The sequence below is a fragment of the Hippopotamus amphibius genome, chromosome 4 (assembly GCF_030028045.1).
Source record: "Hippopotamus amphibius kiboko isolate mHipAmp2 chromosome 4, mHipAmp2.hap2, whole genome shotgun sequence".
Lineage (NCBI taxonomy): Eukaryota > Metazoa > Chordata > Mammalia > Artiodactyla > Hippopotamidae > Hippopotamus > Hippopotamus amphibius.
In genome coordinates, this window is record NC_080189.1 from 61,059,745 (window position 1) to 61,203,923 (window position 144,179).

Here is a 144,179-nt window from a genome sequence, read left to right on the forward strand (position 1 = left end):
TTCCTTAGGTTTTTTTTTTTAAGGAGGGAGGGGGAGAGTACCAAATTACTTTAGTTGAAGGAATTGTACAAATGAAAGAATGTAAGTAGATGTTTTGGTACAATTTCAGGTTTTTGGTGGTGTAAAATAAGGAAAACATATCCTCTTCTGAACCATTCCTCAACCTTTCCTCATGTTTCAGTGGAAAAGCTCTATTTCCTTTTGTCCCACCAGCTGATGGACTATAGTTTTTGATAACCAGTAGTATAATGTTAAGCTGTTACACAAATCAGTAAAGTAAGCCTTAGACCAACTTGAGTTGTGAAAGTTTATTCCCAGGAGATTCTTGAGGAAACATAAACATGAAATAAATTCTTTTACAAACATTTGATCCTACACAAACAGAGCAGAATGACATAGAATAGTGTGGAAATCTTTCTCAGTATTCGAAAAGCTCTATTTATTTTCCTTTAGGAAGATCATCCGCTCTAAAAATGTTATCCTGTATCTCCAACTCAAGATCTGTTCACTGTTGTTTGACGTCTCACTGGTTTTTAAATACTGTGGTATACTATCATGTGGCCTACCTAAAGAACACTTGAAGGTCAAATTGAAATTCCTAATTTCTATTATTTTTTAAAGAAAAGGAACTTCCATGCCAGCATTTGGATAAATAATATTTGAGATTCTATTACACATGCTCTAAGTGTTGGCCAGGTTAATACCATATTGGTTAAGATTCAGCAGAAGGATTGAATTCTCTCCTGGGTACCACGTTTTAAAAGAGACAGACAAATTGGAGAGGGTTCAGAGGGGAAGAACAAAAATGATCAAAGGTTTGAAAAATCAGCCCTGTGAGGAAAGGTGAAGAGAATCGGGCTGGTTCTGCCTAGAGAAGAGAGGCCTGAAAAGGGCCATAATGACTCTCCAAAATACATAAAAGGATGTTTTCAGGAGGAAAGGGACCAATTATCCTCATTAGTCAACAAGGATAGGACTGGGAGTAATGGGACTTAAGCTGCAGCAAAGGAAGAAAAAAAAGATTAAATATTATGAAAACCTTCATTTCAAGGCTAGGCCTAATGCTTTTTTTCTGAGTTAGGGATAAAGACATCAGTCCTGCTGTGATGGTTGGGGGAGTATTAGAAAATTACCAGAGAAAACCCTAACAACTCAGTAATTCTAAGGTAAAAAACAAGCAGGGAATTTTTGTGTTACTTTTAACATTTAAATAATGTCTACCACACCAGCCCAATGAGGGGGTTATTTTCACCCAAAGTCATAAAAACACATATGGATACACACAAAGATGCACAGAGACATAGATCACAAAAGCAAAAGATACTTAATTACCCATTTCTATACCATCTTGGCTCATTCTTTCACAAAATGAACACATAAAAATAGGTTTATCTTAAAATAATGTAATGTCAATGCCCTTTGTTTCTGGGTTAAATATAATAATAATATTACGTGACAGTAGGACTGCTAGACATTTAAGTACAGATAAGTCAAGCATGAAAGCAATGATGATAGATTGAAAAAAATATAATAGATCTGAAAATAATAAAAATTTGTATGTGATTTTTTTAAATCTTTTTTTAAAGATTTGTTTATTATTTTATTTATTTATTTATTTCTGGCTGCATTGGGTTTTCGTTGCTGCGTGCGGGCTTTCTTTAGTTTCGGTGAGTGGGGGCTTCTCTTCATTGTGGTACATGGGCTTCTCAGTGCAGTGGCTTCTCTTGCTGTGGAGCATGGGCTCTAGGCGCACAGGCTTCATTAGTTGCAGCACATGGGCTCAGTAGTTGTAGCTCGAAAGCTCTAGAGTGCAGGCTTAGTAGTTGTGGCACACGGGCTTAGTTGCTCCACGGCATGTGGGATCTTCCCGAATCAGGGCTCAAACCCATGTCCACTCCCCTGCATTGGCAGGTGGATTCTTAACCACTCTGCCACCAGGGAACTCACTGTGATTTGTTTTTATTGCTTGCCTTTTGCTCACTGTTTTCTTAACCTCCTACTTCACTGAGAAAGTCAGAATTATCTAGCTTCAGTGTTATGTATTCATTTATTCCCCTTACATCTCATACATTTCCTTTCTGTACAACCCTGATTCTGAATGTCTATTTCTCCACCCCTTCCTTCCCTCAACACGTGTATTGTATCTGCTGTTTGACCAGAAGCTGGGATAGTGTTTTTACCCCGTTTCATTGAATCAGTCACCCAATTGTTTATTCAACAAACATTTATTGAGTAACTCCCATATCCTGGGCACTATGCTAAATACCCTGGCTATAGCCAAGGACAGGATATATTTTTTCCCTGCCCTTGTGGAGCGTACAATCTAGTGTTGGGAAGGGGAGGTCAGGAGTGCTATGGGAGCACATAGCAGGAGAACACAAGTTAGCCCAGGGAAAACTGCCTTCCAAAGGAGGTGAGATCGGAAATACAAATAAAGCTTAGCAGGTAAATGTGAGGGGATGGCGATGAGGCCAGTCTTATAGGTAAAGGGACTAGCATGTGCAAAACTTCAGAAAGGAGAGAGAGAATTCACAATTCACATAAATTGTGAATTTATGTATTTTATACATAAATTATAAACCACCTTAACAGTCTTTTTAAAAAGTGGGATTGGGCTTCTATACAACTTCTAATCATTTGTAGGAGTTGCCCCATAGATACAAATAGACTTCCAAAAAAGAGATATCTACCTCTATAGAAAAACAAAACAAAACAAAAACTCATTTATCTTTATCCCACAAGTGTTATCTTTTTAGAAACTTTTTATGATTGTATTACATCTATGTGTAGAGCCATTAGTATTATGAACTCATCACCTAGCTTTAATGACTATCAACATATACCCAATATGTTTCATCCATGCACCCCACTCCCCCATCATGCCTTAGTTATTTTGAAATAAATCAATGGCTTTGTTATTTTGATATGAAATAATATTTTGTGTACCTGTTCTGGAGTGGAGGTTAAGAGATTATTCTGCATAGAATATGTTAGAAATATCAAGTTTCCTCTAGCAGCTGGGGAGAGAGGGTCTAAGGTGCCCTCTTAGGCCTGAAAGAGAAGGAAATTGGAAAAAAGACGTATGTATCAAGGAGAACTAGATCCCCCCAGGGAGAAAAACTGACATTGAGAAATTCCTTAGGACTGGGATGGGTAAGAATATTTAAGATTTAGAAAATTCTATTTAATATTATTTACTATTTGACTTGAAATATATCTCCATATTCCTAAAATTCTGGTAAAAGTGTGAATACATGTGAAGGTTTGTGTTAATGATATTTGGGAAATGAAGATGGCTAACAGTGCAGAAGCACTTGAAGATGTGCAGAAAAGGAGGGCAGGTGAGATGATGAATGTAGATCAAAAATTTAGCCAGAGGGCTTCCCTGGTGACGCAGTGGGTAAGAATTTGCCTGCCAGTGCAGGGGACACGGGTTCGATCCCTGGTCCAGGGAGATCCCACATGCCGCAGAGAAACTAAGCCCGTGCACCACAACTATTGGGCCTGCGCTTTAGAGCCCACAAGCCACAAATACTGAGCCCGTGTGCCGCAACTACTGAGGTCCACGCGCTTAGAGCCCATGCTCCACAACAAGAGAAGCCATGGCAATGAGGAGCCCGTGCATCACAACAAAGAGTAGGCCCTGCTCACCACAACTAGACAAAGCCTGTGTGCAGCAATGAAGACCCAACACAGCGAATAAATAAATAAATAAATAAATAAATAAATAAATTTATTAAAAAACAAATTTAGCCAGAGTTAATACTTGGACCTATATATGATGATAAGGGCTGTAAAGGAATCCCAAGACACTTTGGGATGGGTGCTAGATACTGTAGAAATTAGGAAAAGTTTGAGCAACTCGATTTGGATATTACTAGAAAAGGATATTAAAGTAGGATGGAAGATGGGGATTTTTTTGTTTGCCTTTTTGTTTTCAAATCAGGATTAACTTTAAAAAATTTTAAATTGTAGGATAGTTAATGTGTAATAGTTTTATAAGTTATAGGTGCTCACTATAGTGATTCACAACTTTTCAAGTTTATACTCCATTTACATAGTTATTGTAAAGTATTGGCTGTATTCCCTGTGTTGTACAGTATATCCTTGTAGCTTATTTTAGACATAACAGTTTGTACCTCTTAATCCCCTACCCCTATATTTCTCCTCCCCTCTTCCCTCTCCCCACTGGTAACCACTAGATTGTTCTTTATATGACTTGGGGATATTTGGATTATCTATATTTTTCATTTCTCAGATGCCAATGATTGTATGATGTACCATTATTTTAATAATACATTTGGGGGACTGAAAAAACACTTCTACATTAAAATGGGGAAGAAATGTATCTTGAACATATTTGTAAATGTTTTAACAAAGTGGGATCTTACATATACATTGTTCTGAAACTTTGAGTATTCTTTGGAAAATGACCATATTTTCTTTAAAAATTTTTTTTTATTGAATGTAGTTGATTTTCAACATTGTGTTAGTTTCTGCTGTACAGCAGAGTGATTCAGTTATACACACACATATATATATATTCTTTTTCATATTCTTTTCCATTATGGTTTATTATAGGATATTGAGTATAGTTCCCTGTTCCATACAGTAGGACCTTGTTTATCTGTTTTATATATAGTAGTTTGTATCTGCTAATCCCAAATTTCTAATTTATCCCTCCCCCACCCCCATTCCCCTTTGGTAACCATAAGTTTGTTTGTGAGTCTGTTTCTGTTTTGTAAATAAGTTCGTTTGTATCATATTTTAGATTCCACATACAAGTGATATCATATGGTATTTGTCTTTCTCTTTCTGACTGACTTCACTTAGTATGATAATCTCCAGGTCCAACCATGTTGCTGCAAATGGCATTATCTCATTCTTTTTTTATGGCTGAGTAGTATTTCGTTGTGTATATATACCACATCTTTATCCATTCATCTGGCAATTGACATTCAGGTTGTTTCTGTGTCTTGACTATTGTAAACAGTGCTGCTATGAACTTTGGGGTGCATGTATCTTTTCAAATTATAGTTTTGTTCAGATATATGCCCAGGAGTGGGATTGCTGGATCACATGGCAACTCTATTTTTAGTTTTTTTGAGGAACCTCCATAGTGGTTTTCCATAGCAGCTGCACCAGCTTACATTTCCGCCAACATTGTAGGAGGGTTCCCTTTTCTCCACACCCTCTGCAGCATTTGTTATTTGTAGACTTTTTAATGATGGCCGTTCTGACTGGTGTGATGTGGTACCTAGTTATAGTTTTGATTTGCATTTCTCTAGTAATTAGTGATGTCGAGCATCTTTTCATGTGCCTATTGGCCATCTGTATGTCTTCTTTGGAGAAATATCTATTTAGGTCTCTGCCCATTTTTTGATTGGGTTGTTTGTTTTTTGATATTCAATTGTATGGACTATTTTTATATTTTGGAAATTAAGCCCTGTAAGTGACATCATTTACAAATATTTTCTCCCAATCTATAGGTTGTATTTTTGTTTTATTTATGGTTCCATTTGCTGTGCAAAAGCTTATGTTTGATTTTGTCCCATTTGTTTATTTTTGCTTTTATTTCTATTGTTTTGGGAAACTGACCTAAGAAAACCTTGGTAAATTTATGTCATAGAATTTTTTTTTTTTGGGGGGGTACACCAGGTTCAATCATCTGTTTTTATCATAGAATATTTTGCCTGTGTTCTCTACTAGGAGTTGTATGGAGTCATGTCTTATGTGTAAGTCTTTAAGCCGTTTTGAGTTTATTTTTGTTTATGGTGTGAGGAAGTGTTCTATCTTCATTGATTTGCCTGCAGCTCTCCAGCTTTCCCAACACCACTTGCTGAAGAGACTGTCTTTTCTCCATTGAATGTTCTTGCCTCCTTTGAATGGCCATATTTTCATTCTTTGAGGATAAAATTGACTTTCAGACAGAAAAAATAGCACTAGATCTTTTGATGGTCAAAAAGATAATGAGACTAGCTAATTCTAACAGAGAATTTACAAAAATATTTCTTTGCCCTATTCACAGAATGTATAGAACCTTGAGGTGTCTATTTTAAATAATATTCTTTTGGATGTATGCATTTGCTGTTTACTTTTCAAAGTCTCATTATTTTATGGTTAAACTCTGATATTACAAATAAGCTGGAATTGACATGTAAATACCACTATGTATAAAACAGATAACTAATGAGAACCTAATGTATAGCACAGGGAACTCTACTCAATGCTCTGTGGTGACCTAAATGGGAAGGAGATCTAAAAAAGAGGATATATGTATACATATAACTGATTCACTTTTCTGTACAGCAGAAACTAACACAACATTGTAAAGCAACTATAATGTAATAAAAAATTTTTAAAAAGTAAGCTGGAAAATAAAGTACTTACTTGAAAGTCTCCAGTAAAACTAGAGGAATTCTGTCTCTCAGAAAATCATGAAAGGAAGGTTGATTGGTAGCAACTGAGACAGACATGGCCACTGCTTTATTAATCCCAGGCTACCCTGCTCCTCTTCATCTGAAGTTCCTCTGGTGACCTGGCAGGAGGCATTCAGACCCTTAGTTATGGGAAGAGTTGTAAGAAGAAGTCTTAGCACACCGGAACTACTGGGAAGTAGTCAAGAATCCTCAGTTGTAGATGCTTTTAACATCAGTAAGAAGTGTGTTTGAGCTGCCTCACTTTGGACTAAAAGAAAGTTCAATGGCTACTCAAAGGGTGTGTGTGTGTGTGTGTGTATGTTTAGTGAAAAAAAACTTTGAAAATTCTTAGCACCATCTTCTATCTAAAAAGACACTAAAGAAAAGGGTGACCAGAACCACATGTGTTACAGATTTTCTCCTTTTCAATTATACTATTTTTCGAATTTTCTTTGTTGTGAAATTAAGTTTACAGGCTATTTAGGCATTATTTAGGTAAATTAATTTAGTATTTAAATTAAAAAGTGTGACGGCTGTCCTAAGTAGAGTTCTTTGGTTGCAAGTAACGAAAACCAACTCTGGCTAGTTTAAACAGAAAAGGAAATTAGTAGAAGGATATTGTTGCCAGAACTCAAAGTGCCTGGTCTCTAAAAGGATGGGAATTAGAATAGCTCCAAGTAACAGGAATCAGTGGACACTTCTTAAGGTCACTGCCATCAGGATGAATAAACTTGAGTTTATTTTAGTTTTTGTTACTTACTTGAGATTCAGATTCCATGAAGAGAGCTTCAGATTGGCCTGGTCTCCATCACATGCTCATTTCCTTGATTTCTGTCCTCTCAAGGGCATAGCCAATGAGTGAGACTTGGTCTCCCAAAGAGGAACAGCTAGTAGATGCTGAGCGGGCAAAAACAACAGATGTGTGCTTCTCAAAAGCATTTTCTCTTGCAAAAATATAAAGTGCCACATAAGGAGCATTTCCGTTGTACCATGCACAGTGATTCTTGAGCTTGAAATTTTGATTAAGATTCATGCCCATGAAACTATGATTGTCATGGCTTGATTTTTTCACCCATCAGTTCTTACTTCTAGATTCAAGTTAATATGATCCAGAATGCAGACACCCAAACACAGAGATACTTCTGTATCAAACATTATTCTTATATAAATCCAAGTCACATGCCTACCTTGAAAACCAGAAAAAAGTAAACAGTTTTCCAGGGTCACATGCTAAAGTCTTTTCAAAGATAAATCACAATTTTAGTTAAATTACATGAGATTGGGAGAGAGAACCATAATCTTTTCAGGACTTGGAGTCAGCCCTCAGCAAGAAACGAGGCAGAAATATGCGTTGGGAGAGTGCTGAAGCAGTCTTGATATGAGATCAAGTCATTTTAAATTAGGACAATGATGATGGAGATGAAGACAAATATGTAGATTCAAGAGTGGAAGTGGGATTTATAGGATTCTACATTGTAAGTAATTTTAGAAGTGAGAATCTGAAGTGACTGTAGTAGTACTATGAAGTATTCGCTTTTAAAATCCTCTTACCCGGTACAATAAAATGTCCTTTTGAGTATGAGTAACATTATTATTATTACAACTCTGCAAATACAAAAACAAGACCTGCCTGTATTTAGTGTTTTATCTAAGATGAAAAAGGAGTCCTGCCACCTTGTTTTATATTGTCAACTTTTTTATATTGTGTTATAGCACTTGTGGTATCTCATTTTTCTGCATTTTTCTTAACTATAGGTTTTCAAGGCACTTCCAGGTACCTTGCTATCTTGAAAATCAAGACGTGTTCATCCATCTGTCTAAAAGCCCCCATTTTTTTATGCTGTTCATTTTGGAATGGATGACAACTGTATATACATTTTGAATGAGGAAACGGACAGATATCACAGAAATCAGGACCTTTTCAAAAACTTGCTTGGAAATTCTATTCCTTTTATATCAATTTTGTCATATTTTGTTTGTTCCGACAGTAGTTAAGATGATGACAGTTTTCATGAAAAATGTTTGTTAGGGAAGAAACCAATCATGATTTCTTTTTACCACATCTACTATGTGGAGACTCTACAATTGCAAAAAGACAGATGGCAAAAACCATGTCTGCTCTACTGAAAACATGAGGTTTCTTAGCATTTGTTTAATTAAATACGGCTGCTTCCACAGCTTCTGAGCCGATGTTTTGAAGAAATAAACTCTCTTTAAAGAAAAACTTATTCATTTCATTTTATTTGCACAGTTGATGCCAAGTTTTCCAACCAGCTCTCTTTCCAGAGCTGTAATAATATCCAGGAGAACTCAGGGAAATATGTGAAAAATGGGTTGACTACAGAGTGTTTAGAGTAGGGATTTGGGTTCGGTTCTGGGTGCTCACAAGTTCATATTTAGCACTTGCTGGTGGCATTTACAGTTTGCCTGATTTCTGGCCATTGGAATGCACACCCAGAAAAATCCAGTTGCTGAGGTTGTGATGCTTGCTGAAGGGATTTAGTGGATTAGACTAGAGGAAACAGGATTTTGGTTTCTGGCTGTGTCAGTGATTGTCTGTGTGGCTTCAGACAAGTTACTTAGCTTCTTTGTGTACCCCTCTACCACTTTTTTCCCCCAGCAATGAAAAGGGCAGTGAAAAATAGAGGGGAAGAATATACTAGCATACATTTCAGGGCCAACATAAGTAAATCTGAATTGATGCTTCGTGATACCTTGTCTCTTTGTGACCCAAGAAGAAAAGAGTGTGATTAAGAAGACAAAATAAGATGTCATCTTATGTAACATGGTCCTTTTATTTACACTTTCAGAGGACTCTTTTATTTTATACTTCCTTGCATTGTTGAACTTCAAGATCTCAAAATTCATTTCAATCAGCTTCTCTTGGTTTATATCTATCTGAACCCTATAAGCTGAAAGGGTATCTCTTTTTAAGAGATACTTTTCCATTATTATGTTTTACAAAGGTTTTTATTGTTCTATTTCATGCCAGACAAATTTCACTCAGAAGAAAAGATGATAATGAGCGATGTGTCAAAGGGGGTTTGTTTGGGCCTGCATTAAGGATACAAGTTGGTGTTTTCATAAAATACTGTGCAGAATAGATCTACTCCAGTGCTTGCTTTTAGCAGATGCCTAGTTCTAAAAGAGAGCATTAGTTTTTGCTGTGGGCAGTAAAGTACTTGGTAATTGATCACCTGAAAGTATATTCTGCCTTTTACAAATGATCACTTTGTGATCATTTGTTCCTCAATTCCCTTTAGCCTAGGGGCATTTTCCCTAGTTGAAGGCATGGAAATACACTTATGCCATATGTCATGATGTCTAAAGTTAGGGACTGTGTAGTTTTCCTTAGTCTGGCTCAGGGCTATGATATTTGTTGCTCCCAGCTCAAGCGGGTGGACTCCATCCCTGGCATGATGGTTGGCACATGGCCCAGGCCTCACAGATGAAGGTACCACTCTATCCCTTACCCGTGGTAACTGGTTCGATGGTGTGGGTGTGTGCGTGTGTGTGTGTGTGTGATCCTATCCAGGCCAGTGATAGTCAGTTTGGGAAAGAGAGGCTCTTTTTGCTGGCACGGCTATGCTAGTAGGATGTAAGACTAGAGCTAATATCGCCCATCTTTGCCGTCATAGTCTACTCATTTTTGTAAAAGGACACAAGTTTGTAGGGTGGAAATTTCTGTCATTTTTTTCATACCTAGGACTCATTTACTTTGTAACTGAAAGTCTGTGCCGCCTAATCTCCCTCATCTATTTAGTTACCCTCCCCAGCTCCCTCGCCTCTGACAACCACCTGTTTGTTCTCTGTATCTATGACTCTGTGTCTGTTTAGTTATGTCTGTTCATTTGTTTTGTTTTTTTAGATTCCACATATAAATGAAATCATACAGTATGTCCTTCTATTACTTATTTCACTGAACATAATACCCTCTAGGTCCATCCATGTTGTCACAAATGGCAGGATTTCATTCTTTTTTATGGTTAAGTAATATTTCACTGTGTGTGGAATAAAAAACATCTATCTCTATCCATTCATCTGTTGATGGACGCTTAGGTTGCTTCCATATCTTGGCCATTGTAAATAATGCTGCAATGAACATAAGGTGCATATATCCTTTCAAATTAGTGTTTTCATTTTCTTTGGATAAATACCCAGGAGTGGAATTGCTGAATCATATACTGTTTTCCACAGTGGCTGTCTGTAATGATTTTTGAAAGCAATTGGAAGTACTTATCAATATTCTTTGTCAATATCATATTCTTCATCCCAATAACTGGGAACCTATTCTAAAGAACTCTAAATACAGAAGTTTTGGGCATAAAACCAGAGACAACTAATGTCTAAACACAAGAAAATATTAAGTAAGTTATAGCAGATACATTTGACATTTTAAGGTCAAGTGTAGAAAGCAGAATAAAAAATTGTAAGCTCATAGTCCCTAAATGCCATTTATATTATAATTGATTTGTTATGATTTGTCTCTGATACCTTCCTTTAAAATATGTATTAAGCAATCACTATTGTACACTTTAAATATCTTTTCCCCCATATTCTAAGTGCTAATATGCTGTCTCAACCAGTGGTACCTAGTGGAGTCTATTAGGCCAAAGGCCTCTAGCCTCAGCTTACCATATTCAATATATTGTGCAGTGGATGCTGTTTGTTTCCTGCAGGGTCTCTCTTCCTGCAGTTTAGTTTGTACTTAGGGAATAGTTTTGCCTCAAAATGGTTGATAAAATGTGTGCAAGTAGTAGTGGAGCAACTGTTTCCAAGCATCAGATATTTAAACTCAAGTTTTCTGGAAGCTTGAGTAGTCTTCAAGGAAATGGCAGGGGCAATAATAACTAACTAACTAACTAACTAACTGAATAAAATAAAGAGGATCAGGAGATTAGGGTTTGGTGGAAATCCTTCAACCTTTTGAAGTATATACACATCCCGCAAATGAGTAAATTTCTTGAGGACAGAATTCCTTTCTCTGTGAGAAAACAACTCTTTCTGGCTTCGTAATTTGTAATACATAATAAAAATAAAAAAACCTCTACATAATACATACATAATACCCTACATAATAAAAACTCTTTCTGACTGCATATTGCAAGATAAAAATAAAAATGTGGAGCCCTTGTTTAGAAAGCAGGTGGAAAAGTGCTGTTAAAGATTTATAAGAAGCTTTTTCCTTTTTGTCATCCTCTCTCTTGATCTTGCCATGGTGTCTTTTTTTTTTTTTTGAGTTTGCTATTTAATGTCATTCTAAGAAAAGAAACAAATAATGTATTAAATACAATAAAATATTAAATTAGATATTAAATAAAAATTAGATATTAAATGAGTATTCCTACTTTATATTGTGCAATGTCCATTTTGAATACAAATATCAGAGCACAGTATAAAAATGAAGGGGAAATATTTCCTGGCTCCCAGGGACCAGAAGAGACAAATACCAGCGGTGCTCAGGCAGGGTGAAGGAGGAAGAGAGGACCCTCCAGAAAGGAGCTGCGGGTACTTGTGGGGTGAGTGCAGCCCCTCACAGCAGCACTTGCCTTGTGTTCGTGGGCCTGACAGTTACCAGCTTCTGCTCCTGGCAGCCCGAACCCAGGCCAGGAGCCTCCGCTGGGGCAGGGTCTAGGGATGTTGAGGCCACAGCAGATGTGTGACTCCCTGAGATCTTTAAACCTCAGGGCCTGGATGTGCTCAGGATCTGCATGGGGGTACGGAAGAGGCCTGACTGCACCCAGACGCAGCCTCTGGCGGGCTGACCAGCAGACGCTGCCGTCTGCCCAGGGCGAGCAGCGGCCACCACACATCCCTTCTGTCCCCATGCTGCGCCCAGGCTCCTGCCAGTGGCGAGGGCGGCAGCGGTCCTGGGGCGGGAAGGGGGGAGGGAGGGCTGCCTAGCGTGTGGGGCCTGGGGGTGGGGGGAGTAGGCCCTGAACACCCATGCTGGGTAGATGGGAGGAGGTGGGATCATGCTGGAGCTGAGGCTCTAAGATCCTGGCACATGCTCCATTGCCCCATTGGACTTCACTCACAAAATTCATATCCAAAGATAACATTATTAAGAATTTCAAGACAGCAACCACAGAGCATTAAACCCCAGTTGTGGGGCCCTTCAAGCACCTGGCCCTGTGTGGGCCCTGTGTGACTGTGCTAGTTTCACAGCCCTGTCTTTTTTGCGGGAGGGCACCTGGGCTAGTGAATCATGCTGCAGTCTTCCAGTTTCAGGATATGTGGTTCCAGTCTCGGTCACGTTTCTGTCTCTGTGTGCATATGGTGTTTAAGATTATATAACCTCACTTAGTACTTAGTAAAAAACATTGCCCCAATAAAACCAACTGGACACTAATTAGACCCTTAGCGTGGACAAGACCAATGTGAACATTACCTATTTATTTTCTTATATGAAGGTTTTGTCTCCCCAGCTGGCTTGTTAATGCCTTGGAGGACAGAGACCCTGTTTATACTTCTTTAATCCCCTTGCCTCTCATCATCACCTCCTCATTGCCTAACACGTGACTTGAGTCTTTTGTGTATGATGGTGGTAAAATGGTGTGTTAAGTTTGCTCTCTCCAGATGAGGTAGTGACCTTCTTTAGAACAATAAACACATGCCTGGTCTTAGATAAATATTTACGATTCATTAAGAAAGGATATTGGGTCCTATGATCGGGGTCCCCGGCCCCCTCCCCCCCCACACCCTGGGATCTAATGCCTGATGATCGGAGGCGGAGCTGATGTAATAATATAGAAATAAAGTGCACGACAAATGTAATGCACTTGAATCATCCTGAAACCATGCCCCCACTCTTGGAAAAATTGTCTTCCATGATAGTGGTCCCTAGTGCCAAAAAGGTTGGGGACCGCTGCCGTGATTTTAAAGCTGGAAGGAAGATGGGAGATCACCAAGTAGGTTTGCACTACTGGTCTAGAGTAACACAGATTATTATGGACAGGTCCAGGACTAGAAACCACATCTCCAAATTCCAATGCACACGCTCTTTATACTATATGATAACCCTCTGCTACAAGTTAAATTAGCAACCTACTTTGAATCTTCATAAGCTCAGAGTTAGTTGTACTATACACAGTGGGGAGATGACTTAAGTTCTATCTGAGAAATAAGAACAAATTGTGAGAGTTATACGTGTTAGAATAGGATTCATTAGCAATTTGAGAAGGATAATGAGGAAAAGGAATGGCTTATTCATGTAATATAAATAATACTGCTATTTGTATTTTCCTATTAAATCTCTGTTGCCTCCCTGAAGTGTATTCTTTGTGGTATAGAAATGGAAAATGTAAATTCCAGACCAGTTTCCCCCATCATTCTCCATCTGGCTGGCAGCCTTCCTTCAACATCTATAATGCTAATGTTAACATTAATTTGCTGTTCCTCAAAAGATACCTCAGTTGATTTCCCTCAATTATTCAGTGCATTTAACTCAACACGTTTTTGCTGAAAACCTATACTGTGTTAGATACTACGGAGGATATAAAAATAATTAAATAAACAAACAAATCAAAACAACCCCATTTTCAAGGAGCCCAGGACCAAGGAAAGGGGACACCAAGTTTATTTGCTATTTTGTGTAATCCAGGTCACTACTACCTCCTGCTATGACTAATCAAAAGTTGAGGTGTAATAGAAAAACAAACAGCAGATGGGGAAGCTGGAGACATGAAATCTAGTTCTTACTCAACTTCTAATTAGCTGTGTGACCTTGGGCACATCACTTAATCACAATGAATCGTCACTTTTTTTTTTCATCTCCAAAATGAGAGGTTGAGATAGGAAATAATTTCAAAGCTCCCTTCAAAGTCTAGAGTCTCAATTTATGATTACAATATATTTATGTGAACTAGGCAATCTTCTAATTTATTCCAGATTGTGCCAGAATTAACTTATAATTAACCGATGTTACCATCACTTTAATTCAGAGCACTGAATAAAATGGAAATTACAAATTGAAATCAAAATGAAACAAAGCTTTTAGTGTTAGTGATGCTGGCAAGAAAGTTGGTAATTAAGGTTCAAATGACTACTATAGATTCTTTTTGTTTAGCTTTTGCCTGGTCCATAGTTGCTGAGCCTTACTGTCTGATGTCTTTTTATTCTGATTTAAGGTACAAAGCACATGTGTGCGTGCACACACACACAGACACAAATCCTATTTAAGGACAGAAGAAGGTAAAAGAAGGTATTTTGACCCAGAGCTCACAATTCACCTATTCTTTGCACCAAATGAGGGTTTCCTCTTTCAGCTGTGGTTAGTCTTGGTTTCTGTGTGGAGCACCGGGCGGGCTGGTACACATGCGTATACAGATTTGCCACAGATCATGCCCTCACAGCTAAAAACTGTACATTGGTGGTCCTGACCCTTAGGAGCCCTATTTAACAGGGTGCAGTATAGAAGAACTCACATTCTTGTTGGTGTCCTCAAAATTGGTGTGTTTTGTTTTTTTTTTTTAACATTTCAGCATATCTTTGCTTTCCTTTGATTCTTCTGAGGTTTAAGGGTGGTCATTGGCAGAATTACACAAATAGAGTGTTCACAGCTCAGCAGTCCTTGGATCCACATTTGGAGTTCTACGTGGGTGGCACAGGAATAAATGCCAATAAGAAGCCAGGACAGATCTGTTAACAGAAATTAAGTGACTCAGGATACAGCTCTGAAAGCTTCCATTAAAAAGCCTGAAACACTTAAAAATTATAATAGTAGGAAAAAGGCTGATTTAAAAATTGCTTTGAATCTATTAATCTTTTCAAAAGGATATATTCTTTCATATGTCCAACAATTAGCATCTTTAATACTTTTAAAAGTGAGAGGCAAAGTAGCCTTTAGAATTGAGTTTTGCTTCACATTAGATTTTTAAAACTGGAAGCCAGAAACAAAATTTCTTTGTGTTCCTACTGTGGGTTGTGGAAACAGATTGAAAGATGAGAAAAATATTACTGAAAACATAGCCTATAAGATACAGCCTATTCTTCTAAATTTATATCTTTCTATGGGATGTTATCAGTTATATTGACTCAATCAAAATCAATTTCACTGATTCAACATATTTAATTAAATTTCCAGAATCCTAATTAGTGCAATATCAATGATCTGTGCCCATCTTTCTTTTTTCAAAACTACTGAGCTTGGCTCACCTTACTATTTAATAAATAGCTTGCTCAAGAGTTTCACTCAAAAATCACAATGATTAAACAATTCATTTTGCATATGTGTAGAAGTATAGACATAGTTTTCAGGAAATAGTCTCAATTTTAGCTTTTAGGGTAGCAGCTATTTCCGGTTCTGCTTCTGCCTGGTTGCAGGCAGGATAAATATTGAAATATACAGTGAAAATAATTAATTTTCAATATTTTCCTTTAACCATTGAACATTAGAAGTAACCTAGGTTGAGAACTGTCCCTGCAGTTGCCGCCCACCTGGTTGGCTGGCCACCCATGCTGAGAAGCCACAGAGCCTGATTTCTATATCAAAGCACGGTTTTCCTTCAGTAGTCGCCACACCATGCTAGCATTAGCATTAAACGATGGCCTCAGACAAGGCTTTCCTGGGACAGTGTAATGTGTTCTTCCTTGTCTCATTGCCAGGGCGATTATTCTCAGGGAAAAGCTATTTCCAGAGGGATTATAAAAGACTCGCTGGCTGCCTGAGGAGGAATTTCAAAAAGAGCTGTGGTGCTGGAAGAAATGATCCTGACCACATGTGTTCCCTGAGATCTCACAGAGAGCAAAGCCCAGAAAAAAGAGGCCCTTTAGAGAAGATTTTTCTACTGTTTCTCCCATTGAAAGGCAATGGGGCCTGCCCCTGTGGAGTTACAGAATTGAGATTTAAGATAGGAAGCAGCATTCCCCCTCTTCAGTTCCTGGAAGGGCTAGTGCCTTTCATCTGCAATTTAACAAGTCGGAAGGTAACTGACATTGAACTGGAGTCCATTGGCCCTATTGAGTCTGTGGAGACTTACACTAGAGGAAGCCTGCTCACCAGATTGTTATCTGTTTCATGCAACTTCAGCGTCTTCATAGATGTTCATGAAGATGAGCGGGCATGAGGATATCAAGCCCCAGGTGACATTTACTGAACACGTGCCTTGGGAAGATTGTTCCTTGTGTGTGCCGTTGACCCTCATAGCCTTCCTAAAAACCACATAGACTCTTTGTAGATGTGGAATCCAAAAACTCAGGTGAATTGCTATTCTCATCTTTTTTAGGCAAGTTGGAGCAAAGGGTAAAGACTAAGACTCTTACCGCCAAACCCTGTGGCCTGTATGCTAAAATTCTCAGGCAGCAAGGCCTCTGGTCAGAAAAACTCCTTTTCCCTCATGGCCCCAGCAAAACTGGGTGGTGAGCTCAATTGGGTAGTCACTTTTGGTGACTGTTCTAGTTATCTGTGCTGTGTAACAAACTACCCCAAAACTTGGTGGCTTAGAATAACAGCATATTTTATAATACTTTGTGGTTTTTTAATGGGATAGCAATTCAAGAAGGGCTCAGCTAGGTAGTTCTGTCTCAGAATCTCTCATCTAATTATAGTTAGACAGTGGTTGAAACTGGAATAGTAGAGGGCTAGAACATCTGGAAACTGGCCAGTCATCTCTCTCTTCCTATAGTCCCAGAGGCCTTTCCTTGTGGACTCTCTGTGTAGATTTAGTTTGGGCTTCCTTGCAGCATGGCAGCTGCAAGATAGAACTTTTTTTTTTATTTTTTTAATTTTTTGGCTGTGTTGGGTCTTCATTGCTGCATGCAGACTTTCTCTAGTTGTGGTGAGCAGGGGCTACTCTTCATTGCAGTGTGCGGGCTTCTCATTGAGGTGGCTTCTCTTGTTGTGGAGCACAGATGCGGACTTCAGTAGATCTAGCATGTGGGCTCAGTAGTTGTGGCACATGGGCTCTAGGGTATGCAGGCTTCAATAGTTGTGGCCCATGGGCTCAGTAGTTGTGGTGCACGGGCTTAGTTGCTCCTCGGCATGTGGGATCTTCCTGGACCGTGGATCAAACCCACGTCCCCTGCGTTGGCAGGTGGATTCTTAACCACTGTGCCACCAGGAAAGCCCTAATGTAGAACTTCTTAACATGGCTTCTCAGGGCTTCAGCAAACTGGGTGAGAGCTGTATCTAAGATTGTATCCTAGCTGGAATTTAGTCATATGCCTCTCCCTAGGTACAAGGAGAACTAGACAGTATGATGCCAGTTGGCAGTCATGGGTTCAGTTAAAATGTGAGATTTCTATTTCTAAAAGGAACATGTAAGGATAGTATCAGGGACAATAAATAGTCTCTGCCACAAAATTATCATGGAGTTACCGAGTTGACATAGAAATGCTAGTAGAAGATATGATTACAATGATGGTATTGTGTCCTCTTCACTCTCATCTGAGCCACTGCAACCATATCTAGTTTGAGTATATTTGGAGAATACCCAGACTATAAAAGAGGTCTGACTGAGGGTCCAGAAGGAATGGAGCCAGATAGCTGATTAGCTCCAGATTTACAAGGGACATTTTTCACGTTGTGGTATTTCTTATTTTTTGATTTTATTGATGTATAGTTGATATACACTATTGTGTTGATTTCTGCTGTACAGCAAAGTGACTAAGTTAAACATATATATATATTCTTTTTCATATTCTTTTCCATTATGGTTTATCACAGGATATTGAATATAGTTCCCTGTTCTATACAGCTTGACCTTGTAGTTTATCCATTCTGTGTATAATAGTCTGCAACTGCTAATCCCAAACTCCCAATCTTTCCCTCCCCACCCCCCAAGCCTTGGCAACCACAGTCTGTTCTCTATATCTTTGAGTCATTTTTGTTTTGTAGATATGTTAATTTGTGTCATATTTTAGATTCCACATATAAGTAATATTATATGGTATTTTTCTTTCTGACTTACTTTGGTTAGTATGATAATCTCTAGGTCCATCCATGTTTCTGCAAATGGCATTATTTTATTCTTTTTAATGGCTGAGTAATATTCCATTGTACACATGTACCACATGTTCTGTATCCATTCATGTATCGATGGGCATTTAGGTTGTTTGGCTATTGTAAATAGTGCAGCTATGAACACTGGGGTACGTGTATCTTTTAGAATTATAGTTTTGTCTGGATATCTGCCCAGGAGTAGGATTGCTGGATTATATGGAAACTCTGTTTTTAGTTTTTTGAGGAACCTGCATACTGGTTTCCATATTGGCTGTACCAATTTACATTCCCACCAACAGTGTAAGAGGGTTCCCTTTTCTCCACACCCTCTGCAGCATTTATTATTTGTAGACATTTTAATGATGGACATTCTAACTGGTGTGAGGTAGTACCTCACTGCAGTTTTTTTTTTAATACATTTATTTATTTATTTTTATTTTTGGCTGCGTTGGGTCTTCGTTGTGGTTCACAGGTTTTCTCTAGCTGCTGAGAGTGGGGGCTACTCTTCATTGAGGTGTGCAGGCTTCTCATTGCAGTGGCTTCTCTTGTGGAGCATGGGCTCTAGGCGCACGGGCTTCAATTGTTGTGGTACACGAGCTCAGTAGTTGTGGCTCACAGGCACTAGAGTGCAGGCTTAGTAGTTGTGATACACGGGCTTAGTTGCTCCAAGGCATGTGGCATCTTCCCGGACCAGGGATCAAACCCATGTCCCCTGCATTGGCAGGCAGATTCTTTTTTTTTTTTTTATTTACTTATTTTTATTTTTTTGGCTGTATTGGGTCTTCGTTGCTGCTCAAGGGCTTTGTCTAGTTGCGGCAAGCAGAGGCTACTCTTCATTGCAGTGCTAAGGTTTCTCATTACCGTGCTAAGGTTTCTCATTGCCGTGGCTTCTCTTGTTGCAGAGCACAGGCTCTAGGTGCTCAAGCTTCAGTAGTTGCAGCATGCAGGCTCAGTAGTTGTGGCTCGAAGGCTCTAGAGCACAGGCTCAGTAGTTGTGGTGCACCAGCTTAGTTGCTTTATGGCATGTGGGATCTTCCTGGACCAGAGATCAAACCCATGTACCCTGAATTGGCAGGCAGATTCTTAACCACTGCGCCACCAGGGAAGTCCCTCACTGTAGTTTTGATTTGCATTTCTCTAATAATTATCGATAATGAGCATCTTTTCATGTACCTATTGGCCATCTGTATACCTTCTTTGGAGAAATGTCTATTTAGGTCTTCTGCCCAATTTTTTGATTGGGTTTTTTTTTTCTGGTTATTGAATTGTAGGAGCTGTTTGTATATTTTGGAAATTAAGCCCTTATTGGTCACATTGTTTGCAAATATTTTCTCCCAGTCTGTAGGTTGTCCTTTCATTTTGTTTATAGTTTCCTTTGCTGTGCAAAAGCTTATAAGTTTGATTAGGTCCCATTTGTGTGTTTTTTATTTTATTTTATTTTAGTTTATTTTATTTCTATTACCTTGGGAGACTGACCTAAAAAAAATCATTGGTACGATTTATGTCAGAGAATGTTTTGCCTATGCTCTCTTCTAGTTTTATGGTGTCTTGCCTTATATTTAAGTCTTTAAGCCATTTTGAGTTTATTTTTGTCTGTGGTGTGAGGTGTGTTCTAGCTTCATTTATTTACATTAGGCTGTTCAGTTTTCCCAACACCACTTGCTGAAGAGACTGTCTTTTCCTCATTGTATGTTCTTGCCTCCTTAATCGAAGATTAATTGTCCATAGGTATGTGGGTTTATTTCTGGTCTCTCTATTCTGTTCCATTGGTCCATATGTCTAATTTTGTGCCAATACCAACTTGTTCCAATTACTGTAGCTTTGTAGTATTGGCTGAAGTCTAGAAGGGTTATGACTCCAGCTTTGTTTTTTTTCCCTCAGGATTTCTTTGGCCATTCTGGGTCTCTTATGGTTCCATATAAATTTTAGGATTATTTGTTCTAGTTCTGTGAGGAATGTCATGGGCATTTTGCTTTGTGGTATTTCTATAGGACCACTTTGTCATTGATAGTATTGAATAAAAACATCAAGAATCACTAATCTGTTGAGCACCAAAATATGCAGAGCATTGCCTTGAGAACCTGAGAGATAAAGGAGTATGAGGTAATACTTGTCTCCAAAGAGCTCAATGTCTACTTGGGTAGACTCAGTCTTGAAAAGTTAAAGAGCCACGAGGTTATAAAATGATGAGTTAACATTTCTTTGGTTACTTGTCATGTGCTTTATTAACACAAAAGGACCCCATGGCCCACCAAAGATCCCTGGAAGCTCTCTATTAGATAGGCTGTCTTATGCAGGCCAAAGACAAGCAAAGCCAAGACAACAGGACTGAGTGGTAAGGAGCTGGAGAGAGAAGATGCTCTAAAAGTGTGTAGACTGGGGACTGACAGCCCTACCCAATCCCAGCCATCTACCCCCTTAGTCCCACTCATGGCCTAATGAGTTCTAAAGAGAGAAGCACGATGGAGTCCAAGGATAGATGGCATTTCTGGAGGTTGAAGTCCTTTTAAGGAGTTTCCTGAAGAAGTAAATGTCACCTGGAGAATGGATAAAATGGAGAAAAGAAAGGAAGGCTTTTGAGGTTAAGAGACAAAAAAGGGAAAGTGAGAGGCAGTTCTAGGACTAGCTAGCTATACCAGTTAACTAGAGTGAAAGGTTGTGCAGACAGAGTTTGAGGAACAAGGGCTGGGGTCAGTGTATGAAGGACTGTGAATGCCCAGTCAAGAAATCTATTTAATATGCTGTCTGTTGTGGAAAGCAGCAGGGTGGGCTTGGCAACAGATGTTTTTAAATAACATACTACACCTAGACAGTGAAGGCACACCACTTAGCTACATTAGAATTTAAATGTTAGCTGGAAGTTGTTAATCACAGTGGTTTCTTCTGGAACCTGGGGCATACACAAAAGTTCCATTTTGAAGATCTATATTTAACTAGCTAAGCATCTTTTCCAGACTTTGGTCTTTGAGTGTTTAATCAGATTTTGTTTATTCTGTTTGATGAGCCTGGTTTCACAGAGCTTTCTTTGGGGCTTCCTAAATATAAATGTCTTCAGAAAGGGAGAGGAGCAGGGGTTCACGGATGGCTCCCCAAGCCTGTCCCTAGCTCTAAGGAGTGTGGGGGCTGCTGTACCATTACTGGCTCTTGGCACAGAGCCACAAGAAGACAGACGTGAGCCCGGTACATTTGTGTTTTCATGGCTAAAGGCAGTTACACTGGTAACATCAAGTGACATTACTTTCACTAAAGATCAAAGTGATAAAAAAAAAAAAGCTTGCTTAGTCAGCATAAGTCTACTCTCAGTGACATTAAGAAAAGGTGGAGAATAAGGAGAAATTTAGTAGAGGATCAGGTGTAACTTGGAGCCTGCATTTCTAGCACCCTTCCATAGGTCAATGAAGAGCATTTGGTTAATATTTGTTTGATAAAAACATGTAATGTATGTATATTAGTGCATTCAAATGCCAAGCACAGTGCCTGGGACATAGGAGATTCTTAATAAATTGTGTTGAATGACTGAATTAAGTAATCCATGTAAAATAGTTGTGGAACAAGTATCAATAAGAAGAATCATTAATTATGTTTCTGCATGTAGTATAGTCTTGTTTGTTTGTTTGCTTTTGTTTTAAACAGTGCAGAATTTGGGGGAGGGGTGAGGGGAGAAGAAACATACAAAATAAAAAGAATCACCTCTAATTTCACTTTTCAAGGGTAATCACTTTTAACATGTAGGTACATTTCTTCCAGTCTTTTTCCTGTGTATATCTTTGTTCATATACAAATTCTAATTTATTTAAACCAAGTATATAATCTGAAGAACAGAAGCATAAATTAAAGAATACTATGTGGATTTATTGTCTTCTTCTCTACTGTAGTCTTAAGACATAAAAAAGGATACACAAATATATACCTATATTTTATGTGAGTCATCATTAGCTTAATCACACATTTGGAGCCTGCTGTATCAACACACACACACACTTCATATTATACATGTGCTCCTTTTTGCTCTTGATTTTAGCAGCATTCATTTAAAGTCTAATTAATATTAAACTAAAAACAAAATCTGAGACCAAAAAAAAAAAAAAAGCAGGCAAAAATTCACGTTTTGAAGCTATTCAGCTTTAATTAGGCAGCTGTTCAGCATGTGACCATTAGTCAGACCTTGCCTTCCTTGCTAAGGCTTGAACAAAACAAGTTAGAAGGCCTGTGTGTGTTGATTGTCCCCTTGTTGGTTATTTTGCTAAGACATGATTACAGCCTCTGAAACTGGCTTGTAGAGGGAGCCTCCAGGCCAGAGATCTATGGTGAAGATAGCACAGGGGCCAGCAAAATATTTTAATGCATTGGCACTATAAAATTGGACAGTATCCTTGTTTTCCGTAAGCCTGGGAAGGCTGTCCACGTACTTGATGTTAAGGGTTTTGAGTATCCTCATTCTGTCAATATGCTAGGAAAATAATGGGCTTTTCTTAGGTATGATATAAGGGGGTCTCCATGAAGGGCATTTACTATGCAGGTGGGATGTTTTGCCCTCCTTTTGCTCCTGCTTTCCTATCTAGCTGCACAGGAGGTAGGAGTAGGCGCCTGGGAGGGGTATGAGGTGGCTGGTATGTGCTCTCCCAACCCTTCACCACAAACCCGGCTGCCTAAGCTGAAGCAGCCACACAGAGAGCTAAGGAAACTTTAAAAACTTAATTAAGGGAAAAAAAGCAAACAAAATAATGCTATAGTGGATTTACTTAGGGCTGTAGCCTTGCCAGGGAAACCACAGAGTCTGCATTGATATGTTTCTTATATAAGATATATCTAATTAAAACGAGAGACAGGACAACAAGCTTTCTTCTAAGTTCATTTAAATACATGTTTATGTTGTGTTCAAATTCCCTGTGGGGTAATGTAACGCTGATCCAAAGCCATAAAAGCAATTTGATTAGGTAACTGTAGGCCTTCATGAATACTTTGAGCTTTACGTACTTAAGACTTAATCTCCCCCATACCTCATACCCCATACCCCATACCAAGGTTATCCACTGAGGCTGGGCAAGCCCCACCCCTGAAGGCAATACGTCTGAGGCTGGACTGATTCATTTTCCCTTTGTATCGCCCTTTCTCTTCTGCCTTGGCTCTTTAACTCAAGGTTATCATACTCAAGCCTTATTTTTGCTTTTCTCTGCTCTTGATGACTTACATTATCCTTTCAGATGATGTTTTTATTTTAAAAAAGAGTATTTCTTCTTTCTCTTTGCTTCTCATGTCACTTCTTTTTGAGAGCAATGAAAATATTTTAAGTAGGTCTTCAATTTGGAGAAATTTTAAATGTTTACAAGTCAGCCAAAATATCCACGTTATATATATAGTATGTATATATACACCTATATATAGGAAAGTAGATTCTCTATAGAATATTTATTCTTCCACAGCTCTTGAAAAAGGCTATAATCCCATCATATATCTATAAAGGAAGACTAGAGTTATGTTCTTCTTTTTAAAATTTTTGTTAATATAGACCCTGTTTGATCTAACTGAAATGGATATTTCATTCTGGGCTGCATGTGTTGTCACATTCTTGAGAAAGGCTATAATTCCAACATATGTCCTTTTAAAAATAATCTCATCTGCTTAAGAACATTATTGTGCTATCTGAAAGGCCATTTGGGGCTCAATTAAACAAGTAATTAAAATAAACTTATGATTTGTTCTAAAACTTGAACTGAATTCTAAGATCTATATGATATTTAATGTTATATTTTTAAAGAAATACTGTAACCATTCATTGCCAAAGTCTTGTTCTATAAAGGAAGAACAAATACTTCTTTGTCTAAATACTCTTAATGCAATATTGAAATTAATTTTTAAGAGGTTATCGGTTCAGAATTATGTAGTTTCCAGAATTATTCAGCCCCCACTCTTTATTCTGTAGATAAATGATCCTCCTTCCTAATCCTCATGGCTATAGAATCGTAGACAGAGACTAAACACTAATTTTCACTTAATTTGTCAGTTTCAGCCATCATGAATAATAGCAATTCAAGTGATTTCACAACACAGGCCCAAGACGGAACAGTTCTGTTGCCATCGTTGATACTGAGGGTCTATCAGATACTGCAGGATTTATCGTGCATCAATAAACACTGTCCAGATTTACAGGAGAGTCTCACCTCAAGAACAACTGTTCTTGTTGCTCAAAGGAAAGCTGTCATGCTTGTGTATAGTAGGAGCTCAGGCACAAACTCTGGTTTAAAATTTTAGGTGTCACAGTGTAATTGCATTGTATCATTTCAGTTCATTTTAGTTTCATACCTCTAAAATTGCTATATTCTTTTCTTTTTCAATTTTACTGCATGTTTATTAAGAAAATTAATTTCTGGTACTTAAACAAATAAACTTTATAAGACATCAAAGTTTTTCCAGGATATTCAGTTTGGATTTCTATAGTCTGTAAAAATCCTCTTGTTTATTCTGGCTACTTTTTTTTTTAATTTTTATTTTATGTATTTATTTATTTATGTATTTATTTATGTATTTATTTAGCACTTTATTGGAATATAATTGCTTTACACTCTTGCACCAGCTTTTGAGGTACACCAAAGTGAATCAGCTGTATTTACACATATATCCCCATATCCCCTCCCTCCCACAACTCCCTCCTACCCTCCCTACCCTGGCCCTCTAAGGCATCACCCATCATCGAGTGGATCTCCCTTTGTTATACACCAACTTCCCAATAGCTATCTATTTCAGGTTGGTAGTGTAAATATGTCTATGCTACTCTCTCACTTCATCCCAGCTTCCCCTTCGCCCCCCACACCCCCCCAACCCCATGTCCTCCAGTACATTCTGTGCATCTGCATTCTTATTCTTGCCCTGTCACTGGGTTCATCAGTACCATTTTTTTTTAATTCCGTATATATGAGTTAGCATACAGTATTTGTTTTTCTCTTTTTGGGTTACTTCACTCTGTATGACAGACTCTAGGTCCATCCACCTCATTAGATATAGTTCCATTTCATTCCCTTTTATGGCTGAGTAATATTCCATTGTATATGTGTGCCACATCTTCTTTATCCTTTCATCTGTTGATGGGCATTTAGGTTGCTTCCATGTCCTGGCTATTGTCAATAGTGCTGCAATGAACATTATGGTACATGTTTCTTTTTGGATTCTGGTTTTCTCTGGGTATATGCCCAGGAGTGGGATTACTGGATCATATGGTAGTTCTATTTGTAGTTTTTTAAGGAACCTCCAAACTGTTTTCCATAGTGGCTGTACCAACTTACATTCCCACCAACAGTGCAGGAGACTTCCCTTTTCTCCACACCCTCTCCACATTTATTGTTTCTAGATATTTTGATGATGGCCATTCTGACTGGTGTGAGGTGATACCTCATTGTGGCTTTGACTTGCATTTCTCTGATGATTAGTGATGTTGAACATCTTTTCATGTGTTTGTTGGCTATCTGTATGTCTTCTTTGGAGAAATGTCTATTTAGGTCTTCCGCCCATTTGTGGATTGGGTTATTTGATTTTTTGGTATTAAGCTGCATGAGCTGGAGATTAATGGAGATTAATCCTTTGTCTGTTGCTTCATTGGCAAGTATTTTCTCCCATTCTGGGAGTTGTCTTCTTGTCTTGTTTATGGTTTCTTCCGCTGTGCAAAAGCTTTTAAGTCTCATTGGGTCCCATTTGTTTATTCTTGATTTTATTTCCATGATTCTAGGAGGTGGGTCCAAAAGGATCTTGCTTTGATATATGTCACAGAGTGTTCTGCCTATGCTTTCCTCTACGACTCTGATACTGTCTGGCCTTACATGTAGGTCTTTAATCCATTTTGAGTTTATTTTTGTGTATGGTGTTAGGAAGTGTTCTAATTTCATTCTTTTACATGTAGCTGTCCAATTTTCCCAGCACCACTTATTGAAGAGGCTATCTTTTTTCCATTGTATATTCTTGCCTCCTTTGTCAAAGATAAGGTGCCCATATGTGCTTGGGTTTACCTTGGGTTGTCTATTCTGTTCCACTGATTTTCCTTTCTATTTTTGTGCCAGTACCATACAGTCTTGATCACTGTGGCCTTGTAGTATAGTTTGAAATCAGGGAGCTTAATTCCACCAACACCATTTTTCCTTCTCAAGATTGCTTTGGCTATTCAGGGTCTTTTGCATTTCCATACAAATCATAATATTGCTTGTTCTAGTTGTGTGAAAAATGCCGTTGGTAATTTGATAGGGATTGCATTGAATCTGTCAATTGCTTTGGGTAGTATATTCATTTTCACAATGCTGATTCTTCCAATCCAAGAACATGGTATGTCTCTCCATCTGTTTGTATCGTCTTTGATTTCTTTCATCAGTGTCTTACAGTTTTCTGCATACATGTCTTTTGCTTCCTTAGGCAGGTTTATTGCTAGGTATTTTAGTCTTTTTGTTGCAATGGTAAATGGGAGAGTTTCCTTAATTTCTCTTTCTGCTTTTTTGTTGTTAGTGTATAGGAATGCAGGAGATTTCTGTGCATTAATTTTGTATCCCGCTACTTTACTAAATTCATCAATTAGTGCTAGCAATTTTCTGGTAGAATCTTTGGGGTTTTCTATGTATAATATCATGTCATCTGCAAAGAGTGACAATTTTACTTCTTTTCCAATTTGGATTCTTTTATTTCATTTTCTTCTCTGATTGCTGTGGCTAAAACTTCCAAAACTATGTTGAATAATAATGGTGAGAGTGGGCACTCTTGTCTTGTTCCTGTTCTTAGAGGGAATTCTTTCAGTTTTTCACCATTTAGAACGATGTTGGCTTTTGGTTTCTCATATATGGCTTTTATTATGTTGAGGTAATTTCCTTCTATGCCCATTTTCTGGAGAGCTTTTTTCATAAATGGATGTTGAATTTTGTCAAAAGCTTTTTCTACATCTATTGAGATTATCATATGGTTATTATCCTTCAATTTGTTGATATGATGTATCACATTGATGGATTTGCATATATTGAAGAATCCTTGCATTCCAGGGATAAACCCCACTTGATCATGGTGTATGATCTTTTTAATGTGCTGTTGGATTCTGTTTGCTAGTATTTTGTTGAGGATTTTTGCATCTATATTCATCAGTGATATTGGTCTGTAATTTTCTTTTTTTGTGCCATCTTTGCCTGGTTTTGGTATCAGGGTGATGGTGGCCTCGTAGAATGAGTTTGGGAGTGTTCCTCCTTCTGCTATATTTTGGAAGAGTTTAAGAAGGATAGGTGTTAACTCTTCTCTAAATGTTTTATCAAATTTGCCTGTGAAGCCATCTGGCCCTGGGCTTTTGTTTGTTGGGAGATTTTTAATCACAGTCTCAATTTCCGTACTTGTGATTGGTCTGTTCATGTTTTCTATTTCTTCCTGATTCAGTCTTGGAAGATTGTACTCTTCTAAGAATTTATCCATTTCTTCCAGGTTATCCAATTTATTGGCATATAGTTGCTTGTAGTGGTCTCTCATGATCTTTTGTATTTCCGCGGTGTCAGTTGTTACTTCTCCTTTTTCATTTCTAATTCTGTTGATTTGCGTGTTCCCCTTTTTTTTCTGATGAGTCTGGCTAATGGTTTATCAATTTTGTTTATCTCCTCAAAGAACCAACTTTTTGTTTCATTGATCTTTGCTATTGTTTCCTTCCTTTCTTTTTCATTTATTTCTGATCTGATCTTTATGATTTCTTTCCTTCTGCTCACTTTAGGGTTTTTTTGTTCTTCTTTCTCTAATTGTTTTAGATGTTAGGTTAGGTTGTTTATTTGATACTTCTCTTGTTTCTTGAGGTGGGACTGTATTGCTATAACTTCCCTCTTAGAACTGCTTTTCTGCATCCTGTAGGTTTTGGGTTGCTGTGTTTTCATTGTCATTTGTTTCTAGATATTATTTTTGATTTCCTCTTTGATTTCTTTAGTGATTTCTTGGTTGTTTAATAGCATATTGTTTAGTCTCCATGTGTTTGTAATTTTTACGTTTTTTTTCCTGTAATTGATATCTAGTCTCATGGCATTGTAGTCAGAGAAGATGCTTGATGTGATTTCAGTTTTCTTGAATTTACCAAGGCTTGATTTGTGACCCAAGATGTGATCTATCCTGGAATATGTTCCATGTGCACTTGAGAAGAAAATGTATTCTGTCATTTTTGGATGGAATGTCCTATAAATATCAATAAAGTTGAGATGGTCTAATGTGTCATTTAAAGCTTGTGTGTCCTTATTTATTTTCTGTTTGGATGATCTGTCCATTGATGTAAGTGGGGTGTTAAAGTCTCCTACTATTATTGTGTTCCAGTCAGTTTCCCCTTTTATGGCTGTTAGCATTTGCCTTATGTGTTGAGGTGCTCCTATGTTGGGTGCATAGATATTTACAATTGTTATATGTTCTTCTTGGGTGGATCCCTTGATCACTATGTAATATCCTTCCTTGTCTCTTGTAATAGTCTTTACTTTAAAGTCTAATTTGTCTGATATGAGTATTGCTACCCTAGCTTTCTTTTGACTTCCATTTGCATGGAATATCTTTTTCTATCCCTTTACTTTCAGTCTATATGTGTCCCTTGGTCTGAAGTGGGCTTCTTGTAGGCAGCACATAGAAGGGTCTTGTTTTTGTATCCATTCAGCCAGTCTGTGTCTTTTGGTTGGAGTATTTAATCTATTTACATTTAAGGTGATTATTGACATGTATGTTCCTATTACTATTTTCTTAATTGTTTTGAGTTTGTTTTTGTAGGTCTTTTCCTTCTCTTGTGTTTCCTACTTAGAAAAGTTCCTTTAGCACTTGTTGTAAGGCTGGTTTGTTGATGCTGAATTCTCTCAACTTTTGCTTGTCTGTAAAGCTTTTGATTTCTCCGTCGAATCTGAATGAGATTCTTGCTGGGTAGAGTATTCTTGGCTGTAGGTTTTTCTCTTTCTGGACTTTCAGTATATCCTGCCATTCCCTTCTGGCCTGCATAGTTACTGCAGAAAGATTGGGTGTCATCCTTATGGATTTTCCCTTATATGTTATTTGTTGCTTTTCCCTTGCTGCTTTTAATATTTTTTCTTTGTGTTTAATTGTCATTAGTTTGATTAATATGTGCCTCAGTGTATTTCTCCTTGGGTTTATTCTGTATGGGACTCTCTGTGCTTCTTGGACTTGATTAATTATTTCCTTTCCCATGTTGGGGAAGTTTTGCACTATAACCTCTTCAAATATTTTCTCAGACCCTTTCTTTTTTTCTTCTTCTTCTGGGATGCCTATGATTCGAATGTTGGTGTGCTAAGTGTTGTCACCAAGATCTCTGAGACTGTCTTCCATTCTTTTTATTCTTTTTTCTCTTTCCTACTCTGTGGCAGTCATCTCCCCCATTCTATCTTCCAACTCACTTATTTGTTCTTATGCTTCCGTTATTCTGCTATTTATACCATCTAGAGTATTTTTAATTTGTTATTTTGTTGTCCATTACTGTTTGTTTGCTCTTTAGTTCTTCTGAGTCATTAACTGTTTCTTGTATTTTCTGATCGAGATTTTGGATCATCTTTACTATCATTACTCTGAATTCTTTTTCAGGCAATTTTCGTATTTCCTCTTCATTTATTTGGTCTTGTGGGTTTTTTTCCTGCTCCTTTGCCTGCATGGTGTTTCTTTGTTTTTTCATTTTGCTTAATTTGTAGGATTTTCTGTCTCCTTTCCCTATGCTGCCTAGTAGTAATTCCTCTTGTTTCTGTCCTCTTCCCCCGTGGTGGGGTTTGTCCAGTGTCTTGAGTAGGCTTCCTAGTGGGGGGGGTCTGGTGTCTGCTTTCCGGTGTGTGGCTCTGTGTCTTTTCTCTCTGATGAGCAGGGCCCTGTCAGGTGGTGTGTTTTAGGGTATCTGTGAGGTTAATATGGCTTTAGGTAGTCTGTGTGCTGATGGGTGGGTTTGTGTTCCTGTCTTGTTTGTAGTTTGGTGTGAGGTGTCCAGCATTGGCAGTTGCAGACAGTCAGATGAAGCTGGGTCTTAGACTCTGTTACAGGGCTCCGTGAGAGTTCTCTGCAGTTAATCTTCCCTGTGTCTGAGGACTCCCTATTAGTCTAGCATCCTGGATTCAGTGCTCCCTCCCCAGAGCCTCCTACTTGACTTCTGATGGAGTAGTCCAGACTTCAGAGGTTGCTTGCCCTGGGCAACATCGGAGGGCAAGCAGACCGGGGAGCCCTGAGGAAGAGAAGGAGGTGGCAGAGAAGGGGCGGCCCAGGCCTGCGTCTGCCGCAGCTCCAACCCCTCGGGGAGGAAGCGCTTCTCTGAGGAAAGGCCTCCCGCTCTGCGCACAGCCGGGAGACCGAAGATTGTTATATTCTGAAGCAGAAAAAAGTTTAGAAAACCTTACTTCTAAGACTAAGATTCACAGTTGCTACTGGTTATCATTTTCCATCATCATCATCTTTGTTAACACTGTGTACACTTTCTATGTGCTGCAGACATGCTAGTCTAAATCCCTTTTACATATCAAATCATGAAAACACACATGAAGCTTTTTAGGTACATAATATTATTCTCACTTTAAAAGAAGGAAACTTGGGACTTCCTAGGTGGCGCAGTGGTTAAGAATCCGCCTGTCAATGCAGAGGACATGGGTTCGATCTCTGCTCCAGGAAGATCCCACATGCCGTGGGGCAAGTAAGCCCATGTGCCACAGCTGTTGAGCCCGTGTGCCACAACTACTGAAGCCCACATGCCTAGAGCCCGTGCTCTGTAACAAGAGAAGCCACTGCACTGAGAAGCCTGTGCACCACACCAAAGAGTAGCCCCTGCTCCCCGCAACTAGAGAAAGCCTGTGCACAGCAGTGAAGACCCAATAAAGCCAATAAATAAATTAATTAATTAAAATAAAGCCCAACAAAACATTATATAAAAACAAAGAAGGAAACTTGAGACCCAGAGAGCTTAAACAATTAGTCCAAGATCACATAATTAAGAAATGGTTAAACCTGGAACCTAACTGCATATGAATATAGTTTAGTCACCTTAAATTTGTGAGTATGAGGAACACATATTGTGAACTTATTCTAATTTGGGGTGGCGGGGAGAGGAATGCCTTCTCTTGTAAGAGAATTACTTTTTGCATTTGTTTATATATTTACTTACTTTTGCTTACTTCAGGTTAAAAGTATAATGGCATTATGAAGTTGAAATCTGTCTGAATTTATCATTTAAAATTTTTTTCTTCAATTTCAAGAAAATTATATAATATACAGTTGCACATTATAATGAAAAATGTACTTTTATATGTATAATATAATGGAAAAGTAGATTAATAATAGCTCAGCTGCAAGTCTTGCCTTTGGTTGCAATGTGATTTTTTAAATTCAATTTTATATCCTGGGAGCACATACTTTACCCTGAAGATAATGGAAAATCTTTTGAAGGTTTTGAAGAAAGTGAATCCAGTTAGAAGACTGTTGTAATCATTTAAATGAGGGATACAGAGTCTAGGCGGGGAGGTCAATGACATGGGAAAAAAGTGACTGATTTACAAAAGAAGTCTCGACAAAGCTTTCCCAATAACAAGATATAAGAAGAGGGTGAAAGATTTACAGATCCCTCCGAAGTCTTGAGTCTAGGTGAATTTAAGGATGGTGGAGAGAGAAGATGAGTGGAGAAAAAGATGAGTGTAATTTGGGACACAGACTCTGAAGGGATGACAGGACATCCAATTTGAACTTATCCAGAGATTAGAAAGGAAGGTTGAAACTGTAGAGTAGTCAGGGGTGTTTGTGAGAATTGGTTAAGATGTCCTGGCACTTTTACAGGTAAGGGTCCGGTAAGGGCCTCCAAAATGGTTAGAATGGGGTTGGCCAGGTGGGGGCAGCAGAGCATCACCAATTGCTGAGGACAGCTGGCCAGGACAAGGGCACTGGATAGTTGATGTTTGGACTGAGCCTTTGGATGTATTCCCATTTGGAGGCGGGAAGAACTGCAGTAGCTAAGGACGCAGAGACAGTGGGACCCTGGAGGTGGGTCACCTGGGCAGTACAAACGTTATGAAAGCCAAAAGATGGAAAGATGTGTGAACAGAAACAAGTAACTAGTGACTTTGAAGAAAGTGATTTTAGAGCAGTAGCGGGGCTCATAATAGATTAAACACGGTTAGCGGGGAATGAGAATGGAAATGGAGAAATTTTTTTTTCAAGTTTGCAATGAAGGAAGCAGGGTGATAGGGTGGTAGTTTGAGGGGGAGGCAGAATAGATGGATTTTGTTACTTTTTAATGTGAAGTACTCTTGTGAATGTCTATAAGCTGAATGGACTAATTTTACAAAGAGAATACTTGAAGATGCCAGTGAGAGAAAGAATGAGGGGAAAATTATGAAGCTAACTCTCAGAAGAGTTGGAATACTATCAAGAGTTCCAGTGGGAGGCTTGGGTTGGAGGAGAGTGCAGATCATAGAGATTTTGTGGATCTTTACTAAAAGTGCCACCTTTGCATAAATAAAGTGTGCAAGCCTTGTTTTGAATGTTCATTACTTACTTGGAAAGCTCAAACCATTTCCTTAGGGAAACACGGTGGTGTTGTGGATGTGGCATGTGGGAAGTGGGGTGATACTGGGGTGAGCTCTTCAGATAGCCCTTAAGTTATTAATCACCTCCTGATAAGTGTGCGTGTAGCCCGGAGTTATATCATTTCTTTTTCACACTTACATTCTCTTTTCTAGAGATGTTTTACTTTTTTTCCCTCTTTTTGATTAAGTTTTTTAAAATTTTTTATTGGAGTAGAGTTGGTTTAGAATGTTGTGTTCGTTTCAGGTGTACAGCAAAGTGAATCAGTTATACATGTACATATATCCACTCTTTTTCAGATACCTTTCTCATATAGGTCATCACAGAGTATTGAGTAGAGTTCCCTGTGCTATACAGTAGATCCTTCTTAGTTATCTATTTTATATATAGTAGTGTGTATATGTCAATTACAATCTGCCAATTTATCCCTTCCTCCCATTTTACTTTTATGTTGAAATAGTTTTAGCTATCAAAATCTTTATCCCTATTGTTGCAGGAACACTTTAGTATTGAAGCACTGGATATTTAGTAACCAGTTTTTAACAGTGTCAATATCTTGGGTACTATTCTTGGAACCCAAGTGTCTCCAAGTTGGAAATTTAGACCATTGGTTCTCAATCCTGGCTGCACATTAGAATCACTTGTCGGGGCTTCTAAGCAATAGCGATGCCTTACCCCACTCACAGAGATTCTGATTCAGGTGGTTTGGAGAGGGACCTTATTATCAGTTTTTTTAAACCAGTTTCCCAGGTGATTGTAATATACAGCCAAAGTTGAAAACCACTGACTTAGACCAGTGGCAAATTACAGTGTTACTATTAGGTAACTTGTTCAATGCATCATTTAACATAAGATGTCCCTGCAACCTCAATATGACTAAAGTAAAATGCATTTCCAAAAGCAATTTCCCCTCCTGATTTTTCCTTTGTCAATTGTATCTCCGTAAAGGAAAACATGGAGACCTCTTCAATTAAAGTTTTGAGGAGTTTCCCCTTTCTTCTTAAACAAAAGTCTTTTCAAAGCAGTTATTTCAGAGTGGGTACATATCTGCTTCTACTTTTACAAAAAATTTTGGAGGGAATTGAGGAGAAATCATGATCAGAGTTGAAAGGTACTGAGAATTACTTAACCCAGCTTTTTTGACACAGGAGAAAATCCGGGCACAGAGTTGTTGAGAGACTTGCTGAATAACACACAGGAAAACAAAATACATGGAGAAAGGATAAAGGAAAGGCCTGCATGAGGTATACTGATCTGGATTAGTGGCCAGGAATAGAACTCAGATCTTATTTTCAGTTCATGCCTATTTTGACCACAAGAGGAAAACTGGTCAGCCTAAACTGGAAGGTCAAAGAAACAGAAAATTTGTGTTTAAAACATAACTCACTGTCCAGCCCACAGTAAAAAAAATAAAGGTCATCTACCATTATTCTCACTGTTATTCTCGATTCCTCTCCTCAAGGCCTAACCACACCATTATGTCTTGGCTTCTCTCTTCCCCATCATTTGCCATTTTTGAGCATTCATTGCCTGAAGCTTTGTGGACCTTTCCTGCTCCCTGTATGCTGAATTAATTCTTTTATTGTTATTTTTTATTAATTTATTGGCAGAAATTTCCCCACATTTTTATAAGAGCTTTGGCTCTGAAAGAAGTATTTATTATACATGTACTTTAACCCCAAAGGAAACCAGAAAAAAAGTAAACTGGAATAAGAAATTAATTTTTAATTTACAGGGATATTAAGAGATGAAGTATGGTTAGAAAAAATTTCCTGAAGTAAAATAACCACGCTGCCATTCAATCCTTGCCATGAATGTGGTTTGTCAAAAAACCAAATTAAATCCATTAAAAAAAAAGTTCTGTGTTATTTTAAACATATTTTCCCAAAATTTAAGCAAAAGGAAAAAGTCCATTCCAGGTAATAGAAGAGTGCTTACTACTTGTAAGGCACTGCAGTGGACCCTGAAAATAATAAGTCCATGCCCTTGGAAGAGGGATGTGTGTCTTTTTGTCTTTCAAAAAGTCTTTGCATAAAGAAAAATCTGGGATCTGGGAGGGAATCATGTAAATTTTTCCACACTCTTGCCCCCTCATCACCAGCAGGTCATGTAAGTCACTTGACAGACTTAAAATCACAAAATCCCTGCCTTCCTGGAATTTGTAACCTAGTGGGGGCAAGGGGACACAGGCAGTAAGCAAACAAGTAAAATATGTAAGTGTTATAAAGAGAGAGCAGAGAGAGGCCTTAGGGAGTTCTTAGCCTGATGTGCTAGCAACATCAAATATGGTTGCCAGGGAGGGGCTCATCAGAAGGAGACCTGAAGTCATGAGTTGAGTGAAATAAAGGTGTTAGCAAGAAGATACCTGTGGCAGAACATTCCAAGCAGATGGAAGAGCAAATACCAAGGTCCTCAGTTGGGAGTGTGCCTGGCCTGTTCAAAGATGAATTAGGGGGCTTGAAGACCAGTGTGGCTGGCATTGGCCAACTAGGAAGAGAGCAGTAGGAGAAAATTTAGAGAGCTAAGAAGCGGAGAGACTTTGGGTTTTACTCTGAGGAGAAGCCACTGGAGATTTTGTTGAGCAGAAGAGTGACATGGGTTTTTTTTAAAACCTAGAAATAATTTAATAAAAAGCTATGTAAAAAGGTGTGGTCAAAGTGGTGGGAACCAGCAAGGGTTTATAAGGCAGCCAGATACCACCAGTAGCAGAGGCTGTTAGTGACGTGAGCTGACAATACATGACATGATTTGATTTATAGTTTAGGTGGATCGTGATCAAAGTTGATCCTGGCAGAAGCAGAAACACAAAGAGTGACTGCAACATTCGGTGAAGACATTCGGTTGTGATAGAGGGAGTAGTGAGAAATGATCAGATTTGCATACATTTTGTTGGTGGAGCCATCAGGATTTGTTGAAGGACCAAAGGAGTGATGGGACAGAAAGAACAAGGCCAAAATTGCTGCCAGCTTTGACTGGTCACACTCAGTATTGCCTTTGTAAAAGGTTAAGATTTGTGCACGTCCTGCTCCTACGTTTGCATCTCAGACTATTTAATCAGAACCTCCAGGATCGTGGTTTTGGAAACAACACATTTAAAATGTTTCCTAATGATTCTTTCACAGCCAGCCTGATTTGAGCTAAAGATTGAAACCTGCTGGCTCGGGTCTCACTTGAGTTACATGAAAGAAGCCACGCCTTCAAGATACAAATTGGGAGCACAGCACTGTGCAAGGTACGTGGATGGGTGGGCTAGTGGATGGAGACATTAATCCCATTCCAATTCCTCTCGCAGAACACTGTAAGACATCTGAAGTGGCTTGAGCCAAGCATGGAAGGCTTCCCGGAGGAGCCTGATTCTGACCAAGGCTTTTTTAGGCCTTTATCAGGAGGGAAGGGGGTAAGATGAATGGAAAAGATGACGGGGTGTAACTGAGGGATGACAAGCGGTCCACGCCCTACTCCTGGGGGACGACCCCTGCGCCTCGGACGCAGCCCCTAAGCAGTCGCAGCGCCGGCGCTCCACGAAAGCCACGCCCCTTTCAGAGAAGCACCGGCCCATGTCCCGCCCGCCCTCCTGCTCCTGTTTCCGGAAGGTCCTGATATTAGAACGGACCAAACCGGATGAAGGTCACTCGCCCTCTTCCGTTTGTGTTCAGGTTACTTACACCCGGCTTGTAAGGAGGGGCTGGCGGGCGTCGTCTTTCTGCGCAGGCGCGGCGTGCAGTCCACGCGCGGCGTTATGCCTGCCCGGCATGTCTCGCGTGTCCGGGCCTTGTATCGGCGTGTTTTGCTGCTGCACCGGGTTCTGCCCCCAGACCTCAAAGCCCTTGGTGACCAGTACGTGAAGGACGAGTTTAAGAGACATAAGACCGTTGGTTCTGACGAGGCCGAGCGATTCTTGCAGGAATGGGAGGCAAGTAACTGCCCCCTTTTCTTCGCCCCAGACCTCCCTCGGAGGTGTCCCGGTTTGTCTCAGCGAGAGGCCGCCTGACCCGGCTGGTTTCCCTCGGCCCCACGCAAACTCGAACACAGTGGCAGCCTGTTCCGTTTGAGTGAAACAGCGCAAAGCCTTTCAAACAGTACTTCCCGAAGTTACATCGCGAGCCTGCTTATCCCACGGGTTCCTCGCTGTGGCATATCCCGTTGCATCAGCGTGTCCAGCTCAGTTCCACTTTTGCCAGGCACTGGAGGGGTGAGGATGGAGAATAAGGCACCGTCAAGTGCTTAAAGAGTTTACCGTTTGGCGGTTCTTTGTCCCCTCCAAAGCCTTGCACGTAGTAAGCGCTTATCGATAAATTAATGGTTTTCTCCATACTGGTTTTCAGCGTTTTAGAGGCTTGTTGCTATAATTACTATCTTAAAAATCCCAGTGCTCTTTGTTGGGTCTTAATAATGCTCTCAGTTGACTGATACAGACATCGGATAAGACTAGGGGTAATTAACAAGCGGTGGGCAAAAGTGCTGGCGAGAGTTAAGTCAGGTGAAAGTTGTTTTCTTCGTAGTCTCAAGTCACGTTACTTCGTTAAATTGCTCTGCATCATTGCTCTATATCTTAAGCAGACACATGCATTAGGGATTAGCCCTTTGACTTTCCTTTCCTTTTCTGAGGTATGCCAAAAGATATTCAGAGTATTTTATTTAGAGTATTTCGCGGGGTTGGGAGTCATGCAGGATTGCCTCTACTTATGATTTGCAAATGTCAAGAAATGAATGGAATTGGCGATTAGAGCGACGGGTATTTGAAAGTATGAAGCAGTGTTGGTTTAAGTACCGAGGTAATCAATTCTTCAGCCCAAAAAGTTGCTGGCTACAAAGATTACTGAAGTCTGTTTTTTACAAAAAATCATAAAGGGTGAACACAGAACTTTTTCACTGAATCGCGGAGTTTTTGATTGTAGACTTATTGGCACTTGCCAGAGGGACATTTAGGACAAGGGCGCAATTTAGAATTTGCCTAAAAATCATGGGTATTAGATGTAATGAGGCAGCCTAGAGCCAGGGAAGTTGATTTTTTTAAAATTCAGGCTGCGTTCTTTTAACATGGTAACTTGGTCTTGAAGCCAGAAGAACTGGATTCAGATTCAGGTACTGGCATTTATTAAATGTCAGATTACTTTTCCTAGTCTTACTTTCTTATCTGTAAAATAATAACAGTATTTATAATATGCATCCTTAAATTAGTGTATGTAAAATGTAAGTGACATGTTTTAAGCCAAGTCAGTTTGTGGCAGGACAGGAAGGAGTCTGTATTGGGAAGAAATAAGGGCACTTTAGGAGGTTCTAAAGTATAAGAACTGGGAAGCATTTTAGGGAAAGAGTAGGAACCCAGAATAAATTATAATAGGCTAGAGGAAAGAGACATTTTTAAAAAACTGGGTAAAAAAAATTGTTGATCAACCCAGGAGACTTGGTGTCGGAAATTCAGCTTAAAAGGAAAAAAAAAAAAAAAAAAAAACCACACACACAAAAACCCAAAAAACTTTCCTAGTGCTATGTGGTGTTTGGTCTCTGGGATTCTTTCACACACGTCTAAAATTACTTACGAACTTGAATTTGTTTTTACTTTAAAGTACAAAGTTGGGTATGGGTACCACTGGAGAAGAGAAAGGGGAAGGATCAAGAATATTAGAGGAGAGTTCTCTATTCCCTTCATCTGTGATCATGGAAAACTGTGGCAAATATTAGAGCAAATTCAGCTGGGTGAATTTCTGTTCAAGGACCATTTGGGGGAGGGTAAGAGGAAAGTATTTCATTTTATCTTAAGGATAAAAATGTAAGTGCATGTAATTCCTTACCATAAGAGAAAAAAATGTTAAGTTCACAAAGAGATGTTAGGATTCTGTTAGGGAGAATGTTTGATAACTGGTTAGTAAAATACCCATTGTAATCTTATTCCTTTGGAGTCCTATACTGAAGTCACAAGACAAGAATCCAGACTTAACCCGACCCTCATAGCAACTAAATTCTGAAGTTATCTCGACCCCCATAGCAGTCTTTATCTCATGACTTGGGCTAGCCGAAAGAAAAGCGGACCCCGTATTAGGGAAGATATTCACCATATAGGACCGTAGCCTATCACCTGACACCTGTTGCCTTTGGAGCACTGACCAATCGATTAGCACCTTTTCTTAGCAGGAATTTTCCTTGTTTTGGGGTTATAAAAGTTGGCTGCCAGCCTACCAGAGCGTCGGCTTTCCGTGGTCTGCCAGGAAGTCGTCCCACTGTCTTCACAGTGTCCCTTCTCTCTAATAAACTCTGTCTTCCTTACATCCTGCCTTGTGTCTGGAAATTCTTTTCCAACCCACGCTCGAGCCACGACAATTCCCAAGTCTTTTAGGAGACAACTATTAAAAGTGGAATTGGGGCTGGGTAGATCAGGGGGTCTTACTTATTATGGCACTTTTAAAGTTCTGGCTATGCTCAGTTTTGAAGAATAGCTGATTTAGGTAATGCTTTTCATTTTTCTTTCTGTGCCGACACAGTTGTGGAGAGAACTTCTTACCACTTATTTTCTGGGAAATCAGAATAAGCATTGAAAATTAAATAGCAAGTAAAACACGTTTGTGTTAGAATGTGAGACAAAAAACAGCTTTTGGGATCCACTTTGAAAAGTCTCTGTGTGTTTAATTTTTCATTTTTTTGCCCCATTTATGTATGTCTGTTGCTTTCTTGCCTGGTTTCCATTGTTTTCCTTAAGTAGCTGCTTTGCTCTGTGTTTCTTGGGGGAGGTTTATGGTGGAAGTTTCTGGAAAAAGCAAAATGCTTAAATATTCTTTAAGTAGTTATCACTTATTGCCAAAGTGCTAGGCATTGTGGGACACAAAAATGAATAATATATGTATTTTAATTTTATGGTGTCCAAGTTTTAGAGTATAATGGACAATTATAGTATGAAAGGGTGCCTGTTAAATGCTATGGGAGCAAAGAGGGAATGGAGGACGTTGAGGCCACGTGTAATGTCTGAGCTGAGGTTTGAGCAAGTTAGAATTACCTTGTCAAGAAAAAGACTCTCTAGAAAGAGGGAATAACATGTGCAGAGGTATTGAGGTAAGAAGCAGTGTGAGTTTTTCCAGAGTCTGCAGTGATGCATTTAGAATATAGTGTATTATATGGTCAATTAGTAAGAGATAAAGCTAAAGAGGTGACAAGAGACAGGATATTATGCTAAGGATTTTAGGTCTTTATTTTGTATCATTGAAAGATTTTAAGCAGTGGTGAAAATGATTCAAATTACATTCTAGAAAGATCACTTTTAACAGCAATAGAAAGGAATGATTGAAGAATGAGCCAGATTGAAGGTAGGGAGAACTGTTAGGAGAGACGTAGTAATCCCAAATGTAATAGATATGTGCCTGAACCAAGACAGAGGTGTTGAGCGTGAAGAATACGGATTTTTGTGTTACCCTTTTTAAGGTAGAATGGCGCTTGGTGACTGATACGGGATTAGTTAGAGGGGAGGAAATAGAATGGATAACTCTCAAGTTTTGAAATATGATACCAATAATCAGAATAGGTACATAGGAGGAACAGTTGGCAGATGAGTTCAGTATGGTACATTTTTGTGCTAAAAATTCTGGTGGGGCAGTCAAGTGGAGATATTCTGAGATATATGTTTCTCTGATACTCAGGAGACAGATTGTGGCTGGAGATAGAGATTTGGAATTGATTATTGGTAGATGATGGTTCAGAGGTGTGAATGAAAGTGCCCCGGCTGGGTGTAACAGGGGAAGGTGGTCAAAGACCACTAACCCTTAGGAGTTAAAAGAGAATGAAGGTAGTAGTGTAGTGCTGGAACTGCTCTGTTCTGTTCTTTTTTTGTTTTCAGTTGTTCCTAGCTACTTCTGCAAAGGAACATGCTGTTTCCCCTCCTGATTATGTTTAAGTCTTTAGATTTGTATGATAGTCTTTATCATAATACAGTATTTGCTTTTTTGTTGTATTTTGTTGTATTCATTTTAGGGAGGAGGAAATGCTTCAAATTTCATGTAACTGTCCATTTGTAACTCACATGGAATATCTTTTTCTTATTTATGACTTTGAAGTGGATCATCAGATTAAAAAATGTATGATTACGTTGCATGTCATCTATATTTAGAGTTTCCTTAACTTAGTATAATTAGGGTTGGGTGGGTATTTTGCAGTTTTTATAATTGTACTCCTCTCTTACCTAATTTGAGGACCTCATTTTGTTGCTTTTGAACATCCTGATTTGTACTTTGTGTTTTAGTTTTGTGGGAGAAAAGGCTTGAATTACCTCTCTGTTCAGTAGATGGATTCTATGTGTGGAGGATCATCTACCAAGTATGAGGGAGTCATCTGGGAACCTCTTAGTTGTACTGTTTATTCTGCATGTTACTCAATGCAGTGTTTTTGTGATGGTTTATTGGATGGTGATGGTTTGTTGAATGGTGATGTGTCGCACATGTGTTTTCTACATTAAGCTTTACTATTTAAAAATTTTTAACCTTATATTGAGCTTTACCATTAAAAAAATTTTAACCCTATATTGGTCCTTAATTAATGGTTGAAGAAGGGGTAAAGGAGAGGATTTGAAACAGTATATCCTTGGAACATAAAATGTTTTTTTCTTTTTGTTTTTCATTTCTAAAGCATTTGGAAGCTTTTACGATGTTTTTGTTCAGAAATACTTAACTTTTATTGCTGTCATGAGATGTTATAACAGTGTTGTGTTATAAAGTAACTAAAATTGTTTTTTAAAAAATCATACTTTGATCAACATTGCATATATTGACTTTGTACTGTATTACTGGAACATAGATGTATGTCCTTTTATTTAAATGGTTTTAAATTTATTTGAATTTATAGACTTAAAATAATGGTAATAGCATGATAATACTAATATGCTAGTGGTTACGGTTCTAAAACAGATCTGTATGAGTGTGTAAGGGTGTGTGTATGTCTATACCATGCAGACTCGAGTTAAGTTTTTGTGTAGAATTTAAGAAAAGGATTATATATGCATACTATTAATTTTTTACTGGTTTACTTATTTTATGAAATAAATATATTTTACAGTTGCTTCATAAGAACAAATGTCTGAAATTTTACATAGGGGATATTAGAATTGATTGAAAGGGCTTCACATTGCTTAAGTAAACTTATTTTTTTTCAGTTAATGCACTTAAGCTTTTTTGAAAAACCAAAGTAATGTATGTATGTGGTTAAAAAATTAGTGTAGGAGGGCTTATAATAAAGAGCAATGTATTCTTTTCTATTCCTTAATTTATCTTTTCTGGGAACATTTTTCATTTTATTTTGGTGTCTTTCAGGTTTCAAATATCTTGTGAATTTTAGTATCTGTCTAAATTTACAAGTAAAGCAGTAAGAAACGGAGAACTCTGCATATAGACTCGTTGATTAGAAAATTACTTTTAGGATTACAGAGTTTCAGTTAATCTCCCTTGGATTTGCTTCTTACTCATCTTTACTTCCTTGGTGTTTGTGTTCAGTTGGTTCTGGTGGTTCCGCTTTATCTTCAGCTGTTATTCTCTGTTTTGTCTTCTAAGCTGTGGCTGCTTCTGTCCAGGTTGTTTTATTAAGTTGCACCCCTCCACCTGCTTTCCATCTTGAGAAGTTTATTGAAATCTCTTGGCTTCTAATGGCTCGTTTCTTAGTCATTATGGATTGCTTCTTTCAAAGTTTGTTTTTTATTAGTTCAGTGGAGTTTTGGAAGGGAGAAGAACTAAGAAATAAGCTTCTGTGATTTCTTCAGTTTTTGTTTAGATCTTGAACTGGGGATTCTCAGCTTTTTCTTTTTAAAGAAGAGACTAAGGCCTTTAGAGGTAAAATGACTTGTTTGGTATCACACAGCTAGGTACGGTGAAAATCTTGTGCTCTTACCTCATGAAAATCAGTTAAGATTTTGGAAATTAACGTTTCCAAAAAACTATTCAACTTTTGTTTAATGTAGAATGATTATATATTTTTTTCCTTTGAATTTTGCTTGTTTGCTTACTACAGTATACTTGTATATTTGATTTGTTTTCCATTTTTGGTATTTTTCCTAAGGGACAGGAAAGTTTTTTGAAATCATGTTTCTGTCTAATACACCTCTAGCATAATAAGAAAATGTTTAGGTATTGTTTAGGTAGTGATTTATTATGTTCATTAGCCCAAGATGCTAATTGCAACACATTTCTTTCTAAAGATTGTCTTCACTAATGAAATGAGAAAGGAAGTTGCTGCAGTGTAACTGTTAAACTTTTGTGCTAGTTAGGCACAAAGGTTTCGTGTGTAATTTTTGGAAGGTTTCTTTGGTCCTCAGTTGTCTTATTAGGGGAAGTAATATTTTACCCTTGAAATTATGAATGGACCAAAAAGTTCTCTCTTACCTCCAAGATATGATTGTATTAGGAGATGAGTTAAAACTATATCAAATGGCTTAACCCACTTTACACTTTTCATTGGCACCACTGATTTTTCTCTTTAATCTTTTACTATTAGGGTTATGTGTTACTGTAGTAATAGAATGGATAATAAAAATACAGTATATTTTATTTGCTTATTTGTTTTTGTAATAGTTACCTTTAACATAAAATTAATAATTCTTGAATTAAAAAATAGTTAAAAAGGCAAATGGAATAGGCAAATCAGAATTAATAGGATAGATGATTGGTAGCATTTGTATAAAAAGAGCTTAGTTAACTTGGATTGGGATAACACTGCCAGCTTTAATAAAGGAATGGGCAAAAGAGACTAATAAGAGGTAATTTCTCTGATTTATGTATGAATTTAACTGCTGTGCTGAATGTATTTGGTAATAGTGAAAGATTTAAAGCAGTATAGATGTCCAGTGATGGGAGAAGAGTGAAGTTATAACACAGCCATAGGATGGATGGGTTAGTATGCAGCTCTTAGTAATGGTGTCTCAAAATTAATGCTGTAGAAAACTGCTCGTGATGCAAATAAAGTATTTATCTTTGAGTGATAGGATTAAGGATGATTATAATTTTCTTCCTAGTACCTCAAAATTCCAGATCATGTGCTACTTTAGTAATTATAAGAAAACCTTTAATAAATGTGATTTTAAGAAATGCAGTTGGATATACTCAGTATTTTTTTTACCAATCTTGTATCACAAAGCACAGGCAAACATATTCAGTGAGTCAACCAGCACCTTATAAATAAGTATATTTTTTAATTTTGCCCTTTAAATCTTGCAGGTTGAACTTAGACTTCTTCATGTTTAATAAATGCCCGCTATATATTTTATTATTTCTTGCTGAATTTTGTGAAATTAAAAAAATTTAAATGTGTAGACTTTTACTCAGTATTGTAAATGGCCACTGAAATAAGATGAGAAGAAATAAAAGGCATCCAGATTGAAAAGAAAGAAATGAAACTGTCTTTATTCACAGGTGATATGATTATGTAGACAATTTGATGTAATCTACAAAAAAACTTCTGGAATTATTTTTAATAAGTCAGTTTAGCAAGGTTGTATGATTCATGATCAATATACAAAAATTAACTGTACTTTTATATATTGTACTGGCAGTGAAAACTTGGAAATTAAAATTTTAAAATACCACTTACCATCAAAAATACAAAATATTTAGGGAAAATTCAGACAAAGGATGTACAGACCTGTACACTGAAAACTGCGGAGTATTGCTGGAAAAGAATAAACATGTGTAGATTAGAAATTAAACTTTATCTAGTTACTCTTTTTTCCCTAACCACTAGAAGACATTTAGAATTTAGAATCTTTAGGGCGCTAAACTGAGATCAGCAAAGAGTCATCAGGTCCATCCGTCTGGTATAGCTTTAAGTCTTTTTAGGCAACGTGAAGAATCTTCTCATGTTATTTTTTAGAGATCATACTTAAATAGTCATAATTCTCCAATAACTGAATTTGATCAAAATTAAGTTGTTACTTAATAACTGTTAGAAATCTGTTTTAATTTTTTTACCTTTTCTTTTTCTAAGTATTGTAGAAGGTTGCATGAAGGCTGACAGGGAATTAGGACTAGCAGAGGGGATTGCTTAACTGTTGGTTTGTCTTCTGGCAGGTCAGGCAGAGAGGATGGACGGTGGCTTGGAAGCCAGTAGGCTTATGAAGGAAATTGTAGCTAGGTTTGTGCCACCCAGGATTGTCATTATGATTGGTCTTGTAGATTTGGAATTGGACTTTATCAATGATGATCACATTTATCCAGAGATAATCACATATTGACTTCAGATTCACACTAAATTTATGTAATACTGAGGTATAAGCTAGAATGCTGATTTCTGTGGGTAGGGGAGTAGGGGTTGATGAAGAGGGCTCTCCTTTTCCAGGAGTCAGAATATTTATATTTAGATCCAGGGACACTTCTTTCAGAGGTGTCTCAGAATTTAGAATTTTTTAGGTTTTAGAAAGGTAAGAAGCAGTATGATTTAATTTTAAGAAACACCCCAGTGGGATCTGAAGTGGTACCCTGTAATCAAGTACATTAATATTTCTGCAGTAAAGTATTTGTTTATATTAAGTGGAGTAAATGAAGGCTTCATGCCCGTTTAGGTCAGGATTTGCTACCAGATGAATTCTGAAAGAGCTTTTTTTTTTGAAACTTCTTTAACTTAAGAATTGCAAGTAAGGGATTGTGGACCTCTATTAAGCTTTCTGGGAAACTGAATTAGTGTTGAGGAGGTTGCCTGGTAAACATGGAATTAAAATAACGGGAAGTGGGTAGGCATGAGAGATTTTTCATCAGGCCTCACTGTGCTTGCAGTTGAAAACATCCGTTAGTTACAGTAGAAAACATTGTGGGTCCTCATGCTTCACAGCCCTTTTTTCGTGGACAGTGCTGAACACATATGAGGAAGTTTGCCCCCTCTGGATACTCTTATTTTAAGCACTTTTTCTGTCAAAGCATTATTATTATTATTATTATTATTATTATTATTATTATTATTATCAATGTGTTAATAGATTAAGCTACCTAATTTGTCTTCTGGGCCTGAGAGAATTCAGATATTTTCCAGTGTGTTGATTTAATTAGCTCAGTTCCCAAGGGAGGATCATGTTTATCTTTTTTTTTTTTTTTTTTACAAGTTTTTGGTTTTCTCTACTCCTAAATCAGTAGAACTTGAAGCATTTCTAAAATAAATTGAATTTTGACTTCTAAGCTTTCAAACACTAAAATATTTGTTTTATTTGAATAGATTTTAAACATATACATGGTCTATTTTCCAAAAAAAGTTTCATTGTCATAAACATACAAAAACATAGCAGAATGTTGTACATTGTATGTTTAAGTACTTGTGAATCTTCACTTTGCTGAAGGTGAAGCTGTCCACAGTTTGTTTAAAACTATCCTGTTGAATAAAAAAAAAATCATACACTTCTCATAGGAACTTCCCCCTTTCCAAACTAAGAATGGCAGCTGATGTAAAAACAACTACAACGACATCAGCATGTAAATATGTAAAAACAACTACAACGACATCAGCATGTAAATATGTAAAAACAACTACAACGACATCAGCATGCAGCATCAATGGGTCTAGCTTCACAGCACATACCCAAAGCTCTGCCCCCTCCAAAAGGCACCTTGTTCACTGCCTCACACTTCCCAGCCTGGCTCTCTGTTACTTATTCATTCTGTAAGGTATAGATACGTACAATTGATAGTGCAGGATTTCTAGCCAGTGACTATAGTTAACACTACTTAAAAATGCCATGAACATGTTTAAATGCCATTACAAGGCTAAGCAAGATGCACAGAGTGAGAAAAACTTATTTTAAAATGTTTGGAAATAATATACAACTTTGATAAAGTTTCAGGGTACTCATAACACCCTTGGTTACTTCATGTAAATTACTTAAACTATCTGGTGCACTTTTAGAAACTGCAGTATAATTATATTCTAATTTTGTAATTAAATCTAATGAGGGCAGAGCCATCTCAAAGAGGTTTATTATGGTGTTTTCCTTACTGTTGGAATTCATGTGGAGTTAGATAATCAGTTTTATTTCTCTATCCTCCTGTTTCTCAACCCCCTCCTTCACTTCCTCCTGCCATACTCTTCATCTTCCTTTTTTTCAGGCAACAGCTGTCTCCTTTGCACCATCAGATTTTCCTGAGTTGGCTAAATCTTTTTCCCATTTATCCTTCAGCCTCACTACCTTATTATTGTAAGGCTGCTCTTTTGCTGTCAGATTACTCCACATCTATTTGGTCTTCAGGTGGAGGTGCCAAGGCTTGTGGATTTGATCTCAGGGTGGAATTCTGAACAGAACACTCCCAGTAGTGGCCACTTGCGAGCGTTAGGATCCTTCCTGCTTCCTTTGTGCTCCAAACCTGAATTTGTTCTTCACATCAAACAGAAATTTTCTTCTTCTTAGACACATGCATTGACATGTGTAGACAAACCCTGTTTAAAACAAATTTGCTCCATTTCTGGATTATCAAATTTGGATTTCCTTTTCCCATTGCTCTTCTGTATCTCAGAGCACCTCTTGGGGGAAAAAAACTGCAAAGGAAAAACAAAAGCTGCAGCATTGGTGGGATCTCTGGATTTTTCTTCTTTTGTACCTCTGGCTTGTCTGTGCGGTGAAGGCAGACAAGACCCATTGCTCTTTGGTCTCTTAGGTCACCTTTAGCCATATTGACTCATTGTTTGTTAGCCTCTGCATAGAATTTTAGAGAAAAATTTGGTAGTATCATGATTATTATTAGGATAGTCATACACATAAATGTAATAACTATATAAAATATGCCTTTCTGTGCCATTTTCAGCTATTGAATTTAATCTTTTTGTGTCACCTGCTAGATTAGTCAAGCTGTTGGGACAAAGGTGGTAGTAATAACGTTTTGGAAGCTTGATACTTTTTTAACTACTTTTATGCTATGAGTACATTTCTGAAAAGTTGTTTATAAGTTGATTTTTAAAAATTTTAACTGTATTTTATACTGGCAGATTATTTAAAGAAATTCTTTTGTTAATCCTTTTGTAAAATGAATAATCAGCCCATAATTTTTCTTTGTGTAAACCTGCATTTGCATATATCAAATTTGTTTTAAATAGGGTATGTCTACAAATGTCAATGCATGTGTCTAAGAAGAAGAAAATTTAATTTCTATTTGATGTGAAGAACAAATTCAGATTTGGCACTTTTGATACGTGAGACATACCAGATTATTTTAGTTCTATTCTTTTCAACTAAATGCTATCAAAACATGCTCTACACCTTTAATTAAGGGGTGGCAAGAAGTTCATATATTAAGGTTGAACTGCAGTATATTTTTTTAAACTATATTTTCTTAAATAGTAATAGCGCTAGTGTGAAGTTATATAAAGTTTAAAAAGTTATTTAGTAGGTTTTTCTTTCTTAAAAGCATAACTGGAATCTCAAATTTTAATGATTTTTTTTCTTTAAAAATTTTACCTTATCTTAGCCTGTAGTTACAGAGGTTGATGTATATGTCGCTTTTCATTATGTTTATTAGCCTTATACTTCGCTGTGGTTTGGTAATACCCAGCAGTTTATTGCGCTGCCTAACGCTTGCAACACTCCGCTCATCCTTCTTTTAATTTGGATACTGAGCTCCTGTTAACTAGTATTAACTATAAACAGCTGTTTAGTCCACAATATAGCATAAATATGGTAGGTTTATGATGAAAAAATGAAAATGTAATTGCCATTGTGTAACATTTTAACTGCAGTGTGGTTAAATAGACTTTCTGCAGGGCTGTCTGGGGGCCTAACTACTATTCGTTACCCTGTTTTTCTGAGAAAGTATATACAAAGTAAAGTCTAGAGCATTGGGAACTTGGCCACATCTCTCAGACCCTATCCTTTCATGATTTAACATGAGTACTGTTTGATTCCATGGAAAGTAAAGCCTTTCCTCGATAACTGAGGGAGAAGTTAGTGGGTTAGAGAATCCTTGGAAATGTCCTGGGATCTAGTAGAGACATCTCTTTTAATAAAAATAAGGCCAGCCATTTGTTCACGGCCTTAACAAGTTGAGTGTCAGGGATAATCTAGAAAACATTATTAAGGACGAAAACTGGAAAGAAAGGAAAGAATCAAAAAGAGAGGTTTCAGCAGCAAGGTGGGACATGGGGAAACTGTTCCAAATGTAGGTCTTGAATTGTGTGAAGATGTTGGTCTGCCAGGGAGGACTCGACAGAAGGAGCCCAACTGAGTTTATTTGTTCACTCAGTGCCTGCTATTTTTCAGGGGATACAGAGATTAATACATGGTCCGTATCTTTAAGGAGTTTATAAGTCTGGTACAAGTCTAAGTAGGATAGACTAAGACTCGTACTCTAAAGAATAGTAGCTGAGAATGTTGGTCTTTTGGCAGTGGGGCCATCAGAGTGGTGTGGGTACAGGAGGAGACTGCTCTTTCCCTTAGCCATTCAGTTTATGATTATTAGGCAGTTCTCTACCCAGTCTCTTGCTCTTCCTTTGTCTGACTCTATTCTGTTGAATTTTGAAGATCTTTTTAACTTTGAGTTTCTTTTTAAAATGTAATTAGCCTATGAGAGAGTCCATTTTAAATTATTGTCAGCTAACACTTTAATGATTAACGATGACATTAACATCCAGCTACTTACTGTGTGAACTTGGGTAATTTGATTAACGACTCCAAGCCTCAGTTTACTCATCAGTAATATGGCAATACCAGCAGTACTTACTTCAAAGGTTAAGGGTTAAATAAGCTAATATATGCACAGTAGTTGCCTTGCACATAGTAAGTTCTCAATAAATGTTAGCTATTTTAGCTCTAGTGTGTGGTAGGAAGGAGATAGGAAGGAGTTTAGAAGGTACTGAAAACAAATTTTGTAATTTCATTATTTTTAATTCTTCCTTCTATCCAATGAGTTGCCAAATCCTGTTGATTCCTTTTACCATATCAGAACTCTGACCTGTTATCTCCATGCTCATTGCCTCTGGATGTTTGTGGTAATTTCATAAATAATCTTGCCTTTTAGTCCCTCTTAACTGTCAGCTTATAAAACACAACTTTGATCACATTATTGTCCTTGTCAAAAGCCCTCACTGTTTTCCTGTTGACCTCTCTGTAACCTGGGAGTTCAGAACTATGCAAAATCTGACTTGAATGTGTTTTTCCTACCTTACATCTCAATATTCTTTAAGTCTCCTAAGTTCTAGTCATAGTCAGCCGAGCATTGTTCTCTGAATGTGGCCTTAAGTTGTCTTGGCCTCACTATTCATTTGGCCTAAATATTTTCCTGTCTTTTTTCTGTACAGCCAAATCCTAAAATGTCTTTCAAAACAGTTCCAGTCCTTCGCTATCAACTCTTTCTTAATTCTCCCAGTAAAGCAAAACTCTGTGTTCTAATTTCCTAAAACATTATTTTGTATTTTTTCTTACTTAATGCTTTCTATGGTGTATTATAGTTATTTGTGTACATTCTTTTTGATGCTAGTAGAGGGTAAATTCCTTGAGGACAAAAACTATGTTTTATGTATCTTTGCGTGCTTTAAAGCTCCTAGGACAGCATTTTGCTTATAATAGATGCTCAGTAAATCTTGTTTTTTCCCTCCAAAAGAAAAGTGTGTGATTTCAAATGGAGACCATATATGTTGGATAAAATGTTAACTAATTAAATATGTGAATTATAGTTTATAAAGATTAATAGTTTAAGCAAAGGCTTTTATCCTAACTATGGGAATTCTTAAATTATATTTCATAAATACATGAGAATTCAGTGTTATATTTCATAGTGTAGTAGGCTTATTCCAAGCACTTTAATCCATGTTTTTGTCTAGATATACTGTCAAGTCATCAGGCATAGGAATGTACAAATAGCTGGTTTAGTTTTTAATATATGTATATATTTGCTATGTATAAAACTATGTCAAGCATCTGTGGCTCCTGATGATTCAACACAGTTTAAAGTAGCTTAATATATGTTTCTTTTTACATAGGTGCTTAAGATTGGAGAGAGATAATTAAAGAGTCTTTAAGAAGTTTAAGATAATGAACTGGTAGAGTCCTAGGGTAGCCATAACTAAGAGTCTTGGAAACAGAAAAAGAAGTTTAGTGTCTGTCATGCAGTTTCCTTAAGCTACAGTGAACACCATCTTCTCTACAGAAGAAGAGAGAAAGTAGGAGCAACTGTACATGGTCATTTTCACTGAATTCTTCTAAGAATATTTACCTTGTTTACAACTGGATTCATTCTTTCTAATATTGACTGGAATACTCTAGTCAGCTACAGGAATCTTTTGCGTAAATGTAATTTCAAAAATGTCCACATGATGGCAGAAGATCCTTATGTCTGGAAACACGTTATTGAATGATCAGAAAATTGTATTTCAATTTTATCTGAAATAGTATGTCTTTTCATATTTCTAGTAATTTTCACGCTTGTATTGTCTGATAGAGGTGTTGTTGCCATTTAAAACATTTAAAATGTTTTCACTAATTTTAAAATTTTAAAAAGATTAATTTTTTTCGAAATTCTTGTATATAATTTTAATTCGTTTTTGAAGTTTTCATGGGTTTCCCTGAATAGTGTTTTAAATACTTGCTTTGGTAAATGTCTTTTTTTCTTAGTAAGTCGGTTTAGAGGAAATTGAGTGCAGTTATTTACTATTTATAGATAAATGTATGAAATGGAACATGTGGACTTCTATTTAACTTTATTTTAGAAATTAAGGGATTGATTCAGCATACATTCTTTTGTGTGAATGGCCACCTCATGCTCTCTTGACTGTTTCGTTCTTTGCCTCCCTTCTCTATCACTGTCAGGTCTTCTCCGAAGTCTTCCCTGTCTTAATTTAAGAAATTCATTCATTCTGGGGACTTCCCTGGCAGTCCAGTGGTTAAGACTCCATGTTTCCAATGCAGGGAGCTAGGGTTCGATCCCTGGTTGGGGAACTAAGATCCCGCATGCTGCACAGTGCGGCAAAAAAGGAAGGAAGGAAGGAAGTAAATTCTGTATATATTTATTAAATATTAAAAAAAATATTTACCACATTTCATATACTGCCCTAGACATTGATAATTCCTAGTGTTGAAAAAAAAATTCACCAGATGTAATGTTCATTTTCTAGAGTTCACAATATTACAAGGTAGACAGCTACCAAATACATTGTTGTGTTTGAGTTAATGTTTGGGGTTCTTAATAAAACATTATACTTTGCATAAAATTTTAGAGTGTGCAGCTTTTACATAGGTATGATAGATTAATTGTGAAAGCATGAGTTAGATGAATCATGACCTGAAAAAGATCAAAATAAAGATTTGGAAATTTTGTGAAAACTTAAATAAGCCAAGTGTTTGCTTTTTGAACACTAGATGATACCTTATCTAGTTTAAAAAGGGAGAGGGAGTAACATGGCATTTTTTGTTTTGGATAGTAACATTCTGTCCTTTTTTTTTTAAATGATGTATATCAAGCTATTTTTATTTTTTGATGTTCATTAAGCTTTATTATTTTTTATTGAAGTATAGTTGATCTCGCCTTTTTTGATATGCAGATGTTTTATCTTATATCTGAATTTCTTTTTTCTTTACATTTATTGATGTATTTACTTATTTTTGGCTGCATTGGGTTTTTCATTGCTGCGTGGGCTTTCTCTGGTTGCGGCCAGTGGGGGCTACTCTTCCTTGCAGTGCATAGGCTTCTCATTGCGGTGGCTTCTCTTGGTGCAGAGCATGCACCCTAGGCATGCGGGCTTCAGTAGTTGTGGGTCGCAGGTTCTAGAGGGCAGGCTCCAGAGGGCAGGCTCACGGGCTTAGTTGCTCCGTGGCCTGTGGGATCTTCCCAGACCAGGGATCGAACCTGTGTCCCCTGCATTGGCAGGCGGATTCTTAACCACTGTGCCATCAGGGAAGTCACTTATATCTGGATTTGATCATATAGTTTGTTGTTAAAACTGGAACACTTGGGAGTTTAGAAGTATTAAAACAAAGTCTTAAAACACACACATCTGAAATGTATATTTATTGACTTATAAATTTGTCTTATTGATAGAACTATAAAATAGTTCTTTATGAAAACTGCTCTCAAAAATAAGTTATTAAAATGTGAAAATTACATATATCTGTTTAAGACCCCCAAAGTGCCATATATAATAATTAGATGACCATTACAAAAAGAACATAAATAGAATAATTACTCTTGGGATACATTAAAGTACTTTTTAATTGTTTTTGTCTGTAATATTGTGTCATTTTTTCTGATGAATATAGTTTTTGCAGTATGGCTTTGTTATTTAAATTTTTTTCTTAAAATTGCCTGAAAGCTTTATCAAAGTTACATTTTGTGATTAGAACATTTGAATAATTGACTTCTTTAATTGAGAAAACCTGTAAGTGTTGGGATATCAAAGGAGCTTAGAGGGCAAATTCTACTTGATGGAGGATATTTTCAAATCAATATTTTTTGTATTGGAATTGTATAAATATTTAAGCCCAAATGTTTTAACAGGTACTGTCTTTTTATCTCCATCTGTAGTAGCTTTCTTTGACAATTTTTTTTTTGTTTTTTGGTTGGCCATGTCGTGGACCATGCAGGATCTTAGTTCCCCCCACTAGGGATTGAACCCATGCCCCCTGCAGTGGAAGTGTGGAGTCTTAACTAGTGGACCACCAGGGAAGTCTGGACAAATATTTTTATAAGACAGAACTTGTCAGATAAATTGTCTTTACTTATTGATTATTTTGAATGTTTTGTCAAATTCAGATGGTCCAAAATCATAGGTCTTTTAAATTTTCATCCATTTTGGTATGAATGTATATACATCCAATTATGGATATTGGAGGTCCTTCAAAAGATTGTTCCCAGAAGTCGAGATAGATATGCAATGATAAAATTGATAGAATTTCTTTTTTTTAAAAATAAATTTATTTATTTATTGGCTGCACTGGGTCTTCGTTGCTGCGTGCAGGCTTTCTCTAGTTGTGTGTGGCGAATGGGACTACCCTTCTTTGTGGTGTGCGGGCTTCTCATTGAGATGGTTTCTCTTGTTGCAGAGCACTGGTTTTAGGTGCGGGCTTCAGTAGTTGTGGCTCACGGGCTGTAGAGTGCAGGCTCGGTGGTTGTGGCTCATGAGCTTAGTTGCTCCGCGGCATGGACCAGGGCTTGAACCGTGCCCCTGCACTGGGAGGCGGATTCTTAACCACTGCGCCACCAGGGAATGATAGAATTTCAGAGTTAAATCTTATGTACCATTTGTGCTCTTAAAATTTAATTTTAATGTATTCTTTCTTGTTTTTGTAGCAGTAAATTTCAGTCTTCTGTTTATAAGCTTTATCTTCAGAAAAATGCTATTTGTTAATAGTTAAAAGCTTAAGCATTTTGCCTGTGTCTCATATTTTAAGAATTCCTACTGATTTGAACAAAATGCAACCAAAATATAAGGAACTCCTTTACAAAAAAGTTCAGTATCATTGTAGGACACTTAGGTTGATTTACAAATTAGTTTTTTAAAAGCTTCAGTATTTATTTAAAATTTGTACATGATAGGCAGCACAAAGAGAGAAAGTTCATACAGCCATGCTGAATTGTTGTATAAAATTGTTGTTATAAAAATTTTGTAGATTATTCTCTCTGTATAAACTACAGATTTTTTAAAGTGTTAGTTTTGACAACAAATTCTGTTTTGATTAGAATACCACGGTTTGGGCGTAGTTATAAATTACACACCACAACCAATGCCAAATACATTCCTTCTCTAAGGGTCTCTAATAATAATAACTTTGTTTCTTCTTGGCATTCTGCTCTGCCAAAATTTATATTTGTGTTATATGTAAAAACAAATAATTTTATCTTTCATTATGAGCTTTTAAACAGAATTTATAGTAGCACTCAATAATGTCAGATGTTTCACCTTTAAGAATGAATTTCTAATAGCTTTACTTTGATTCCATGAGTTAGATAAAGAAATCAAGCTGCTGTTGGATTTATTTTAATTGGTTTCCTATTTGAAGCATCTGGTATCACTGATATCAAGCATCATTTAACTTTTTGCAAAGTTGCTCTTTTGCAAACAGTTTAACAATTGCTTTTTATTTAAGCATAAGATAATCTAGAATAAAAATGAATAAAGTTAATTTGATTTAATTGAAAAAGTGCTTCTAGTGTAACGTGTAAACATACTGTCAGTAACTACATATGTTAGGTTGTCTCCATGTGTTAGGTTGTACAGCCTCCTTAAAATAATCTAGGATAACTTTAAAGTAGATACTGGTGCTGAATCAATGAATTTGTATTTTCTGCTTTTCATGTGGTCAGTGATAGTGTCCATGTTGCACCTTTATTATCAAATTATTTTGAGAAATGGAAATTCTGTACTTAATTTTTTTGGTCAAAGATTTATTTATTATTTATTTTTGGCTGCGTTGGGCTTTCTCTAGTTGTGGCGAGCAGGGGCTACTCTTCATTGCAGTGCTCTGGCTTCTCAGTGCAGTGGCTTCCGGAGCACGGACTCTAGGCGAGTGGGCTTCAGTAGTTGAGGCATGGACTCAGCATTTGTGGCTCAAGGGCTCTAGAGTTGTAGGCTCAGTAGTTGTGGCACACGGACTTAGTTGCTCCGTGGCGTGTGGGATCTTCCCGGACCAGGGCTCGAACCCGTGTCCCTGGCATTGGCAGGCAGATTCTTAACCATTGCGCCACTAGGGAATTTTCCCTGTACTTAATTTTTTATTCAGGATGCATTTTTTTTTTTAACACTTATTGGTGCCAAAAGAGTTTATGCCAAAATAAAAAAGCATTATCAGACAGTATACATAAATAATTTTAAATAGTTGTAGATTTGTGCTGTATGTTAAAGGACAAAACTACTCTGCTAGGATCGAACTCTCTGTATACTGTGCTTATTCCCTATATACTCTTATTTCCCTTACATATTTCACATGTACCTAACCTATACTTTCCCGTATTTCCTACTGAGTCTGCTGAATGGCAGCTTTGTATTTGGCTGAAGCACAGACCAGAGCAGAATTGCCTAGTAGTCTAAGTATCTGGTAGAGGAAGTAGAGTCAAAAACTTATTTGACTCTTCTACACCAGACCAGGAGTCATACCTCTGGACCCTCTGTGCCTCAGTGCACTTGCTCTTATTTGTTTCATAACAGGCCCAAACTGCAAGCTCAGATCCTATTAAAAATTGTTTAAATTTTTTTTTACTTGACATGTAATTTTGATTTTAGGTAACTAATTTTATCAGTTTTTTAACTTTTGAGAGGAAATGGATCAAAATCACTGTTTACTAAAAATGTCTCTTCAGAATGTCTATTATCTTTAAAGTATTTTTTTACGTGACTGGGACCAATCAGGAGGGGAAACCACACAGTAATTTGAATAGGAAAGTGTAATATAAAGAATTAGTAATTATTGCAGGGGTTTGGAATAACAAGAGACTGGCTAGCAAGAAATGAAGAGAATAGAAATAACATAAAAGAAGCAACCACTCCCCTGAGAGTTGAGAGGGAGTGCACAAAGACATGTTCTCCACTACAGCTGAGATCCAGACCTTGTTGGAGTGGGCATAGCCATAGCTGTCTGGATGGCGGAGAAGCTGTGGTACTATGCTGGCAGAAGTTAGCACCTGAAGGTGTGAGGAAAGCTGTTTACAGTGAGGTGTCTCACTGGGGACACCTGAGGGGGTGAGTAGAGGGCTGCCGGTTGTTGCTGGCCACCGGGCAGTGTAGGAGATGCGAGTGTTACAGGAGCGGGTCTGGAGAAAGCTGTGCACACCTGTTGCCTCCTTACTCTGGAGTGCTCGGCAACACCTTCCTCCTGTGCACTCTCCTGACAAAGCTTAACATTGATCCTGCTGGCAAAGGAAAAATAGTTAAAGGGCCCAGATCCATTTCACAGAGCAGGCTATGGGTGAATTTGGAGCTGTGGCTGTAAATTAATAACCAGCACAAAAACAGCCTTCTCATTTTGCTGTGCTCTAGTAAGTTGCAGTTGCCATTCATCATGAAGTTTGTAATACCTTCTTCCAGTCTTTTTTTTTTATTATTATTTTTTAATGTTTTGGCCATAGTACTAGCTTTTGCATCTACTCAATTCTGTATCAATAATATGGCTTTCTATTAAATTTAAAAAGTTGTCCATACTATATTTTTAAACTTAAAAAACAAATTTAATCATATTTTAACTTTGTGTTTTGATTTAATTACCAGTTAGTAGGTATCACTGTAAGTCATCCTGTCTTGCATAAAGTATTCCAATACATACTACATTGGTGCCTGTGAAAACATCTCTTGAGTTGAATCAGTCCATTCACAAGAACTGGATTGGTAATATGCTTGTGTGTAATGCTAGAAGTAATGCTTGCATTCTCTCCCCTTAGTATAATACGGTAACGATATCTTACAAAGCAACTGTTAAGCTGAAATCAAAACAAGAAAGTTGTGTTTACTGGGAAGATATTTTATGCTGGTTGTATTTTTAAAACTGTATTTTGAATTCATTGTAAATTTATAGGAAGTTGCAGATAAATGTAAAGGGGTCTTGACCCATCTTTGCCCAGTGTTAACATTGTGTGTGACTGTAGTACAATATGAAAACCAAGTAATTGGCATTGTTTATAGTCCAGAGCACTTATTCATATTTCCCTAGTTATAAATGCATATGTGTGTGTGTGTATAGATGTATGCAATTTCATATGGATAGGTAAGCATCACCACAGTGAAAATACGGATCTGTACCATCAGTACAAGGCTTTTTGTGCTGCCCCTTTGTAGCCACATTTTCACCATCCCTAACCCTTGGCCACTAATCTGGTCTCCATCTTAATAATTTTGTTATTCAGAAATGTTATATAAATAGAATCATGTAATTTTTTGAGGTTTGCCTTTTCACCTAGCGTAATTCCCTTGAGGTTCATCCAAACTGTTTTGTGTATCAATAGTTCTTTTTTATTGCTGAGTAATATTCCATAGTATAGCTGTACCACAGTTGGTTTAACCATTGTTAAACCACTGTCCATTGAAGAACATTTTGGTAGTTTCCAGATTTTGGCTATTATGAATAAAACTGTTATGAACGTTTATGTGTAAGCTCCTATGTGAAGCATCTTCATTTTTCTGGGATAAATCCCCAAGAGTACAATTGCTAGGGTATATGGTAAGTCTATTTGAAAAGGAATTGCCAAGCTATAGTCCAGAATGACTACAGTTTTATGTACCTACCTATAACATATAGTTGACTAGTTTTTCTACATCCTCATTAGTGTTTATTTTCACTCTTTTTAATTTTAGCTATTTTGATAGCTGTGTAGTGATATCTCATTGTGTTTTAACTTGCATTTTCCTAAAGACTCAGCTGGTGAATGTCTTTTCATATGCTTATTTGCCATCTGTATGTTGTCTTTGGTGAAATGTCTGTTCATGCCTTTTACCCATTTTCTAATTAGATTTTCTTTCTCTTGAGTTTTGAGAATTCTTTATATATTCTGAAACTAGTCTTTTATCAGATACATGGTTTGTACATATTTCTTCTAGTCTGTAGTTCGTTTTTCATCCTCTTAACAGGGTCTTTTTCAGAGCAAAAGTTCTAAATTTTGATGAAGTCCAGCTTATTGTTTTTTTCCTCTTATGGATCATGTTTTTGGTGTCAAGTCTAAGAACTCCTCCTTTACTCCCAGGTCCTGAAGATTTGCTCCAGTTTTGTTTTTTATTTTTAATAAATGAAAATTTTATAGTTTTACATTTAACATTTAAGGCAATGATTCGTTTTGAATTAACTTTTGCATATGGTATGAGGTTTAACTCAAGGTTCATGTTTTGGCCTATGGATATCCACTTGCTTTGGCACCATTTGTTGAAAAGGCTGTTTCTCTTCCATTGAATTGCTTTTGCATCTAAAAAAATCAATTTGGTATGTTTATGTGAGTCAGTTTCTGGATTCTCTGTTTTCCATTGATCTTTGTGTCTGTGCTTCACCACACTGTCTTGTTTGCTGTGGCTGTATGGTGAGCCCTAACATCAGGAAGTGTGATTTTCTTTTTTTTCCCAAATCGTTTTGGTCATTCCGGGGCCTTTCCTTTTCCATATACGTTTTAGGATATTTGTCTATGTCTAAAAAAAGAAAAACATTTCTGGGATTTTAATAGGAATCGGTTAAACTTGGGGAGATCAACTTAGCATTGATATCTTTACCATGCTGAACTGCTTCAATTTTTAAATTTAAATGAAATAAAATTAAGAATTTAGATTCTCAGAAATCATATTTCAAGTACTCAACAGTCATGTTGACTTGTGGCTGCTCTATTGGACAATGTAGCTCTAGATTTCTGTACATATACCATTCCCTGTTTCTGGAACTCCTTCCTCAAGTTTAGCTTTTTTTTGTTTTTTTTTGGGGGGGGGGGGAACCAGGTTCAATCATCTGTTTTTATACACATATCCCCGTATTCCCTCCCTTCCTTGACTCCCCACCCCCTCGAGTCCCCCCCATCCTCCCCGCCCCAGTCCTCTAAGGCATCTTCCATCCCCGAGTTGGACTCCCTTTGTTATACAACAACTTCTCACTGACTGTTTTACAGTTGGTAGTATATATATGTCTGTGCTACTCTCTCGCTTCGTCTCAGTTTCCCCTTCACCCCCTGCCCCCTCCCATACCTCGAGTTCTCCAGTCCATTCTCTGTATCTGCATCCTTGTTCTTGTCCCTGAGTTCATCAGTACCATTTTTAGATTCCGTATATGTGAGTTAGCATACAATATTTGTCCTTCTCTTTCTGACTTACTTCACTCTGTATGACAGATTGTAGTTCTATCTACCTCATTACATATAGCTCCATCTCATCCCTTTTTATAGCTGAGTAATATTCCATTGTATATATATGCCACATCTTCTGTATCCATTCATTTGTTGCTGGGCATTTAGGTTGCTTCCATGTCCTGGCTATTGTCAGTGGTGCTGCAATAAACATTATGGTACATGTTTCTTTTGGGATTATGGTTTTCTTTGGGTATATGCCCAGGAGTGGGATTACTGGATCATATGGTAGTTCTCTTTTTAGTTTTTTAAGGAACCTCCAAATTGTTTTCCATAGTGGCTGTACCAACTTACATTCCCACCAACAGTGCAGGAGAGTTCCCTTTTCTCCACAACCTCTCCAACATTTGTGGTTTCCAGATTTTGTGATGATGGCCATTCTGATTGGTGTGAGGTGATACCTCATTGTGGCTGTGACTTGCATTTCTCTGATGATGAGTGATGTTGAGCATCTTTTGATGTGTTTATTGGCCATCTGTATGTCTTCTTTGGAGAAATGTCTATTTAGATCTTCTGCCCATTTGTGCATTGGGTTATTTGCTTTTTTGGTATTAAGCTTCATGAGCTGCTTGTATATTTTGGAGGTTAATCCTTTGTCCGTTGTTTCATAGGCAATTATTTTTTCCCATTCTGAGGCTTGCCTTTTAGTCTTGTTTATGGTTTCTTTCGCTGTGCAAAAGCTTTTAAGTTTCATGAGGTCCCATTTGTTTATTCTTGATTTTATTTCCATGATTCTAGAAGGTGGGTCAAAAAGGATGTTGCTTTGATGGATGTCATAGAGTGGTTCTGCCTGTGTTTTCCTCTAGGAGTTTGATAGTGTTTGGTCTTACATGTAGGTCTTTAATCCATTTGGAGTTTCTTTTTGTGTATGGTGTTAGGAAGTGTTCTAATTTCATTCTTTTACATGTAGCTGTCCAATTGTCCCAGCACCACTTATTGAAGAGGCTGTCTTTTTTCCATTGTATACTCGTGCCTCCTTTGTCAAAGAGAAGGTGCCCATATGTGTTTGGGCTTACTTCTGAGTTCTCTAGTCTATTCCATTGATCTTCCTTTCTGTTTTTGTGCCAGTACCATCCTGTCTTGAACACTGTGGCCTTGTAGTATAGTTTGAAGTCAGGAAGCCTGATTCCACCAACTCCATTTTTCCTTCTCAAGATTGCTTTGGCTATTCGGGGTCTTTTGCGTTTCCATACAAATCATAAGATTTCTTCCTCTAGTTCTGTGAAAAATGCCATTGGCAATCTGATCGGGATTGCATTGAATCTGTAAATTGCTTTGGGTAGTACAGTCATTTTCATGATGTTGATTCTTCCAATCCAGGAACATGGTATGTCCCTCCATCTGTTTGTGTCGTCTTTGATTTCTTTCATCGATGTCTTAAAGTTTTCTGCATACAGATCGTTTGCCTCCTTAGGCAGGTTTATTCCTAGGTATTTTATTCTTTTGCTTGCAATGGTGAATGGGAGAGTTTCCTTAATTTCTCTTTCTGCTCTTCTGTTGTTAGTGTATAGGAATGCAAGAGATTTCTGTGCATTAATTTTGTATCCCGCTACTTTACTAAACTCATCAATTACTGCTAGCAGATTTCTGGTAGAGTCTTTAGGGTTTTCTATGTATAATATCATGTCATCTGCAAAGAGTGACAATTTTACTTCTTTTCCAATTTGGATTCCTTTGATTTCTTTTTCTTCTCTGATTGCTGTGGCTAAAACTTCCAAAACTATGTTGAATAATAGTGGTGAGAGTGGACACCCTTGTCTTGTTCCTGTTCTTAGAGGGCATTCTTCCAGTTTTTCCCCATTGAGAACGATGTTGGCTTTTGGTTTTTCATATATGGCTTTTATTATGTTGAGGTAATTTCCTTCTATGCCCATTTTCTGGAGAGCTTCTCTCATAAATGGATGTTGAACTTTGTCAAAAGCTTTTTCTGCATCTATTGAGATGATCATATGGTTTTTATCCTTCAATTTGTTGATATGATGTATCACGTTGATTGATTTGCGTATATTGAAGAATTCTTGCATCCCAGGGATAAACCCCACTTGATCATGGTGTATGATTTTTTTTAATGTGCTGTTGGATTCTGTTAGCTAGTATTTTGTTGAGGATTTTTGCATCTATATTCATCAGTGATATTGGTCTGTAGTTTTCTTTTTTTGTGACCTTTTTCCCTGGTTTTGGTATCAGGGTGATGGTAGCCTTGTAGAATGAGTTTGGGAGTGTTCCTCCTTCTGCAATATTTTGGAAGAGTTTGAGAAGGATAGGTGTTAACTCTTCTCGAAATGTTTGATAGAATTCACCCATGAACCCATCTGGTCCTGGGCTTTTGTTTGTTGGGAGATTTTTAATCACTGCCTCCATTTCCGTACTTGTGATTGGTCTGTTCGTGGTTTCTATTTCTTCCTGGTTCAGTCTTGGAAGATTGTATTTTTCTAAGAATGTATCCATTTCTTCCAGGTTATCCAATTGATTGGCATAGAGTTGCTTGTAGTAGTCTCTCATGATGTTTTGTATTTCTGAGGTGTCCGTTGTTACTTCTCCTTTTTCATTTCTAATTCTGTTGATTTGCATCTTCTCCCTTTTTTTCTTGATGAGTCTGGCTAATGGTTTATCAATTTTGTTAATCTTCTCAAAGAACCAGCTTTTAGTTTTATTTATTTTTCTTATGGTTTCTTTCCTTTCTTTTTCATTTATTTCTGCTCTGATCTTTATGATTTCTTTCCTTCTGCTCACTTTGGGGTTTCTTTGTTCTTCTTTCTCTAGTTGTTTTAGGTGTAAGGTTGGGTTGTTTATTCGATCATTTTCTTGTTTCTTAAGGTAGGACTGTATTGCTATAAACTTCCCTCTTAGAACTGCTTTTGCTACATCCCATAGGTTTTGGGTTGTTGTGTTTTCGTTGTCATTTGTTTCCAGATATTTTTTGATTTTCTCTTTGATTTCTTTAGTGATTCCTTGGTTGTTTAAGAGTGAATTGTTTAGCTTCCCTGCGTTTGTATTTTTTGTAGTTTTTTTCCTATAATTGATATCTAGTCTCATGGCGTTGTGGTCTGAGAAGATGCTTGATATGATTTCAATTTTCTTGAATTTGCTGAGGTTTGATTTGTGACCCAAGATGTGATCTATCCTGGAAAATGTTCCGTGTGCACTTGAGAAGAAAGTGTAGTCTGTGGTTTTTGGATGGAATGTCCTATAAATATCAATTAAGTTGAGATGGTCTAATGTGTCATTTAAAGCTTGTGTGTCTTTATTTATTTTCTGTTTGGATGATCTGTCCATTGATGTAAGTGGGGTGTTCACGTCTCCCACTATTATTGTGTTACTGTCGATGTCCCCTTTTATAGCTGTTAGCATTTGCCTTATGTATTGAGGTGCTCCGATATTGGGGGCATAGATATTTACCATTGTGATATGTTCTTCTTGAATGGATCCCTTGATCATTATGTAGTGTCCTTCCTTGTCTCTTTTAATCGTCTTTACTTTCAAGTCTAATTTGTCTGATATGAGTATTGCTACTCCAGCTTTCTTTTGACTTCCATTTGCATGGAATATCTTTTTCCATCCCTTTCCTTTCAGTCTCTATGTATCCCTTGGTCTGACGTGGGTTTCTTGTAGGCAGCATATAGAAGGGTCTTGTTTTTGTATCCATTCAGCCAGTCTGTGTCTTTTGGTTGGAGCATTTAATCCATTGACATTTAAGGTGATTATTGATATGTGTGTTCCAATTACCATTTTCTTAATTGTTTTGGGTTTGTATTTGTAGGTGTTTTCCTTTTCTTGTGTTTCCTACTTAGAGAAGTTCCTTTAGCACTTGTTGTAAGGCTGGTTTGGTGGTGCTGAATTCTCTTAACTTTTGCTTGTCTGGAAAGCTTTTGATTTCTCCCTCAAATCTGAATGAGATTCTTGCTGGGTAGAGTATTCTTGGCTGTAGGTTTCTCTCTTTCAGGACGTTCAGTATATCCTGCCATTCCCTTCTGGCCTGCAGAGTTTCTGTAGAAAGGTCAGCTGTTATCCTTATGGGTTTTCCCTTATATGTTGTTTGTTGCTTTTCCCTTGCTGCTTTTAATATTTTTTCTTTGTGTTTAATTGTTGTTAGTTTGATTAATATGTGTCTTGGTGTATTTCTCCTTGGGTTTATTCTGTATGGGACTCTCTGTGCTTCTTGGACTTGGTTAATTATTTCCTTTCCCGTGTTGGGGAAGTTTTCCACTAGAACCTCTTCAAATATTTTCTCAGACCTTTTCTTGTTTTCTTCTTCTTCTGGGATGCCTATAATTTGAATGTTGGTATGCTTAATGTTATCACTGAGGTCTCTGAGACTGTCTTCTATTCTTTTTATTCTTTTTTCTTTTTCCTGCTCTGTGGCATTTATTTCCCCCATTCTATCTTCCAACTCACTTATTCGTTCTTCTGCCTCAGTCATTCTGCTGGTTAGAGCATCTAGAGTATTTTTAATTTCAGTTATTTTGTTATCCATTGCTGTTTGTTTTTCTGAGTTCTTATGAACTGTTTCTTGTACTTTCTGTATTTTGTTATTGAGATTTTGTATCATTTTTACTATCATTACTCTGAATTCTTTTTCAGGCATTTTTCCTATTTCCTCCTCATTTATTTGGTCTTGTGGGTTTTTTTCCTGCTCCTTTGCCTGCATGGTGTTTCTTTGTTTCCTCATGGTTGTCCAAACTTTTGGGGTTGCTTATCCTGGCGATAGAGGTGTTTATAGAAGACTGTCCAAGCCTCAGACTAATGTCCAAGTATTGGATTAAACGAATATTAAGTCTAGGAAACACATACATGTATAAGACACACAATTACTGAATCCATTAGGACATAAGGCTCTAGAAAGACCTGACAGAACCCCAGTGTGCTATCAGATATTCAAAGAGAAACCCAACAGAAATTGACAACTGAAACAGAACAAATCAGAGACAAAAGCAAAAGCAAACAAACAAACAAATAACACCCTACACATACAAACATTAATCCAGGGAGATTTTGTAAGCTAGGATCAAATATAGAAAAGAACCAGAGTACCACCAGAGAGAATGGAGATTCTCAGAATGTAATTAGACAACTGTACTAAGAACTAAGATAAAGACAAAAGCCTAATATTAAATACCAAGGCAGTGCATCATCTGGAGAATAGAGCAAGGAGTCTGAGCAGACCGATAGTGTTGCTTATAAGTATGTTAAGATAAAATACACTTAAAATGGCTGGAAGAAAGGGGAACAGAAGAGCATAATGTGGTTGGAAATCTGCAAATAAAAAGAAAGGAATAGAAATGTATAAAAGATAGGGATGAAAGGAAAGTATGAGAGATATATTGTCCGTACTACCAAAAACTTAGCTAGATATAGAAGTATATAAAAAGGCAAAAAAAAAAAAAAAAAAGAATAAAAAATATCATTAAAAAATTATGTTATAAAACTTGTAGATCCCTTAGGGCTAAGATCGTATTTAATAAAGAAAGAAAAAAAGAGAGAAAAAGAGAAAAAAAAAAAAATCCAGAACTGATCCCAGAATGGACCAGCTCAATAGGTATTGATACTACTATTTCTGTTTCCTTAGCGTCTCAGCTGTAAGTGTCCTTCTCCTTGCCTTGGGTTTTTTTGCATTATTCTGTGACCAGCAGAGGTTCCTTTATTGTTCATCTGTAAGCGTCGGTTTGTGGGGAGGGAGAGGATACAATAGTGGCTCCTTTTCTTGGGAGTGAGTGAGCAGTGGTGCACTGTTGTTTCAGTCAGGCTTGGAGGTGCCTGTTGCAGAGGGACGCTGGTGGCTCAGGCGTAAACAGAAAGTCTTAGAGTTGGGCCTCTCTCTGGGGTTTTTTTTTTTGTTGCTGTTGTTGTTTTTTTTTTTCTCTCAGCAGCCTCCCTGCTGCTGGCGTTGCAAGGGGTTTTAATCTAGCCCCGCCCGAGTGCCTGAGGGTGCTTGTTATCCCTGAGCACCTTAGGTGGCCCACGGGCATCTCTCCACTGCCTGTTGCAGAGGCGCCAAAAGAGAGAGAGAGGCTACGCACACGGCTCCTCCCCCCCGCCCGTGAGCCTGCAGCCTCCAGCCGCCATCATGGCCGGGCAGCTCTCAGGGACGGGCACTCCTTTCCGGGGACCTCCTCCCTCCTGTCCTCTCAGTCAGTCACCCTACCGGCAACAATGTTTCTCACCCTGAACCAGCTCTCCGGTTCCAACGCTCCCGCTCCGGGACCCTCCGTTCAGCCGCGGATCGATGTCTCGGTCCCGGAACGCTGAGCTGCGCTGCGGACCCTCCGTATGTTTCTCACTCCCTCCCGTCTGCCACAGCTCCACCGCTTCACCCTCTTTGAGCCTTCGTAGATGCCTCCCTACCGGCTGTGTCGGGCTCCCCGCAGTCCTTTCTGGTGTCCGAGGCCATCTGCTGGTGTTCAGCTGGTTCTCTGCGGGAATTACTGCGTCCTTCCGTGCATTCCCAATGCATCTGTGGAGAGGGATGCAACTCCACGTCTCTCTACTTTGCCGCCATCTTTTCTCCCCGTCAAGTTTAGCTTTGATCAACTTCTTATTCTTTTAGACTCAGCTTAGATGGCACCTTGTCCTAGACTCCTTCTCTGCCCCATGTCTAGTTTCTCAGCGCAAGTCCTCTCATTGAATTCTATGTTCATTTCTATTTATGGCGATTATTATTACATTCATTAATAATATATTACTACATTGTATGCTAATTACCTGTTTACTTGTCTGCCTCATCACTAAATTATAAGCTGTTTTGAATCAAATTGTGTGATTATCCTTGTATCTCTACTACTTCACATTTAGTGTGTGCTCAATAAATGGTGAGCTATGAATAGTAGTATCACATCTAGTTAATTGTCATTTTCTAGAATTATGGTCTCAGCTTTTGGAGCATGTATTACCTATGTGTATATATATTTATTATAAAATCTGAACATGATCAGCTAATATCTGCAGCATATTATAACTTAGGGTGGAACATTCATCAACAACAGTGAATGTAAATTTGTATTTCATATAGTCTTGATACTTTTGAAAATTTGTGGCGGAGTTTTTTTAGATCTAAGTATATTTCCATTTTTTAAAAAGTATAGCACCTCTGTCACAACTATGAACCAGTATTGATACACTATTACTTACTAAAGTCCATTCTTTATTCATATTTGATTAGATTTTACCTAAGGAACTTCTTCTGATTTAGGATCCCATCCAGGAGACCGTATTACATTTAGTTGTCATGTCTCCTTAGCTGCTTCTAGACTGTGACAGTTTCTCAGGCTCTACCTGTTTTTTGGTGACCTTAACGGTTTTGAGGAGTATAAGTCAAGTATTTTGTGGAATGTTCTCCAAATGAGATTTATCTAATGTTTTCCTCATGAGTAAACTGGAATTACAGGTTTTAGGGGGAAGTCCACAGAAGAAGTAAATGCCATTCTCATCATATCATATCAAGGGTGCATTTTTGCCATTGTTTTTACCTTATTAATGTGGCTGATGAGCTTGTACTAGTCGTTGGAAAACTGTCCGTTCTCCATTATCTTTGCTTGCACTTGCATTATTAATATTGTCTTCAACCAGAAATTTCTCTATAGGCGTCTTTTTAAAGCCATTGTTCATTTTATAGGATTTAGTTTACTTAAACTAGATAATACAAATTATAAATCTGTTTAACTGGCCTATCACACTGGAGCACATCCAAATACTGTACACCAGAAGCAGATGCACAGCTTGGAGGGAGAGATCTCTGTCAGTTCGGTGACATGGGGAAACTGGAGAACTAACCTCACATTATTTTTTGCCTGAATCCTACATGACTTTGACTATATAACACTGTTATGAGGATGCCAGTGACAGCCTGTAATTTAAATACCAGTAAAATAAAATTTCTCGTATGTTTTAAATAAAAAACTTAAATAGAAATTCTGATGTTTTCTTCCCTTACCCCAGTGGATTGCCTTGCTGTAATCCCTGTTTCCCTGAGGTGCTCACATCTGACTCTGGAGACGAATGATCTAGAGAACCGGAAGAATGTCAAAGATCATTTTACTGCCTCCCTAAATTGATTCTTTTCTGTATTCTCCAGACTTCTTCACATTATTATTCCTTTGTGCACGGTATCCTTGTTGTGATATTTCCTTATGTTTTCTGATAACAAGACTGGATGAATATTACTGCATTCCAGTTAGAACCTGGGAATCCATGTAGAAATCTCAGCCATTGCTAGATTACTTGCCTTAAAAATTTTCTTTTGGGGAGTGAGTTAATTAGGAGGGTACTTCTAGGAGGCTAACATTTATATTCCCTAGGAATATAGAATTTGAATGCTTTTACTCTTTTGCCTTCTTTTAAAAAAAAGCCTTCATTTCTTTTCGTCTTAAATACACCTTCCTATTTTCCCAATGTTTATGAGTAATTCTTTGAAATAGGAAGAGGCATGTGCTGTAATTCTGGGGAAAAAAATAGAAAATAATATAGACCAGGATCACTTTAAGGAAACCCAGTATACAGCATATGAACCTAAATCATGGTTAATTAGGAGTGATTATTTTAGCTCCAAAGGAATTTTTAAACATTAACAAAGTATTCAGGAAGAAACCCTTTCATTCTGTAGTTCACTTAATATAATTCAACTTACCAAAATTTGATTCATGAATCTGTTTCAGAATTTTCCACTATAAAGTGAGGCGTATATCTCTAGGCATTTATGACTGATTCCTATTGTTAAGAGATTCCAGTTAGTGGATTCTATATAAAGCAATACTTGGACATAATCTATGCTACTTTATATTAATAAACTTCACAAATACAATAGTTAATGATACATGTTTTGTTGGGGGTCTTGGGGGTCATCTATAATCTTTTTAAGGAAAATAAGTATATATTTTACTTTGTACAGTATATATTATTATATAATATTTCTATGTGACTTTCACTTATCTCAGCATTTATGACCTATGTAATAATCAGAAAATTCAACCTAACATTAACTACATGATACTAAATGCTAAGTCTTTAAATATGAGAGGTAAATTGCAAAATTCAGTAACTGGCATTTTGATGCTACTGTAAGGAGAAGGAATTACTTTTAAGAATGGCATATGGAAGCATGCTCAAGGAAGTTAGTATTTTATGTCTATTTGATGTTTTTGAGATGCTGCTTCCTGAATTCTTTTTTTTTTTCTGTATATGTTTTAGCGAATTTTGTAACACTTGTTAATTTTTTTGTTTAAAAATACATGTTCAAGATGAATGCAGGTTTTGGTCATTCCAGGTAAAGTGTTAACAATTGCATGTTTTTCCATTTGTTACTTTGTCTTCCCATTGTTTCAAATGATTCTCTTTTTATTATTCAGAACTATTCTCTTGTCATATATTCCTCATCTGAAGCATTATCATTCAGAAGAATAATTGAATGGATTTGAATACAATTTGAATAGATTTGTATTGACTATGTTCCTCTACAATTTTACTTTGAAACTAGTCATAGTTATTATTTTCAGTTACTTCTCCCAGATGCTAATACTAAAACTCTGACTTGGATGAAACTCACTTGTAAGATAGATTCTAGCAAAGTTAAATTTGAGCATATGTAATTGCATTACCTAATGATTTATATTATGAAATATAAAATTTGGTGGGGGTGGCCAACATACACTGCGCCAAGTAACTTTTTGAAAAGCATATCTGTATACACATTTAAACTAAAGACTTTTTTTGGTGTCTTTTTCCTTTTAATGTTTTTGTTAGTTAGTCAACAATATAAATAAAATATATTTGAGAGCCTAGTTAAGCAGGAACATAGTATAAAAAAGTCACTCATTTTTCTTTAAACAAGTTTTCTTTATTTTACAGCAAAATAGCATGTGTATCTTCTAGGTTCTTTAGATTCTAGGTTTGTATTACTCATACAATTAACACCAACTTCTGTAACAATTCCCAAATCTTGGTGGTTTAATGTAAAAATGCATGCCTTGCTTCGGTAAAGTGTGTGTAGATGTTCCTGTTCAAACGGCTTTCCCTGAAGCGTCTTCTCCAAGCAGTGACTCTGGAATCTAAACTCCTTCAACATTTTAGATATGTGGCCATTTGCATGACCTTTTAAAATCTCAGAAATATGTGGGTGTTTTTCAAAACCCTTACTCCCCAGAGCATCTCGTTCATCAGCCTTTCCTTCTAGGGTTTTTGGTTAGTCTGCTGTTTGCCTCAGCTTTATCCCTTGCCCCAGGTATCAGTGTACATTTGCCTTACATGTTTTTGACAAGTGTGCCTTGGTTTTTCCCCAGCACTGGGCGAGTTCCGAGTAGGATGAGATAAAGTGTCACTGCTCCTCCAGGGAGTCACCAAACAGGTCACAACAAATAATCTCAACTGTTTGAGAATAAGGTCTGTTCTATTCCCTCTGATACATGGTACCTGTACTGGGACCATAGGCTATTGTCTTCAAGACCAGCTCCCCATGTGGAGGGCATGGGACAGCACCAGAATGAGTTAAAATACCACAAAGCTCTCTGAGATTCAGCTGTTTTTCCTAGACTAAACATTTACCTGGTTACCGCAAGCTTTCCATTAGTTTCCAGAATTTTGAAAAAGTTGGTTTTGACAATTTTTGCCAGTATATTTGTTGCTTTTGTGAAGGAGTTAACTGTAGGGGAGTTCCTTACTCCATTTTTGCTAACATCTGGTTCCACAATTTTTAATGTTTCAAGAATGGTTCTATCCTGAGGACATTGGGAAAGAAGAGGTGATAATAACAAGGAGATGTTACCCATTGGATACTAATGGAAAAGTACCCAAATGGAGATGTGCTGTAGGCAGTTGTAAATGTGGGACTGTAGTGAAAGGCATAGGATGTCAGGGTTTGAGATTAGATTTTGGTTTTGGTAATGTTGAGCCTCTGGAACTCGGAAATGAATTTGTAGAAAGAATAGTAAAGGGCTGCTAAGGCCTTAGGTTTGGAGAACAGTCTATAGTCATGTAAAAGGAAACTGAAACTGGTGTGGTGCAGTAGAACTTTTTCAAATGGGAAGATTATTTTTGAAATTTGGTGTAAACTAACACATTGATTTCTACTTGCGCCAGTTTCTTTGTCATTTCAGAAAAAGATAATTAGTATATAGTCTTTGGGATTGTCCTTCACAATTATCTGCTGTTGATTGGGATTGGAAGAAGGAATGATTTCAATAGTAGTGTTTCTCTGCTTAGTTTTTATCAGAGAATCACTAATTTGTTACCTTTCTTTCACTGTGCCAATTCCATACCCCTCCTCAAACTCAGGTAGATTATTTGTAGTTACCATTAATACCAGAGCTTTTTAATCTCTGCTGAATCATCTTGAACAACCAGTTTAGCAAAACTAACTTTCTGTTATCTAGCCAGTCCTTCAAGTGTTCAACCCAGTCTTATCCTATTTTTCACTTCTTCTCATTCTCCTTTCAATTCCAGTCTTTACTTCTCATATTTAATGCTGTTTATTACAGGCTTATAGGCATTTGTTAGAAGGCAGTGAGTTGAAATTTATTAAAAAATTCCAATATACTTCATTAATTTCCAGGGTAAACTACCAGAGGTTTTAATTATTTGCAAATGCCAAAAATCCCATTAAATTTCAAAATTGTAGTTCATAAATACAATATAGACTGAATCATAACCTGTTGGGAATTTCAAAATAATTTCTCTCTAGTGACTTGTAAGTTGTCTTTTAAAAATCATCCATAATTAGACTGTAAAAGAAAGGATATGATCATGAAAGTTTTAATTGCTCCCTACGTGTATTTTACCAAAGTAATAACATTTAAAAAAAATTGGAATAGGACAGTATACTATAGACTGCGATGTTGAAAATAGAAACATCAAAAGCATTTCCCCTAGCATGTTGGTTTAGATCATGTTAACAATTTGTATATTGACTAATGAAGTATAGAGGTTTTAAGGAACTTTTGTTTAGAGATGAATATTCAATTTTGTGAATATGTATTCTTTAAAATATTCTTACTCTATTGTATGAGGAGTAGTATAAAAACTTACATTATCTGTATGCACTGGAGGTAATGTGCATGTCTTGGAACCTGGTCTCATTATAGAGCCAGGGCCTAACTCGGTGAAATAGGGAAACTTGTTAAGGGGCATAGGGGCAGGAATCCTGTAGACTGCAGCATCTCCACTCCTCTTCATTTTCTTAACATGACCTTACAAAACTTGGAAATGAGGAAGGTGACAATTAGAGCATGCTGGCAGGGTTCCCCTTTACTCACTTGGCAGCGTGGGAGATGGGTCCAGCCTGCTCAATCATTGTCTCATTCTTATTGGAACCTGTAGGGACTAAGATTTTTAATAGCTGTAGTGGTTATGATCTCAACTTGTTTAATACTGTGGTCTAGCAGGGCAGACCACCTTTGGAAAAAGATCCTGAGGTCCAGTTCACCTGAGTGGAGTGTACCTCAGATTTAACCCTGTGTGACCTTGTTGTCTCTTCATTATTATGATGACTGAGAATTGCTTGTTGTAGAAATTAATAATTTTTACACTTTATTGAGATTTTATAATTGTATTTAAGAGGCTTTCTGAAGATAGGTTCCTAATTCTGTTTGAGAAGTTTTCTTTAAAAAGAATGGATAAGACTATATGAAATGGCACATCTGTTTTGTAAAAGAGAATTATTTTTCTTAAGCTGATTTTAGTACAGTATGATATAAAATTTATGAGAAGTAAGCCAGAACTTACAGTTGAGCTTGAGTAGGCGCACACATTATAAATGATCAGAAATTTTTTCATGATTTTCGTTTTGAGACATTTTTAGTGATTCACCATCATGCAAATGTGCCCAGTTTTTCTTTATTATGATTAAAGTCTAGAAGTTTTACTTAATGGTGGGATTATTTGAGATATGTAACATAACATGTACCTCTTAGTTTCTAGTAAATCTAGGCTAATGTGTTTATGTCCATGAATATCCCAGAAACTTTGCTGTGCTAAATATGATATATAGAAAGCTGTATATTGTAGAATATTTTCCTTATGTTAATAATGAATTATTGGTTGTTATTTTCATCCTGAGATCATACTGAAAATGTTAAATTTCCATTTTAACATATTGAATAAAGATTTTATTGAAGAAAGTAACCCTCCTTCAAGCCCTTGATAGCATCTGAATGTTAATATTTTTGTGTTTAAAATTTTTTGGAATTTAAGATATACCAAAGTAGAATAAAATTACAAAAAAATCTTGCTAAGTAAGACTTTGGCCTTTATACTCACTTTAATTTTTATACAGATAATATTTTATAAACTAAAACTACCAACAAATTATGATTACAGTACTTCTATTGAAATTTACCTTGGGAGCGCACCAGGTGTTCCTGAGAGGTGGGCTTGTGAATGGCGGGATGTGAGCTCTCAGGTCACACCTGGTCTTTCACCTTCAAGGTAGAGGAAGGGGATGATGCGGAGCACATGCTGGCTTTGACCATGCTCTGCCTCACCGAGGGAGCCAAAGTTGAGTGTAGTGTGGTAGAAGTCGTGGCCCGGGACCATGACCACCAGGAGATCGCAGTCACTATGGCCAACCTCAAGTTGTCCTGCCAGCCCATGCTCAGCTTGGATGACTTCCAGCTCCAACCACCGGTAACCTTCCTCCTGAAGTCAGGTTCTGGCCCTGTGCAGATCACTGGGCGGCACAAGATTGTTACTATAAGCAATGATGTTTCCGAGGAAGAGAGTGAAGAAGAGGGGAGTGAGGAAGAGGAAGCTGAGTTGTGCCCCATTCTGCCTGCCAAGAAGCAGGGGGGCAGGCTCTAACCCTCCCTGGTCAGCTAGCTGCCTGCCACATGTACCATGCACCAGGTTCCTGTACAAGTTTCAAGAATTTTGTGTCTTCTCCATTGAAGAGGATGGGTAGCAGTGGGGTGGGGTGGGTGGGGTCTTGGTCTGGTGCTAGGAGAGAGAGGGTCCCATTCTCCATGGGGCCCTGGTGTTCTAATCCTGTACCACACCCAAGAGCTTCCCTTTTCTCCAGGAGTGGGAGGAACTCTGAACTTCTATCCTGACCCTCTCTCCCTACTTGCCTATGAGGTTGGAGGTCAGCATCTGAAGCTCAGGACTACACATTTTTAACATTTTTTTACATTTTTTGATAAAGGTTGAAATAAAATAGTGTGGAGTTTTTTTTGCAAAAAAAAAAAAAGAAATTTACTTTGGTACTAAGTTAAGTTCCATTTAACTATGTTATTGGGTGGGCCAGAAAGTGCATTCGATTTTTTTAAAGTAAAAATAAAAGACACTTTTTGTTTTCACCAATAACTATTGAATCACGTATGCACCCTTTTGTTCCACTACCTTCTGCCATTTTTCAGTCAACTTCATAATTCCATCTTCCCCAAACTTTTTATCTTTTTGAGCAAAAAACTGTTCCAGCTGCCTTTTACAGTCTTCCAGAGAATTGAAATTTTTTCCATTAAGAGAATTTTGTAAAGACCGAAATAAATGGAGATCTGAAGGTGTGATGTCTGGTAAATACAGCAGATGAATCAACTTCCCAGCCAAGCTGTAACAGTTTTTGGTCATCAGAGAAACATGCAGTCTTGCATTATCCTGATGGAAGAGTATGTGTTTTCTGTTGACTAATTCTGGACGCTTTTTGCCGAGTGCTGCTTTCAGTTGGTCTAATTGGGAGCAGTACTTGTTGGAATTAATCGTTTGGTTTTCCTGAAGGAGCTCATAATAGAGGACTCCCTTCTAGTCGTACCATATACACAACATCACCTTCTTTGGATGAAGGCCGGCCTTTGCTGTGGTTGGTTGATCATTCATTTTGCTTACCTCACGATCTCTTCTTTTCCACCTTTCATCGCCCATCACAATTTGTTTTAAAAATGTTTCAGTAGAGAATTGCATGCAGAAATATGGTCAAGAAGATTTTTCTCACCTAACTTATGTGGAACCCAAACATCAAAGCGATTCACATAACCAAGCTGGTGCAAATGATTTTCAAAACTTGATTTGGATATTTTGAGTATGTTGGCTATCTCCTGTATGGTATAATGTTGATTGTTCTCAGTTAATGTCTCAATTTGATTGCTGTCAACTTCAACTGGTCTACCTGACTGTGGAGCATTGTCCAGCAAGAAGTCTTCAGCACAATACCACTTTTGACACATTTGATCAGTACAGCATCTTCTCCATTCACTGAACAAATCTCTTTGTTGTTTCAGTTGTTTTTACATTTCTTGAAGTAATAAAGCATAATATGCCAAAATGTTGCTTTTTTCCTTCCATTTACAATATTAAAATGGCTACACAAAAATTCACCAAGTTTGATAAGTCTTTTTTGAAATGCACACTGATATGACAACTGTCACATACAATCTAACAAAATTGTTTCAAATGAAGTTAAAGACAGCTAAGTGCTGCTAGAGCCATCTTATGGAAAAAACAAACCTTTTGGCCACCCAGTACTTTATTTTCCAACAGACATTCAGTTGATTTCAGTAATGTTCCAGAGTCCACGCTAGCTTTTTATCTTTAGAATGGGAGTTGATTTTTCCAAATGTTTATTGTTGTGAAGTATTTAAAACACATTATGATGTGACATTAAAAAAAAAGTATTTTTATTTGAATTCTTTATTAAATCTTTCTTTGCTATTATAAAGTTTTTAAAATTTAATTTAAAAATAATCTTTAGAAGCAGTTTTGGTTTATAAGCATTTATGGACGTGTGCTGTAGAACATGTTCTGTGGTTTTATTTGATTGTAAGAATTAAGATAAGTCAGAGTCCAAAGTGTGGTATTTTAAGTACACCCAGTTTTTTAGTATTATAGTAGTTGTCTTTGTTGTACCTTACAGTTAGGAAGGATACTTTTATTTGGTGAAAAAGTTCTCCAGGGCATCGTTTTTGTACTATTTCTTTTCATTAAACACTTAAGACATTTCAAATTTATCATTAAACACTTATCAGTTCCTGGATATTAGAGGGCAAGAATAAAGAGCAGTGTTTATCATAATTGGTGCCTTCTTCCCAGGTATTTATGTTAAGCAGAACTGATCTTCTGGGTGGGCTGTGCACTTACATGTATGGTTGTGTGGAAATTGGGTGCAGCCTTCGTGAAGGAAGGTGTCAGGAAAAGAGAATGTTGAGCCATTATAGGAGTCATTCTCAAACTTTAGGGTACGTAGGAATCATCTGAAGGGCTTCTTCAATTGCTGAATCCCAATTGAAGTTTCTGATTCTGAAGGTCTGGGATGAGACCTGAGTATTGGTGTATTTAACAGGTTCTCAGGTGATGCTGTTGCTGACTGTTTTCTGTTTCAGAGACTTAAGGCAGATAAGGCTGACAGGAAAATCAGAAGGAAGACATCACTTTAAAAATGAAGGCAGATTGGAAATCTAAGAAGCAGTTAGGTAACAGGGTTATGGGAAAATTGGTTCTAGTTCACAAACACCTACCCAGCCTGCCAGAGAGAGGTTATCATCAAGTGTTCTTTTAAACATTTTTTTTCAAAGTTCTAAGTTTACATAGTTGCAAAAGTCAAGTAGTACCAAAACATTTATAATTAAAAAATCATTACCCTATCCCATTTTTCTCCATTCCTGCATTTTTTGCGTCCCAGAGGCAATCACTTTTTATTAAGTCTTAAGTCACATGATTAGATGTTCAGCTGATCTCACACATAAACACAAAAATGCCATTTTACTATCTACATATTACCTATAATGAAGAAAGTTGGTAAGCATCTGGTTAAAGTACAGAAAACGGAAGGGGAAAGCATAAAAATTCTAATATGCAAATAAATAGAATTGAATAAATAATTTTGATTTACTATATATAAACTGTCAGTGATGCTGACCTTAATTTGTTGTTTAGTATTTTTGTTATCCTTTTTAAAATATGAATCCCAAAATATAAAGGGCTTCTATAGCAGCAGTTTCAATCTTGATCTCCCTGCCATCCCTGTAAGGTTTTAGATTAACGAAGAAGAAAAAAGCGGGCATTTCAGGTGGAGAGAAAAGCTGGAGTAGAGGTTTAGAGGCAGGGTAAAGCAGGTACAGAGATGGATTCAAGGAGAAGGGTGATTTGGTATTTATTTGCTTGCTTATTTAGTTCATTCATTCATTGTCTATTATGTGAATAAAACATCTTCCCTTTCAAGGAGGAGCTTTAGGTCAGTAGCTGATAGGTATATAAATAAAAAATTAATAAAACTGTGGTAAATGCCAGAGTAAGGAGATACATATATTACATACATATTATATATATATATATATATATATTACTCTGGGAGTAGGGAATGCCAGTTAAATTTAAGTTGAGAATAATTGTGGACTGGTTATCTGGGGTTGGTTGATAGAATTTAAATTTGATCCAGTGGGAACTAGGATACAATTGTGGTTTCTAACATAAGAGAATGACTGTATTAATGTCACTGTGTCTGAATGTGTAGTGGCAAGGTAATAATTACCTCCACACTAAACACAAGGTGATTCATGGTCCTTTTATATAGCTCTGACAGTTATGCCACCAGCCATCTTGATGAATTGAGTTGTTCACAGTGAATAACTAGGGGTAAAGTTTTAGAGTTACTGAAGCAATATAAATAACAATCGTATAAATAACCATGTCGACTTGAAAAAATGCACAATGTGAAAGTTGTGAGTTAAGTTTTATTTGGGGCAAAATGAGGACTGCAGCCCGGAGACAGCATCCCAGATAGCTCTGAGAAGCTGTTCCAAAGAGGCAGGGGGAAAGCTCAGTATATATATGGTTTTGGTGAAAGGGAAAAACATAATCAAGCACATATTGTTTACAGAAGGTTACTGCTAGTCTCAAGGAGCAGAGGTCACCATGAAGGATTTTAGTGTTTTTTTAGATATGAGGAGATACAAGAATTGGGCCCATAAAGTTAGCTCTTGAAAATATCTAATTATCTAAAGACTTGTTCTGCCAGTTTTCACAGAGCTCAGCATGCCTCATTTCAGCTCCCACCCTGAATACCTTTCAGGGGAGCCTTGACAGCCGCTGCAGCAGCACATGATTTAATCCTTGTAGAGGTAGATGGCAAATGCCAATTTTAGTTGACAACCATCTACAGGAAAGATGGCAAAATAAATATATTAGTGAACATAGTTTAAAATTATGTATCATGGCTATGAGGAAATTCTAATGGAAAGGAATAGCTTGGAGTTCTTTGATCAGTGGGGTAATTCACTTTATAGAAGATTAAACTGTAGCTGGCTGAAAAGCAAAGAGACAGTGTCTCCATGAGAATGATCCTCTGAAAACAATGGTTTTTGTTACGCAGTCTTTCAGACTTATCATCATTGAAAAAGTTTACATGTATGTAGAGTGGCTACATTGATACTGTCCTTTAAATAAAAATAAAAGCTAAAGGAAACGAATGTGATAAGTTACTTACTACAGAGACTTATTTTTAGTGATGCAGGTTTTACATGTATAGAGAGAAAAGAGGAAGGCATGGGCATCCTTAGAACTCCTTTGAGGTTGAATTTTTAAGAAATCAGACTATACTTGTATTTATAAACTGGCAAAATAAATTTCCTGACAGAATATCTGAAACTTTTTTCCTGTTTTGTTTGTTTTGTTGCTTGTTTTGCTTTCATTTTGGTTACTATTTAGTATTCTATTAGTATGGTTTTTTAAGTATTTTATTTATTTAAAAATTAACATTTGACTTTCAAATTTGGGATTAAGGAGACCTTTCTGCCTCTTTAATAATATCTTTTTGATTAAAAAATAAAGTGATCTTGGGGAAATTTTGTAAAACAGTATAAAGGAGAAATTAAAACCACTCTCAAATAATCATGTTTATATTAATCCTCACTGAATATTCTCATTTTATTGGGACAAATTAGGGTCTGAAGTCTGATGTTTAAATTTGCAAGTTCATTTAAATTTGCAAGTTCATTCAAATCTGTCAAGTGCTGTGTTTTTTTCTGGTAATTTAGACTGCAGGGCTAAATTGGCATTTTTCCTTGTGAAACCTTCAAAGTCTGATACAAACAACATAATAACATAAATGAACTACCTTAAGATGTGTGCTATAAGAAATGTGTACAGAACACTAGAGGCAAACCTAGGGTGAGGGTACAGGCATCGAGGAGAAGAAAGTGACATTTGAACTGAGTCTTGAAATCTTAGGCCATGAATTAAATAAGGACAGTCCACATAGAGGGAATAATGGCTGTTGATGCATGAATGAGCAGTAATATATTCGGGAACTATAGGCAGTTTGTAATGAGGCTGGTGACATCAGCAGGGACCAGATGATGAAGGATCTTATAAATAGATTAGTAGAAATAATAGTTACCATCCTTGCAATTTGAAGAATCAAATGCATGTCTGAAAATTATTCATTAAGCATACTTAGAGCACTGTATAAGTGCTTTTACGACTGAACTTTTACAGTGTTGACTTAAAAAAAAAAGCACAATGTGAGAGCTGCAAGTTAAGTTTTACTTGGGGCATAATGAGGACTACAGCCTGGGAGACAGCATTTCAGATAGCTATGAGAAACTGCTCCAAAGAAGTAGAGGGGAAGGTCAATATATATGTGATTTTGGTGAAGGCGGAGTACATGCAATCGAGCACATTTTTTTTAAGCTCTTTATTGGAGTATAATTGCTTTACACTGTTGTACCAGTTTCTGCTGTACAACAAAGTGAATCAGCTGTATTTATACATATATCCCCATATCCCCTCCCTCTGGAGCCTCCCTCCTACACTCCCTATCCCACCCCTCTAAGTCATCACCCATCATTGAGTTGATCTCCCTGTGTTATGCAGCAGCTTCCCACTAGCTAGCTATTTTACATTTGGTAGCATATATATGTCAGTGCTACTCTCCCACTTTGTCCCAACTTCCCCTTCACCCCCACACCCTGTCCTCAAGTCTGTTCTCTACATCTGTCTCTTCTTGCCCTGTCACTGGGTTCATCAGTACCATTTTTTTAGATTCCGTATATATGAGTTAGCATACAGTATTTGTTTTTCTCTTTCTGGCTTCCTTTGCTCTCTATGACAGACTCTAGGTCCATCCACCTCACTACAAATAACTTAATTTCATTCCTTTTTATGGCTAATATTCCATTGTATATATGTGCTGCATCTTCTTTATCCATTCATCTGTTGATGGGCATTTAGGTTGCTTCCATGTCCTGGCTATTGTAAATAGTGCCGCAGTGAATATTGTGGTACATGTTTTTTTTTTGCAGCAGGTTTCTGCTAGTCATCAGGAGCAGTCATCACCATGAAGGATTTTAGTGTTTTTCTAGATATGAAGAGATACAAGAAATTAGGCTCATAAAATCGGCTCCTGAAAATATGTAACTATCTGAAGACCTGTTCTGCCAGTTTTCCCCAGAGCACAGAGTGCCTCATTTCTGCTCTCCACCCTGAACACCTTTCAGGGGGTGTTGAAAATTAGCAGCTACTGCAGCACATGATTTAATCCTTATAGAGGTGGATGGCAGGTGCCAATTGTAGTTGACAACAGTGATGTACCTTTCTCCATTCCAAGGTTGTGTTCAACCATCGAAATACTCATTTGCCTGATCTAGGCACCCTCTCACTTTGAAAATACTTGATAACGTTTTACAACATTCAGTACCTTTTTTTCATGCCCCGGCATTTAAAGAGGGCTGTGTTCAGATGGATTTACATTTTGGCTTTGTGTTTTCCTCATGCCTTTTACTTTTTAAAAAATCATTGCTGTATGAACTAATTTCTGTTCCCTCTTCCTGTTATTTTTCTGTTTAAACCTATGAATAAATATCCTAAGTTTGTTTTTTGTGTGCTTAATTAAGTAGTCTCCTTTAGTGACTATTTTTTTTTTTGTCTTGTTTTTTATCTTATAGGTACGTAGTTGCCGGGTAACTCATGTAACATAGTTGCCGGGTAACTCATGTAACATAGTTATCATGATGATAATGCTGCACTCCCTCATTTGGTTCATTCAAATAATATTTAAATGTAGAAAATAGCTGTTAAGACAGTATATTTTAATTTTCTGTTAAAATTTGTCTTTCAGAAACAAACTAGTATTTAATGTAGTAACAGCCTGCTTTGGATCATAGCACACAACCCCAAATTGACGTGTGAAATTATTCTCAATTTCATATGTGATTTTTAAAATACATTATTTAACTTGATAGAGTAACTCACTTGATTTTTTTGATAGATTGCTTTGCTGATGGACATTTAGGTTGTTTCCGTGTCCTGGCTATTGTAAATAGTGCTGCAGTGAACATTGTGGTATATGTGTCTTTTTGAATTATGGTTTTCTCAGGATATATGCCCAGTAGTGGGATTGCTGGGTCATGTGGTAATTCTATTTTTAGTTTTTAAAGGAAGGTCCATACTGTTCTCCACAGTGGCTGTATCTATTTACATTCCCACCAACAGTGTAGGAGGGTTCCCTTTTCTCCACACCCTCTCCAGCATTTATTGTTTGTAGATTTTTTGATGATGACCATCTGACCAGTGTGAGGTGATACCTCATTGTAGTTTTGATTTGCATTTCTCTAATAATTAGTGATGTTGAGCATCTTTTCATGTGCCTCTTGGCCATCTGTATGTCTTCTTTGGTGAAATGTCTAGGTCTTCTGCCCATTTTTTGATTGGGTTGTTTCTTTGTTTTTTTGATGTTGAGCAGCATGAGCTGTTTGTAGCTAGTGGGAACCTGCTGTATAGCACAGGAAGCTCAGCTTGGTCTGTGATGACCTACACGGATGGGGTGGGGGAGGGAGGTCCAAGAGGGAGGGGATATATGTATACATATAGCTGATTCACATCACTGTATAGCAGAAACTAACACAACATTGTAAAACAATTATACTCCAATAAAAAAAATAGATTGCTTTCTGGAGTGTCTGAGAATTTTGTAGGTTGCTATGGATTTTTTCATGCAAACCAGAATATTAAACAGTAATTAGTTAGAAAACATACTACTCATTTTATTTTCTTGATAAAATCTCAAAGATTTTCTAAAAAGATTATATGAAAGTATAATTTCAGTGGGTCATTTTTCTTAGTTTCTATAATTGTTTATTCTTTTTTTTTAAAATGGAATTATCCTGCATTGTGGACGAATGGATAGTGAAAAAAATCTTCTGTTGGTAAATGCAAAAAATTGAGTTTTAGAAAAATATATAGTATTTATACAGCTTTTTATTTACACAATATTTCTTGTATGTTATGATTTTTTTCCCTTGTATAAATGAGATAACTGGGGGTGGGGGTGGGGGTAGAATGTACGAATTTAAAAAGAAAATCAAAGTATAATGTTGAATTACCTGTATTATCTTCCCTTTTTTTTCTGTATTCTTGTCAATTATTAAACTAGTTGGTTTTGATGCGTGAAAGTTTTAATGGTAAATATGTATTTGGTGCAGAAAGAGGATTTTTAAAAAAGCTTTTTGAACTTTGTTTTTGATCAGCATATCAGTAATGTAAGCTCTTTCTGTTCCCTATTATTTATTACATCAATCATGTATATGCTTTTTTTTTTTTTTGGCTGCATTGGGTCTTCATTGCTGCATCGGGCTTTCTCAAGTTGTGATGAGCAGGGGCTACTCCTCGTTGCAGTGCACAGGCTTCTCAGTGCTGTGGCTTCTCTTGTTGCGGAGCACAGGTTCTAGGTGTGTTGGCTTCAGTAGTTGCAACATGTGGGTTCAGTTGTGGCATGTGGCCCCTAGCGTGCATGGGATTCAGTTGTTGTGGCTCCTGGGATCAGTAGTTGTGGCTCACAGCCTAGTTGCTCAGCAGTACGTGGGATCTTCCCTGACCAGGGATCGAACCTGTGTCCCCTGTATTGGTGGGCATATTCTTAAACACTGCGCCACCAGGGAAGTCCCTATGCATTCTTATTATTTCACTGTGTTCTTGCCATCTTTAGCTATTATGGTTAATTTTATTTCCTTGCTAATTTTGTGGACCCTCTCCCCTCCAATGGCATCAGGTTGTGAGTAAGGATTAGGTAAGCAGGGTGTTGGCTAGTTCCTTTTCCTTAACAGCTTTACTGTGTACCATTGATGTACACTGAGTTCCACATTTTTAAAGTGTAAAATTGGGTGAATTTTGGCCTATATATACGTATACCCATGAAACCATCATCACTATCAAAGTAACAAAATATCCATCATTCCAAGAAGATTCCTTGTGCCTGACTTTATTCTGTTCTCTATCGCACTCTCCCTTCCCCCTTGGGCCCAGGATAGCACTGGTTTTTTTTCTTTGGTCACTATAGATCAGTTTATATTTTCTAAAATTTTCTGTAAATGGTATCATACAGTAAGTACTTGTTTTTGTCTGGCTTTCACTCAGCATAATTATTTTGGGGATTTATCAGTGTTGTAGCTGAATAATAATACATTGTATGGCCATAACAGAATTTGTTTATTCATTCACCCCTTGTTGAACAGTTTGTGTTGTTTTCATTTTTGGTTATTATAAACAGAGATGCTGTGAGCGTATGTATATGTATCTTTGTGTGGGCATATGTTTTTATTTCTCTTGGGTAAATATCTAAGATTGAAATAGCTGGGTCATTTTTTTTCACATTTTAAGAACTACCCTAGTGTTTTCCAAAGTAGTTGTACCATTTTACATTGCCACCAGCAGTGTTTGAGAGTTCTAGTTGCTCTGCATCCTTGCTAACACTTCATATGGTTAGTCCTTTTAATTTTAGCCATTCTAATGGGTGTATAGTTATAGCTCACTGTGGTTTTAATTTACATTTCGTTGATAACTAATGATTTTGAGCATCTTTCCACATGCTTATTGAGATCCCTATATTTTTGGTGAAGTATCTGTTCAGATCTTTTGCCACACCCCCATTTTAAACTGAAGTATAGTTGATTCACAATATTTTGTTAGTTTCAGGTGTATAGCACAGTGATTCAGTTATATACATTCTTTTTCAGATTATTTTCTATTATAGGTTATTACAAAATATTGAATATCATTCCCTGTGTTACACAGTAAATCCTTGTTTATCTATCTTGTGTATAGTACTGTGTATCAGTTAATCCCATACTCCTCATTTATCCCTCCCAGCCATCCCCTTTGGTAACCATAAGTTTGTTTTCTATGTGTGTGTCTGTTTCTGTTTTGTAAATAGATTCATCTGCATTATTTTTTAGATTTCATATGTAAGTGATATAATATCAGTATTTGTCTTTCTATCTGACTTACTTCACTTAGGATATACTTTAGGTCCATCCATCTTGCTGAAAATGGCAATATTTTACCCTTTTTATGGCTCAGTAATATTCCATTGATGTATACCACATCTTCTTTATCCATTCATCTGTTGATGGACGCTTAGGTTGGTTCCATGTCTTGGCTATTGTAAACAGTGCTGCTGTGAACTTTGGAGTGTATGTATCATTTCAAATTAGAGTTTTTGTCTTTTCTGAGTATATGCCCAGGAGTGGGATTTCTGGATCATATGGTAGCTCTTATTTTTAGTTTTTTAGGGAACCTCCATACTGTTTTCCAGAGTGATTGCACCAATTTACATTCCCACGAACAGTGTAGAAGGGTACCCTTTTCTCCACACCCTCTCCAGCATTTATTACATGTAGACTTTTTGATGATGGCTATTCTGACTGGTGTGAGGCGATAGCTCATTTTTGTTTTGATTTTCATCTCTCTAATAATTAGTGATGTTGAGCATCTTTTCATGTACCTGTTGGCCATCTGTATGTCTTCTTTCGAGAAATGTCTATTTAGGTCTTCTGCCCGTTTTTTGATTGAATTGTTTGTTTTTTTGATACTGAGTTGTATGAGCTGTTGGTGTATTTTGGAAATTAACCCTTTGTCAGTTGCATGCCTCCTTTTTAAATCGAGTTGTCACTTTATTATTGAGTTATGAAATTCTTTATGTCCTAAATACAATTCCTTTGTCAGATATGTCTTGCTAAGTACATTTGTCCAATCTGTGGCTTGCCTTTTCATTTTTATAACAGCGTCTTTAGGAAAGCAAACACTTAAAATTGTTATTAAACCCAGTTTATCATTTTTTTCTTACGGATTTTAATAAATTTATTTATTTATTTATTTATTGGCTGTGTTGGGTCTTCCTTGCTGTGCATGGGCTTTCTCTAGTTGCAGTGAGCATTGTGGTGTGAGGGTTTCTCATTGCTCTGGCTTCTCTTATTGTGGAGTACGGGCTCTAGGCACGCAGGCTTCAGTAGTTGCAGCACACAGGTGCAATAGTTGTGGCTCACAGGCTCTAGAGCGCAGGCTCAGTAGTTGTGGCGCACAGGCTTAGTTGCTCTGAAGCATGTGGGATCTTCCTGGACCAGGGATCAAACACATGTCCCCTGCACTGGCAGGCGGATTCTTAACTACTGCCACCAGGGAAGTCCCTGTTATATGGATTGTATTTAGTGTTGTATGTAAGAAAGTTTTGTATAACCAAAGGTCACAAATATTTCCCTGATTATTTTCTAGAGGTTTTAACTTTTGGGTATATGATTTTGAGTTAATTTTTGCTAATGGTGTGATGTATGGATTGAGTTTCACTTTTTTGTTCTAGTACATTTTATTGAAAAGATGATCCTTTTTCCATTCAATTCCTTTTGTACCTTGTAAAAAATCATTTGGCTGTGGAGGCTACTTCTGGGTTTTCTATTTCAGTCTGTTGTTCTTTGTGTCTGCCTTTTTTGCCAGTACCATACTGTCTGGATTTTTGTAGTTTTATAGTAAAGTCTTGAAATCAGGTAAACAAGTCTTTCAACTTTGCTGTTCTTCCTCAAACCTGAACTCTTCTAGTTCTTTTGACTTGCCATATGTGTTTTAGAATCAACATGTCAGTTTCTACAGACACCTTACTATAATTTTGGTTGGGATTACATTGAATCTATGAATCAGTTTGGGGAGAACTGACATAGGTATGTGATTTTGTGTGTATGTGTGTGGTGCTATTCATTTTGGTACTAACTCCTTTCTCCTGAGTGGCTGTATTAACTCTAATGGGTTTTTTTTTTTAATTGTAGTTGCCTTCCAATGTTGTGTTAGTTTCTGCTGTACAACAGAGTGAATCAGCTGTATGTATACATATATCTCCTCCCTCTTGGACCACCTTCCCGCACGCCCCATCCCACCCATGTAGGTCATCACACATCACTGAGCTGAGCTCCCTGTGCTATACAGCAGGTTCCCACTAGCTATCTGTTTTACACACGGTAATGTATATATGTCAATCCTAATCCCCCAAATCGTCCCACCCTCGCCTTCCCCCAGTGTGTCCACATGTCCATTCTCTACATCTGCATCTGTATTCCTGCCCTGCAGATAGGTTCATCTGTACCATTTTTCTAGATTTCACATATATGCATTAATATACAATGTTTATTTTTCTCCTTCTGACTTACTTCACTCTGTACGACAGACTTTAGGTCCATCCACATCTCTACATATGACCCAGTTCGTTCCTTTATATGCCTGAGTAATAGTCCATTGTATATGTGTACTACATCTTCTTTATCTGTTCATCTGTCGATGGACATTTAGGTTGTTTCCATGTCCTGGCTGTTGTAAATAGTGCTGCAATGAACATTGGGATACCTGTGTCTTTTTGAATTATGGTTTTCTCAGGGTATATGCCCAGTAGTGGGATTGCTGGTCATATGGTAGTTCCATTTTAGTTTTTTAAGGAAGGTCCATACTGTTCTCCACAGTGGCTGTATCTATTTACATTCTCACCAACAGTGCAAGAGTCTTCCCTTTTCTCCACACCCACTCCAGCATTTATTGTTTGTAAATTTTTTGATGATTGCCATGTGACCAGTGTGAAGTGATACCTCATTGTAGTTTTGATTTGCATTTCTCTAATAATTAGTGATGTTGAGCATCTTTTCATGTGCCTCTTGGCCATTTTTATGTCTTCTTTGGTGAAATGTCTATTTAGGTCTTTTGCCCTTTTTTTGATTAGGTGGTTGGCTTTTCTTTTTCTTTTTTTGATATTGAGCTGCATGAGCTGTTTGTATATTTTGGAGATTAATCCTTTGTCAGTTGCTTTGTTTGCAAATGTTGTCTCCCATTCTGAGGGTTGTCTTTTTGTCTTGTTTATGATTTCCTTTGCAGTGCAAAAGCTTTTAAGCTTAATTTGGCCCCATTTATTTTTGTTTTTATTTTCATTACTCTAGGAGGTGGATCAAAAACGATCTTGCTGTGATTTATGTCATAGAGTGTTCTGCCTGTTTTCCTCTTAAGAGTTTTATAGTGTCCAATCTGACAATTAGGTCTTTAATCCATTTTGAGTTTATTTTTGTGTATGGTGTTAGGGAGTGTGTTCTAATTTCATTCTTTTACATTCTTTTACATGTAGCTGTCTAGTTTTCCCAGCACCACTTATTGAAGAGACTGTCTTTTCTCTATTGTGTATTTTTGCCTCTTTTGTCATAGATTAGGGGACTATAGGTGCATGGGTTTATCTCTGGGCTTTCTATCCTGCACCATTGATCTGTATTTCTGTTTTTGTACCAGTACCATACTATCTTGATTTTTGTAGTTTTGCAGTATAGTCTGAAGTCAGGGAGCCTGATTCTTCCAGCTCCGTTTTTCTTTCTCAAGATCGCTTTACCTCTTTGGGGTCTTCAGTGTTTCCATACAAATTGTAAAATTTTTTGTTCTAGTTCTGCAGAAAGTGCCATTGGTAATTTGATAGGGATTGCATTGAATCTGTAGATTGCTTTGGGTAGTATAGTCATTTTCACAATATTGAGTCTTCTAATCCAAGAACATGGTATATCTCTCCATCTGTTTGTGTCCTCTTTGATTTCTTTCATCAGTGTTTTATAGGTTTCTGAGTACAGTTCTTTTACCTCCTTTGGTAGGTTTATTCCTAGATATTTTATTCTTTTTGTTGCAGTGGTAAATGGGATTGTTTCCTTAATTTCTCTTTCTGATCTTTCATTGTTAGTGTATAGGAATGCAAAAGATTTCTGTGCATTAATTTTGTATCCTGCAACTATACCAGATTCATTGATTAGCTCTAGTAGTTTTCTGATGGCATCTTTGGGATTTTCTATGTATGGTTTCATGTCATCTGCAAACAGTGACAGTTTTACTACTTCTTTTCCAATTTGTATTCCTTTTATTTCTTTTTTCTTCTCTGATTGCCATGGCTAGGACTTCCAAAACTATGTTGAATAATAGTAGTGAGAGTGGACATCCTTGTTTTGTTCCTGATCTTAGAGGAAATGCTGTCAGTTTTTCACCATTGAGAAAGATTTTTGCTGTGGGTTTGTCATATATGGCCATTATTATGTTGAGGTAGGTTCCCCCTATGCCCACTTTTTGGAGAATTTTTATTATAAGTGTGTGTTGAATTTTGTCAGAAGCTTTTTCTGCATCTACTGAGATGATCATTGGTTTTTATTCCTTAATTTGTTAATATGGTGTATCACATTGATTTGCGTATATTGAAGAATCCTCGCATCCCTGGGATAAATATCCAGTTGATCATGGTGTATGATACTTTTAATGTGTTATTGGATTCAGTTTGCCAGAATTTTGTTGAAAATTTTTGTGTCTATGTTCCTCAGTGATACTGATCTGTAATTTTCTTTTTTTGTAGTATCTTTGTCTGGTTTTGGTATCAGGGTGATGGTGGCCTCATAGAATAAGTTTGGGAATGTTCTTCCCTCTGAAATGTTTTGGAAGTATTTGAGAAGGATAGATGTTAGCTCTTCTCTAAATGTTTGATAGAAGTAGCCTGTGAAGCCATCTGGTCCTGGACTTTAATTTGCTGGAAGATTTTTCATTACAGTTTCAATTTCATTACTTGTGATTGGTCTGTTTATATTTTCTAATTCTTCCTGGTTTAGTCTTGGAAAGTTGTATATTTCTAAGAATCTGTCCATTTCTTCCAGGTTGTCCATTTTATCAGCATATAGTTGTTTGTAGTAGTCTCTTAATGATCCTTTGTATTTCTGCAGTGTCAGTTGTAATTTCTCCTTTTTCATTTCTAATTTTACTGATTTGAGTCCTCTCACTTTTATTCTTGATGAGTCTGGCTAAGATTTATCAATTTTATTTATCTTCTCAAAGAACCAACTTTTAGTTTTATTGATCCTTGCTGTTGTTTTCTTTGTTTCTATTTTTTTTCTGCTCTGCTTTTTATGATTTTTTCCTTGTACTAAATTTAGGGGTTTTTTGTTTGTTTCTTTTTTCTTTCTCTGGTTGCTTTAGGTGTAAGGTTAGATTGTTTGAGATTTTTCCTGTTTGTTGAGGTGAGATTGAATTGCTATAAATTTCCCTCTTAGAACTGCTTTTGCTGTTTCCCATAGGTTTTGGGTCATCATGTTTTTGTTGTCATTTGTTTCTATGTATTTTTTGATTTCCTCTTTGATTTCTTCAGTGATCTCTTGGTTATTTAGTAGTGCACTGTTTAGCCTACATGTATTTGTGTTTTTTACAATTTTTTTCTTGCAATTGATTTCTAATCTCATAACATTGTGGTTGGAAAAAGTGCTTGATATGATTTCAGTTTCCTTAAACTTTCCGAGGCTTGATTTGTGACCCAAGATATGATCTATCTTGGAGAATGTTCTGTGAGCCCTTGAGAAGAAAGTGTATTCTGCCACTTTCTGGTGGAATGGCCTATAAATATCAATTAAATCTATCTGGTCTGGTATGCCATTTAAAACTTGTGTTTCCTTATTTATTTTCTGTCTGGATGATCTATCCATTGTTGTAAGTGGAGTGTTAAAGTCCCCCACTCTTATTGTGTTACTGTCAGTTTTCTCTTTTATGGCTGTTAGTATTTCCCTTATGTATTGAGGTGCTCTTATGTTGGATGCATAAATGTTTATAATTGTTATATCTTCTTCTTGGAGTGATCCCTTGATCATTAGTATTCTTCTTTATCTCTTGTAACAGTCTATTTTAAAGTCTACTTATCTGATATGAGTATTGCTACTTCAGCTTTCTTTTGATTTCCATTTGCATGATATATCTTTTTCCATCCCCTCACTTTCAGTCTGTATGTGTCCATAGGTCTGAAGTGGGTTTCTTGTAGATAGCATATATACAAGTCCTGTTTTTGTATTCATTCAGCTAGTCTGTGTCTTTTGGTTGGAGCATTTAATCAATTTACATTCAAGGTAATTGTTGATATGTATGTTCTTATGTTCCTATTACCATTTTCTTAATTGTTTCGGGTTTGTTTTTAATGGGTCTTTTTCTTCTCTTGTGTTTCCTGCCTAGAGAAGTTCCTTTAGCATTTGCTGTAGAGCTGGTTTGATGATGCTGAATTCTCTTAGCTTTTGCTTGTCTGTAAAGCTTTTGATTTCCCTGTTGAATCTGAATGGGATCCTTGCTGGGTAGAGTAATCTTGGTTGTAGGTTTTTCCCTTTTAAAATGTTAATAGTTTTAGGCAGTTTTTAAGTTTTCTTGTTGACTATATTATATGCAAATCATTTTCCTCTTTCCCAATAGTTTTATCTCATTTATTTTATATTTTACTGTTGCCTGTACATTTCATTTTGCATGTGTTTTCTCCCAAATATCAGGCAAAAAAACTCCATTTGTTTTCTTTTTATAGATTTTATTTTTGTTAAATCCTTATAGCAGTTAGGTAATTGACAACTGAAGTAATAAGCATTTAATGAAAGAAAAATGCAGTCAGAAGGAGTAGTGGATCTTCTCTGAGGCAAGTTGGAATCTTCATTTCAAAGTTCCTAATTATTGTAATGTTTTCTCAAGTGTGTGTTTTGAAATCTTTTTAATCTCCGCTAAAGAGGTTCTATAGACATGTTTTTAGAACATTGTATTAAACAGTTTTATAGTTTTCCTTTTTTTTTTTTTTTTTTAGCTTTTGGTACTTTTCAAACCTTAATATACTAATGAATACAGTTAATCTCTAACATGGCCTATACTGTGCAGCTTTTCCAAATACAACTAAACAGAGAATTTTGTTTCTAAGGAAGAGCATGTAGTGGGATTAGAGATCCATGAAAGATACTTTGGGAAAGACTAACAGTGTAACTGATTGTGCAAAACTAATGATGGGTAAAACTGCTGACATCTGAGCACCAATTGAGGCACAGCACAGGTAGTCTTCTATTGATCTCTGCCTTGCACTTGGTGCTTTTTGAAAGCTGATTTTGTTTGATACTGGCCTTAATGAAATAGTAAACATTATTAATTTTATTAAATCTTGACCTTTGAGTACATGTCTTTTTAATATTCTGTGTGAAGAAGTAGGAAGCACTCATGAAGCACTTTGGTTTCATACCAAAGTATCATGATTGTCATGAGTAAAAGCATTTGTGCATATATTTGAGTTGCATATTAGTCACTTTTTAAATTGTATGCCATTTTTATCTAAAAAAACAAGTGACAAATAATAGTTATTTGGACTTAGGTATTTGCATTTTCTCAAAAATGAGTGGAATGAGCCTGTCACTTTTTGGAAAATGACATTTATTGCCAAAGATAAAATTTGAGCTTTCAAGCAAAAATTAGGATTTTGGAAAGCTTATATCTATCACCATAAGCTTGACAGTTCCCAACATTAAAGATTTCCCTCATTTTATCAGTGGTGATGTTAATAAATCTATCATATCATATCATCATTTGGGAAATCAGCATAACCCAGTGAGCCAATATTTTTCAAATGACCAATGCATGATATTACAAAATTTTGTATGGATTAAAAAATTCATTCAAAAGGTGAAATACAGAATTTTTATGTGATAGAGTAAAAAAAGTTCATTTATATGGTATATTGAAACTAACATTTCAGAAACTACTACTTGTCCAGTTTTGGTGTAGTGTCAAGGAATAATAACTATAGTTATCAGAAAAAGTATTAAATACTTCCTTTTCCAACTATTATGTCAGCATGAGGCTAGATTTTCTTTATATACTTCAACCAAAGTTATCAGTCACAACAGATATGAGAATCCAGCTATCTTTTAGTAAGCCAGACATTCGATTTACAAAACTAGAAAACAGTGTTACTCTTTTAGGAGGATTTTTGTTTTTGAAAAATCTGTTTTATAAAAATGTGCTGTTATTTTATGTGTTTGTCAAGCTTATGAGGTCATGAGTAATATGTGTATTATTTTTAATGAATTAATTTAAAATTGTTTTAATTTCTAATATGGTAAATATTGATAGATAAAATCCACATAACAAAAATTCTTTGTTTTTTTTTTAAAGAGTACAAAGGAATTGAGACCAACACGTTTGAGAACCATTGAGCAGAGAAGATAACCTTTGAAAATTGTCATCAGTAAGAAATAGGATATTGAGGGGACCATAGATGTTTCCCTAAAGTGAAAGTATCAAAATCTTATGTTATGAATTCTTTAAAAAATCTAGATTAAAAAATAGGTGACATTGTGCCTGAAAGAGTAGTTTCTGGTAGATGTTTGGACAACATTCATTTATTCATCATTAAAATGATAATTACTGAGCATTTTTTTTTGATCCAGTCACCATGCTAAATCAAGGGAATGCAGTAGTGAAAAAGATAGATGTGTCCCTATTTTTTTGTGGATTTTTCATTCCAGTGGGGAAAGTAAAATGATATCAGAGTAGAATAAATACCAAGCAGTAAATTTTGGGTACTGAGAAAGGGAGTAACTGGGTTATATAGGGTGAGTAAGGAAGCCCTTTCTAAGGAAGTGACATATAAGCTGTGACCTGAGGGAGAAGCGGCAGCCAGCCACGAGAAGAGCATTTCAGGCAAGAGTACTCCCCAGGACACATAACCACCAAGAGAATTCTGCAGTATTTTACAGCCTGGGTACAAATACCTTTTAAAAATACTGTTTGTCATTTAATTCTCACAACAGTCTTTTACACTACACATTTGGTAGGTCTAATAAGGATGTCCAGTTAATTGGAATGCTTGGTAACATTTTAAAAATCATTTTTTCAATATCCCGTGTTAATGGGCCACAGTATTTTAGACTTAATTCTGTTATCTAAAATATAATGAAGTATTGTAAAAACTGAAGCAAATTATATCACAAAAGAATAAAATTACTATATAAAGCAAAATGTACTTATAATCCATTTACTTTCATGGTTCTCTAAATGATCAGGAAAATGTGTATTTAAAGTTACTTTTATGAATATACTTTTAGGTGGTGAAGAGTTGCCTTTAAGTAAAATGTTGTGTAATAATATTTACCTTAAGTACAATGTTATTATTAGGCTTCTAGGAACTTTTGGATGAATTTCATAAATAGGAATGTGGTTATTTATTTGCACTGATTTCTGATTTCTGCAGTCATGACATATTTGTGTCTACAGAATTAATAGTAAACACGTGTAAAGAGCATTTGTGAACCAGATTGCCTACATTTCCTTACTATTTTCCCAACCAAGAACCCTCCATGTACTTGTTTTTAGTCTGCTTTTTTTCCTGCTTTAAGTAGCAACTAATAACTTTTTTGTTCATCCCTGGAGTCACAGGTGAGTCCTGAGTCTGGTTTACTGCACTGAGCAGAGGAACCTAGGGAACTTGATTCCAGAGAGGCCCAGCTTCATGGCCACCTGAGAAATACACTGATTGGTGACACTAGTGCTACTTTCTGTTCTCATTTGTTTGTATTCTGTGAATCAGTGTGATGTATTAAAAGTGTTTGGGGGCTAAGGAATAGCATAGTTGGTTAGTTGATATTTTTTGTGTGTTATAAAAATGGATAATTTGTCATCAGTGACTTGAAAATCATAGAACCTGATTAAAGAGAGCCTAGAAATCAAATTTATTCTCATTGCCAACATAGATTCTTTTTTTCTGTAACATAAAATATTCTGTATTAATGACTTGGGCAGCTGTGCTTCAGATCCCCAAGGTGTCTTTGAATTTAGTCATTGTAATTCAGGTAACTTTGAGGTTTCTTACAGAGGGGTGTTTTTGTTGTTTTTGTTCCTCGAGGAGCCTTGGCATTTTTAATAACTTCTCTGGGGAAAGCTTGACTAAATGCTCCAAACTTAAGTTTGTTGGTTCAATGTTGCTAAATAAAATTTTTAAATAATTGAATAATCTGGGCAGGAAGGTAACTTTTTCCTTTTAGGTCTAGTAGTTGTCTTTCTCTTAGTGAGTTTACACTGAAGGAGTATAAATAATTTAGTTTGCCCAAACTGAAAGATTATTGTCCTTTTAGCTTTGGTTTCTTTAAAGGGGACGTATGATAAATGCTTTTCTAAGTGTGAATATCCTTTTGTGATGCAATTATCCTTTTATTTACACAGTTTGACAGTTTGGATTTTCATATGTCATGGTTTCTTACAGAATCAAAAGTGTTTCTGATGGTACTTTGGGGATATTTAGTTGTAATTTTGTTTTAAAGAAGGACAAGTAGTAGATATGTGAGTAAACAAAATAATGGGATTTGAGGGGTTTTTTTTTTGTTAATCTGTATGGCCAAATTAAGTAAGTACAATAGGCAAATTGATTTGATATCTGCTGTTGGGACAAATCATGAAAAAGCAGAGTTGTAACTTCCTCCATTCCAAAATTTCTCCTATAAGCTTTTTGCTTTTTTCCCTCCCATTTAACTACTTAAGTAATTTTAACTATTAAAATATTCATTATGGAAGATCAAAACAGTGCAGAGATGAGATGTTCAGAACAAAATGTGAAAGACCACCCACCAAACTTTTGTGGGTATTCTTTCAGCTTGTCTATTTACATATATAAATATATAAACATTCTATTACATATATATGTTTGTACATATTTTAAAAACATACAAATGGCATTGTGTCTACATAATATTCTGCAAGTTGCTTTTTTACTTGTCCTGGGAGTTCTTTATTTCAGTACATTTTTTACTTTCTTCTTTTTACTGTTGCATACTATTCTATACTATAGATTTACCATAGTTAATTTGACCAATCCTTATATCTTCTTCTGTATATGTGTATTTCTTTAAGATATGAATATGTCCAGTAGCTTTTCTGCCCTCATATTCCTGTTACTCGCACTTAAAGTCTCAATTTTCTGAAATCTATATAGGTTCTTGGCTTTCTGAGACTATATCACCATTTCATATTCAATCCCATTCTCTTTTTGCCAGCTGTGTTTCTTACTGGCATCTTAAAATATTGTGGCCCAAATTTGTTTATAAGAACTAATCAGTCTCAAGTTTTATATGTCAGTTGTATAGGGAATTTTATTCCACTTTGATGCTAGCCTGTGGGGCAGGTAGCACAAATCCAGTGATTCATGTTAATTATAAATACAGATGGTAATTAAATGGTGCATAAAATGAATTTAATCAGCAATCACAAGCATGTGTTAAAATATCAAGTCAAAGTTCTATTCTTTTGGTAAGGAAATTGTGAAACCTATTTAAAAATGATTTTGGTATGTTTTAGATTTTTTAAATGTGTCTGCCTTAAATTATAATTTTGAAGCATCTAAGAACATTTCAAGAAAAAGAAAAAGTGATGGTAAATGTAGGGTTTTTTTTAAAAATTAAAGAACCTTAGTGTGCTCTCTAATGAACACTTAATAGAGAGGAAAGAGAAACCTAAAGAAATGGTTAATTGGCAACAGGAGAAAATGAGGCTCAAATAAGATTAATTAACAGCAAGAACCAAAAGGGATGAAATTTTGTTGCCCAGGTAATCATTGTGACCTCATTGGAAACAAAGTTCTCAGGATTGAGAAAAGATACCCTCAAAGCTAACCAGTTTCCTTATTTGAACCCTGATGAATCCAGGAGGAAAAACAAACAAAAAAATCTGAAGTATATTTTAGAAGTTGAGATGGCAAAGAACAGATAATATTTGAGTCTGAATAAAAGTTTGCTTTTTTCTATGCTGATTCATAAAAATTATATTTAGCGTTGAAGACACTTAGTATCTCTCATTCACTGAGACAAAAAGAATTGAGAGCTGTGATTTTTGGTTTAAGAAGTTAAAACAACATGAGAGGACTCTCTAGAGTTACAGGCTTGGGGTTAGATTAGGCCAAAGGTAGCATTTCATTGTGCGGAAAGCTTTGTAGGTAAGTTGAATTTCAAACTCATAGTTGAAATTTATAGGTGATTAAAATAGTTTTAGTTGAATGTTATTTGTACATTGTTAATTCTATTTGGTGTGTATGTGTGTATACACACACTTTTTTTTTTTTAAGTTAATGGAAAAAATTTCAAACATATACAAATGTAGAGAGGCCATAATGAACCACCACTTACCTATCACTTGGCTTCCAACATGTATCAATTTAAGGCCAGTCTTGTTTCATCCGTACCTCCACCTATTTTTCCTCTCACCCCCTAGGTTATTTTAAAGCAAATCACAAGCATATAATTTTATTCACAAATATTTCAGTATTTGTCTAAGAGACTTTAAAATAATAAGCATAATACCATTATTATACCTCCAAAATTAGAAATAATTTCTAATACATGTATCATCAAGCATCTAATCAGTTTTTTAAATTTCCCAGTTGTTGCTTTGTTAATAGCTCTTTTGTTTGAATAAGAATCCAGATAAACTGATGGATTTTAATTAGTTGATATCTGTTAAATCTCCTTTGAAAATTTTTTTTAGCTTTTTATTTTGCATTAATTTTACATAAGAGTTGCAAAAACAGTACAGCCTCTCTGCATGTTAGCATCTTACATAATTATCGTACAATTATCAGAACTAAGAAATTAACATTGGTGCAATATTAGTTACTAATAGTATTCAGTTTCACCAGTTTTTATGCTAATGTTATTTTTCTGTTCTAGGGCCTAATCTAGTATTCCACATTGCATTTGGTTGTCATGCTGCCTTAGTTTCTTCTAATTTGTGATGGTTCCTTAGTTTTTCCTTATCTTTTGTGACAGTAAAACTTTTGAAGACTACTGGTCTATTATTTTGTGGAGTGTCTCTTAATATAAGTTTGTCTGATATTTTCTTATGATTAGATTGAGCTTGTACGTTATTGGGAAGAATATTACAGAGATAATATACCCATCTTAGTGTAATTATCTGAGGGTACATGATAATAATATCACCTGTTTTTTAATTTTTCTTTGTTGAGGTAACATTGGTTTATAACTTTATATGTTTTATGAGTACATTATATTTCTACTTCTGTATATGCCATAGTGTGCTCACCACCAAAAATTTAGTTTCCATCTGTCACCATACAATTGATCCGCTTTATCCATTTCACCTTACCAGCCAACCCTTTCCCCCGGTAACCAGTACTCTGTTCTCTGTAGCTGTGTGTTTGTTTCTGGTTTTTGTTTCATTTGGCTTGTTCATTTATTTTGTTTTTTATTTATTTTTTTTATTCCACACATGAATGAAATCATGTGGTATTTGTCTTTCTCTTATTTCACTTATTAGCATAATACCCGCAAGGTCCATCCATGTCACAAGGCAATATTTCATCTCTTTTATGTCTGAGTAGTTATATACACCCCCCCCCCCCATTTCTTCCTCATCCATTCATCTGTTAATGAGCACTTAGGTTATTTCCATATTTTGGCTATTGTAAATAATGCTGGTAATATATGGGTGTGTATATATATATATTTTAATCCACACACTAGCTGTAGAATTTATTTTAATTAACTTTTGGAAAAGACAAATACATCATTTTTTGACATAATTTCTTTGCTTTTCTTTTTTTTTCCTTTAAGAACTTTTATTGAGATACAATTGACAGATGATAAACTACATATATTTAAAGTGTACAATTTGATATTTTTTTTCTTACTAGTAATGTATATATGGCAGTCCCAATCTCCCAATTCATTCCCCCCCCCAACCTCCCCACCCCCACTCTCCCCACTTGGTGTCCATGTTTGTTTTCTACATCTGTGTCTCTGTTTCTGCCTTGCAAACCAGTTGATTTGTACCATTTTCCTATATTCTGCATATATGTGTTAATATACAATATTTGTTTTTCTCTTTCTGACTCACTTTGCTCTGTATGACAGTCTCTAGGTCTATCCATGTCTCTACAGATGTCCCAATTTTGCTCCTTTTTATAGCTGAGTAATATTCCATTGTATATATGTACCACATCTTTTTTATCCATTCATCTGTTGATGGACATTTAGGTTGCTTCCATGTTCTGGCTATTGTAAATAGTGCTGCAGTGAACATTGGAATGCATGTTTCTTTTTGAATTATGGTGTTGTCTGGGTATATGTCCAGTAGTGGTATTGCTGGGTCATATGGTAATTCTCTTTTTAGTTTTTCAAGGAACCTCCATACTGTTCTCCATAGTGGCTGTATCAATTTACATTCCCACCAACAGTGCAAGAGAGTTTGCTTTTCTCCACACCCTCTCCAGCATTTACTCTTTGTTGATTTACTGATGATGCCCATTCTAACCTGTGTGAGGTGATACCTCATGGTAGTTTTGATCTGCATTTCCCTAATAATTAATGATGTTGAGCAGCTTTTCATGTGCCTCTTGGCCATCTGTATGGCTTCTTTGGAGAAATGCCTATTTAGGTCTTCTGCCCATTTTTTGATTGGGCTGTTTTTTTGATATTGGGCTGCATGAACTGTTTATATATTTTGGAGATTAATCCTTTGTCTGTTGATTCATTTGCAAATATTTTATCCCATTCTGAGGGTTGTCTTTTCATCTTGCTTATAGTTTCCTTTGCTGTGCAGAAGCTTTTAAGTTTCATTAGGTCCCACTTATTTATTTTTGTTTTTATTTCCATTACTTCAGGAGGTGGGTCAAAAAAGATCTTGCTGTGATTTATGTCAAAGAGTGTTCTTCCTATATTTTCCTCTAAGAGTTTTATAGTGTCTGGCGTTGCATTTACATCTTTAATCCACTTTGAGTTTATTTTTGTGTATGGTGTTAGGGAGTGTTCTAATTTCATTCTTTTACATGTAGCTGTCCAGTTTTCCCAACACCACCATTGGAGAGGCTGCCTTTTCTCCATCGTATATCCTTGCCTCCTTTGTCATAGATTAGTTGACCATAGTTTATCTCTGGGCTTTCTATCCTGTTCCATTGATCTGTATTTCTGTTTTTGTGCCATTACCATATTGTCGTGATTACTGTAGCTTTGTGGTATAATTTGAAGTCAGGGAGTCTGATTCCTCCAGCTCCATTTTTTCCCCTCAAAATTGCTTTGGTTATTTGGGGTCTTTTGTGTCTCCGTACAAATTTTAGGGTTTTTTGTTCTAGTTCTGTAAAAACTACCATTGGTAATTTAATAGGGATTGCATTGAATGTGTGGATTGTTTTGGGTAGTACATTTTCACAATGTTGATTCTTCCAATCCAAGAACATGGTATATCTCTCCATATGTTTATGTCATCTTTGATTTCTTTCATTAGTGTCTTATAGCTTTTTGAGTACCGGTTTTTTATCTCCTTAGTTAGGTTTATTCCTAGGTATTTATTCTTTTTGTTGCAATGGTGAATAGGATTGTTTCCTTAATTTCTCTTTCTGATCTTTCATTGTTAGTGTATAGAAATGCAAGAGATTTCTGTGTGTTCATTTTGTGTCCTGCAACTACACCAAATTTATTGATTAGCTCAACTAGTTTAGGATTTTCTAGGTATAGTATCATGTCATCTGCAAACAGTGACAGTTTTACTTCTTCTTTTCCAATTTGGATTCCTTTTATTTCTTTTGCTTCTCTGATTGCTGTGGCAAGTACTTCCAAAACTATGTTGAATAGTAGTGGCGAGAGTGGACATCCTTGTCTTGTTCCAGATCTTAGAGGGAATGCTTTCAGTTTTTCACCATTGAGAATGAAGTTTGCTGTGGGTTTGTTGTATATGGCCTTTATTATGTTGAGGTAGGTTTCCTCTGTGCCCACCTTCTGGAGAGTTTTCATCATAAATGGGTGTTGAATTTTGTCAAAAGCTTTTTCTGCATCTATTGAGATGATCATGTGATTTTTATTCCTTAATTTGTTAATATGGTATATCAAATTGATTGATTTGTGTATATTGAAGAATCCTTGCATTCCAGGGATAAACCCCACTTGATCATGGTGGATGATCCTTTTCATGTGTTGTTGGATTCTGTTTGCTAGTATTTTGTTGAGGGCTTTTGCATGTAAATTCATCAGTGATATTGGTCTGTAATTTTCTTTTTTTGTGACATCTTTGTCTGGTTTTGGTATCAGGGTGATGGTGGCCTCATAGAATGAGTTTGGGAGTGTTCCTTCCTCTGAAGTTTTTTGGAAGAGTTTGAGAAGGATGGGTGTTAGCTCTTCTCTAAATGTTTGATAAAATTAACCTGTGAAACCATCTGGTCCTGAACTTTTGTTTGTTAGGAGATTTTTAATCACAGTTTCAATTTCATTACTTGTGATTGGTCTGTTCATATTTTCTACTTCTTCCTTATTCAGTCTTAGAAGGTTATACCTTTCTAAGAATCTGTCCATTTCATCTAGGTTGTCCATTTTATTGGCATATAGTTGTTTGTAGTAGTCTCTTTTGGTGCTTTTTATTTCTGTAGTGTCTGTTGTAACTTCTCCTGTTTCATTTCTAATTTTATTGACTTGAGTCCTCTCCCTCTTTTTCTTGATGAGTCTTGTTAGAGGTTTATCAATTTTATTTATCTTTTCAAAGAACCAGCTTTTAGTTTTATTGATTTTTGCTATTGTTTTCTTTGTTTCTATTTCATTTATTTCTGCTCTCATCTTTATGATTTCTCTCCTACTAACTTTGGATTTTGTCTTCTTTCTCTAGTTTTTTTAGGTGTAAAGTTAGATTGTTTATTTGGGATTTTTCTTGTTTCTTGAGATAGGATTGTATTGCTATAAACGTCCCTCTTAGAACTGCTTTTGCTGCATCCCATAGGTTTTGGATTGTTGTGTTTTCATTGTCATTTGTCTGTAGGTATTTTTTGATTTCCTCTTGATTTCTTCAGTGATCTCTTGGTTATTTAGTAGTGTATTGTTTAGCCTGTATGTGTTTGTGTTTTTTACAGTTTTTTTCCTGTAATCGATTTGCATGTATCTTTTTGAATTAGTGTTTTTGTATTCTTTGGGAAAATACCTAGAAGTGGAATAGCTGGATCATATGGTAGTCCTATTTTTTGAGGAATCTCCATAATGCTTTCCAGGGTGACCACACCAATTTACATTTCTGCCAGTAGTGTATGAGGGCTCCCTTTTCTCCAGATCCTTGCCAACACTTGTTTTCGACAAAACACTTGTTTTCAACAAAACACTTGTTTTCGACAAAGCCGTTCTAACAGGCAAGAGGTGGTATCTCATTTGCACATCCCTAATAATTCGTGATGTTGAACATCTTTTTCTTGTGTTTATTGGCCATCTGCATGCCTTCTTTGGAAAAATGTCTGTTCAGTTCCTTTGCCCATTTTTTTAATCAGGCTGTTTGTTGAGTTGTATGCATATTCTTTATGTGTTTTGAATATTAACCCCTTATCAAATATGTGATTTGCAAATATTGTCTTCCATTTGATAGGTTATCTCTTCATTTTGCTGATGGTTTCCTTTGCTGTGCGGGAGCCTTTTAGTTTGATGTCCCATTCATCTGTTTTTGCTATTGTTTCCTTTGCCTGAGTAGACATAACCAGAAAGATAATTACTGAGACTGATTGTCAAAGAGTGTACTGCCTGTAGTTTTTGTTTAGGAGTTTTATGGTTTCAGGTCTTATATTCAAGTCTTTAATCCATTTTGAGTTAATTTTGTGTGTGGTGTAAGAAAGTTTCATTCTTTTCAGTTTCATTCTTTTACATGTGACTGTCCAGATTTCCCAGCAACATTAATTGAAGAGACTGTCCTTTCCCCATTGTATAGTTTGGCTCCTTTGTCATAAGTTAGTTGACCATATATAAGTGGATTTATTTTGGGGTTCTCAGTTCTTTCCATTGATTTGTGTATCTTTTTCTGCCAACATCATGCTGTTTTGATTATTATGGCTTTGTAATATAGTTTGAAAGCAGAGAGTGTGGTACTTCCAGTTTTGTTCTTTTTTTCTCTGATTTGCTTTCACTATTTGGGCTCTTTTGTGGTTCCATATATATTTTAGAATTTTGATAGGTATTTATTGAGTCCATAGATAGCTTTAGGTAATACAGACATTTTAACAGTGTTGTTTCAACCCATGAACATTGACTATCTTTCCATTTATTTGTGTCTTCATCAGTTTCTTTCAACAATGTCTTATTGTCTTTCACCTCTTTGGTTAAATTTATTTCTAGGTATTTTATTCTCCTTGTTGCAATTGTAAGTGGATTTGTTTTCTTTTTTCTCTAAGTTTGTGATGAATTTTAATGGTATGGGCTAATTTTATGATGAAATATTTAATAAAGAGCAGAATATGAAATGACAAATCCATGAATTAACAACATAAAGAAAAAGCACATGTAACTTTATAACATTTTTATGGGATTGTTTTCTTAATTTCTCTCTTTGCTAACCCATTGTTAGTGTTAGAAACACAACAGATTTTTCTTGGTTGATTTTGTACCCTGCAATTTTACTTTATTTGTTTATTATTTATAATAGTTTTTTGGTGGAGTCTTTAGGGCTTTCTAAATAAAATGTCATCCACAAATAGTGACATTTTTACTTCATCCTTTGCAGTTTGGATGCCTTTTATTTATTTTTTTCTTGCCTAGTTGTTACTGCTAGGACTTCCAATACTGCATTGAATAAGAGTCGTGGGGGTGAGCATCCTTGTCTTCTTCCTGATCTTAGAAGGATCGCTTTCAGTTTTTTTCATTAAGTATGATGTTAGCCGTGGGTTTGTCTTATATGGCCTTTGTTATGTTGAGATACATTCCTTCTATTCACATCTCATTGAGAACTTTAGGATAAATGGCTGTTGAACCTTTTCAAATGCTTTTTATGCACTGAGATGATGTGTTTTTTGAGATGATCATGTGTTTTTTTTTTTTATAAATTTATTTATTTATTTATTTATTTTATTGGCTGTGTTGGGTCTTTTTTTGCTGTGCACGGGCTTTCTTTAGTTGCGGCAAGTGGGGCTTCTCTTTGTTGTGGTGCGCAGACTCTTCATTGCCGTGGCTTCTCTCGTTGCGGAGCATGGGCGCTAGGCGCGTGGGCTTCAGTAGTTGCAACACATGGCTCAGTAGTTGTGGCTCACGGGCTCTAAAGCGCAGGCTCAATAGTTGTGGCACGTGGGCTTAGTTGCTCCGCAGCATGTGGGATCTTCCTGGAGCAGGGATCGAACCCATGTCCCCTGCATTGGCAGGCGGATTCTTAACCACTGTGCCACGTAGGAAGCCCGATCATGTTGTTTTTATCTTTCACTTTGTTAGTTTGGTGTATCATGTTAATTAATTGGCTTGATGATGTTGAACCATCCTTGCATACCTGTAATAAATCCCAGTTAATCATGGTATATTATCCTTTTAATGTATTGTTGTATTGATTGGGCTTGCTAATATTTTATTGAGGATTTTTCCATCTTGCTAATATTGAGGACTTTTGCATCAGAGATATTGGCCTGTAATTTTCTTTTTTTGTGTTGTGTTCATCTGGTTTTGGTATCAGAGTAATGTTGGCTTTATAAAGTGAGTTAGGAAGAATTCTTCCCTCTTCAGTTTTTTGGAATAGTTTGAAAAGGATGGGTATTAAATTTTCTTTGAATATTTGATAGAATTCACCAGTGAAACTGTCTGTCCTGGACTTTTCTTTGCTGGGAGATTTTTGATTAGTGTTTCAATCTCTCAACTAGAGATTGGTCTGTTCAGATTTTTTTTTCCTTCAATATTTAGTCTTGGAAGGTTGATTCTAAAAATTTTTTCATTTCTCCTAGGTTGTCCAGTTTGTTGGCATATTTCTGTTCATTATATTCTCTTATAATCCTTTCTATTTCTGTGGTATCCATTGTATCTTCTCTTTCATTTCTTAATTTATTTATCAGAGCCTTCTTTTCTTAGTGAGTCTAGCTAAAGATTTGTCAAATTTATATTTTCAAAGAGCTCTTAGTTACATTGATCTTTTCTGTTGTCCTTTTAGTTTCTATTTCATTTATTTTTCCCCTGATCTCTTTTATTTTCTTCTTTCTACTGACTTTGGGATTGGTTCATCCTTTTTCTCATTCCTTTTGTTGTAAGTTTAGATTATTTGAGATTTTTCTTAGTTCTTTTTCTTTCCTTTTTTTTTTTTAAATTTTATTTTTTGGCCATGGCACGCAGCATGTGGGATCTTAGTTCCCCAAACAGGGATTGAACTCATGCTCCTTGCATTGGAAGTGTGGAATCTTAACCACTGGACCACCATGGAAGTCCTGAGATTTTTCTTATTTCTTGAGGTAGGCCTATATTGATATAAATGCCCCTCTTAGCACTGCTTTTGTTGTATCATAGATTTTGATATGTTGCATTTTCTTTTTTTTTTTTTATTATTTTTGGAGAGTACACCAAGTTCAATCAACTGTTCTTATACACATATCCCCGTATTCCCTCCCTTCCTTGACTCCCCCCTGCCCCGCATTTTCATTTTTATTAGGTATTTTTTATTTCTTTGATTTCTTCATTTATCCAGTAGTTGTTCAGTAGCATGTTGTTCAGTCACCACATATTTGTGATTTTTCCAGTTTTCTTATTGTAGTTGATTTCTAATTTCATGCCACTGTGATCAGTGAAGATACTTGATATGATTTGTCTTAAATTTATTGAGACTTGTTTTACATCCCAACATATGATCTGACCTTGAGAATGTTACATGTGCACTTGAGAGGAATGTGTATTCTGTTGCAGTTGGATGGACTGTTCTGTAAAAATCTATCAAATCAATCTGGTCTGATGCTTCACTTAAAGCCGCTGTTTCCTTGTTGACTTTCTGTCTGGATGATTTATCCATTGGTGTAAGTGCGGTGTTAAAGTCCCTTCCTGTTATTGTGTTGCTGTCAATTTTTCCCTTTAGGTCTGTTAATAATTGTTGTATGTATTTCGTGCTCCTATGTTAGATGCATATATATTAGTAACTGTTCTGTCTTCTTGATGAATTGTCTTTATCATTATTAATGTCCATCTTTGTCTCTTGTTACCGTTTTTGTCTTGAAGTCTGTTTTGTCTGATGTGATTATGGCTATGCCTACTTTCTTTTGGCTGCCATTTGCTTGTAGTAGTGTCATCTTCTGTCCCTCCACTTTTGAGCCTAAGTTTGTCTTCAGAGCTGAGATGAGTCTCTTGGAGACAGCACGTAGTTGGGTCCTGTTTTTTAATGCATCTATCCACTTTGTGTCTTTGAATTGGTGAATTCAGTCCTTTACATTTCGGGTGATTATTGATAAATGAGAACTTAGTATTGCCATTTTATCTTTTTTTTTCTTGTTGCTCTATATCTCGATTGTTTCTTTTTCCTTATGTTTCTGTCTGCCATTTTCCTTTGGTGGTCTTCTGTGTATTTCTCAGTTTCCTCTTTTTCTATACTTTGTGTCTCTGCTCTGGATTTATGTTTTGTGGTTACCATGAGGTTTGTATAAAATGTCTCATAGGTAAAATAGTCATTTTCCTGATGATAGCATCTTGTCTTCATTTGCCTATACAGGTTCTATCCTTTTCCTCTTCCCTGCCCCCTTTATGTTTCTGTTGTGTCAAATCATCCCTTTTTATGTTGTGTTTGTTCCCAAATTGAAATAGCTATAATTATTTTTGCTGCTTTTTTTCTCTTTAACCTTTTTGCTGTATTGTGTTTAACAAAAAAAAAAAAACCTATCCTGATATAGAGTTGAAATTTTCTGACTCTGCCTCTTTATCACTTTACTCATACTTTCGTGTACTCTTGCCTTTTGTTTCTGGTAGAAGAGCTCCTTTCAACATTTCTTGTAAGGCAGGTCTAGTATTGATGAACTCCCTCAGCTTTTGTTTGTTGGGAAAGCCTTTATTTCTTCTTCATGTCTGAATAACTTTGCTGGATAGAGTGTCCTTGGCTGACAGTGTTTATGTTTCAGAATTTTGAGAATGTCATTTCACTTTCTCCTGGCCTGTAGAATTTCTGCTGAGAAATCTGTTCATATCCTAGTAGTGGTTCCTTTGTCAGTTACCATTCATTTTCCCCTGGCTATCTCTAAAATTCTTCCTCACTGACTTTTGACAGTTTTAATATGGTGTGTCTTGGAGAAAGTCTTTTTGCATTGAGGTAATTAGGTGTTCTCCTAGCTTCATGGACTTGTACATCCAGTTCCTTCCCTGGGATTAGGAAGTTCTTCAGCTATTATTTCTTTAGATAAACTCTGTTTTCTTTTCCTTGTCTTCTCCTTCTTCCTTCTGGGATACTCATTATCCTAATGTTGCCTTTCCTGAAAGAGTTGCATAGTTCTTAGACAATTTCTTTTTTTTTTTGGATCTTCATTCTTTTCCCTCTTCTACCTATGTTATTTATAGATTTCTATCTTCAAGCTCACTAATTCTCTCTTCCTTGTGGTCTGCTCTGTTTTTAGTGCTTTCTAATACATTCTTCATGTTGATTATTGAGTTCCTCAGCTCCAGAATTTATTTTAGGTTTCAATCTCTGGCAAAGTATTCATTCTCATCATTAATTTTATTCCTGAGCTATTTCAGAGTTTTCTTGAAGCTTGTTGAGTCTCTTCATAACAGCTATTTTGACTTCTCTACCAGTTAGATCATACTATTACATGCCTTTGATGCACTTGCAGTAGCAAACATCTTTCTTCTTTAGGTGAAGTTTTTTGTTTTGGTTTTTTAATTTGGTTCTAAGGATTCAACAGATTAGAAATTAGAGTCTTTTCTTTTGTTTTCCAGTGGGTGGCACTATAACACAAGTTTTTTTTGTTTTTCTTACCTTAGCTGCCTCTGGTTATATTTGAGAGTTGGCACTTTCTACCCTCTACCACCTGTCATAGGTGTTGCTTGTTGACCTTGTTGCTGCTTGTCCTTCCAGGGTTGTTGGTGCCTTGCTGCTGTGGTATTGCTGGCATTGCCACCTGGGGCACAGGGATGGGTGCTTCTGCTGTGTCCTGGATCTCCCAAGCCACAGGCTCTGCTGCTGTAGGGGGAGGGAAATGGGGGAGGAGCTGGGGCAAGGATGCCTCTGCTGTGTCTGGGGTCGTTGTGTTTGCAGGCACCACTGCTGTGGCAAGGGGTCAGAGTCATGGGTGCCTCTGCTGCTGCTGTCCAATTACCTGTGGCCATGAGTGCCAGTGTGGCCAGGAGGCTGGAGTCACGTGTGCTGCTTCCCCTGCTGCTACTGGGTTCCCTGCAGATTGTGGGCTCAGCTGCTGCCACCAAGTAGCTGGAATTGCAGGCACTGCCCTCGCTATTCTTATGGTTCTGTCTCCTCTATGTATTCCAGTCTACCCATCTTGAGATGTACAGATGTGTGGAATTCTGGCATCCCAAACATTTGTTGAGTGCAGATGTTTTAGTGGTTGCAGATTGAAGCAGAGGGACAAAGAGAGCGTTTCACTCTCCATAATGCTTTCAGTATCACTTATTACTGGTAATGTTAATCTTGATCATTTGGCTAATTGATGTCTTCTAGGTTTCTCTACTTTAAAGTTATTTTTTCTTTATTACCTCTAAGACTTGGGTTGTTAGTTTCTGTAGGTTTTCATAGTCTGGATTTTGCCAATTGAATTTCCATAGTGATATTTAACATATTCTGTAAATTGGGTTAAATGTAGAGGCTTATTCAGTACAGGTTGATTTTCAGTGCAGGTGGTTAAGTACTTATATCAGGAGGCCCATAATATCTCATTGTTTCTCTTGTTGTGTTATTCCTTTAGTTTTTTTAGGTCTCAACACTGGTTAAAAAATCTAATACAGTTCATTTTTATTCTTAAAAAAAAAAGTCTTTTCCAGTATTTTGCTAATACTTTTCAAAGTTTCTTTATTAAATAGATTATTTCTATCTATTGTGTTAAAATAATGTTATAAAAGATTCTGTCTACCTTGTTACCAATAATTTAGTGATATCAGTTGGATTCAGACTATAGACAAGTTTAATATACAGGTAGAGAATAAGAAAGTACAATGAAGGCCTAACTAGTCTCTTAAAATATTTCTGATTATTGTCACTGATAAGACTAGGTACTCTGGCATTCTAGATCCTCTGCCTTTTCAAAAACTCTAGTGAGAAAAAGAATTAGCAAGCCACACTTAAATTGCTACCAAAAGGCAAATTGTCATAGCATGAAGATTAGCTTTTCCTGTTACAAGATTTTCCTAACACTATATTTCTGTACTTTACTGTTGTATTAGTTTCCTGGGGCTGCTGTAACAAATTAGCACAACTTGGTGACTTAAAACAACAGAATTTTATTGTCTCATACAGTTCTGGGGGCTGTATATCCTCATCAAGATATTGGAGGTTCTCGGGGAGAATCTGTGCTTTGCTTCTCCTAGCTTCTGGTGGTTTGGAGGCATTCCTTGACTTGTGGCCACATCATCCAAACTGTGTCTCCATCTTCACAATACCTTTTCCTCTGGTGTGTCTAATTTGTCTCAGCCTCTCTCTTTTATGAACATGTGTGATGGTATTTAGAGCCCACTAGGATAATCTCATCTCAAGATTCTTAATTTAAATACATCTGCCAACTGTTTACCATATGAGGTAACACTCACAGGTTTCAGGAATCAGGACTTATCTTTGGAGGACACCATTCAGTCTGCTACATCTTCTCTCACCATACTCAAAGACTCTTTCTTTGATGGCTTTCTGCTACCTGAGGTAGCTACTTAAGTTAACCTGAGGAAGCACTGTGCATTCTTTTTGGCTCAAGAGATCAAATCATAGGAATCTAACTTTAGGAAAATTCTGGGATAGCTTTATTCTTACAGGCTAGCATGACCAAAGCTTGAAACCAAAGGATACTGTAGCTCATGTGATATGTTTTTCTATTCTGTGTCTTTCTCCTTCTAAGTAGATTTCCTTATCAGGGGACCTAGTCAGAAAATTAATATTTTATTGCTGCTTCTGCCTTTATCTGAACACATACAAATTGTCTTAAAGGTTTTTGGTTTTCTTTTTGTTTGTTTTAAACATTCTTCTTGTATCCTGTCAGTAGAGGAATGTTGAAAGTGTGTGGCACAGACGCGTAGGCAATAGAGGGTGACAGCTGAGGGGGAAGGTATTATCTTCTGTGACAGTCTTTCCACTCAAAATGTTCACTGATCATTCCTCTTAGATTTGGCTGAATGGGGGGGGGCATTTCATCAAACCAGTATGGGCTTGCATTATCAGATTTTAAACAATTGAGATATAATTGACATGTAGTTGGCTCTCCATATCTGCGAGTTCCACAATTACTATGTCATATGTAGCCTTTATTATGTTGAGGTATGTTCCCTCTGTACCCAGCTGAGAGTTTTCATCATGAATTCAATTTGACTTTTGTCAAATGCTTTTTCTGCATTTACTCAGATGATCATATGATTTTTATCCTTAATTTTGTTAATGTGGTGTATATCACATTGATTTGCCTCTCACCCCAGGGATAAATCCCATTTGATCATGGTGTATGATCTTTTTAGTGTATTGTTATATTGGGCTTGCTAATATTTTGTTGAGAATTTTTGCATCATGTTTATGAGGAATATTGGCCTGTAATTTTCTTGTAGTGTTTTTGTCTAGTTTCAATATCAGTGTAATAATGCTGGTCTTGTAAAATGAGTTTGGAGGTGTTCTCTCCTATTCTGTTTTTTTGGAAGGGTTTGAGGATTGGTATTAATTCTTTAAATGTTTGGTTGAATTTACCAGTAAAGCCATTTGGACTTTTCTTTGGAGGTTTGCGATTACTGACTCAATCACCTTATTTCTAATTGGTCTGTTCAGATTTTCTGTTTGTTCATGATTCAGTCTTAGTAGGTTTTTATGTTTCTAGGAATTTATCCATTCCTTCTCGGTTGTCCAAACTGTTAATGTATAATTGTTCATTGTAGTCTGATGATCCTTTGCATTTCTGTGGTATCAGTTGTATTGTCTTCTTTCATGTCTAATTTCATTTGAGTCTTCTTTTTTCCTTAGTAAATCTAGCTAAAGGTATGTCTCTTGTTTATCTTTTCAAAAAATCAGCTTAGTTTCACTGAACTTTTCTATTGTCCTTTCTAGTCTTTATTTTATTTATTTTTGCTGTATTTTTTTGTTTTGTTCTTTCTACTGACTTTGGGCTTAGATTTTTCTTTTTCTCTTTCCTCCAGGTATATGGTTAGGTTTTTTATTTGAGATGTTTCTTTTTTCTTGTGATAGTCATTTATCACTATGGACTTCCCTCTTACAACTGCTTTTGCTGCATCCTGTAGATTTCGGTGTGTTGTATTTTCATTTTTATTTGTCTCTATTTTTTTATTTCTTTTTTTTCTTTGACCCATTGATTTTTCAATTTCATGGTATTTAATTGCCACATTTTTATGAATTTTCCAGTTTTCTTTTTGGAATTGATTTCTAGTTTCATACCATTGTGGTTGGAAGACAGTCTATATATGATTTCAGTCTTCTTAATTTGTGTCCTAATATATGACCTATCCTGGAAAATGTCTCATGTATGTTTGAGAAGAATAGGTATTAGGCTGCTTTTGAGTGAAATGTTCTGTAAATGTTTGTTAAAGGGCATGTTACATCAGATAGACTTAAATGTTTTCTTACCGATATTCTGTCTGGATAATTTGTACATTGATAAAAGTAGGGCATTGAAGCCCCTTACTGTTGCTGTACTTGCTGTTTCTTGTTAGATCTGTTAATACTTTATATATTTAGGTGCTCCTGTGTTGCTACATACATGTTAAAAATGTCATATTCTCTTTTTTGGTTGACCCCCTTTTCATTATATAATGACCTTCCTTGTCCCTTTTTTAGTCTTTGTCTTAAAGTCTGTTTTCTCTGATATAAGTATAGCTACCCCAGCTTTCTTTTGGTTTCCACTTGCATGGGATATCTTTTTCCATGTGTCTGTGTGTGTCCTTAAAGCTGAAATGAGTCTCTTGTAGGCAGTGTACTTTGCTGGATAGAGTATTATGAGTTGGCATTTTTTTCTTTTAGCACTTTGCAGTCAAGAAGGGAGTGGCACAGTATATTCAAAGTTACTGCTGAAAAGTCTGCTTAAAGTCTTACGGGGGTTCCCTTGTACACAACAAGTTTTTCTCTTACTGCTGTTAAGATTCTCTCCTTGTCTTTAACTTTTGGTGTAAGTTAGTTATAATGTGTCTTTGTCTCCTTAGATTCATCTTATTGGAACTCTCTGGGCTTCCTGGATCTGGATGTTTGTTTTCTTCCGTATGTTAGGGAAGTTTTCAGCCATTATTTCTTTGAATAAGGCTTCTCCCCTTTTTCTGTCTTTTCTCCTTCTGACCCCTTGTAGTGCAAATATTGGTTCACTTGATGTTGTGCCACAAGTCCCTTAAGCTATCTTCACTATTTTTCATTGTGCTTTGCTTCTCTGAATGAATTTCATTGCCATATCATAGAGTTCACTCATCCTTTTTTCTATATCATCTAGTCTGTTTCTGAACCTCTCTGTGGAGCTTTTCATTTCACTTATTGTATTCTTCAGCTCTGTGATTTCTGTTTAGTATTTTCTTATATTTTTTCTCTCTGTTGAAATTCACACTCTGTTCATGAAATGTTCTCCTGACCTCGATAAGCATCTTTATTACCATTATTTTGAGCTATTTATCAGGTAAATCACTTATCTCCATTTCATTAAGGTTTTTTCCTCTGGGGTTTTATCTTGTTTTTTATTTAGAACATATTTGTTCATTTTTTTCCTTGACCCCCTGTGTGGGTTTCTATGCATTAGATCAAACAGTAACCTCTTCCATTCTTGAGCAGCTGGCCTTGTGTAGGAGATAAACCTTAATGTTCAACCTGCCATTAAGTCTTGTCTGTCAAACCTTGGCAGTTGTCTAAGCAGCCCTCTTCGTCTTAATGGCTCTGAGTAGTTGAGGGTGTGCCGAGACATGTCAGTGTCCCAAAGTGGAGGATCTCAGTCAGTACTTAGATGCAGGCTGATTGGAATCTGGACCATGAAGCAAGGGCTTTTTAAGTATGCAAATATCTCGCTTTTAGGGGAAGATTGGGAGCTGGGCCATTCTGTATGCTCCCTCTGCACTAAAGCCCTGGGATGGTAGTTAGGAACTGTTCCCTTTTGAACCTCTGAAAACAAGATCCAGTGGCCACCAGAACCAGGCTAAGAGGCGATGTGTCCTCGCAGCAGCAGCCACAAAAGCTGGGACACTAGACCTGTGCACACGCCTCTTTCATGAAGATACTGACTACCTGTGACAGGGCAGTGGGAGTGTGCCAAGATGGTGCCTGCCTATTTGAATATCCTCAGTGGTGGGTTGGGGTTTATGAGAAGGTTGTTTCAGCCTCTCTTACCTGTTTCAGTGTGGATTTTTTCTTATTTACTCAGTATTTGAGAGTTGTGCAGCTAGTTTCTGGATTTTTTTCAGAGGGAATTGTTCCATATGTAGCTGTAGATTTGATGTGTTTGTGGGAAGAGAAGAGTTCAGGAGCCTTCTTTGTAATTATCTTGAACTGAGACCTCCTCCTCACACTTCTGTGTAAAATGCCTTCCTAGTTTTCTCAAGAAACATAAGAATTTAAGATAAGCATTAGATTGTTACCTTAACTATTATAAATTATACCCCAGTGAAATGTCCTGGATTTTGTATTTATCTTGCTTCGAGCTTGCTAAGCTTTTTGAACCTGTGCTTTATTTTTCAGAAACTTTCAGAAAAGCTTCTCATTTTCTGCTGAGATGTCTCATCTGTGCATTTATTATGACTAAGAGCTGCTTGGGAATCCTTTGCTGCTAGTTTTAACGTCTGAATCATTTCAGGCCTTGCCTCCCTTGATGATGGGTCACATTTTCCGTTGCTTGTAATTTTGGACTTTTCTCCTAGACACTGAATAATAGGTACATTGTAGAGGCATTATTCCACTATGTTCTTACAAAGTGTATTGATTTTTGTCTTATCAGTTAACTTGGCAGAACTCAGATGATAAACTCTCTGTCCCCTTTGACAAGAACCAGCTGAAGAAGTACCTGTTTATCTTTTTGCCTTAGCTGGGCTTCTTTAGTCTTTAGTCTGTCCTGAGAATTCTTAGTTAAGGGGTTAGTCAGAGGTTTTGGCAGAGTTTATTTGCAGAATTTGGGGTTCCCCTTTCATAGTTCTTTTTCTAAGATTTCCCTTTCTTACTTTCCAACTGCTGTTGTTCTCCCACATTGTGCTCTGAGTCCTTAGTCACCTCGCAGCACCAACTGGCATCTTTGCTCAGAAAAAAAGCCATAAAAACGGCAATCTAACCTAGTGTTCTCTGTCATTCTCCATTCTGTCAACTCCTTTCTACTTTCTGACTTTGGTTGCTCTCCGGTGTTTGGGATTGTTGTTTGATTATATTTTGTCTAGACTTGATGTTATCTGCAGGAGGGTTGGTCTGAGAGAAGGTACTCCACTATTAATGGAAGCAGAACTCCTTGCAAAGCTCTTTTTTTTTTTTTTTTTTAATGTGGTAAAAGTACATGAAAATGGCTAAACTGGCAAATTTTATAAGTGTACCATTCAGGGGCACCAATTGCACTTATAGTTGTGCTCTTCAGTTGCCACTGTCTATACCCAAAACTTTTTCCTACCCAAACAAACTCTGTTCCCCGAAAGCAGTGCATCCCCACTCCCTCTCCCCCGGCCCCTGGTAACCTCTATTACACTTTCTGTCTCTGTAAATTTGTCTATTCTACATATTTCACATGAGTGGAATCCTACAATATTTGTTCTTTTGTGTCTGGCTTATTTCAGTTCTAGCATAATGTTTTCAAGTTTCATCCTTGTTTTGGAATGTATCAGAACTCTTTTTAAGTGTGAATAATATTCCATTGTATGTCCATACCACATTTATGCATTCATCTGTTGATGGACACTTGGGTGGTTTTCACAGATTTGCTATTGTAAAAAATGATGCTGTTATGAACATGGATGTACAAGTATGCAAGTTCCTACTTTCATTTATTTGGGTTGTATACCTATGTGGAATTGCTGGATCATATGGTAATTCTTTAACTTCTTGAGGAACTGCCAAACTATTTTCTGCAGTAGCTATACCATTTTATATTCCCACAAGCACTGTACTGGGTTCTAATTTCTTCAAATTCTCTCCCAAACTTGTTATTTTCCTTTTATTTATTATCTTTATTATTATAGTCATCCTAGTGGGTATGAAGTGGTATCTCATTGTAATTTTGATTTTTCATCTGATGACTAATGTATCTTTTTTCATGTCCTCATTGATGGTTTATGTATCTTTGGAGAAATGTCTCCTCAAGTCTTTTGCCTATTTTTTGAGTTGTCTTTTTATTGCTGAGTTGTAGGAATTCTTTATTGTGGTTATTAAACCCTCATCAGACATAAGTGTGCAAATATTTTTTCCCATTCTGTAGTTTCTTTCTGCTTTTTCTTCCAACACACAAAATTTTTTAATTTTGATGAAGAGCAATTTATCTAGTTTCTTTTATTGGTTATGCTTTTCGTGTCATATCTTAGACTCCATTGCCAAATCCAAGGTCATGAAAATTTACCCGTTTTGTTCTAGTTTTGTGGTTTTACCTCTTATATTTATGTCTTTTATCCATTTTGGGTTTATTTCTGTATATGGTGGAAGGTAGGGAGGCTACTTTACTATTTTACATGTGGAAATCCAGCTTTCCCAGGAGTTTATCTGCTGAAGAGACTATTCTTTCCCCCATTGAATGGACTTGACACCCGTGTCAAAAGTTATTTGGCCATATATGTAAGGGTTTATTTTTGGACTCTTCAGTTCTATTCCATTGGCCTATATATCTACCCTAAAGCCAGTACCACACTATTTTGATTACTTACTGTAGCATTGTAGTAAGTTTTGAAACTGGAAACTGAATGTTCCAACTTTGTTCTTCTTTTTCAAGATTGTTTTGACTTTTCAAGGCCTCTCATATTTTCATATGAATTTGAGTATTGGTTTTTCCATTTCTACAAATGAATAACTTAAAACTTAAACTTTCTTTTTGGATTCTGATTATTTTGGAGATCTATTCATGTTAATACAGACGTTTAATTCACTTAATGAATTATGAAGAAGTATCTAAATAATAAAGACTTGTCCTTTTCTCCTATTGAAGTACAGTTGCATTGCTTCCAATTTTTCCTTTGGGACATTAGTTTTCACCCGGGACAGTTTTGCCTGCAAGAGAACATTTGGCAATGTTTGGAGATATTTTTGACTATCAAGACTGAGAGGTGGGGTGCTACAGGCATCTAGTGGGTAGAGATCAGAGATGCTGCTAAACATCCTACAATGCAGGAACAGATTCCCACCCACCCCACTACAAAATATCCAAATTATACAATTTGTTAATAGTACCAAGGTTGAGAAGCTCTGCTCTGGGGCGTATACCTAGAAGTGGGATTTATAAAGCCTAGTGTGTGTGTGATTTTTTTGTTATTATATGAAATGGGTTTCTGTAAAATGTGAAGAAGATACTAGTTCCAATTCAAATAAATGTTTGGAATATCTGGAATTAAAATTTCTTTGGTGATGCTGGTAATCCAGCAGTTGTAAGCAATTTAATTATCTTAAACCAGATAGAGTAGCAACATTAGCCAGAGTTAACTATGTGCACCCTCTGGTTGTGAACTGAAATACATTGGTACCTCCTTCCTAATTAAAAGATTGGTTTTTAGAATGAGAATCTGCTTTTAATTAATCTGTGTTGGACAGTGGTAGTTGGAATATTAAGTTAAGTTGAAGTTGATGCCTGAATGAGAGAAAAATTACAGTGTAAAAAATGGTTGTTAAATATTGAAAGCTTAAAGATTTGAAAAGTTTTTCTCTCTATATGTGATTTAATTAGTTTTATGCTGAAGACAGGGAAATGAACCTAATGAATTCAAGACCCACTTTTAAGCCTCTAAGACCCATGGCTCCCCTTTTGAAAATCTGATCAAAGTTATGGTCCCAGGGCTATGTGCATGTTTGTGTACATATAATTTTGCATACAATTTTGGGGTGGTTTATGCATGCTCCTGAAGCCCATTTGCAGACCACTCCCACCGCCCCCTTGACCCTTCTAGATTTCTGGATTCAGGACTTTGGTAAAACACTTAAAATGCTAATTTCAAATATGTATCTTATTTTTATCACTGAACAGTGAAGACACAGCTATAATATCTTGTTCCTGTCTTCTTTGTCAAATGTGGAAGACTCAGTGATAGAATTCTTTAAGTCCTTCAAGGTTAAATGAATGAATACAGATCTTATTTTGCTATCATCTGTAACCTTCATTTTTCTTTTTACTAGGAATATGCAGCAGTGCTATGGCAACAAGCTAATGAAAACAGACAAAATTCAACTGAAAAAGCATGTTTTGGAATCTCCCTACCGGAAGAAAAACTTAATGACTTTCGTGATGAACAAATTGGACAGTTGCAGGAGCTGATGCAAGAAGCCACTAAACCCAATAGGCAATTTAGTATTACTGAGTCCAAGAAACCAAAATTTTAGTCTATACAATAAAGTTTAACAAAGCATTTCAAGTTCAGAGCCCCTTATTTTAACTATTATTGTTTTTTAAAATTTATTTCTTAAGCTTCTAGACTTTGGGAATGCCTGGTGTTGATGAAATATTCTTTTATTTGGAGATATTTTGACTGTTGTCTGTAATACATAGATCAGGATCATCAGTGGATAAAACATTGAAGTAATAGCACTTGCTGGTAGGATTTGTTTTCTGGACTAAACAAGAAAGAATGGCTCTAAAAAGGACAAGCTTGTGAAATTTTGCTAGAAGTTTTATATGTATATATATATATATATATATATACACACACACACACATATATATATTTGTTTTAATGCTATTCTTGTTTAAGCATTAGTCTCCTGGCTTTAGCTTGATCAGATAAGTATATCATGATGATATAAAATTCCAAGGTTATTTAATTTCCATTTGCATAGAATACCTTTTTCCATCCCTTCACTTTCAGTCTGTATGTGTCCCTAGACCTGAAGTGGGTCTCTTGTAGACAGCATATAGAAGGGTCTTGTTTTTGTATCCATTGAGCCAGTCTGTGTCTTTTGGTTGGAGCATTTAATCCATTTACATGTAAGATAATTATCAGTATATATGTTCTTATTGCCATTTTGTTAATTGTTTTTTGTAGGTCTTTTTTCTTCCCTTCTCTTGTGACTTGATGACTAGTTGTCTGTTTGGATTGCTTATTTTTTGTGTCTGTATCTATTGTGGGTTTTTGGTTTGTGGTTACCATGAGGTTTTGATACAGCCGTCTGTATATGTATAAGATTCTTTTAACAACACATAAATGAATTATACATTGTATAATCTATGAGACAAATGATACTGAATCCTAAAGCTTCTTTTTAACTTTTCATTGTAAATAAACAGTGACTCAGGGAGAAGGGACATTTGAAAGAATAATCATATATGTATTGTTAAAGCAGAAGTGATGAAATTTTTAGGATAACAGTGTATTTAAACAGTAACCTTGCAGGACTTGAGCTCATCTCCTCTCACAAAAACACCAGAATCGTAACTAACTGCTGACCAGCCATCGACAGAAAAGACTTGAACTTACCAAAAAAGATACTCTACACCCAATGACAAAGAAGCAGCCACAATGAGACGGTAAGTGCGGCACTTTCATGATATAATGAAATCCCAGACCTGCCAGGTGGATGACACACAAACTGGAAAATTATATCACAGAGGTTCTCCCACAGAAGTGAGAGTTCTGAGCCCCATATCAGGCTCCCCAGCCTAGGGGTCTGTCTTCAGGAGGAGGAGCCCCCAGAGCATTTGGCTTGAAGGCGGGTGGGGCTTGAGTGCAGGAGCTCCACAGGACTGGGAGAAACAGAGACTCCACTCTCGGAGGGTTGCACGCAAGGTTTCATATGCACTGGGACCCAGGGCAAAGCAGTGACTCCATAGAAGCCTGGGCCAGACCTACCTGTGGGTCTTGAAGGGGCTCCTGGGGAGGCAGGGGTTGGCTGTGGCTCACTGTGGGGGCAAAGACACTGGTGGCAGAGGCCCCAGGAAACAGTCACTGGTGTGAGCTCTCCCGGAGGTTGCCCTGTTGGCACTGAGACCTGGCTCCACCCAATAGGATAAACACGCCAAAAGACAGTCTCTTTAATTTTTGTCAATTTGATCACTAAGAGAAAATGTTAAAAACAAGGGAAAAGCGACAACTAACATACAAAGAATCCCTGTAAGATCATCAGCTGATTTCTCAGCAGAAACTGCAGGTCAGAAGGAAGTGGCACAATGTATTTAAAGTAACGAAAGGGAAAAACCCACAACCAAGAATACTCTACCCAGCAAGGCTCTTGTTCAGATTTGACAGAGAAATCAATAGCTTTACAGGCAAGCAGGAGGTAAGGGAATTCAGCACCACCAAACCAGCTTTACAAAAGCTAAAGGAACGTCTCTGGATGGGAAAGAAAAGGCCACAACTAGAAACAAGAAAATTACAAATGGGAAAGCTCACCAGTAAAGGCATCCACACACAAATATATCAAAACTAGCAATCGTGAAAAGAGGAAAGTACAAATGCAGGCTATTGGAGAGGCATTTGAAATTAAGGACCAGCAACTTAATAACAGATGACCCCTTAAACTAAATAATTTGTAGTTAACTTTGAAAATCTCATTTATAGCCTAATTCATGAGGAGATAAAAACTTTATTTTTTCTTACACTTTTTATAAACTGAAAAAAAATCAACCCCATTCACATCCTAAAATGCTTATGAATTAAAAAAATATACACTAAGATGACTTGTATATTTATGTATGTTTACTTTGAGATTAAGTGATCATTTGTCACGTGCAGTTGTGTTTATGTCAGCTCTTTTAAAAATTGATTCGTATCTGCTCTAGGTTGCTGTCTTGTGCTTTCTCTATGTGTGTGGCTGCCAGGTCCCTCAGTCCTTTCTTCCATCGCTGTTTGAGTCAGTCTGTAGATTGATCGGTGAGTCTTTTCTCATAAGCAGTCAGTCAGTCAGGAATTAGTCTTTACGTTATAAAGGTCTCCAGGAATAAAACAATGAAGAAGATAAAGCTCTTTTCCTAAAGCTTAAAGTCTTAACTGTGCATTCAGGAACCCTCTTTCATCATGAACAAATACATTACGTCCTGAAACTCTTGATAGTACTGCCTTTTTCATCTTCTTGGTGAAGAGAAAGCTAACACCTGCGAGGACACTGCTTCTGTGCCTTGTGACTTGGGAGTGACGGATCCTTTAGAACTCACTATAACGTAGAACCCCCTCCTGTTGTCCCTTTCAGCCCATCACTGTGTGACCCTTACTTAAAGAATTCTTTCATTTGTAGTGTTTTCTTTTCAGTTATACTCTGTTTTTCTTGTTCTGTGGTACCTGGCTTATACCACTTCATCTCATATCTTGCCATCATTTTGGTGACCTTAGTACTGCTAATCCACGTGGTTGATATACGTAGTAGCCAGATGGTTCTTTGATGGTTCATTATTCATTTTCAACTACCCATTTTCTTGGCTACACGTAAACCTACTTTATTCAGAATCAAATAAAGGTCCTATTCTGAAACTATGATTTACAACGTTCCATGCTTTTGTCATTGCTTCTTAACATGATCAGTTTTGGTTTTTTTTTTTTTGCGCATGGGCTTAGTTGCTCTGTGACATGTGGGATCTTCCTGGAGCAGGGATCAAACTCGTGTCCTCTGCATTGGCAGGCAGATTCCCAACCGTTGCACCACCTAGGAAGCCCATTAACGTGATCAGTTTTTTACTCCTACTGCACCTGGTCATTCTTTCAACAAATACCTATTGAGAGCCTTCATATGCCAGGCATGATTTTAGAGACTGGGATACAGCAGTTATCAAGGACAAAATGTCTGTCCCTACGGAATTTACATTCTAAAGGAGGGAAACAAAATTCTTAAATAGGTATGGTGGTAAGAACTATGAAGAAAAATCAAGGAGAGGAGATAGAGCTGTGGTTCCCACATGTTGAACTGAGATGCCCCAGGGCACCACAGAGAACCCACAGGGGTGCCGCAGGATATTTCAAGATTTTCAGTAAGTCACATCTATATTTATTGGAGACCGCAGTTCCTAGCTTGAGGTATTTCACAGTTTTACTGTTGTATTTCAACATTCTTTTGGATGACATATCTTTGTAAACCTGGGCTTGAGCAATTGGTGTGAGAAAAGTGCAAATACCACACAAAAATTAGCGACAGAAAATGTGCAGTATGATTACATTTGAGACGTTATGTAGTGTCCAACAGGTACTAAATTGTTAGGACTTAAATACCTACTGAGTTGTTTGGACTATGTAGTGAGACGGTTGTGGGGTTCTGTTTTGTTTGCTGTAGGTGTGCTGTGTAAATACTGAGACACTAAGGCTGTGGAAACTGATGAAATCAGCTGTCAGAGAATGGTCTTTAACTGTGAACTCATTAGTCTTGACCACTCAATTTGTTCAGTATCATTCCTTTACTGCCTTCATTTCCAGCCCAATCTCCCCTAGTTTCTATGATCTTTCACTTCAGCCAGCCATTCAGCAATACTGTCAATGTCACTGTCTCCTTTTCCTTTTACCTCATATGCTGCTCTCACCAAGGTAACCACTCACTTGCCAAAGTTAATAGGGTATTAATCAGTATAAGATTGATACATTATCAATCTTGATAGTATTATCCTGTGAGTCTTGATAGTATTCACTCTCTTGCTTTTTAAATCACTACTGCTTGGTTTATATACTGCCTAACTCTCCTTTAGGTTATAATTTTCCTAGTTTTTAAAATACTGAGGTTCTCTGGGTTTTCATTTTTAGGACTCCTACTTTATACGTCCGTTGCTTCAGATATTAGGTATACTCCTAAATCTATAACACCAGCCTACATCTCATTTCTGACCTTCAGATCTGTATTTGAAATTCTGTTTAGCATTTCCAACTCACATTTAAAATTAAACTTACCTTTCTTCCCTTCTCAGGGAATGAATGATATTAACGTATACTCAGTCCAGAATTCTGTACGTTAGCCTAGATTTTTATAATTTTCCTGGGGGCCTCCCTCTCATTATTCAATTCTGACAACTCCGTGTGGTGGACTGCAAAGTAGCTGCAGTTCTCTGGTGCTCCTGATGCCCATGCCCTCTGCAGTGTGACTTTGCAGCTCCTCCCGTCAGGAATTCCATCCATTTTACAACTCCCCAAACCTGGAACTGGCCTTGTCTCTTCATTTGCTAAAAAGAAAGTGGGTAGTGACATTTTGCAAACGTAGGCAGTATTGGAAACCTACCCAGCTGCCATGTGAACAAACTTCGTCATGTGGAGCAGAGGTGAAGCCGTCCTAGACCGGCCGGTTCTCCGCCAACTGCAGATACACGAAGGAGCCCAGCCAAGCCCAGAAGGACTCCCCAGCTGATCCCAGCCCAAGTTGCCAATTATAAGTTAAATAAATAGTAGTTATTTTAAATCACTATATGTTTTGTGGTTTGTTACATAGTTAAAACTGATACACTCTACTGCTTTGTATTTCAAAATCATGACTTTTTCTCTACTTAGTCTAATATTTCAGACTTAGATTTTTTTTTTCCTGTAGTAACTTATAAGTGGCTTCCTTGTCTTTGGCATACTTCTTAATATGTCCTCCCTTTGGCTGTAAATGTCACCTTATGGACATGCAAATCTGATCTAGAGATGGTACAGTTAGCATTCTGCCCTTGGTGGTTGTGGTTGAGGGGAATCTAACACAGTTTATGGAAATAAATTGGCAATGTGTATTGAGAACTTTAAAAATTTTCATACCTCTTGGACCCATTAATTTGGACCCAATAATTTCTAGAATTCCATCCTAAAAGGGGAAAAATTAGAAATGTGGACAAAGTTCTTGATATAAACATGTTATTAGAATTGGTGTTTAAAATAGTCAAAATTTGAGAACAAAAATTCCACAGATGTCGGTTTAAGTGAGTTGTGATACATAAACAATTTAAATTTAGGTTTACAAAGGGTTATTAAGGACGTGGGAAATTTCTTGACATTGATAAGCGAGAAAAAAATGCTACGAGGTAAACAACATTTTCACAAAGATGTTAGGTTTCCTTTGCAGTAATGCGGCAGACTTTGTTAACCTGAGCATATTTCTCCTCATGAGAATGAAAACTTATAGGTAGAATGTAAGAGCATTTTTGAAAAGCATTTAGAGTTGGCAGTATCCTAAAGAGATTAAGTAATTACAAGGCCAGTATCTAAGTGAAACTGCTAAAGCCTCTTTTGCCCCAAAGGGTGAATTTCAGCTTTGGATTTGATAGTCCTTTGAAACACAGTAGGCAGAGGACAAAGCATACAGCCCACCAGAGGTGGAGAAAGCCAGCCCCTAAGGTAAGAGTGAGCCAGGAGCAAGCTTGCTCCAGTGTTTGTGCAAAGTTGAAAGTCACCCCAAATTCAAGTCATCTGGGTGCTAAAACAGACAAAACTTGAGCTGTGAATTTAGTGGCCCAGAGTGAATGCCTGGCAAATGTAAAGAAATCTTTGAAGAATGCTAGGATCACAGTTTTCCCAGGAAATGAATGCCTTAAGTTTAAATAAACAAAGCCCATAAGGAAGATGCATCATGAATGAAAGGCAGCAAAGACCACAAGAAAATAACTTGGGAATTAGCACATGTATAAAACATCTGTTTATCTGTTTAAAAAATAAAAATCAAGTTTTAAAATATCTACAGTAAACAAGGCATAGAAACGGACCTAGCATATTTGAAAAAGAACCAAATAGAAATTCTAGAAATGGAAAATGGAAGAATTAAAATTAAAAACAACCCAAAGGGGAGGTTTAATACAAGATTAAATGGGCCTGAGAAGAGAATCAATGAGTATAAAATAGAACAGAAGAAATGACCCATAATATAACATGGAAGAGGAACTTGAAAATATGAGAGTGGAGAATAAAGCCAAAGGGTCTAATGTATAGCTAATAATAGTCTCAGATAATGGGCAGAAGCAATATATGAAGAAATAATTGCTGAGAATTTTTAAATCAATGAAAAGTGCCAGTCCATACATTTATCCCAAATGGGATAAATATGAAGTCCTCATGTAGATAAACCACAGTGAAACAGTAGAATACTAAAGACAAAAACTTGTGAAAGCAGCTAAAACAAAAGTCATGGATAACCTTCAGAGCAACATCAGCTAGATTTTTCTTTAGCTGACTTGGAAGCCAGAAACCAGTTGAATAACTATAATGTGTGAGTGAGAAATGACTTTCAACTTAAAATTCTATACTCAGCAAATATAAAGAATGAGGGAGAAATGCAGTTTCAGACAACAAAGCAGGAGCACGGTTGCCACCTGCAGGTTCTTACTAAAAGGAATTCTAAATGATGTGTTTGATAGAGTAGAAAGGTGATGAGAGAGGGAATAAAGGACCAAGATTGTTGTAAATATAGATTAAAGGAACATTTACCATATGGAACAATAATGATGTTTCCTGGGGTTAAGAAATAAGGGATTTAAAAAACATGGTAATATATAAGTTGGTAGGGTAGTGATTGGAATAAGTGCTCTAATTGTGGATGGGCTGAGAAGAGAATACAGGTACCAGTTAGCTAAGTATAAATGTGATTTCTAGTGTATAACTAATTTCTACATAACATTTTAGTGGTTGTTACATAGAAATGAATATATAACTTCCAACTAGTAGAGGGGAAAAATGAAACAGGAAAAAAATAGGAAAATCGTTATAAAATAAGGATAGAAAGAAACGTAGAAGAGGGGATAACTAGAAAGACAAAAGTTGAGAGAGAGAACCCAAAATGTCAATAATTACCTTAAATGTAAGTGGACTATGTTATTGAGTTAAAGGCAGGTTGTTAAACTGGTTGAAAAATGAAACCAGTTATATGCTGTGGTAAGAGACCACAACTAAAGCATAAAATACAGTTTGAAAGTAAAATTATGGTAAAACTTACACCAACCAGAAATAAGCTGATGTAGATATATACGTATCTGAAAAAAAATTGCTAAAGAAAGTAACTTCATATAATGAAAGGTTCAGTTCACTAGGAGGGTCATTTTAAATTGGTATTTACCTGGGAAGTAAGTGATTAAACAGCTCCATATTCTAGGAAGTTAACACAGTTCCACATAATCCATGAATTAATCAAGAAATCCTAATGGGTCCTAGAATGTAAGTGAAACTGAACATTAGTGGAATACTTAGTAAAATTTATGAGCTGTAGCTAAAGCAGTAGTTGAAGGAAATTAATAGTGTTCACTGTGTCTAGCAGAAGAGACAGAAAAGAAAAAGCCTGAATATTAATGAGAGAAGCACCTAGCGTAATAAATGAGAAAAACAGCATAAAATAATCTAAAAGGAAAGAAGAAAATCAAGATAAGGGCAGAAAATAATAAAAAAAATCAAAATTTCATTCTTTGAAAAATACTCAACAGTGACAAGTCTCTGGTGAAGTTAAAAAAAAGGAGGCACGAATAATATCAGGAGTGAAGAAGAGGACACAACTTTCTGTGATTTTAAATATACATTATGAACAACTAAAAGCCAATAAATTTGTATCATGTAGAAGAAATGGACACATTTTTAGAAATATATAGCTTACCAAAATAGAAGAATGGTTTTATAGTTATTAAATTAATACATAGTCCTAGAAAGAAAATTCTGGTCGTAAATAACTTCTTTCATGAGTACTGCCAAGTATGCAATAAAAAAATACTGTAATTCCAAACTTAAGCCCTTATAGAGAATAGAGAAAGAGGGTTACTCCCTACCTAACTTTATCATGGCAAATTCCTGATACCAAAGGATGAAATAAAAATGGAAAATTACATGCCAGTTTCACTTAGGAACGTAGTTGCAAAATCCTAAACTACGTATTCATCGTGACCTGGTCAGGTTTATGCCAGGAGTGCAGAGTTGTTAGAAAATCAGTTACTATGATCTGCCACGGAATCAAAGATTTACTTGTGATCATCTCTTTAGATGTAGGAAGAGCACTAACATTCAGCCTCCATTCATGATAGAAATGCTCTCAACAAAGTAGGTATAAAGGTTACTTAATCAATCTGATTAAATGGTTTCTACCAGACATCAGCAGCAAAGGAGATGATGAGTCCTTGAAAGCTTTCTCCTTGAGTCTGGGAAAAAGACAAGGATGTCTGTCATCACTGCTTTTCAAGTCAAAACTGTTAGTCTGATAATATTATATATGTAGAAAATCTAAAGGAATCTATAAATTATCAGAATAAGAATTTAGCAAGTTTGTTAGATGCAAAAATTTCTATATGAAAGTCAATTGCATTCCTATATAGCAACAAACAACATGAACATTTATGCAAGTATCACTAAAATAATATCAAGTGTTAAATACTTAGAAAGCAATTTTACAAAAAGATATTAAAAACTCTCTGGAGAAAACTGTGAAATATTACTTAGGCACTAAAGAAGACTTAAGTGAAGTTGTACTCCATACTCAAAAATTTAAAGATTCAATATTGTAAGTATCTTAAGTATCCCCAAATGGTTTGTACGAGGGTGAGTCAAAAATTACCTGCACTCTGGCTGTAGTTTTACTATAACCGGAGTGCGGATAATTTTTGACTCACCCTCATAGTTTCATTACGATTCTCATCAAAATTCCAAATGATTTTTTTCTAATTGACCAGCACATTTTAGAATTTATATGGCTATGCAAAGACCAAGAATAGCCAAGGCACACTCTAATTAGACCATGTAATAGAATTTACCCTGCCTGTGAGATACCCAAATATCACTGAAACAGGCCGGGACCTCGGACCGTTTGCTGCAATGCTTACACCTGGACAAAAATCTCCTTGAGCAACAGAATACAGGCAGACTGTAAGGGACTGGAAAATAACTGCATGCATGCACATTTGGGGCAAATTATGAAAAACAAGAAACAAAAAGACCGAAAACCCAACTGCCACTTCTGAGGTGTTGGGAGCAAAAGCAGGGCACTGCACACGATCCCAGCACTGCCAAGGGGATGGGCAGACCACCCAAGCCACTCCTGCCCGACCCCTGGACCCACCTTTACCCTTACCCCATTTAAGGGACCCGCTCGCCCCCACCCCAGAGAGTGAGTGAGAGAAACTTACTTGTTTTCGCTCCCTCGTGCTGCAGCATGAGTCCCAATAAAGCCTTGCCTGAATTTCTTATCTGGCCTCTTACTAATTTCTGATGATTAGAGTCAAAGAGCTCCAGTTGATAGCATAACTGTAGTTATTAAGACAGCATAGCATTTTATTATATGGAGGTTTGGTTTATGGCAATGGTGGTACTGCTGTTGCCATAATGGTGGTGGAGAAAGGACTCCCTTTCAATAAATCGTTCTGGGCCAATTGGGTATTTTTGTGGGGAAAAAAAAACAACCTTTTTTGGTGCCTAGAACTGGCTGTACATTTCTTAGAGACTGAAATGTTAAAGGCAAAATTGCAACACTGTTAGAATATAATACAGAGAATATCTTTGAAATGTTGAGGTATGAGAGGATTTTTAAAATCAGACACAAGCAGCGCTAAAGGAAAAAAGTAAATAAATCTGAATATAGTAACATGTTACTTTTTTTCATTGAAAGGAGTAAAGAATGCAAATACAAGCCTCAGAGTGTGAAGAAATCATTGCACCACATATAATGGCCCAAGAAATAGTATTCACAACATCCGAAGAATTCCTACATATCAATGAGAAGGATGAAAAATCCAATTTAAAGAAAGCAAAAATCTTGAGCAAGAAATTCACAAACAGGAAACCCACATGATCAGTAAACATAAAAAATGTCCTTTGCCTCATTTGTAATAGAGAAATGCAAATATGAATCACAACAATATTGTATTGCACAGCTTCCAGATTAAAATAACTTGTTGACATATAGCAAGTGTTGTCAGAGATAGGAAGTAACAGAAACTCTCTTATCCTACCGGTGGTAGTATAAATTAGTATAACCTCTTTGGAAAACATCTGACATTCTCTTACAAATTTGCAGATGTTTATAGTCTATACATACTATTACATTATGATGAGGTGGTTGCGTACAGGCTCTGCTAACTATATGGATTTGAATCCCATCTTTCTAGTTCTGTGACCTTGAGCACATGACTTTATACATAAAAAGAGTAATATTTTGTCTCTCCTACGCTCCCTCCAAGAATCCGTTTTTGCCCTCATAGGATTTTTGTGAGGATTAAATGAGTTCATCAATGTGAACTGCTCAGAGCAGTACGTGGAAAATAATAAACACTATAAAGTGTTCGCTATCATTGTTATCTGCTAAGTACTGTTGTTATTAATATTTATCACTGACAAAATGACTCTTACATATGCACACTTGTGGAGGTTTAGGATACTATATAAGAATGTTCATATAAGAATGGATAAAAAGTTATGGTATAGTCATAGAGCAATGAAACTGAATGAAGTATAGCTCCTTATAATACTAATTGAAAGAAGTCAAATACAAATACATATGGTATGAATCCATTTGTACAAAGTTCAAAAGCAGGCAAAATGAAACAAAGTTGTAAGAGATGCAGATATTAGTGGTAAAATTGTAAAGAAAAGTAAGGAAATAATCATAAAAATTGGGAGGATGGTTATTTCCGTGGGAGTGAACAAGGTTGTGACTGGGAATGGACACATGTAGGTTTTCTGTGGTCCCGGGTGGCAATGTTTTATATTTTGACTGCGTGATGTTTCTGTGAATATTTATCATTATTCTTCAATTATACATATATGTTTTATATATTCTTCTGTATACCTGGTATACCTCACTGAGTTTCATTTTTTAAACTAGCAAAAACTTTGGGGGTGGGAGAGGTAGCTATTATTCAAAATAACAGCGAAGGAAAGAGAAAAATAAATAAAAATCTCTAAATAGGCTGTCCGAAAGGCTTTTGGAGACACTTGCTTAAGATCATAGGAAGAAACAGTAGGAAGAAAAAGATGTGAACAACCTCTTGCCTTGCCCCCACAATTTAAAGAGCATTTCACCACTGAGTCTGTTGTTGGATTTTTAAAAACACAAATTACTGGGTGCCCACTCTGAAGATTCTGTATGGGATAGGGCCTCGGCACTTAAGAGGGTTAGACAGTTTTTAAAAGCTCTCTAGGAAATTTTGAGGAATTTCTGAGATTGTTTTTAGTAAAGCAGTAGAACTCAAACAACCACCACCCATGATCAAATAAAACCAATAAAGCATGAAAATAATCATTTCATGTCAATTAAGGATCAACAAGAACTTTCCTTTAATTAGCTCCCCTCTTTCTTTTAGCATAAACCAACTCTCCATAATTTTGATGCATTCATAACATTTTATGAACTTGGTCAATATGGTAATGTAAGAACATACCTGTTTGCGAGGGAAAATAAAGATTATGTTACTTTTGTGTCTGCGCTTGTTGCTTTAATTCCTCTTTTATAAAGGTCTTTGCTTGCTAGCCCTTGGCACCATGTTATGATGATGTGTTTCAAATAAACTTGGCTTTGCAGTGAACAATACTTGAGGGTTGTTTGCATTTTCTCTTTGGTTTCTATGTTTGTTCTTTTGGTAAGAGACCTGATGGAGAAAAGACTAAAGGATCTTTGTAATGTCAGTTAGAGTCACATAAAATTATTGAATTATTGAAGATGGTAAGTTTATCTAGCCTAACTTGATTTTTCATCCTTTAATTTTTCAGAATTTATTTGATTAAGAAATGCATTTTGACATTCAAGATTAGTGAATCCGAAACACAAATTCACTTATTCCAGCTAGTTTTGTGTTCTGGATATCTCTAAGTCTGACAGAAACATGCAGAAATGCTGGGTTCAATTGGCAATTATGGGCTTTAATAAATGTATCGTTTTTGTACAAATTTTAAGATTAACTCATGCTATTTTAGCAAAGAAATAACAGAGTTCGATGCTAGATGCCTGAAATAGTATACCCTCTTCAGGGTTTCAAAAGTATCTTAGTGCAAAAGCTGATAAGAGCTGAATATTGAATAATTGTTGCTAAGCAACTTTGAAAGAATAATTACCTGCATGGTAATGACACATCTAATGATACTGCCAATCACCCTAGATGACCGAAAGGGGAACCAAGCACCAGGATAGTAAACGATAGTAAAATTTTAATTTTAAAATATATGTCATAATGAACTTATAAGACAAGATCACTCAGAAACAATTTGGCTTTAAAATATGATGACACAAAAAGATTATGGTAAAAACATTTGAATGAACTGAATTTGAATCAGTCAATATTTTAAACCTACTTTTCTAAAGTAGGGAAGAGATGTGAGTTTTATCTCAAAAGCTTAGCTTTATGAAACATGTGAGGGACACATTTTGCCTTCTAGAGCCTACAAGACATCTCACATCATTTAAACTCTGATGCCCCAATCTGTCTTCCTATAGAGAATACAGCTTTCATAGGGCAGGAATTTTCTCTTATTCACTGATGTTTTGTTACTACTTAGAACAGTGCTGCCCACATTGCAAGCACCCAGTAAGTATTTGTTGAATAAAATATCTAAAAATAGTGTATGAGGGTTCATTCTGGAGACAGAAACTAACATTAATTTGAATATGAAAAGTTTAATATTAAAAAAGTATTAAATATAATAGGGAAGTAACTCTAAAGATGTAAAGAGAACTCTAAAGAATAGCCTAGGGAGGGTACCCAAGGAAGTACAAAGTTGGAAGGAAGCGCCCTTCCAAAGGCTGGGATTCGGAGCACACTAGATAAAGTGTGGTTGCAGCCCACACAATAGCAGAGATGTCTGCTGTATTGCCAAGGCTAGAGCTAGTCTATATTTGCTGGGCAAGCAGGAAACTACCCACTGGCAGGTATGCTGAGCCTGGCTGGCAGGCAGGCTTGCAGAGGATATTTGGGTATTGGGATCCTGCTCACCGCCAGGACAGTGCGCGGCCTGGAGTGTGCAGTGTGCATGTCTGGAGAGCCTTGGAAACAACTCAAGGAGGGCCAGCAGGCTGAGGCTGGCGGCAGGCACACAGAGCGAGTTGGGGCATCAGAAGCCTATCTGTAGGCAGAGTGGCACAAGCCCTGGGATGCTCAGTAACCGCGTTGGGGGCCATGCGAAGTGATCACCAGTTCAGGCCAGGCTACATAGAGCTGGGGCAGAGTACCACTGGATATCCCAACACACGTGCCACGGACAGCCACACAGCAGGATTAAGAAGCAAGAATGGCAGCACACCACCCTCTGGGAGAGGAATCCCTCCTCCTACGACAACCCTCCATTGACAAGGCTTAGCACTGTACTCGCTTCAGAGGAGAAATATTTAAATCTCCATTACCGTAGAGCTGGTAATGCCAGCTGACTTCGGAGAGGAGCCAAAATAAACATATCTAGCACATATAGCTCACAGAGAATGCTAATTATATACCAGGCACTGGGATGTATAGGATTTTCTCATTTAAACACCAACTTCCCTGTGACTGGGATTGCTATTACTTTCACCATTTTGTCAATGAATAATCTGAAGCACAGAGGAGTGAGATAACTTGCTAGAGGTCAAATAGCTGCTAAGTGCATGATGCTAGGATCAACTCTTAGTTTGCCTAGCACCTGTGCCTTTCACCATTATACCATTACACTTCTCAAAGGAAAATTGAATTGGTAAAGGTAATAGATTGGTCCCCTGTTGGGTCAGCACCTATTTGTCATGTCCTATGAAGTGGCCCTTAAGACACGGCTTTCCAGTAGGCTTACTCAGAGGGTCTCCCGTCGCTCACAGGGTTTCGGCATTCCTTTAGGCACCTCTGCATCAATGCCTCATAGCTGAGCGCCTCACACTGGCCACCTAGGAGTCATGCCAACGAACAGGGTGGTCTCCGCGAGAATCCCCTATGCAGGGAGACGCTGGCATTGGCCGTGAATGCTAGATGACAGCACAGCAACTGTCCCAAAAGGAGGAGATTGTGAAGCTGCTTTCTGAAGTCCTCAAGTCCCGCAAATGGGCCCTAGGTCTGAACAGCGCTGATAATACCTTTCACATTCAGGAATGGAGAGAAATACACTTGTTTACTCCAAGAACCATACCACATCCTCACATTTTGCTTTAGGATTTTGGCCTTGGACCTCTTCTCACTCCTTTCTCCCCCTGAATACTCCATCAACTACTTTTGCTTTCTTACCAGACACTTTGATGACTCCCAAAACTCCATCTCAAATCTACTTCTCTTGAGTTCTTTATCTCTGAATCCAACCACCCTAGATGTCCTGAGACCCAAAGACCACAGTTCAAAACTGAACTGATTTGACTGCCCTAAACCTGATTACACTTCAGTGTTTGGGCCTCTTTTTCTAAATAAAACCACCAGCTTTCATTACCTGAGACTGTGTCATCCTTGATGACTTCCTGTCTCACCTCCACATGAAATAAACCCTCTCCCTCCTTCCCACCTTTAACCAATTCATCACCAATTCCTGTTGATTCTAATAGTATTATATTTACTCAGTATTTTTCTATCAGCACTTTCACTTCTTCAGTTCAAGCCAGCATCTCTTCTGGATTTCTGCCATACCTTCTTAATCATTTAGTATTGACCCCTCCAACCTATTCTCCTGAGTGCAGCCAGGATAATTTTTCTCAAATTCCAATCTGATTATGTCACTTTCCTGCTTTAAAAACCCTTTGACCATCTTATTGAGGGTAAGTCCCAACTTCTCACCAGGTATTGTAGGATGCTTTATGAGCCAGTCTGTGCTTGTCTTTTGAATCAAGTGCCACTCAGGAGGTAGAAACCATACAAGGCACTTTCACTGAGATAATTTAATATAAAGAATTGTTAACTAGTTATTGAAGAACTGATAAAGCAAGAATAGAACACTAAGATATCAAAGAAGAGAGAGAGATTCCTGAAAGCAGCTATCAATTCTAGGGCTGGTAGAATAAAGGGAGGGATTGAAATTATTAAGCTTTAGAAGCTTAGAGATGGTGATTTGAGCAGCTGAAGCTCAGACCTCTGAGGAGAGGGCAGTGGACAGCTGGTGCTTGCAACTCTGAGATGGTCTGATGAGGCCAGTTTGCAAATGGCAGAGAATGAGCTGCCACTTCTAAAGTGAAAGGAGGCTGGGGTGACACTGATGGAAATGGAGAGCAAATAAGAAGCAAACAGTAAGTAACAGCAAGCCTCTTCTTCCCCCGCCTGTCTAGTACGAGGGTAAGTCAAAAATTATCTGCACTCTGGCTGGAGAATTTACTTAAATTAACTTTTAGAAAAGACAAATACATCAGTTTTCGACATAATCTCCTTGCTTTTCAAAACACTTTGTCCATCTGTCAACAAGCTTTCATATTTCCTCATTAAAAAATGTTTTAGGCTGAGCTGTGAGCCACGAATGCACTGCTGTCTTCACTTCTTCATCAGAAGTGAATCCGTATCAACACATTGGAGGATAAAAACCTTACGATAATCTCAATAGATGCAGAAAAAGCTTCTGACAAAACTCAACACCCATTTATGATGAAAGCTCTCCAGAAAATGGGCATAGAAGGAAATTACCTCAACATAATAAAAGCCATATATGAGAAACCAAAAGCAACATCGTTCTAAATGGTGAACAACTGAAAGAATTTCCTCTAAGAACAGGAACAAGACAAGGGTGCCCACTCTCACCATTATTATTCAACATAGTTTTGGAAGTTTTAGCCACAGCAATCAGAGAAGAAAATGAAATAAAAGGAATCCAAATTGGAAAAGAAGTAAAATTGTCACTCTTTGCAGATGACACGATATTATACATAGAAAACCCTAAGGACTCTACCGAAAACTGCTAGCACTAATTGATGAATTTAGTAAAGTAGCAGGATACAAAATTAATGCACAGAAATCTCCTGCATTCCTATACACTAACAACGGAAGAGCAGAAAGAGAAATTAAGGAAACTCTCCCATTTACCATTGCAACAAAAAGACTAAAATACCTAGAAATAAACCTGCCTAAGGAGGCAAAAGACCTGTATAGAGAAAACTATAAGACACTGATGAAAGAAATCAAAGATGATACAAACAGATGGAGAGAAATATCATGTTCTTGGATTGGAAGAATCAACTTTCTGAAAATGTCTGTACTACCCAAAGCAATTTACAGATTCAATGCAATCCTGATCAAATTACCAACAGCATTTTTCACAGAACTAGAGCAAGAAATCTCACGATTTGTATGGAAACGCAAAAGACCTGGAATAGCCAAAGCAATCTTGAGAAGGAAAGATGGTGTTGGTGGAATTAGGTCTCCTGACTTCAAACTATACTACAAGGCCACAGTGATCAAGACAGGATGGTACTGGCACAAAAACAGAAAGGAAGATCAATGGAACAGAATATAGAACTCAGAGGTAAGCCCAAGCACATATGGGCACCTTATCTTTGACAAGGGAGGCAAGAATATACAGTGGAAAAAAGCCTCTTCAATAAGTGGTGCTGGGAAAATTGGACAGCTACATGTAAAAGAATGAAATTAGAACACTTCCTAGCACCATACACAAAAATAAACTCCAAATGGATTAAAGACCTAAATGTAAGGCCAGACAGTATCAGAGTCGTAGAGGAAAGCATAGGCAGAACACTCTGTGACATACATCAAAGCAAGATCCTTTTGGACCCACCTCCTAGAATCAGGGAAATAAAATCAAGAATAAACAAATGGGACCTCATGAAACTTAAAAGCTTTTGCACAGCAAAAGAAACCATGAACAAGACAAGAAGACAACCCCCAGAATGGGAGAAAATACTTGCCAATGAAGCAACAGACAAAGGATTAATCTCCAAAATATACAAGCATCTCATGCAGCTTAATACCAAAAAAGCAAATAACCCAATCCACAAATGGGCGGAAGACCTAAATAGACATTTCTCCAAAGAAGACATACAGATGGCCAACAAACGCATGAAAAGATGCTCAACATCACTCATCATCAGAGAAATGCAAGTCAAAGCCACAATGAGGTATCACCTCACACTGGCCACAATGGCCATCATCCAAAAATCTGGAAACAACAAATGTTGGAGAGGGTGTGGAGAAAAGGGAAGTCTCCTACACTGTTGGTGGGAATGTAAGTTGGTAGAACCACTATGGAAAACAGTTTGGAGGTTCCTTAAAAAACTAAAAAGAGAACTACCATATGATCCAGTAATCCCACTCCTGGGCATATACCCAGAGAAAACCAGAATCCAAAAAGAAACATGTACCATAATGTTTATTGCAGCACTATTGACAATAGCCAGGACATGGAAGCAATCTAAATGCCCATCAACAGATGAACGGATAAAAAAGATGTGGCACATATATATAATGAAATATTACTCAGTCATAAAAAGGAATGAAATGGAGCTATATGTAATGAGGTGGATGGACCTAGAGTCTGTCATACAGAGTGAAGTAAGCCAGAAAGAGAAGAACAAATATTGTACGCTAACTCATATATACAGAATCTAAAAAAAAAAAAAAAAAGGTACTGATGAACCCAGTGACAGGACAAGAATAAGGATGCAGATGCAGAGAATTGACTGGAGGACACAGGGTTGGGGGGGTGGGGGCTGAAGGGGAAGCTGGGAAGAAGTGAGAGAGTAGCATTGATATATATACACTACCAACTGTAAAATAGATAGCTAGTGGGAAGTTGCTGTATAACAAAGGGAGATCAACTGGATGATGGGTGATGCCTTAGAGGGCCGGGTCAGGGAGGGTGGGGGGAGTCGTGGGAGGGAGGGGATATGGGGATATGTGTATAAATACAGCTGATTCACTGTGGTGTACCTCAAAAGCTGGTACAAGAGTGTAAAGCAATTATATTCCAATAAAGAGCTTAAAAAATTAATTAATTAATTAAAAAAAAGAAGTGAATCCGGCTCCTTCCTCATAGTTTTCCTCTAGGGCCCCTATTGGCAGAGTCTAACAAAGCCTTTTGGCAAGGGAGAAATGTGATTTGCAGAGCCACAGCCACGACATCACAAAACAGACAGTGGGTTTGAAGCTAAGAGAGGATAACCTAATAACTGACAAATTCCTCCCTTTGGCTACTCAGCACACATACACATCCTTTCTATGCCTATTTGTCTTCCAAACAATGACCAAGACAGCTCTATGTTTTTACCTAGAAATGCAACTCTCCTTTGTTCAAATAGAGATATTCTCACCCTTTTCTCAAAATGAGGGCCCCAAAGTCTCAACAATAAATGAATCTACCCTCATTAGCAGTCACATTATTTATCTCTGGGCTGTAATAATTCCCCAAACTCAGTCACAGTTCTATCTGAATATTTGGTCACCTAGAGACTAAACTGTAAATGTGTATAAAATAATAAGTGGAAGGATGGGAAAGAAAAATGAATCTGTATTTACAAACACACACATACACACATCCCAAACAAAAAGCAAAGAAGAAATAGCATGTAGCCATTTAGTCATCGTTTCTACAGACTGGTCACAGGGGTATGTTTATAATTTCCTTCTTCCACTACACATCTCATGTCTCCTTGCCTCTCAGCTATAACTTCAGAAGGTCAAGCTTTGGTGGGATGTTCTAAACCTTCATTCCTGAAGGGTCAGAATCTTCAGTGAACGTGCTTTTTTTCTGAGCAGAGAAATTCCTGGATTCCAAATAATCCTCCCTGCTCCAATGTAGAGCAGCAATCCAACTTCCTTTGAGTAATCAGGATCAGTCACCTCAGCAGTAGATTAAGCCCATCTTTACCTACAGGATCAGCAGCATGAGGAGCTAGGTGTCAGTCTTAATTTCTAATTCAATAGAACCATCATTGTGTGCAGTGATGGAAACACTTCTCCTCTCTAAACAGGCAAAGTCCAGGGTTGTGGGGACAGGAATCAAAAATCCTGCACTTGGATCATTAGTAGTGAGGGGAACAACATGGAACTCCATATGTTGGTTCCTAGACCTGAAAGCAGCTCTTGGCAAGAAATCACCCTCAGCAGGAGGCCCCTTTTCCTGTCATGTTAGCAAAGTTTTATTGAAACTAACTTTTAAACCAGGCACCCCCCTCCCCCCATGCTCTACTCATCTCTGGTCCAAGCGTACCTTTCAAATCTTTTAATCACATCAAATCTTGCTTAACTTGTCAGTTCTTTCCATAGATCAAAGAAATAGAAATGAAGAAGTAATTAACAGATGACCAGATCTCTTCCCTACCTTCCCATTCAGTAATCTCTCAAACAAAGTGTGTGACCAAACTGTATGAACAAGGTAACATCTAGAGAAAGGTCACGAGAAGTCAATGAGCCTGCACGCAGTGGGGGACGGCCACAACTCTGACCCCCATCTCAGTGATTGACTGAGATGACGTCCCTCCTTCCCTGTAAGAGTTTCATGGCCAAGCAGAAACTGGGGAGGTGGTTTTGGGGGATGTTGAGTCCCCCATCTCCCCAGATTGCAGACATTCTAATTAATTCTCCCGACATTTTTAAGTATGGAATTGATTTGGTAAGTGGCGAGCCGTGGGGCCCCCATTTGATAATAGACCTATGTATTCTTACTATAGGGGAAACAGTACCATATACTGGTCACTGATTAAAAAATATCAACTGCATCCTGTAAAACAGAACCCCATCCATTCAGGGTATTATCTCCCAAGTGGCATCCTAACTAGTCTTCAGTAGGCTGTTCCACCATTCTACCTGGTCAGCTGCTTCTAGGTGATGGGTATTGGAAGACTAATGAACTCCATTGGCATAAGCCATCATGCACTTCTTTTGCTCTGAGACGAGGTCCAATATTTACATAATACGATGGTGACGAATGAAGCATTCCAGAGGTTCACAAACCGTGGTGCTGGCAGGGAACTATAAATAGGAAAGGCCAATTCATGTCCAGATACAGTTTATTTCAGTGAGAATAAGCCCGTGCCTCCTCCATGTGGGGAAGAGACCAATGTAATCAGTCTGCCACCAGATAGCTGTCTGGTCCCTCTGGGGAATAATGGCACATCAGTGGCTCAGAATTGATCTCTGATGTTGGCAAATGAGGCATTCGACAGTGGTGGCAGGCAGCTCAGCCTTGGTGAGGGGAAGTCTCCATTCTGGCCACCATGGCCGCTTTGTACACGGACCCACTGAGTAAGCACCGGGGTGGTTGGGGAGAGATCGACGGACATCCACACACCATGTTAATGTGTCCACCTGATGACTGAGAACCACCTCTGCAATGGATGTTTTCTGAAGACCAATCACATGGGATACACAAATCTTCACACTCTGCCCATTCTGAAAGATTCATCTTCATGCTTCTTTCCCAGACCTCCCTGTCTGGTGTCTCCCAATATTGTTCTTTCCAAGCCCCTGATCATCTGGCTCAACTGTTAACAACTGCCCCTAAATCAATGTAGGTACATGCTTTTTGTCCATCTTCTGGTGGAAAGTGATCAATCGAATAAACTGCTTGAAGTTCTGTGCAGTATTGCAGTGCTGCAGCCAGTCACTTCTGGTTGGTGCTAGCATGTTGTACAGAAACATCTGTAAACCAGGACTGAGTTTTTTCCTCCTCAATCAACTGGTCATAGGAACTCACAGGGGCTGTAAGTGTGGACTGAGGGCAATGAGGTAATGCAACCGAGGGAGGTGTCAAAGAAGTCTGAGCCATCTCGTCCTAGAACTTGCTGATGGATTGCTGCTCTAAACACTCAATTTATGGTTTACTGAGTCAGCACCCAGTTGTTATAGGCAGCTCAGGTCACATGGCCACTTGATAGCTCATGGTTAGGCATTTAATCTTTATCAGTACCTCATAGCAAGTTGAAAACTGTTTCTCAAAAGGAGAGTTTTCTGCAGAAGAGGGTGTGAGTTTGCTTTGAAACAAGCAATCACAGCTCTAGCGCTGAGCTGTGATTCTCCTTACGCTGCTCACCAGAGGCTCTTCCATCAGACTCATTTGTCACAAACATTGTGGGTCTCGCTGGAACCCCTGTCCTAAGGCCCAAGTAGAAGAGCAGTTTGCACTGTAGTCTTGACTTGCTGTAGAGCCTTCTACTGCTTTGGCCCCCATTCAAAAGAGGCAGCATAGGAATTACTAGGTAAATGGATAAGAGTAGAAACCTCAGCTTACCCTTTCCTCTTTCAAACTTGAACTTTCTGGTAAAGTTCATGAACCTCATGCAATTCCATTAATGTGGCATGTTTTCTTCCTGCTTATGTTTCTGTAGCCACACAATGTGAGTCCTAGTTCCAAGACATTCAGGAGGCAGCTGCACAACAAGTTGAAGCCTAAGCTTGCTGATTCACTGCCTTTCTGCTTTTGAGGACAGGCAGGGCAATAGCGGAACTTCAGACTCAGGACTGTTCGAGCCCCTTTTCCTTTATGTCTTAAAGGAACATACTTTTTTTTTTGCTTTGTGCATGTAATTATCTCCCTTTAAGCAAGTAAGTCCACTCACTGGCAGTTCTTTTTTCCTATTTCCTCTCTACTTTGTTCGGCCCATTTATTTCCTGCTTAGAAAGTCTTCTCTCTTCCTTCTCTCCTCTCAAATGCTGCCTCATTTTTAGAGACCTCCAGCTGCAGGGTCCCTACCTTCCCTGGACCAACCTATTCCCTGCTCTCTGGTTTCACACCAGTCTCTCTCTCCTTCCCCAGAATTCCTCCAACATGGATTAAATGCATCAAAAGAGATTGATTTTTCTTCTAACACATAAGAACACATGTGAGAAAGAATTGTGTCTTTTTTTTTTTTTTTTCTCATTGCAGCTTTCACAATGTCTCAACACCTACTAGACGGTTCATACACATATTTTGGCCAATTGTTCCATTGACAGTTGAAGCCCGGGCCTTGCTGTGTGATGGGTGGTTGACAAGAGTTAGAGAGAAGTATTGTTGCCTTAGCAAGGTGGATGGGGACCGCCCCATCGCACTGGTTTTCCTGCCTTCTATGTTGCATGAGCAAAGCAGGTTCTTGGTGAAGCATCTTGTTCCCAAACTTCCTTTTCTTTGGCTTTTTGTTTTAATGATCATGATGCCAGAGAGGCCTCCCAAGTCATCCCAAACTCTCCTGGCCACGCAGACCTAAGCAGAGTCAAACACCGATCCAGTTCCCCTTCTTCTTCAAGTGGTTGTCTGTCTGACTGACTGACTGGAAAAGCTAAGTGTTGGGTCAGTGAATCAAAAACAAGTCATAGGCAGCTGAGTGGGGCTTCTGAACTTTAGGCGAAACCCAGCAGAAACAGATCTTGCCCCTTAGGGTCTGTAGGTGGGATGGCTGTAACTCAGATTCAGGGTTTCATATAGAAGTTATAGACAAACTAGAGTAAAAATGCTCAGACCAATCCTTTCAATGCAAAGGAGAAAAGAAAACCCTAACTCTATTGATCAGGGTCTTAGTGACAGAAATAGTCCCTCCACCTAGTGGCAAAATGCATATTGAAAGGGTTTGGTTGGCCCATGGAATCTACACAGCCAAGAGAAGAGTTGGGAAGTGCATCCTACCAAAGCTGACAGTTATTGGGCTGACCCAGAAATTTGTTAGAGTTTTTCCATAAGATCTTACGGAAAAACCTGAAAGAACTTTTTGGCCAACCCAATATAAGGGACAAATCCCTGCTACTCGCACCTATGACACTGGAATCTGGACAACGGAAAGAAAGACACTGGCATTGGCCCCAGAAAAAACAGATACTTCTGTTTGCACCTGCTCGCAGCTTTGATGGCTCTGCCACATCACCTGGTGCTCCCTTCTGCCTCCAAGTCACACGCAGGCGGATCTGCTCGACAGAACCTCAGTGTCAGGTTGCCAGAGAGTTTCTCATTTGGATTGTTACTCAGACTGTCAAGGCACAGTAGCCTTGCCCAGCAACATGGTTACTTAGCTTTAAGAAAGGATCCAGGGGAGAGAGCAGCCAGAGCCACAGCATCACAGAGGCCCTGGATGCAGCTTTCCATGTCCCCAGTCACATGCACTGGGTGTGTTTTGGTCACAGGAAATGAAAAGAAACTAAAGTGAGTGTGGGTCATATCAGCATAGGGACATCACAGAGTTTAGGACCCCTGAGCTTAAACACTTTCCTAATCACCTTAGCTTCCCAAGGGCACTGTGATGAGCTCCCACTCTTCACTGCAGCCACAGGCCATAAATTACAGGTCACACAATAAACAGTCCTGACGACTAGGTGCAGTATACTTAGCAACATCTTTGGATTCCTCAATTAACCACAGTGGATATCTCAAGAAGTTTGATTAAAGATTAAATTGTGCTCAACATCAGTAAGATTTACAGTCCAGCTATTCATTCTTTCTTTTTACAAGGTCACTTGTAGAATCCTGGCTGAAAGTCTGGGTGATGCGGTTTGTTGCTTTTCCAGCATCTACGGTCCAGGAAGCCAAAGAAGAAGAAAGCTGGAACAGATGTCATGTGGAGAAGAACACAGAAGTACCATACCTTCTAACTGGCTAGAGCCTAAAAATTCTTAGTCCTGGAGTCTGGCAACAGGCCCCTGAAACCATCTGCCCTAAGTTGTGACTTTGGACAAATCACATACTCTGGTTTTCAGCTTCTACGTTTGCCATGATACAGATTTGGACTGTATTGCTTTAGCAGTTAGGCTAGCTGTAATACTATATAATTCCATAACTTGGGGCAACTCCATTCCAAACTTACTGAGCTTCAGCCCCACAGAGGACACTTAAATAGGCAGGCTGTGTGTAATTGATGCCTTTAAATTAAAAATCCATCCCACATCAGAACCTTAGCTCTTATGTATTATCCTATTATTTTCAGATCTGCAAAATAATGTTCTTGCTCTTATGTAGTGGGATTTGTATAAAAGTCAGTTGGCTTTAATTCACATTCCTAATATTCAGTTTTACAAGCTTAAAATCACTGAGTATATTTTCAGTTATTTTGGACATTTAATTTCTGGAAAAATAATATTTTTATGAAGAAAATAGCAATACATAAAACAATTATATCAAGTGGCAATTCTTGAGGCAAAAATTTTGTCAATTCTTGAGGTAAAAGCAAAACTACCTCAATGGGACCTAAATTCATAGTAAAGAGAAGTATCCAGATCGTTACTTTCTAGGTTGAAATCCCTACAGGCACTTCCGTACAGAAAAACAACACAAAACAATCAGTGGTTGAATATTGATGATGTCTACACATCACCGTTTATTTGCTACTTGGGATCTTTCTATCTGGCTTAGCTTTCCTCACAAATTTGCTTCCTGAGTCTTTGCTGTAGGAATGGTAAAGCTCTATTTCATTATCTTTTTAGAGTGATGTAAACTTCAGAAGGACATTGAAAGGCCATAATGATTACAGGAGAAGTGAGAGAGGTGCTATGAATAAATGAATTTAGAAATGAAAAATCCTCTCCCTGAAAGTGATATTCACCTCACTGCAATGGTCTGTTTCTGTTTCAGGATTGTCCTGATGTTTGCCTTGGTGACAGGAAAGACAGAAAGGAGTGAAAATTAGTAGAGAGGTCTCCTATTACCATTATATCAGAAAAATGTGACAGGACATTTCAATTTTCAACTATGAAGTTAGAGGGAAAATAGGTACACTAACTCAAGATAGTGGGTTCGTTTGGGAGGGAACACTGAGCAGCTCCTAGTGAAAGATGAAACATGGTCTCTGGGAGGAGACTTGAGCAGGTGGGAAGACAGCTTAGAGGTAGCATTGCCAGATTTAATAACAAAATGAAACAAAGCACATAACACAACAACAAAAGCAGGACACTAGGTTAAATTTGAATTTAACTTTGTGTGTGTGTGTGTGTGTGTGTAGTATTTTTCATCAGTCCCAGTGGACACACTAAATGATTAATCCAATGAATATATTCAATTCAAATATAACTAGGCATCCTTTCATTCCAAAGGAACCCCAGACAGTCCCTAAGAGAGCATTGATGTGCGACTGCACTGAGAGGAAGGAAACTGACACCTTGGTACCATTTTTGGCAGGGAGGGGAGGGGAGCAGCAGCTTAAAGGGGGCAAGAGGAGGAGGCAGAATTGGGTGCCCTGGGAAAATGCTAGGGCTCCTGCAATCCTAAAGTTCCTGTGCTCCTCTATCGTGTTTATTATACCTGGTTGCAAGCATAAAGGACAAAGCTGCAGGAGAAAGGAGTTCTCTACGAAGCATCTCAAACTCAAACAATAATGGGTCCTGTGCAGTCAGCAAATGCACGTGAAGCTAAGTGATGCCTCTCATATACTTTCTGGAAACATGAAGCTTTTCCTGGTCTTTCATTTTCTCATTTTTGGTATAGACCTGAGTGCCAAAAATGTTTTTCTTCCATAAGACAAACAACAGGGATGTGGCTGGAGCTTGAGGCACACAGGGCCGGATACGCCACAGACCCGGGACCCAGAGCAGCTTGGAAGCGGTGAATAATAGCTCTTCAAGTCTGCAGTAAAAAATGGCCTCCAATAAAACTACATTGCAGAAAATGGGAAAGAAACAGAATGGAAAGAGTAAAAAAAGTCGAAGAGGCGAATTTGTAGCAGAAAAAGTGCTGGACCAAACTGTAGTGAATGGGAAGGTGGAGTATTTCCTGAAGTGGAAGGGATTTACAGATGCAGACAATACTTGGGAACCTGAAGAACATTTAGAGTGTCCAGAGTTAATTGAAGCATTTCTTAATTCTCCAAAAGCTGGTAAAGAAAAAGATGGAACAAAAAGAAAATCTTTATCTGACAGTGAGTCTGATGATAGCAGATCAAAGAAGAAAAGAGATGCTGCTGATACACCAAGAGGTTTTGCCAGAGGTCTTGATCCCAACGAATCATTGGTGCCACAGACAGCAGTGGAGGATTACTGTTTCTCATGAAATGGAAGGATTCAGATGAGGCCGACTTGGTGCTGGCAAAAGAGGCAAATAGGAAGTGTCCTCAAATTGTAATTGCTTTTTATGAAGAGAGACTAACGTGGCATTCTCATCCAGAAGGTGAAGCTCACAGGTTGTTTGCGTTGCTTTATATATATATATATATATATATATATATATATATATATATATATACATAATCTGTGTCTTGGTTTTTTGATTTATTAGTGTGAAGAAATAACTACATTCTAATGAAAATCAAGTTTGATATGCTCTTTTGAAGTAGTATTTGTTGGGTTTTTGTTTTGTTTTTTGCCTCTGTAGCACTGCTTACTTTGAACAGATAAAAGCTTTCTGTAGTTGCTTCTTTTGGCAGAAAAGAACATTTGATACCATGGTATGTTATTGCCTGTCCATGAGAGAACAGCTTTTCTAAATGTTGGGGGAAATCTCCATAGTCATTACTCAATCAGAATTTAGAATTTGCATTTAACTCACATATGCCTAAGGACCATTCTGGGTTTTTTGTATGTGTATATATAAAATATATATGTAAATGGTTTGGGGTTTTTTGTTGTTGTTGTTTAAATACATTTACCAAAACAAAAACAGCTTTTCACAACCATGAATAAGCCCATGTTTCTGGGAGTCCATCATTTTGAGCAATATAAGAAGTCACTTCAACTTAAATTGAAAAATTTAAGTCTTAACCTTTCAAATTAAATAATTTTGTAATTAAGTAGACAAATTAATGTAAACAATTTAAATTGGATAATTTTTTAAAGCAGTTCTATCAGAATCTGCATCCGTATCTACAGCCATATAAATGTACTTTTATATGCAAAACCCCTAAAAGGAAAATTTTATCACTATCAACAACCTCCTCACCCAAATGAAAAAACTAGAAAATATCTGGTATGTTTTAATTAGCCAAGTAAGACTTAGTTAAACGGACGTTTAAAGGTTCCTTTTGGTGAACTATTCTTTTACAAGAAGTTGAAATCCCTGTGCTATATTTATTGAAAGGCTGTAACGTCTCAGACTTGTTCATGGAAACCTAATCGGATGGTTAGAGATGTTGGCAATATAGGATCTTCAGGAATAAATGAGTAAACAAACTTTTCTAACCTAAAAAAAAAAAGAAAAAAAGAAAAACAACAGAGCACACATGATAAACGGCAGACGCTGGGGAGACAGGAGGATACGGTGAGGATCATATCCACGGGATCTCCAGCATATGTGTCTTGTCTGAAGAGGGCGGAGTCCACATCCACAGAATGTACAACACAAAAAGGGAACCCTACAGACTTTAGTTAAAAATAGTGTATCAGTATTGGCTCATCAATTGTAACAAACACCCCTTACTAAGTGCAAGATATTAATAATAGGTAAGTGTGTGGGGAGAGGGTGTGTGTGGGACTCTGTACTATGTGAAATTTTTCTGTTAACAGAAACTGTTCTAAAATGTAAAGAGTACTAATTTTAAAAAGAGTTTTGCAGCTAGAAAAAGTTTGAAAATTCACTGAATTAAAGAAAAATTAACTTTAGGTGAAAATAGAAACTATTTGAAGATTTAAAATGGAACAGGTAATTTCACCATTTATTTTGGCCTTTAGCACTTGGAAAAATGGAATTCTTGCTTTCCTGAAAGAATAGAGCCGAATGCCAGTCAACAGCCTCAACTTGCTGGGTGGGATGGGGGGTGGATGGGGGGGTGGTCCCTGGCCAGTATCACCTGGCGCTCATTAGCAACGAGGACTCCCAGGCCCCTCCTGAAGTGGGAGGAGTCAGAATCTGCATTTTAACAAGATCCTGGAGTGGTTTCCAGGCACGATAAGAAGCACTAGCAGAGGGGTCAGAAACATGG

General features: G+C 37.1%; 2 protein-coding genes and 1 pseudogene across 2 annotated transcripts; all 3 read left to right on the plus strand.

The window, feature by feature from the left end:
- Nucleotides 1–36,576: 36,576 nt before the first annotated feature.
- SDHAF3 (succinate dehydrogenase complex assembly factor 3) lies at nucleotides 36,577–116,855 on the plus strand. Its single transcript, XM_057732207.1, has 2 exons — nucleotides 36,577–36,793; nucleotides 115,794–116,855. The coding sequence occupies exons 1-2, from the start codon at nucleotides 36,620–36,622 to the stop codon at nucleotides 115,995–115,997; spliced, it is 378 nt and encodes a 125-aa protein (XP_057588190.1). The 5' UTR covers nucleotides 36,577–36,619; the 3' UTR covers nucleotides 115,998–116,855.
- Nucleotides 72,963–73,382, plus strand: LOC130851098 (nucleoplasmin-3-like). The gene has a single exon (XM_057730966.1). It carries the CDS (start codon nucleotides 72,963–72,965, stop codon nucleotides 73,380–73,382), a length of 420 nt encoding a protein of 139 aa, XP_057586949.1.
- A 25,079-nt stretch (nucleotides 116,856–141,934) lies between the features above and the next one.
- Nucleotides 141,935–144,179, plus strand: part of LOC130851878 (chromobox protein homolog 3-like) — a 3,165-nt pseudogene continuing 920 nt past the window's right edge.

Excerpts from the sequence above, each read along its gene's own strand:
- SDHAF3 (XM_057732207.1), top strand. The coding sequence starts at position 36,620 with ATGCCTGCCCGGCATGTCTCGCGTGTCCGGGCCTTGTATCGGCGTGTT. Across the intron at positions 36,794-115,793 it reads GATTCTTGCAGGAATGGGAG|GAATATGCAGCAGTGCTATG; the intron begins GCAAGTAACTGC and ends TCTTTTTACTAG.
- LOC130851098 (XM_057730966.1), top strand. The coding sequence starts at position 72,963 with ATGGCGGGATGTGAGCTCTCAGGTCACACCTGGTCTTTCACCTTCAAG.